Source organism: Anolis sagrei, chromosome 1 (assembly GCF_037176765.1).
Source record: "Anolis sagrei isolate rAnoSag1 chromosome 1, rAnoSag1.mat, whole genome shotgun sequence".
NCBI classification, from domain to species: domain Eukaryota; kingdom Metazoa; phylum Chordata; class Lepidosauria; order Squamata; family Dactyloidae; genus Anolis; species Anolis sagrei.
This window is the reverse complement of record NC_090021.1, coordinates 48,406,459-48,508,201: the sequence shown is the minus strand read 5'-3', so window position 1 is coordinate 48,508,201 and position 101,743 is coordinate 48,406,459. Positions and strand designations below refer to the sequence as shown.

General features: G+C 41.3%; 2 protein-coding genes across 7 annotated transcripts; both read left to right on the top strand.

Annotated features, from left to right (window-relative positions):
- Positions 1-24,898: 24,898 nt before the first annotated feature.
- MYMX (myomixer, myoblast fusion factor) lies at positions 24,899-32,927 on the top strand. 2 transcript variants are annotated; one of them, XM_067464313.1, is made up of 3 exons: positions 24,899-25,277; positions 26,926-26,996; positions 32,727-32,927. In XM_067464313.1, the coding sequence occupies exon 3, from the start codon at positions 32,745-32,747 to the stop codon at positions 32,925-32,927; it is 183 nt and encodes a 60-aa protein (XP_067320414.1). In that variant the 5' UTR covers positions 24,899-25,277; positions 26,926-26,996; positions 32,727-32,744. The 2 variants fall into 2 exon arrangements, with proteins under 2 accessions (XP_067320414.1, XP_067320417.1); XM_067464316.1 differs by lacking the exon at positions 24,899-25,277 and adding an exon at positions 25,284-25,529.
- Positions 32,928-32,943: 16 nt separating this feature from the next.
- On the top strand, positions 32,944-100,687 carry LOC132761301 (spectrin beta chain, non-erythrocytic 1-like). Of its 5 annotated transcripts, none has more exons than XM_060754053.2 (32): positions 32,944-35,688; positions 41,315-41,413; positions 47,322-47,483; positions 49,029-49,160; positions 49,990-50,178; positions 51,896-51,979; positions 52,696-52,814; positions 52,991-53,105; positions 54,407-54,493; positions 55,760-55,875; positions 57,825-57,939; positions 59,323-59,423; positions 60,282-60,375; positions 61,591-61,728; positions 62,824-63,080; positions 64,216-64,339; positions 65,896-66,123; positions 69,908-70,063; positions 71,299-71,516; positions 73,907-74,084; positions 79,328-79,465; positions 80,538-80,945; positions 81,944-82,051; positions 83,911-85,656; positions 86,573-86,653; positions 88,682-88,768; positions 89,861-89,952; positions 91,078-91,163; positions 92,288-92,354; positions 93,183-93,331; positions 96,913-97,065; positions 98,682-100,687. In XM_060754053.2, the coding sequence occupies exons 1-32, from the start codon at positions 35,269-35,271 to the stop codon at positions 98,918-98,920; spliced, it is 6,486 nt and encodes a 2,161-aa protein (XP_060610036.2). In that variant the 5' UTR covers positions 32,944-35,268; the 3' UTR covers positions 98,921-100,687. The 5 variants fall into 5 exon arrangements, with proteins under 5 accessions (XP_060610036.2, XP_060610035.2, XP_060610034.2 ...); XM_060754052.2 differs by having other exon boundaries at positions 79,328-79,474; positions 86,576-86,653; XM_060754051.2 differs by having other exon boundaries at positions 79,328-79,474.
- Positions 100,688-101,743: the final 1,056 nt, after the last annotated feature.

The window sequence follows — 101,743 nt, the reverse complement described above, 5'->3', positions numbered from 1 at the left end:
GAGAACAAAACTCAAACGCAGGGGAACTCCAGACAAACCTCACTACCTCTGAGGATGCTTGCCATAGATGCAGGCGAAACGTCAGGAGAAAAATTGCCTCCAGAACATGGCCATATAACCCGGAAAAACCTAGCAACAACCCTGTGATTCTAGCCATGAAAGCCTTCGACAATAATAATATAATAAAACGTTATTTATATTCTGCTCTATCTCCCCAGAGGGACTCAGGGTGGATAAGAAGCAACCAGGAACAGCTAATCACATCTCAACAAAGGATTCCCCCAGGCAGTAACAAGCCACACCCAAAAATTGTCAGACCAAATGCTAATCAAGGTGGCCAATTGAACATTCACGCCTAGCTCCAATAGGCAAGAGTTCTTTCTCCCACCCTGGACTTTCCACAAATATATAAACCCAATTTTCCTAGTCTCCAACAGACCTCAGAACCTCTGAGGATGCCTGCAAAACATCAGGAGAGAATGCTTCCAGAACATGGCTATACCATCCAAAAAACCTACAACAACCCAGTAAAAGAACATTGTTTTATCACCACAGTATCATCATACACTAAACACAATAAGCCATTTCCCATAAAAGTAACAAAACAAAAAAAGGGAACCATGACCAGAAATACACATAGCCTCACATAAAAGCCTTCCTCTTACATAGTTTTCAGAAATGATTTTGGGGGTATAAATGTATGGATACTTTTTCTTATTATTCTAAAAGAAGATTATATAATCAATTTTCCTCGGCTTTTTACTGGAAAAACAAAGCCTTGGGATGAAAATGCATTTCTCCCATCCTGAATGTTCTTTATTTCTAGGTCTTCGTTTCTCTAAGCACTGACAAGAGAAAGGACTTGGGGTAGCCCTGTGTCTGAAATTATAAATTCAATATTTGCTTAAAGGGGTCTCCAGATTTCAAGTGACTTTTAATCCAGAAGCCACTAGGTGGCAGAAGGGTTCTTTCTTCCCCGCACAGGCCACTTGACTTTTGCCTCTTACCTGGCAGTCCTACCCTGATCAAAAAAAGTGCCAATGGGCTGAACTCCAGCAAAGCTGCCCTCTTGGCCTAAACTCTGGAAGAAATCTGTATTGGAGCTCATGAAGAAAGGGACTGGCGCAAGAAGCCAAGGAAGTATTTGCCAACTGGGCATCATCTTCCTTCCCAGTCCCAGCCTTAAATGCATGGAATGAGGTCACCTTTACAGCCCACAAAAGCACCTTGGTGAAGAAACCGCTAACACACAGTAAAAGCCCTTGGGCGCCTCTTCAGCCTCAGTCCTTTGAGAACTGAGGGAAATATTTGCCCCTCTTAGGTCTCTTGTCCCTTTACTTTTTTAAAAAAAAAGTTTAGAAATAAAATAACCTTCATGTCTTAAAATTATACCAGCATTAAAAACCATATTAGCACATCAGGTCAGGTATGCACAGACTTGGAATTGAAGCCTGTGGCACCACAAATGTTGAAGAAGCTCATGTGAAACCTATATACCTTGAAAATGCTGACATCTCTGCTTTTTAAATAGTTGTGCCTTATTTTAGGATGACACCAATCACCAACTTAAAGCAACAATCTTGCATTGGGTAGGAACTGCTGAGAGGATGCCCTTTTAAACTTCAAAAAAGGAACAAGTATGCAAATTTATTTATTTTACATACATATATCCTCTCTACTTAAGCCAAGGCAGTTTACGTAATGTTGTAATAAAACAACATGAAGCCGTCACAATTTAAAATGTTTAAAAACAGTTCCTTCTGAAGCAAGTAGGCACCCCTAACAGATCAAGAGAAGTCACCCTGACAGAATTTGTAAATTAACAATATATATATACACACACACACACACACACACACACTTTAGTATAAGCCTAGCTTTTCAGCCCTTTTTTCAGCTGAAAAAGTCCCCTTCAGCTTATACTCAAATCAAGGTTATTTATTATTTTACTGTTAGTATTATTATTTTATTACATTTATTATTTTCCTCAATTTATTATTATTATAGCATTTATCATTTTACTCTATTGTTATTACATCTATTATTTTACTTTGTTATTATTACATTTATTATTTTACTCTATTATTACTGCATTTCCATTATTTTACTCTGTTATTGTTATTTATTGTTTTACTCTGTTATTATTGGAAGGATACATAAGCACAGTTACACTGAAGGTTAGAATAATGGATTAATCAGGGTTGGACAGTCTTATCTTAAATTACAGTTTTATGTAAATATTCAAAAACATTTAACCTACTGATGCTTCGATTAATGTAATTTTATTGGTATCTATTTTGAAATTTACCAGTAGCTGCTGCATTTCCCACCCTCGGCTTATCCTCAGGTCAATATGTTTTCCCAGTTTTTTTTGTAGTAAAATCAGGTGCCTTGGCTTATATTCGGGTCGGCATATACCCGAGTATATATGGTAAATATATTTTTGACAATCCAATAAAAGAGGTCTATCCCAGGGTAAGAAATTATGTCCTTGCTCAGTCAAAGGAAATATGCAGATATGCTTCCATTTTCCATCTATTAAATAAAAAGTCATAGCTAAGCCATTCCAAGTTGACTTTGAACATAGGATTTCAGTTCAGCCATAGTGTTACTTATAAAGGGTCATCCTCGGTAGTTGCAAAGGACAGCTTGTTGCCTGACAAACAGGTGTGATGGTCTGGTTAATTTCGCTAGTCTCAGATGGAAGGCCAGCCTGCATTTGGACAGCTGCCCATAGATTGCCAGGCAGCCCCCACTTTCTTCCAGGCAGATGGCTACTTAGTCCTTGGCCAGCTTTTTCTTGAGGAAAGCTTGGAGATCAGGGCCAGCTTGAAACTGAACAACAAATGCTACAAGGGCCCCTCTCCCTCCCAGATAATAAAAATACACATAATAATAAAGAAAATGATTAACTTGTTTGTTGTTGTTCATTCGTTCAGTCGTCTCCGACTCTTCGTGACATGGACCAGCCCACGCCAGAGCTCCCTGTCGGCCGTCACCACCCCCAGCTCCCTCAAGGTCAGTCCAGTCACTTCAAGGATGCCATCCATCCATCTTGCCCTTGGTCGGCCCCTCTTCCTTTTGCCTTCCACTTTCCCCAGCATAATTGTCTTCTCTAGGCTTTCCTGTCTCCTCATGATGTGACCAAAGTACTTCAACTTTGTCTCTAGTATCTTTCCCTCCAGTGAGCAGTCGGGCTTTATTTCCTGGAGGATGGACTGGTTGGATCTTCTCGCAGTCCAAGGCACTCTCAGAACTTTCCTCCAACACCACAGTCCAAAAGCATCTATCTTCCTTCGCTCAGCCTTCCCTAAGGTCCAGCTCTCACATCCGTAGGTTACTACAGGGAATACCATGGCTTTGACTAGGCGGATCTTTGTTGCCAGTCTGATGTCTCTACTCTTTACTATTTTATCGAGATTGGACATTGCTCTCCTCCCAAGAAGTAAGCGTCTTCTGATTTCCTGGCCACAGTCTGCATCTGCAGTAATCTTTGCACCTAGAAATACAAAGTCTGTCACGGCCTCCACGGTTTCTCCCTCTATTTTCCAGTTGTCAATCATTCTTGTTGCCATAATCTTGGTTTTTTTGATGTTTAGCTGCAACCCGGCTTTTGCGCTTTCTTTTTTCACCTTGATTAGAAGGCTCCTCAGCTCCTCCTCGCTTTCGGCCATCAGAGTGGTGTCATCTGCATATCTGAGGTTGTTAATGTTTCTTCCAGCAATTTTCACCCCAGCTTTGCATTCATCCAGCCCCGCACATCGCATGATGTGTTCTGCATACAAGTTAAAAAGGTTGGGTGAGAGGCTGCAGCCTTGCCGTACGCCTTTCCCAATCTTGAACCAGTCTGTTGTTCCGTGGTCAGTTCTTACTGTTGCTACTTGGTCCTTGTACAGATTCCTCAGGAGAGAGACAAGGTAGCTTGGTATGCCCATCCCACCAAGAACTTGCCACAATTTATTATGATCCACACAGTCAAAGGCTTTAGAATAGTCAATGACTTGTTTAAGGTATCTGAAATCTTCTGTCCTAGGTCACCGCATATGTACTTTTAAAAGACATCTCTCTTTATGTTGCCCAAATTCCTTCCCCCAACCCCCATAGGCCAATGGCCTGCAAAGATCCTTATGTAAATCAATATCTTTTCAGTGTCTTTATAAATGCCTTGCATGATGAAATAGAAGGGATGCTTATTAAATTTGCAGTTGACACCAAATTGGGAGGGGCAGCTAATACCCCAGAAGACAGGGTCAGAATCCAAAATGACCTTAACAGATTGGAGACTTGGGCCAAAACTAACAAAATGAATTTCAACAGAGAGAAATATATGGTACTGTACTTTGACAACCCCATTCACAACCTTTATCTAAACAGAGAATTCATCACAGAACATACAAAAACACAAATGTATGCATTGTAGGCAATGTCATTTTGGTCATACCTACTCCAAGACTCTGGAAAGCTGCTGTCTGGGGCGATGCCCAGATTTCTTGCTCATGTCTGGCTCAGAAAAGGGATTCCTGCAAGAAAGGGCGGACAGCTTTTTCCTGTTACGTCAGAAGTCAAATGGTGTGTGCTGCTGGTGCTGGTCCAAACATTTGAAGTTAAAGTTCAGCCCAAAACCCTTAGCTTTAACCATTGCAAGAAAAATATTGTTGCCATTCACTGCAAGCACTTGGGGTTTTTTTTTTCAGTTAGATAAAGCCTACCACTTAAACTCATTCAAGCATGGAGTCTTTAGAATCTCTCTCAGAGCTCCAGCAAATACACTCTGTGCTCCTTTGGCAGACAACAGCAGACTCACCAGGCCGACCTGACCAACCAACCTTGTGCCAAGGATCCAACAAAATTCAATCCTGTTCTTTTCCATCTGGCTACTGCCTTTGTTCAATTCCAACAGCCATGATACTGCCTGAGAAATGCGAATGGAGGCTCTGGGAAAATGGAGTTACCTCAAAAACCACAGAATTAACCAGAAGGGCAAAGGAGCAGAGAGCATCCCTGCTGTTCCAACACATTGAATTTGAGAAGTCTGGACCACACAAGGCACTTGCCGTTGGATAGGATTTGGAGAAGGCCAGAGTTCATTTCCTGTGTTTTCACGCCAGCTGTGGCTCACAGCTGGACATTAAAAGTTTCTAGGAACTGTGTTCAAATTAAGAAGAACCCAATGCTACTCGCAAAATGTAATACAGGCAGTCCCGGAGTTACAAACATCTGACTTACAAATGATTCATAGTTAAGAAGGGGTGAGACAACAGGAACAGAGAGAATTCTACCTCTCAGAAGGGAAATTCAATCCTGACAGAGTTATCATGGGGAAAAGGTGTCCCACTGAAGCTTTCTCACCAATCCTAGTTTCCACAAGAAGTCAATTTTTAAAATACAATTCTCACAGGGACAGAAAATAAGGTGAAATCTTCTGAACAGGGACACAGAGAGCAAAACAAACGCCACAGGGTGTTAACAAATTAAAACAGACTCAGCCAACAGTTTTGAGACCACACATTAGTTTTCTTTGAAATATGTTTTGAGGTCCTTGGCCCTTAGTAAAATTGCTCCTTGCAGATAAAGAAAATGGTGTCTGAAATAAAATGGTAGCTTTGGTATACAATTAAATCAGTAAGCCAACAGGCTGTGGGGTCTGATGGCCGAGCCTCACTTAAGACAGGTTGGCATGCTAGAAGTCATCCCTCAAGAACAACGCTATGCTCTGGTAAACTGTCTCCATAGAAAATTTTGATTTACTTGTTTGGACTATAATTTCTAGAATGACAAGGATGTGACATCTAGAATATTCCAATGGCATATGGTTGAAATTAACCTCCCAGGAAAGGATTTAGGAGGAAGAAGGAAAGTTAAAATTGGGTTGTTGTAGGTTTTTTCGGGCTATATAGCCATGGTCTAGAGGCATTCTCTCCTGACATTTCACCTGCATCTATGGCAAGCATCCTCAGAGGTATGAAGGTAAGATTCTTCAAGATGTCATAATTTGACACAAAGTGCCATGGGATGTGACAGCAGGTAAGAACAGTATATGCTTTTTGCCATTGTATTTGTTGCTGTTTTGAAAAGGTGGATCTCTGTAAAAACAGCCTCAACTTAACTGTTTCTCTCCAACTTCCTCCAAGTTTTGGGACAAGCAATATTTTTGTGATTCCAGGGAAAGTGGTCAGTTTGCTAAAAACAAACACAGAAGGAACATATTTGTGGCAGAGAGCAACTGGGGTCAAGAACCTTGAAGTCTGAGAGAGAAAGCAACAAAAACCTACAGTTCGGGTTTTTGAAGACTAGCAAATCAGGTATGTGAGAGAGTGAGAAACAGAAAAATAAAGTTTGGAGTGAGTACATGGATGAATACAGTCAATTATCTTACTGTGTGCTAATGGTGGGAAAATGTTTGCCGCTCATTCAAGTGGAATCATAGAGTCATAAAGTTGGAATGAGCCTCCTGGGCCATCAAATCCATCTCCTGGCTCAATGCAGAATTTCCAGCCAAAGCATCCCAATTATCTTTTCGAAGACATCCACAGAAGGAGCCCACTTCATCTCTAGGCAATGGGTTGCATTGTTGAACCTCTCTTGCCATCAAAATGTTTTTTCTTATGTTCAACTGAAATCTCTAGTCTCCTATAACTGAACTGCTGAACTTGCTGACCGAAAGGTTGGTGGTTCAAATTGGGGTGAACTTCCACTGTTAGGCCCAGCTTCTGCCAACCTAGCAGTTTGAAAACATGCAAATGTGAGTAGATCAATAGGTACCGCTCCTGCAGGAGGATAACGGCGTTTCATGTAGTCATGCTGGCCGCATGACCTTGGAGGTGTCTACGAACAACACCGGCTCTTTGGCTTAGAAATGGAGATGAGCACCAACCCCCAGAGTTGGACACATCTAGACTTAATGTCAGGGTAAACCTTTACCTTTAACTTTTACTGAAGAAATGCCAATTAGAATCCGGAGTTTCAGCCTTTTGTTCTTGCTTCTCCAATTAGATACTAACTTGGGCATATAGCAACTAAAATGTATCCCTTTGAATCTCTTATTCCAATCCTTCAGTTAAGCTATTGAGATCTAACATACTAAACTTTGTTTGGATCTTTTAAATTCATGGTATAATGTTTAAAAAAAATAAAACAGTTTTTCCTCATACAGGTTCAACCTGTTATATCAAATGCATATGAGTTTTCAAGTTACCTGATGACTTGTGGGGACCCTATGGATTTCACAGGTTTTTCTCAGGCAAGGAATATTCAGAGGTGGTTTTCCATTGCCTTTTTCTAAGATATAGACTACAGCACCTAGCATTCCTTCATGTCTTCCATCCAAATACTGGTCTGGGATGACCCTGCTTAGCTTCTAAACTCAAGTAGAGCCTGGTGCGTTTAGGGTACCTAAGCATTATATCATATATATATATATATCAAGAGATTAACATGATTAACATAGACAGTAAGGAGAAGTTATTTATATCCTTGAAAACCATCCACTTACTGTTTTGACTTGCTCCCATGTATGTCTATGTGGGCTTGGGGGAAAAAAGTCAGTTGGCATCCTCTTGGTTAGTTCCAAGTATCGTAGACTCATTCAAACAATTAATGACTGGTTAGTCAAAATATAGACAAATGTAATGGATTCAATGGATCTATTTTAATCAGAACCAGAAAAGAATTTAGCCCAGTATTTTTTTTCACATTCTAACCCAGCAACTGCTTATCCCAAGTTAAGTAGGCCCATTGAATTAATTGCTAAACATTATGCCAACGTTTCTCAACCTGAGAGTCGGAACCCCTGGGGGGGTCATGAGGGGGTGTCAGAGGGGTCGCCAAAGACCATCAGAAAACATAATATTTTCTGTTGGTCATGGGGGTTCTGGGTGGGAAGTTTGGCCCAGTTCTATTGTTGGTGGGGTGCAGAATGCTCTTTGATTATAGGTGAAGTATAAATCCCAGCAACTACAACTCCCAAATGCCAAGTCTCTTTTCCCGAAACTCCACCAGTGTTCACATTTGGGCATACTGAGTAGTTGTGCCAAGTTTGGTCCAGATCCATCATTGTTTGAATCCACAGTGCTCTCTGGATGTAGGTGAACTACAATTCCAAAACTCAAGGTCAGTGCCCACCAAACCATTAAGGTCAGTGCCCACCAAACCATTCAGTATTTTCTGTTTGTCCTGGGAGTTCTGTGTGCCAAGTTTGGTTCAATTCCACCATTGGTGGAGTTCAGAATGCACTTTGATTGTAGGTGAACTATAAATCTCAGCAACTACAACTCCCAAATGACAAAAATCAATCCCCTCAACCCCACCAATATTCAAATTTGGGTGTATCGGGTATTTGTGCCAAATTTGGTCCAGTGAATGAAAATACATCCTGCATATCAGATATTTACATTACGATTCATAACAGTAGCAAACTTGCAGTTATGAAGTAGCAACTAAAATAATGTTATGGTTGGGGTTCAGCACAACATGAGGAACTGTAGTACGATGTTGCGGCATTAGGAAGGTTGAGAAACACTGCACTACGCCCAGGCCCGTAGCCAGGATTTCGTTTCGAGGGAGGGGGGGCTGATTTTTTTCAGGGGGGGGTTGGGGGGGCTGAGTTGGGGGGGGGCTGAGTCTGAGTGAAAGAGGGTCTAGCCTAGCAAACCTTTTGTATCATTACGCCAATACCCCCATGCATATGGGATATATTGAGTATGGTGATCAGATCATGATATGAATAAACATAACAGTTTAAATAATGCACCAGTAAGGCCTTTTCGCGAACCACCATGAGAATTTCGGAGGGGGGGGGGCTGAAGCCCCTCAAGCCCCCCCCCCCCCCCCCCCCCCCCGGCTACATACATGCCTGACTATGCCAAACACTCATTTAAATTACATTGGTTCTCTAGGTCAATAGAATCAATGGTGTTCAGGACTGAACATATCATAGCATTTAATGCTAAAAAATCAAATCCTTCCATGCCATTCTAATTCCTGTTGGCCAGAAGCCTCTTTCCTTTCCCCTTCTGTTGAGTTTCTTTACAGCCAGTTGCTTTGCGAGGTCCCCACCATTTGCCTCTTTGGCAACTGTTTGCATAGTTGAGGAGCCTTTCTCTAACCATCGAGCAGGTTCCGAGCAAGCAAGTGGTGGGGAATCCACACGGCCTGGGCCCACCTGTTTATGCCAACTGCTGTTGCTGCTGCTCATTGCACGCAAACCCTCTGACATTCCCTCTGCCCAAAAGATGTGGGCTTTCCCTTTCCCTGGCTTGGCTTGCCATAGGAATTCCAGACTTGTTGGCACAAAAGAGCTTTCTGTCTGGGGTAAGATTGGGCAGAGATGAGGAGAGGCACCCAGGACGCTTCAGCTGCTGCTTCTGTTCATGGGATGGGGCCAAGTTTGGGACTCTCCAGCTGACACTTGCTGTAAAAGTATTCTGGCTGCTTAGACTAGCTGAAAGATTACATTGGAAAACCATAGCAGGAATAGTCTCAGTACAGAAGCAAGCCAACCTGCATTAACTGCTATCCCTTGACTGTCCAAACTCTCCCCATATCAAATGATCATGACATAACAGTAAATTACAAACAGTTAGCAATTTGCCTAAATATCCTAAAGACACCAGATCCCATCCGATCTTGGAAAGTAATTAGGGTCAACTATGGTTAGTACTTGGATAGGAGTCCATCAAGGTAAACCAGGCGTTGTTGGCTATGTTTCAGAGAAAGGAACTGGTAAAATCACCCTTTAGTATTCCTTGCCCAAGAAAACCCTATGATGGATATGGGGTCACCATAAATCAAGAGATATCTAGAAGACACACATACACACAATTTGCTGCCTTTTGATGAAATCCTAGATTTGCTGGAAATACTAACTATTTGCTTCAGCAAGCTCTGTCTCTGTATGGAGCTCCATCAAATTAGTCCAGCCCTACCACTAAGCAGGCAACGTTTGTTGAGAGGTGGCTGCCAAGGTAGTGGAAATGGTCGATATTTAAACTTTGCTAGTATTGTATTAGTGGTAGTAGTGGGGGAATTGCTTGTACAATTTTCTCCTTCATTTACCACAACAAATTTGGCAGGTACCATGCACCCTGGTTTAAAAGGGACATTATTTGTTCCTGAAATTTTCTTAAGCCAAGCATGCTTTCCCAATTCCCTCAGAAAATGAGCAGATTTACTATTCAGATGGAAATAACATTGATGAGGTGGCCCTATTATTTAAAATGGGTTTCACTTTTGCCTACCTACTTCTGAAGAATAATATTTAAGATACCCGTTTTTTGTTGGTTTTGGTTTTGGTTTTTTTTATTTGCTTTGATTTGTTTTCTGACTTATCTTCATGCTTTGGAGGCTAAAAAGGCTTTCTTTCTTGAAAACAGTCTTTCTTTCCTCTCTTCTTCCCCTAAAGTTTGCTTGAAAGCAGCAAATATAATACATCACCTTTCAGTTAGAATTTGTCATTAACCATAAGGTTTTCTCATTAACTGACCAAACACCAGCAAAGTATAACTGTGAAGTTTATGTCCTTCTTTTCCCTTTCTCCTTAATTCGGTACCCAAGGAAAATGTATAGTGGTGCACAAATGCAAAACAGATCATTTCTGTAGTTTATGCCACAGATCCCAACCTCGATCAGGTGACAGTTATGAATGCATGAATAAATGATTGCATGTTATTCAATATTACACCATTCTGCTCACATTTTAATTGCTTATTTCCATCTCTTGTACTTATGCCATATCTTTCAGTCCTTCCACATTCTCCCCAGCTTTTCCAGATATCTAACCTACACTTCTGAAAAGTAGGGCAGGAGCATCTTTTCTCTAGTTGGCTACTTAATAATTAGAGATTACTCAAGACAAACAATACCTCAAAAGTTGAAAAAAGGGATAGTTTCTGATTCAGACATTTGTGGATAAGCAAAATTGGTTTCAGGACCCACTAAATGTTTATGTTGATAGGATAGTAATGTGAATGCTTTGCAGTACTTTTGGGGTGAGGGGGTGCCACAAAACACTTGAGGATAGCAAAAAAAATCTCTATGCAATTTTCTCCTCAACACACAGCTACCTCCATAAATTTTGCTTGCTGTGTTTAATCAATACCTGCAAGACCATTTTGGGGTCCTGTAAAAGGAGACTCGTTCAGTAGGGAAACATGAAGGGAAATTAGCTGTTTTCTCTAGTGTTGGTTGATTTTTGCTATTTGTGAAATTAGAAATCCACTCAATTCTCAGAAGGCATTTGAGAACTTAAATGATATCTTAAATAGTGTCTACAAAGTTAGCATGCTTTTTGTGTACCTTGCTTTTTTGGGGGCCTATTTTATCTGAAAGCCACTTTGGAAACCCAAAGGGAGAGACTTAGCAAAATATAAAAATGCATTTTAAACAATTGCATATTAACAATCCCAAGCTTATTCTAACTATAATTGATTGTGCATATGTGCCTTCAAGTTGCCTGTTGACTTATGTCAGTCCCATAAATTTATTAGGGATATCCTAGGCAAAGAATACACAAGGGTGTGCAAATCACAGAAAAACTAAGTTCTTAGAGGATACTGGAAGATTATATATACAGTCAGCCTGACTTGGTTTTTGAATGCATTTTCACAAGATTTAAATTATTACAGATTGACTTTCTGTTCTGATGTAACAGTAATCAAAAACCATCGGCAAATAGGTAATTTTCAGGAGACGTTTCATATGGCATATATGGGTCATGAATGTGGAAAATGAAGAAGGAGTAGCCAAAGAAGTACACTAGTCAAGGTTTTTGAAGCAATGGCTTGATAAAATCATAGAGTTGGAAGAGACCTCGTGGGTCATCCAATCCAACCTCTTGCCAAGAAGCAAGAAAATTGTATTCAAAGCACCCCCGACAAATGGCCATCCAGCCTCTGCTTAAAAGCCTCCAAAGAAGGAGCCTCCACCATAATTTGAGGAAGAGAGTTCCACTGCTGTATAGCTTTCACAGTCAGGAAGTTCTTCCTAATGTTCAGATGGAATCTCCTTTCCTGCAGTTTGAAGCCATTGTTCTGTGTCCTAGTCTCCAGGGCAGCAGAAAGCAAGCTTGCTGCTCCCTCCACCCTAAGACTTCCCCTCTCATCTTGATATATGGCCCTTATCATGTATCCTCTCAGCCTTCTCTTCTGCAGGCTAAACATGCCCAGCTCTTTAAGCCAGTCCTCATAGGGCTTGTTCTCCAGACCCTTGATCATTTTAGTCGCCCTCCTCTGGACACATTCCAGTTTGTCAACATCTCCCTTCAATTAAGGTGCCCAGAACTGGACACAGTGGATCCCAGGTGTGGCCTGACCAAGGCCAAATAGAGGGGTAGCATGACTTTCCTGGATCTAGACACTATACTTTTATTTATGCAGGCCAAAATCCCACTGGCTTTTTAAGCCACCACATGACATGTTGGCTCATGTTTAACTTGTTGTCCATGAAGACTCCAAGATCTTTTTCACACATACTGCTATTGAATCAAGCGTTCCCCATTCTGATCTGGCTTGGTTGAAGGGAATATGGTCAAAATGAGAATTGATTTTCAGAAAACACTATTTGAAAAAGCCTACACGAAATAAGATAACAATTTTGCATTGCAATTATGGTATCATTTTTACGACATATAGTCTTGCAAAGCCAAGATGGAAGACAGCTGACCAATTACACCTGTTTCAAACAACTGTCATTTCAGAAATGGCCAAATGAACAAAGAACCAGGGCTTATTTGTCCAAGCTATTTATACTCTCTTAAGAATGAATAACAGACCGTATTGTCTGTCCCTTCCCAGGCATGTGGGGTGGGGGAACCAGTTGCCATTAGCCTGCTGTACTATTCCCACCCCAACCACAAAACTAATGATGTCTGCTAGGCAGCTGCTGGCAACCGTTGCAGTCAAGTGGCTGCTCCTTTCATAAGGAGAGATTTGGTACTTCCTGGTGCCAGTAACTTCTCCAGCTGTGTAGTCAGGTCTCAGTTCAAGAGCCATATATGGTGAAGGACAGAAATGTTTTTTTAGCTTCTCATGTGCTATCAACACATTAAGACAGTGTTTCTCAATCTTCCTAATGCCGCGCCCCTTAATACAGTTCCTCATGTTGTGGTGACCTCCAACCACAACATTATTTTCGTTGCTACTTCATAACTATAATTTTGCTACTGTTATGAATCGTGATGTAAATATCCAATTTGCAGGATGTATTTTCATTCACTGGACGAAATTTGGCACAAATACCCTACATCCAAATTTGAATATTGGTGGGGTGCAGGGAGATTTGATTTCATTATTTGGGGGTTGTAATTGCTGGGATTTATAGTTAACCTACAATCGAAAAGCATTCTAAACTCCACCAACAATGGAATCAAACCGAACTTGACACACAGAACTCCCATGACCAACAGAAAATACTGGAAAGGTTTGGTGGCCATTGACTTTAAATTTTGGAGTTATAGTTCACCTACATGCAGAGAGCACTGTGGACTCCACCAATGGTGGATCTGGACCAAACTTGGAACACATACTCAATATGCCCAAATTTGAACACTGGCGGAGTTTGGGGAAAACAGATCTTGACATTTGGGAGTTGTAATTGCTGGGATTTTTAGTTCATCTACAATCAAAGTGCATTCTGAACCCCACCAACGATAGAACTGGGCCAAACTGCCCACAGAACCCCCATGACCAACAGAAAATACTGTGTTTTCTGATGGTCTTTGGAGACCCCTCTGACACTCCCTCACACATATCCCCCCCCCCCTGGGGTCCCAACCCCCAAGTTGAGAAACGCTGAATTAAGAGTACTCACTGTTCTGATCAATACTTTTTGAGTCATAGTCAATAACTGCATGCCTTGATAAATCTCCAGACCACACCAGCCGGGATACTCCTCTAACTACACCCATGTTCCCTTCCCGGTCTGCTCTCTGAGGACTATGGTAGAATAAATAAACCACTGGGGATTGATTTAGGGTATGCATATTTCTCATTATGTGCAATTCAGCCACAAAGTCCACCATGCTCATTTGTATATGTCAGCATATTCTGATATGTGAAAATATACATTGCCTGGCCAGAAGACTTGTGGTTACGATATGAGTAAGTGGGGAAGCTGAAGAAATTGGCCCCGCTATTTAAAAACTAGCTAATCAAGGAAACGGCTTTTGATCTGCATTTTAAACTGTCAGAAATTCTCTGTCTGCATTGTATCAATTGTTTTGAAGTGATTCTTATCAATAGCGGATGATATGAGCTCATTAATCTTAGGGTGTATGCCTCCCTCCCATCTTTGGGGCATCTGTCTGGGAATTTCATGATATCATGGGGCAAAAGTCATGTCCTACCCTTTCCACCCAGCCTCCCATGTTACGGCACTCAGCTTCACACCTGGTCATTATTCATTTTGACTCCATTTACAGAGACATTACAATAACTCAAATAGTTTTAATAAACCTTTTCCCATCTCACATCATTTCTAGCACTAAAAGTTTTGACGATTATGACACTTGGAAAACAACTCATGCTGTTTACCACTAGATTGTCTTTAACTGAGCAGCATTAAATTTTAATTAGATATATAAATATACAAAAGAGAATACCTAAAAGCACTCCGCATATACATTTACATATTTTAATATAAATCTGAGAACCCCAGGGAAAATTGGGGAAATACAATATTTCCAATCTCTATATTTTTCTATTCATCACAAAATGGGATTCTTCTTGATTATTTTATTAACAAACACGAGAATATTCAGTATTAAATACCCCCATTTATTTAAGGCAGACAGACTTCAATGTGAACCAATGTTAGAAGTCTATCAGTACTATAAAAGGTTTAAAGTTGAAAGGGCAAAGGGCAGTAGCTGCTCATTCTGCATAAAAACTGGACAACACACACACATATATGAAAAACCCACATGGTTTGCAATTAGAAAAGAGGTGATATATTTCTAGATATTCAAGTCCAAGAGATTTTGCTAAGGTAATGTTGATAAATTCACCAGAATCAATATTTTTAAAATATAAAACTGAATCTTTAGGAGATAAGAAATATGCCAATCAATTGATTATAATTTGTAGCTAATATGGCATCGTGGTTAGTCGAGTGTTGGAAAGAGACCAGGGAAATCCAGGTTTGAGTCCTTGCTGAGCTGTTAAATAATCATCATCATCTTTATATCCTGATTTTCTCCCGTGCGAGTCCCAAAGAGGCTTACAACATATTAAAATCATGTAAACAACAATCCATATACACTGATAAGTATAAAACATCATAAAATAAGCACTTTAAAACAACAATAATATACATCCACATTCTTGTGGCATCATGTCAGATTATATTGCACTTTGTTACAGTCCATAACCTTAAGGTGTTTCTTATAACTTCAGCTTATTCTAACTCAATCTGACTCTTTTCACTAGATTGTTGTGAGGATAAAATGAGAAAGAGGAAACCCCTGTGTATTGCCTTTAGCCTATTAAAGGAAATTTGTAATATAAATGTAACTAGATATGCTAGCCAACGTGCTGTAATGGTTTGGAGACCAGGGTTTGAATCCCCACTTGGCCATGGAAACCTACTTGATCCCGAGCAAGTCACATTCACTCAGTCCCAGAGGAAGGCAAAAGCTTTCTGTTTTCTGAACAAATCTTTCCCAAAACATTTCATGGCAAGTTCATCTTAGAGTTATCATAAGGTGAAAATGACTTGAAGGCAGGGAGCATCAATAGTATCCGATACAATAGGTAGAACATATATATTTGTGATGGCATGCCCAAGCCTTTGGGAAAACTATAGTGTCTGGCTTTACTCAGGGGCTATCTGTATACTTTCTGTTACGATTAAGACCCTTAGCAGACAGAGGCACTTTAGGCAAGGTGAAAAGATAACTAAAATGAGTTAACAGTAAACAAGATGAATAAAGGGTTAACTCCACCCGGGACTATCCTAAGGTAATTTAAAGCAATACATTACAAAAGGAGCCTTTGCTGGCTGCAGTCAGTGTAAAGTGATGGTTATAAACTGTCTTAATCTTCTTTCTTGTGAAGCATAATCTGGTCATAAGCTTCTGTTGTCCTTTGGACTGCTGGTATAAAAATACTGCTAAATGCAGGTGCTAAGGATGCCTGTTTGAATTGCTTGCATCTAGGATTACCAGACAATCCCAAACCTAAACCACAGTAGCTCTGCTGTAGAAAGAGGAGGAGTCCAGCAAAGAGCTCTATCCGGGGAAATGGAATAGACCAACTAAGGCTGGCCTCTGGGGGGATTTTAAGCCCCGCCCAAAACTAATACAAAGTAAGGTATCTACACTATTGGGAAAATCTATAAACAGGGGGAACTGAAGCAGAAGAGGGGGAAAGGCAGAGCCAAGACTTCAAAATGTTGACTAAATTGAGACTACCTTGAGCCTGTGCAAACTGGAGAAGACACGCTTACATGAAGTTGATGAAAATGATTCAAACAGGGATCTACAGATGTTATAGAACTAGATACCATCTATGTTAAGATGTACATATATAAACAATACTACTAGTCATTGCAAGGGGACTGGAGATTTAAAGACTCACAAAAATTACAGCCATAGATAATGGAAACTTTTTTTTCCTCCCTTTCTGTAGCCCCCATGGATTTGAACTGTTCTCTCTTCACCTTGCCAGGATTACAGCCTTACAATCCTTTCCCTCCTAACCCCTTGGTCTATCATTATATTTCCTCATATGATATACTACTAGCTGTGTTTTTAGTATCTACCATGCACAGTTCCTCTCATCTGTCCCACTTGCTAAATTTGTAGCCAATATAAGGACTCAAGTGTTTGCCAATATCTCAGCTTCTGATTCAGATGAAGCAGATGGAGTGTTGACCCAATCATAGAATGAAGTCTGGATGTAAGGAGGCACTGAATATAAATTTATTTATTTTTTAAAAAATGTTGTTCATTCATTCAGTCGTTTCCGACTCTTCGTGACTTCATGGACCAGTATAAAGTTTACATGTAAGTTATTCAGTTGTTTGGGGAGATATGGTTTGGTTAGTTTGAATGGGGTTACACTTCCTTTGAAATATGAGGTTTACAGTTCAGTGGCACTCTTAGATCCAGTTTTTTCACCTGATTATTGTGATGTAGAAGACCTTCGATCAAATTAGGTTGTTTGTGCTTTAGATAGATAGATAGATAGACAGACAGATTTAATCGGTGTATTGCTTCTTCCCTTCAAAACATAATTGAAATTTTGGTCAATGCAGGAAATATTTACTAGGATTTTTTTGTGGGAATAGTCATGGAATACAAAAAGAGCCATGCGGGATTAAGCAAAACTCTATGGCAGTGGTTCTCAGCCTTTGGTCCTCCAGGTGTTTTGGACTTCAGCTCCCACAATTCTTAACAACTAGTAAGATTGCTGGGATTTCTGGGAAATGAAGTCTAAAATAACTGGAGGACCAAAGGTTGAGAACCACTGCTCTATGGAGTCTTTCAAGACTGATCTAATAGAAGGACATGAGCAGAATATTACCATCTGAATGTGACCACTTTTACCCATTCTAAAATAGTTAAATTAGCTGACAATCTTCAAATTCAAGGTGCTCCTGATTACTTATAGAGCCTGGTTTGAACTGAGGCCCACCCTGTGAGCAGACAGCCTTAAATCTACTCCATGATCTAATTGCAATCCATAACCACCTCCCTCCCCACTTCTGAAACCTACATTACAAAGAAACAAGTGCTGCTATAGTTCAGAATTGACTCAGATGAGGCAAATGGTGACTAAGGAGAGATTTCTGATGGAAGTCCCATCATTCATCCTTCAAAAAAGCTTCCCGGGTGTATACACTGGGGGCCTGGAAAACTTTAATTTTTTGGATGTGAGCTCCCCAAATTCCTCAGCTAGCCTTGTGCTGTCAAAAAGAAACATTTCCCAGTTCTGACTATGTTGTTATCCCTCAGATAACAGGAGCAGACTTGAAAATAAAATCTCCCAGGACTTTAAAAAATGTATGTATTTAAAAATATTTCTTTTTACTGTTGCTTTCCATTGGTATTTTATTGTTTTTATAAGCTTATATAGTCTGATGTAGTTTTTAGCATTTTTAAAACATGCTTGATTCTGTTATGAAGAGTAATATGAAAATGTATTAATAAAAGAATTCAACACATAGACAGTGTAGTTCCCTTGCTTGTTTGTTTATGCTGAAGACTGTATTTCGATGTATCTGATGGCCCATGGGAATAAATAAACCTAGAACACTAATCAAAACAGTACTTTCTGGGATGCCAAGAAATATATGTCCAAGTCATGAAAGACCTGCTTTGTCTTATATTTATGAAATAACTAAATTACTTTAAAATTACTTCAGTGGAACAGTTCATTCAGTTTGTTCACTGACATATTACAACTAGGAAATCTTTATTTACAGAAATATATTTCTATTTCTTTACCAAGCACCAGATGGATCCAGGTGGGGAAAGTCATGAATGAAGCATCTGAAGCAAACCAAGTATATCTGGGTTTTATTGTTTCAATCTTCAATATATTCAAACTGTAATATATCTCTGGCACCTTTTCTTAAAAGACTTTTTTTTATCTCCAGGCTATGTATACATCCTTTAGACTCTCTCTGCATATCTTGTCTCCAAGAATCTCGAACCTTTAATGCCCATTTTTCCCCTTTGAATCACTCCATCTTGTTTTTGTTATTTACTACAATCTCTACATTCCACTTGCATTAATACAACTGTGTTCAGAAAAAATTGGTGTATTATCTCAACTTCCCAGTGTATGTGAGCTATTTTCAATATTTAGATTATACTCTTTGATATCCTGTTCAATGCCAGCTAGAGGAGACCTACTGAATTAATTGTCAAATGGTGAGTCAGCATGTAAGTAAAGACCAATGATGCAATGGCCCAACTCTAGTTGGGACAAATAGTGGGATACAGGCATTAGAATGTTCACAATTCTTAATTATAAGTCAGCCTTGTTGACTTCATACCCTGTATCTACTAAATTGGTGAGTTCAGGAGAGGACCAATCACTATTTAGCATAGCTCCTCTCCTTTCAAGAGTATCTGGACAATAGCCAGGTGAGCAATTATTAGGTGAGCAATTAAAGCAACTTTCCTGATTTTCCTCTTCCCATTCCATTCCATTCACTATGACATGTGTTATTCATATATCTTTGTTGCCAAAGAATCCAGCTGTTAGATACTATGGGTTTCTCTTTTAGCCTAGTATTGTAACAGCAGAGGACTAATATACTAAACAATTCTGAATACACAATTAAGTGTGTGGGAAGGGAAGGAGAGGGCCTGTAAGTTCTTCAGCAGCTTAAAAGACTCAAGGAAAGTGGGGTTGGGTGTCTTGGTGATTAGAAGGCAAGTCCCAGGAGTCTTACATCACCGTTGACCCTTGCTGCGCTCTTCCAAATAAGTGAGCTGTTGAGTGACTGTTTCTGATTTTAGAGCATGATGTTTCTGTACTGGGGCCAGACTGGTCCCTTGGGTTGTTCTCTGCCTCCCCATGAGAAAGCTACAAGGGCTGGGAAAGGTCATCCCAGCTGAGCTCACTACAACCTCTTTCAAAGGCCAAAGGATGGGTCAACATAATCATGATTGGTTTGGAAGATGGAAAGAAAAGAAGGAGGAGATGCTCTTTGATCTCAGACCTAAACTTCCACACAAGCCCAAGCAAAGTGAACTTCTTGAATCTTTTTGTGCTTTTGTGTTTTCTCCCCCTTAATTATTCCCTGATGAAATCCTGCATAAACTAAATGCAAAGATTCAATTTCCACCTCTGCCTTTGCTCACTAACATAATAATGTTTAACTGGAAGCAGTAGATTAGATCCACCACTCCTTTCCCCCCAATTTGGTTAGAGGCAAAGTACTTGAATTATGTTGACTTCAAGGCAACTATGACTATTTAAATAAATTAAGATTTAAACCCCACACCAAGAAGGCACTGCCTCTTAACTCAATTTGTCAAATAGGACTCTTGTGTTATGGATTACAAGAGTTTGATCCATCACTAGAGAGCAAAGAGGAGCAGACCAAATGGATGTTTCCAATACATTTCAGAATGATAGAATTTGTGTCCCGGCATTGAATGTTTGCCATATATATGCTGTGCTCCGTCCTGAGTCCACTTCGGGATGAGAAGGGCAGAATATCAATGTTTTAAATAAATAAATAAATAAATGGTTCTAACATCCTCGGAGAGCATCAATGCCTAAAAGCATGTGCTAGGCCTTTGATGAATCCAGTGGAGTTAAAGCTGAAAAACATTGGGAGTTGCAGTTCATCATCAATATCTATACTTCACCCACTCTGGGAATAGATTGTAAGAAAGAAAAAGCAGGCCAGATCTAGCACCCCCCCCCCCCCCCGCCCCACACACACCCTTATTCAGAAATCCCTCTTTTGAGGCATATAAGCTTATTATAATAATAATAACTTTATTCTTATATCCTGCCACCATTTCCCCAAAGGGACTCGGGGCAGCTTACATGGGAACAAAGCCCAATATAAACAGTTTTAAGTGATACAGCTAAAAACATAAACAGTAAAATATATTTTAAAACAATAAAATATAAAGCAACATAAAAACATCAAGCTTCACCTCTCACAATTACATCTGGGATTATTGCAGATACCAGGAAGATCTATTCAAAAGAAGATCAAGGTTTAGATCAGGAACAGGAAAAGTTCAGCCCTACACATATTGTTTGACTACAACACACATCCGGATAGCCAATGCTGAGGAACGTTGGGAAGTACAGTTCAGCACTACCTGAAGGGCTGCATTTTGCACACTCCTGACCTGAATTGTGCTCTTTTGGGCCACTATTGTTAGACATGGACTCCCATTGAGTCGGATTTTGCAGTGACACTTGAATGCTCCCTGTTTGAACCTCCCTGGCTTTGAACTCCTCAACTGTCTTGTTTCCAGAGCTCATCCAGAGTTGGCCTTCCCTGAAACAGGACTAAATGATTAGATTGGCAGCTGGTGTGTCATTGCAACTTGAATCCACCCTGAGTGGATTGTAATGGAAGTATCGAACTGGTGAGTTTGTCTTGAAGACAGAGTTCAACCTGTTGGATAGCTACTTTAAAGTTCAAAATCAGTCAACCCCCACTGGCATAAAATAAAAACTGTAAAGCACTTAATATGATGAAAATGCGAATACAATGTCACATAAAAAGTCAAATATGTTCCTGCTCTTGTATGAAAAGAACCTTTGATGTGCATTCCTATAACTTTTTTATTTTAAAATTTTTGACAACTTTTGACAGACACAATAATAAATGAGATTAAAGGACAAATCTAATGTGACCTCTGAAACATGATTGTTCCCTTCCACAGGTTCTCCAACATTTCACAGATGAAAACTAGGACATGTATGGCAAAGCAACATCTGAATATGGTAAAGATACCAAACATTAATTATGAGGAAGAATATGCAGCCTATAAGAGGTTGCAGCAGTTTGCTTTTCACTGAGCTGACTGGTAAGTAAAAATCTGCCTACAGTGGAACAGTTGGAGGATACATTTCTGCCATGTAAATCCCGTGGAGTTTAGTTAAGTTCACATGCTTTGGATTGCAGCATTCACTACCAAAATGTAAACTTTTCATGCTGTGGATTTTGTGATTCAGCCCAAAAAGGTTGTGCTGCAGATATACAAGGGAGTCCTAGGAGGTGATTCAGATGGTTGAATCTCATGAAGAAGTGGCCTTGTTTGCATATTTGTGATTTTACAAACTGACAGAGTTGCATGGGTCATACCATGGGAGATTGGAGTGGGTGGAAGGCTCCTTTGGCTTGAACCATTTTGTCATCATTGCTCAATTAGCTAGCAACATCGTTCATAATTCCTGCATCATAACCAACCCACTTGCAGTGCCATTTCAATAATAAACTTAATGTGTTGATTTATAGTAAGCAAACCAATTATATTCACTGCGTCCTTACTTACTTACTTAGGCGATCCCTCGTTGTCTGAGTAGGATTGTCTTCCAAGATCAGTTTTCTGGTGGTGGGTCTGCAGGTGACTGTGGAGCCCTATTCTTGATCTGCATGTTCTCCCACAGTGAGGGCATCGGTTTCCAGGTGAAAGGTGGTCCCGGTCGGGGTTGGCTTGATGCACCTTTCTCTTGGCACGTCTCTCTCTTTTGCCCTCCATTTGTACCTCTTCAAATTCTACAGCACTGCTGTCACAGCTGACCTCCAGCTGGGGCGCTCAGGGGCTAGGGCTTCTCAGTTCTCAGTGTCAAACCATGTTGCAATGCCATTTATTTCCATGGCTGTCCAGTTCCAATAAGCCTTTAGTTACAGGTTCACTAAGACCCCTTCCACACAGCCAAATAAAATTCACATTATCTACTTCGGACTAGGATATATGGCAGTGTGGGCTCAGATATTCCAGTTCAAAGCAGATATTGTGGGTTGTTATCCCTTGATATTCTGGGTTATATGGCTGTGTGGAAGGGGTCTATGATGCAGAGAACCCATTGGGAGGTAATTTCATTAAGGGTCTTTTTCCATCAAAAGTGTCTGCCTTCTCAACCTGTGACTCAATAACAGTGGAAAAAGCAACCAAATAGCATAGGAAATCAACCAGTCTATACTTGTTGAAGGGGACTACTAAATCAAAACCAGACAATATAATGATCTCTAAAGTAAAATCTGGATACAGGAATGTAAGGAACCAACTTACACTATACCCAACAATTTTTTTGGTCTGACTGGCAATGGGTTTCAAGACCACAGGCAAGAAGAGTTTTCCAATTGTATGTTTCCCAATTCTCAGAATGGGGGCAGAACTTGGAAACTTTCCTAAGCATATGGTTCATGGAATTTCCCAGTCACATAAAGCAGGTGAGTTACAATCCCTATTATGTATAATGTTACAGCTTCTTTAGTCAAAAGGATTTAATTTTGTTTACTAGGTTGACAGAAACACATATTAGCTTTTCTAGTCAACAGATAATAATAAATAGAGGTTGGGAGGATAATGCTGAATGCGGTGAACAGTTATATTCTGGATTCCTGAAAAGTACAAAATCCATGAAAAAAGCCTAGCTCAGTTCTGCCTAGTTTGATGGGGTTCTCCACTTCTCACTCAGTCCACTGTACAACAACCTACCACGTTGACCACCTTATCACATTGAGAAATTTCCCAGTCATAGGCCACTTCAGCCCCCTTTCAAGCATGGAGAGGAACTGAGCTCATCACATGAGTAAAAGTACTTCCAGCTGTTGTGCATAGAACTCTGAGGTTTAAAAGAGGCAGAAATGTCCTGAAAGGAGGGAACTCTGACAATCTGACCTCATCACATTGAGAAATTTCCCCCCTGATAGGACACTTCATCCTCTTTTCAAGCATGGAAAGGTTTGGAGCTCATCACATGTTCCAGGGTTCAAAAAAAAAGGCAGAATAATCATGAAAAGAGGGAAATCTGAACACGGTATGAGTGTTCAGAGCTCCTATCTCTTATCATACTTCACTCCCATCTTTACAACTGAAAAACATGTGGGATGGGAACTATCAAAAGTTTCCCATCCTATTTCATTGCCCAACCATCAGTAGTCTGTTTTATCCTATGGGCTTTGATGCAGAATCGTAGGATCCAAAGGAAAGCAAGGGTTTTAACTTGGAGCACTGTCTCTTGTATCCTATGGGTTTGGTGCAAAATAATACTATCCCATGAAAAGCAATGGTTTTAACCTGAATCACTGTCTCTTGTATCCTATGGGGTTTGGAGCAGAACCATAGGATCTCATGGAAATAACTGGTTTTAAACTGGTGTCAGTCTCCTTTAGGGTAAGGGACTTTTGGCAGAGCAAGGGATGGATTTCGGATACTGTAGTTTCTCCTGGTCTTTAAAAAAAGCAATACTGACCTTGTGATGAATGCAAGATAAATGTATTGCCAGCTCTTAAGTTTCCACTGATGGGGAGGCAGAAGTCCAAAGGGGACTATTCTCTCCCTTAAAAGGAACAATTCTCTCCCTTAAAGGGAAGGTCACCCATGCTTTCCTCTCTCAATGTGATGAGGTGGTTATTTAATGAGATCTTTTAACCATTTATGTAGCATGTGAGGTGGTATAGTCAGTTACCATTCCAACAAGATGCTTAAATCTGGACCCAGCACAGTCATTATAAGTCACCTTTCCAAGTAAATTTACAAAATGATCCCTTGATCTCTGCTGCACCTAGATTATCTAAACTGTGATATTCCATGTGGTTGAGTGTTTTTTCATACTGCATACAGTCAATGCTAAATTTGCCAACAGAGTATGCTGAAATCACAAGTACTTGAGAACAAATGTGTGTGATACATACTTCACATGCATATGTTGCTTGTATTCATACCCTAAATTTTGTGATAAAATGGACCCTTCATATTCACTGAAGTTTGGTTCCAGGAGCCTATATGGATACCAAAATCCATGTATGTTCTAGTATTATTGTATACCATGGAATAGTAAAATGGTGTCCCTTATGTAAAATTGCAATTTTGAAAAATTGAATATTTTCAAGCCATGGATGGTGGAATCCATTGATATGGAGTCTGTGAATATGAAAGGCTAACTCCATATGCTTAAAGAAAATAATGCTGTCTATCAACTGATAGACATGTTTCTTTGATAGATAGTTTTTGCACTGGCCTTGGTTCCTCCTTAAAGAAGCAGGAAAGCATTGGAGAATATTCAGCCCCCTTTCCCTGTAGTAAAGACACATGTGTCCTTGTTATGAATATATCAAGGAAAATAAGTGACCGTCTTTATCATAGCAAGAAAAAACGTAAAAGCACTCTTAAATCTGTTGCATGTTTCAGCTTTTGATAGAGCCTTTCAACAGCTGTTCCTTGAGGCAGCTCATGAATCTGTGGTGCACAAATGTTGTGACCTTCACTCCCACCCCTTTCTCCCTTTGTATACATCAGAAGCCAGTGGCATTGCCATCCCAACAGATAGGGCATGTGCTTGTGAGCTATCGCTTGCACTGTATGTGTGTCCCTCCCCTCTCACTCTTGTTTTGGTGAGGGGAGACAGAGTTGGGTATAAGTGTCACTTAAAGGACAGCTGAGGAGCAAAGCCTTTTGGATTAATATTGTTCCTCATTGACAAAGCATATTGCCTCTCCTGGTGCAAGAAGCAAACTGTTTTGCTGGAGGCAATGCAAAGACATTAATGCTGTTTTTAGAGATCTTGGAGCTTTCTACAATTCTCTGGTGGCGGAAGAGGAGAAGACAGCCAAATAAGGAGTTCAAGACAGTAAGATCTGCTTTAGTTACACACTTTTAATGCTTCTTCTGAGAACTGTGGCCAGGGATGTATTCATGGCAAAGATTTGTGTGTGTGTGTGAGAAGCAGCTTGAGAAACTGCAAGTCACTTTTGGTGTGAGAGATTTGGCCATCTGCAAGGACGTTTCCAGTGGGAGGCTTCTCTCATGTCCTCGCATGAGAAACTGGAGCTGACAGACGGGAGCTCACTCCATCTCACGGACTCAAACAGCCAACCTTCAGGTCAGCAGTCCAGCTGGCACAAGGGTTTAATGCTTTGCACCACCACAGCTCCAATATGGCAAAGATGATCTCTAGGGTTACTGCATCAGGCTGTGAACTTCCTGTTCCATGACCTGATGGAAAAAATACAGAAAAAAAAAGCCTAACTGCAAATATGTGCTGTTCTTACCAGTCATTTAGACTAAAACTGAACATTAAAAAAAACTTCAATTCAATATATAGGGTTGAGTACAGACCTGCTTATACCTAAAGGAGATTCACTCAGTTCCTTGGGACATGAACTTAATTCCCATGTATTCCAATTGGGTTTGCTCAAAGTTTGACCAGAACTGGATCCAATGCAAAACTTTTAGCACCAAGTTACCAAGAAACAGAAGGGTACCAATATACCTTTGATGGAGTTCAAATCCAATGATGGCTTTCCTAACAAAAAAATCATGCTGCCTGTGACTTCAGTGCTCTGTTTCTGTGATTAAAGATACTGCAGGAAGAAACAAATTGGGGAAAAGTTAAACTAAGATATTTGATTTATTTTGCTTTCTGTCAACCTAGGGAAAGATGTATTCTTAAAGCATTCTTATAAAGTAAAGGAGTAAAGTATAAAAATGTATCAATCTGCCACTAAAATTAAATTCCAGTTTAAAAGGGTATTGTGGGTAATTAAAGTATTCATACAGTAAGCAATTTCATTCGTGCCTAATACATTGTTATGGATTGATTCAAAGTGTTGTTTTTAATCACTGATTTGTTTCTGCTGGGTAAAAAGGGTGTTGAGGTCATTGCCACATACTATCTGTGAACATCTTTCAGTTGAATGTCTTTAAGACGTACAATATGGCATATGTTCTTTAATCAAGAAAAGAGAAGGAATATTCATTGCTCAATTCAATAAAAATACTATACTGTACTGTCCTTTATGTCGATTTAAATATTCACTGTTTTTCCTCTTTTGTAGCGATTTTGCCCTCTTAGCCCCCATGAATATGAAGGGTGAACTGTAATAATTGCCACTATCCATTAATCAAATGTCATTATCAAAGGTTCATAATCTGCTTGCACACAAAGTGATGTAATATTTTAATAGGCTGCTCAATTTACTCAAAGTCAATTGACTCTTTTATCTTTGGATATTGCTTTTCAAAATCAATATTGCAGTACTGATATGACTCTTTAAAATGCTGTCTAGAAATGAAGGGGTTATTAAAAATATTTCAGAGACTTTAGGGACAAGGAATGATCCTCCTATATTGGCAGAAATGTAGAATAACTTTGCCCAGTTATAAGTGTAAAGAAGCCTGTTAGTGAGAATAATTCATGTGTTGTGGTTATTGATGACTATTCCTTTTTGTCTGTATTGGCAAATGTGCTCTGAGATTCTTTTTTCTTGTTTCCCTAGATTTCATTCGAGTTTCAATCCAAAAAGAACAGCATTTCCTGTATAACTAGAAAACTGTTACTGGGCTTGTGGTAAGACCATATGTGATCTATCCTGTCTCACAGAGTCATCCATCCATTACAGTCAATTAACTAAGGCAGAGCAATGAGGAGTTTTTGCTGTTTCATGTTAAGAGGCTCTTGGAGGTCAGTAAATTTGTAAGCAAATCGGGAACTTCACATTGTTCTTCTTTTCATACTTAGTTCAATAAAATTAGCTCTTGGATCTCAGCCTCAGTCATTTAATCTGATCTTGGGCTGTTCAATTGCATCTTCAAAAGCAAAAAAGGGGGTAATTTTAGAACTCAATTTAGCATGTTTGTCCCTATGATTTGGAGGCAAGGGATGCATTATTTTGATTACCTTTGCAAGGTACAATAAGAAAGGATATTGATAGAACGGGATGTTCTTAATATATATGTTCAAATGAAATTTTACCTTCACATCCATTGCATTCACAGGACATATACAGGTTCCTGTGTTCACAGGTTGGGGGTTCAAATCTGTGAGACAGGGTGAGCTCCCATATGTCAGCTCCAGCTTCCCATGCGGGGACGTAAGAGAAGCCTCCCACAGGATGGTAACATATCTGCTGAAGCAGCTGGCAGTATCTCATGTCACCTCTGACACAATAAAAAAATACTCAAAATTCCTGAAAATCACTTGCACTATCACGTAATTTGGTCACCATTGTTGTACTCATAATTTGAGGTGGATTAAAGCACCGTGAAAAAAATAGTCATTCTCTCAATACATGGCTATGCTCGGAATTTATATCAAAAGAACCATTCTCATGAACTATAATAGCCACAATCTAAATCACAAACTCTAGCACAGAATTTGGAAAAAGTTCCTTTTTTGGACTACAACGCTCAGAATCCCCATGTAGCCCAAACAAATAACTTTTTTTATTATTGTGGAGGGTCATTTGAACAAAGTAAATTATTAGTTGTATATGTTTTATATGTTTTTTAATATGCATTTAATTTTAATTTTAAATCTTTCACGGAATGTATTTTAACTGTTTGCTGTTCAAAGACATTGAATAGTTGCCCTATGTAAAGCTGCCTTGAGTCCCCTTCGGGATAGGGAAAGGTTGGATACAAATAGACTAAATAATAAATAAATAAATTAGTTGAGAGGCCTGAAATCAGACAGTCCCAACACTCATCTAAAAGGCTGGTTTCTGAGTCATAAACTAGATTAAACCCCACAAAAATACATATTTAGAAATAAGGGAGAAATCATGCCCTAACAAAATAACAACTACATTTTCTCACTGCTAACACATCTCCTGCAGTTTTAATGACATCAGGAGACAATCCTTCCTTATGGTGGTCTTTTTCTAATTGCTTTCTGTCATGAAAGTATTGATTAATATACTTTTAATTAGTCCTTGGACAATCAAATTACTTTTTCTTATGGAATGGAGACAAATTACCAGTTCACTTCTTTAAAAAAAATACTGCAACTTTCTTTTCCAAAATAAAAATGCAACAAATCTTTCCGTTTCCGTCCCATATCCATCCCTCTTAGGAATGAACAAGGTAAAAGCAAATCATGAGCCAATTCATAACTAACCACAGTGGACAGGAAGCGATTAGATACTGAAGTTGCAACCAGATGTTTAATTAGTTAATTAATAGCAAAATAGCCTTAATAAGTCCCAGTAGTATCTTTTTTCAGTCCACATTGGACACACTGTGGCCATAACTGCACTTTAAATACAAAACAAATTACCACAATTCTGAATAAATGTGGTAAAACAATCAGGAAATACTGGAATATAGTCAGTGTCTCATATGGATTCTCTGTAGAAGGACTAAGTAAACAATTTGAGATTACCTGGCTAGTTTGAAAGCATTGATAGTTTCCGGTTATGGGAAATAATATTTTGTTTAGATACTGCGAGGCAGAATACATTTAAAAATCCAGTTCTCAAACACTAAGTATGAAAAGAAGAGCAATGTGAAGTTCCCGATTTGCTTATAGTGGCATCAAACTGCATTAATACTACAATAAAGATAGATCCCTAAACTAATTAGAGTTGGGTCAAGACCATGAGGGGCCGAATGCAAGGCCTAGCACAAGTTGTATGAATATGTTTCCATATCCTATCCACTCTTTTGGGCTTCACATGATAGGACATTGCCAATAGCCTGAATCTCTTCCATGCCTTATGTCAGCATCCTGTTGTACTATGTATTGTCGAAGGCTTTCATGGCCGGAATCACTGGGTTGTTGTAGGTTTTTCTGGGCTATATGGCCATGTTCTAGAGGCATTTTCTCCTGACGTTTCACCTGCATCTATGGCAAACATCCTCAGAGGTAGTGAGGTCTGTCGGTAGTAGGAAAACGGGTTTATAAATCTGTGGAATGACCAGGGTGGGACAAAGGACTTATGTCTGCTGGAGCTAGGTGTGAATGTTTCAGCTGACCACCTTGATTAGCATTTAATTACAACAGCAAAACAACAGAGAGTAAACAATCAGGCACATCAAATCACTCTCAACAAAAGATTCCCCCCAGGCACTTCCAAGCCATTAAATGCTAATCAAGGTGGTCAGTTGAAACATTCACACCTAGCTCCAGCAGACATAAGTCCTTTGTCCCATCCTGGTCATTCCACAGATTTATAAACCCATTTTCCTACTACCAACAGAGGTAGTGACCTCTGAGGATGCTTGCCATAGATGCAGGCGAAACGTCAGGAGAAAATGCCTCTAGAATCATAGAATCAAAGAGTTGGAAGAGACCTCATGGGCCATCCAGTCCAACCCCCTGCCAAGAAGCAGGAATATTGCATTCAAATCACCCCTGACAAATGGCCATCCAGCCTCTGCTTAAAAGCTTCCAAAGAAGGAGCCTCCACCACACTCCGGGGCAGAGGGTTCCACTGCTGAACGGCTCTCACAGTCAGGAAGTTCTTCCTAATGTTCAGATAGAATCTCCTCTCTTGTAGTTTGAAGCCATTGTTCCGCGTCCTAGTCTCCAAGGAAGCAGAAAACAAGCTTGCTCCCTCCTCCCTGTGGCTTCCTCTCACATATTTATACATGGCTATTATATCTCCTCTCAGCCTTCTCTTCTTCAGGCTAAACATGCCCAGTTCCCTAAGCCGTTCCTCATAGGGCTTGTTCTCCAGCCCCTTGATCATTTTAGTCGCCCTCCTCTGGACACATTCCAGCTTGTCAATATCTCTCTTGAATTGTGGTGCCCAGAATTGGACACAATATTCCAGATGTGGTCTAACCAAAGCAGAATAGAGGGGTAGCATTACTTCCTTAGATCTAGACACTATGCTCCTATTGATGCAGGCCAAAATCCCATTGGCTTTTTTTGCCGCCACATCACATTGTTGGCTCATGTTTAACTTGTAGAACATGGCCATATAGCCCGGAAAAACCTACAACAATCCTGTTGTACTCTTGGCCACAGTTTTGCATATCCACGCAAAGTCCAGGATGTTTTAAATGTTCATACTTACAAATTGTGAAATTGTTTCTCAAATCTTATATGTGTACTTTTATTGGTGCTTCTGTATTGTTTTCGATTTGTTGTTTGAAGTTGTTTCAGGAGAAAAGTGGGATCTTAATAATAATAAATGAGGATGAGATTACCAATACCAATAATAATAATAAGGAGGGGGCGGTGGGCGGGGCTTCCTATTCTCCGGCTAATGCCCAGCGTTCTGATCCCGCCTCCAGGCTGGAGAAGGGGAGGAGTCAATCTTCTCCGTTGCCATAGTGTCCCAGGGAAGTACCTTATTCGAGTCCCTGCGCTCTTGGAGCGGCCCCACCTTGTGGAATTCAGTGGCATCATCGCCTCCGTTGCCAGGGCGACGGCGATGCCCGGGCCCTGAGGGGGAGAGGGTCCCAGCCTGTCCATCAACCCAAGGGAGGAAAAAGAATACATCCCACGCTTGAAGATTCCAGTGCCCCCGCCCGCTATGCGCATGCGCACCAGACAAAGACGCTGAACTCCTCTGCGCTCTACTCTCGACTTTTAGTAGAAGCCGTAGTTTGATCCTACTTTAGAAGCCAAGTCCTGGTGCCACAGATTCCTGGGAGTTGCCCTTTACAAAGTCTGTAGTGCTGTTGCCTCATCGAACGACAGCTCCCAGGATTCGGCAGTTAAAGTGGTGTCTAACTGGGTTCCTGAGCGTTTTCCATGTTGCAAAAGCATCCTCTCCTGATGTTGCGCCCGCATCTATGACAGGCATTCTCCGAGGTTGTGAGGTCTGTTGGAAACTAGGAATAGGGGGTTTATATATCTGTTGAATGTCCAGGGTGGGAGAAAGAACTCTTGTCTGTTTGAGGAAAGTGAATGTTGCAATTGGCCACCTTGATTAGCATTGAATGGCCTTGCAGCTTCAAAGCCTGGCTGCTTCCTGGCGGGGGCATCCTTTGTTGGAAGGTGTTAACTGGCCCAGATGGTTTCTTGTCTTGAATCTCCCTGTCTTCTGAGAGTTGTTCTTTATTTATCAGGGCCAGTTAGCACCTCCCAACAAAGGATTCCCCCAGGCAGGAAGTAGTCAGGCTTTGAAGCTGCAAGACCATTCAAGGTGGCCAATTGCAACATTCACACTTGTGCAACCTTCATACCTGCAGCTTCAAAGCCTGGCTGCTTCTTTCCTGGGATACTCCTTTGTTGGGAGGTGTCAACCGGCTCTGATAAAGAACAACACTCAGAAGATGGGAATTCCAGACAAGATACAATGAGGGCCAGTTAACATCTCCAAACAAAGGATTCCCTCAGGCAGGAAGCAGCCAGGCTTTCAAGTTGCCAAACTATTCAATGCTAATCAAGGTGGCCAATTGCAACATTCACACTTGTACAACCTTCACACTTGCAGCTTCAAAGCCTTGCTGCTTCCTGTTTGGGGTACTCCTTTTTTGGGAGGTGTCAACTGGCCCTGATAAAGAACAACACTCAGAAGACGGGAATTCCAAACAAGAAACAATCAAGGCTAGTTAACATCTCCCAACAAAGGATTCCCCCAGGCAGAAAGCAGCTAGGCTTTGAAGTTGCCAGGCTATTCAATGCTAATCAAGACGGTCAATTACAACATCCAAACCTGCCTCAAACTGACAAGAGTTCTTTCTCCCACCTTGAACATTCCACAGATAGATAAACCCCACATGCCTAGTTTCCAGCAGACCTCACAACCTCTGAGGATGCCTGCCATAGATGTGGGCGAAACGTCAGGAGAGAATGCTTCTGGAACATACAGCCCGGAAAACTCACAGCAACCCAGGCGAGGGATCGCAAGGGAAAGAGCTTCTTCACCTGTTGAATGGGTTCATATCTAGGCATCGCTTCAGAGTAGTCGTGCTCCACTCTCAGAGCGGCTTACAAACCGGGACTTTGCCGCCAGTCTGACAGTCCCTTCGGCTTCTTTGCCCTGCCCGGTGGCTTGAGGGGAAGGCGTTTGGCGAGTGGCCAGGGCTTGGGGAAGCTGCCTTTCCTCCCCTTCCTTCCTTCCCTCCCTGTTTCCTTCCTTTTCCCCAAGCGGCATGACCTCATGCGAAAGAACTCCCCGCTGCTGCCTGAGTGACGGAGTGGGCTAAATATAGGGCCCGGGAGAGGACAGAGAGGGGAGGTTGAAGGGGAGGGGAGGGGGGGGAAAGAGAGAGAGAGAGAAGAGAGGAAGGCTCCACCCCCTGGAGCCCCCCTCCCCCTCTCCCCCCCAACTTCCCCGGGCGCGTGCCTTGCCTTAGCCTCGCTTTCCCCCCGGCGCATCATGGTCTCCCTTTCCCCCCTCAGGTCCCGGCCGAGCGCAGCATGCCGGCCCTGCTCCTGCTCCTGCGCGCCCTCCTGACCCGCCTGCTGCTCTTGGCCCGGAGGCGCCTCCTCCCGCTCCTCCGCCGCCTCGGAGCCCGGGTGACCTCCCAGGAGTCCCGCCAAGCCCTCCTCACCTGCCTCCTCTGCGTCCTCAACCTGCGCAAGAAGGTGGATCGCGACTGAAGAGGAGAAGAGGAAGCAGGAGAAAAGGAAGAGGATTCAGTCCTCTTCTAGCCCCAACTCTGCCCAATGGAGCCCCTCAGCACCTGCCCCGACTGCTCCCCTTTGGCTGAGACCCCCCTTTGAGGGAAGGAGGGTCTTCTCTCTTTCAGGGCGACAGGGGGCGCTCCGGAGGCGACGAAGAAGAGGGGGAGGGGGAGGACTCCGCCCTGCGCAGGTGAAGGGCATCGGCTGCCCCTCCTCACACGCTCCCTTGTTAAGGCTTCACTTGGAGAGGACAAGAAGGCCGACGTCATCCTCGAGCAGCCAGTTTCCCTCCTGACGTTTTCAGGGCGATAGGGGGCGCCCTGGAGGAGGAGAGGAGGAGGAGGAAGAAGAAGAAGAAGAAGAGAAGGACTCTGCTTTGCCCAGCCACCAACTCTATTCAAGTGAGTGGCACCTCCTCCTCCTCCTTTGCTTGGACTTGACTCCAAAGTGAGAAGGAAGACCTCCTCCCAGAGCAGCCAGTTCTTCTCCAACACTTTCAGGCACTCTGGAGGTTTTGATTTTTTGTTTGTGTCAAGAGCAACTTGAGAAACTGCAAGTCGCTTCTGGTATGAGAGACTTGTCTGTCTGAAAGGGGACGCCAGATGTTTTTGATGTTTTACCATCCTCGTGGAAGGTTTCTCTCATGTCCCCACATGGGGAGTTGGAGCTGACAGAGGGAGCTCTACCCGATCTCCCCGGATTCGAACAGCTGACCTCTCGGTCAGCAGTCCTGCCAGCACAAAGGTTTATCCATTGTGCCAACGGGCCACTCTGGAGGTGAGGAAGAGGAAGAAGACACAGCCTTTGCAGCCCCTACTCTTAGGTGATGGTGTGTTTTTAGCAATGTTGTAACTTGCCTTGAGCCACAAGGAGAGGCGGGTAAGAATTATTATTATTATTATTATTATTATTATTATTATTATTCACTCTGCACAAGTAAGTGGCATTGGCAGCCCTCAGCACCAGCAGCCACCAATTCCTTCTCCCTTCCTGAGATTTTACTTTGAGGGAGTGAGAACAAAAGTTTCATGCTAGAGCAGCGGACTTTGTGTCAACGTTGGGGCCTTGATGCTTTCGGGACAAGAGATTTGCCATAATCTGTAAGCCTCTCTGAGTCCCCTTTGGGGTGAGAAAAGCAGGGTATAAATATAGTAAATAAATAGTAATTAAGAGGAGATTCCCTGGGGGCCAGGAGGAGGAGGATTCACAATTGTACAGCCAACTATGTGCAAGTGAGTGGCCCCTGCAACTTCTCCCACAGCTTCCTTTGCTTTGATTTCATTTGGAGGGAGCAAGAAGGAAAATGTCACCCTAGAACAGCTTGTTCTTGAATGGAAGGGCCTTCACACTTTCAGATCCTCTGGAGGTGAGGAAGAGGAGGAGGAAGACTGAGCCTTTGCAATGCCAACTCTGCTCAGGTGAGGGGCACTGTCAGTCCTTCACCACTTACAGCCACCTGCTCCTTCTCCCTTGTGGGGACACAAGGAAACATCACCTTAGAGCAGCCCATTCCACTCCAAGAGGAGGAACTTGGCCATTTCAGGGTGGTAAGGAGCGCTCTGGAAGTGAAGAGGAGAAAGAAGAAGACTCAGCCTTTGCAGCCCCAATTCTGCGCTGGTGAATTGTACCAGCAGTCTCTCAGCACCTGCAGCTGCCTCCTCCTCCTCCTCCCTTGCAGAGACTTCATTTGGAGGGAGGGAGAAGGAAAACGTCATCCTAAAGCTGGCCTTTCAGGGCGATAGGGGGCGCTCTGGTTGCCCAAGCCAGGAAAAGGGAGCCTTCAGCAGCCCTCAGGAGAAGGAGAAAGGCTCCCTCTCTGATCTCATTCCTCCAGATCCACCCCCAGGCAAACTCTTCCAGCTTCATGTTTCTGAGAATTATTTCCACCACCCCCTTTTTGCTTTGAAGCCAGGCCTGAGCTCCCACCCACGGCTCTGTTCTGCTCCACGCTTTGGTTTTTCTCATGGTGCTTGCATGTGGTTCCCCATCGCCACAGTGGCTAGAGAGGTCTGGAAGGGTGGCCGCAGCATGACTTCAACTGCTTGGGATCCAGAAAAGATCAGAAGCTCTTTTTTGGGGGACCCATCAAGGCAAGCTTGAGTTCTAGGAGAATTCTGAAGTAAGGCTGGCCAGTTAAGCAAATGCTTTGCAACATTTAACTCGTGTGGCGGAACTGAACAAGAATTTCGTCTCTAGAGACTTTGGCATTAGATTTGTTACCTTTTTCTAGGATTCTCCAACCTTTGAATGCCTTGAACTAAATAATCTGGGTGACAGACACACATACACACACACCGGGTCCAATGCTTGAGGAACAATGTCCGACAGCACAGCAAGGAAAGTCCAGCCATTCACAATCAGTACAAAGCTTTCCTTACCAAAGTGCTCTCTGGATTTTCCGGGAGAAAGCTGTCAAGGCATCTCTATCACTGCTCTGGATAACTCTGGCTTGCACAAAAACCTCAATGAGAGTGTTTCTCTGTATCTGGCTCGGAGTTCCCCAGTGCCCACAGGAGATGGATTCAAGAGCACCAGCCCAAATGAGGGTTCTGTCACCCATGAAGATCGCCTCAACTGCAACTCCTTGTCCCGCTCCATCAAGAAGATCACACTGTCCAACTGGCAGGGGGAGCCTGGTCCAGGTGAGCGGCATGGGATGCTTGGGGGCTCTCGCCATGGCAGCTCTGAGAGGAACTGCAATAACAACAACTGCAGAACAGGAAAAGCACAGTTCAAGGTAAGCTATTCCTTACCCACCCCACCCTTTATTTTGTTAGGCTCGGGCACTCCTTTCCTAATCTCTGTGTTGAAATCTAATCCCCACCCGGTTTCTTCTCAGTCTCTGGAATCTTTTGTCCCCCTCATCATGTATGTAGCTGGGTTGGCAATTCAAGGGTCAATTTGTGTCATGATTATTTTTTTTTTACCATGTCTTATCTATGTCTTCCTCTGGTGGAATCTCAGTCACTCGGGAGCTTTGCATTATTACTTCTCACTTTGTGGCAAAAGTAACTCTAAGCAAGTTGACAGTAGGAAATGAGGAGCTTATTGGAGACAAATGAAGTCATTTTTTTTCTTAGACTGAACAAAGCTCCTTTTGGCTCGGAAGCATCTTTCTCTGTCATAATGGACTTCATTGTCTGATACTGTTATTGTGAAAACTGTCAGCCTGCTTGGAAATTAGTTTTCACACAACTCTTCCAAAAATTGAGATTATAGCATTGGGTTTGTTTGAGGTTTTTGAGGGTGTGGGGGTTTCCTTTTCTGAATTATTTCATTTCCATGTTCTGAGTTCATATGTCCCCTCTTTGTATATACAATCTATTGATGGTGTCATGAAGAAGAAAAAACAACAACTTGGAACATGCTGTAACAAGCCTAGGAAATGTTACCAAGCACCTAAGTTTTCCTCTTCCAGCAAACTTTCTAACAAGGCATGTCAGTTCTGGGCAGACTTTGTAAGAATATGGCATGCAGAGTGAAACTGGCAAGGGCTTGGATGTACAGCGGTTGAAAGCATGCAGTAGTAATACCCAGGCTTGAATGTAAAGGATAGAGTTGCTCATACTGTAGAAGGCTACTGTTCTAGTTTTCTCAGCCTGAGACTCCCTCATTGATGCTTGTAATTCAGAGCTGCCTTCTTTACTTGCTCAAGAGTTTTCTATGTAGACACAAGAAGAGCTTAGAAAAGTTACCTCTTTGGATTACAATTTCCACCATCCCCCAGTCAGTGTGGTAACTACAAATATCCTGCTATAGCAAATCCAGGCTGGTTTTGAGCAGAATTGGAAAACAAATTGCAGTATTACCTCTGGCTAATTGTGTGGGTTTAGAAAAAACACGCCCTGAACTTTTTGTGGGAAAAGGGTAGGCAAATCTCTGGAAAATGCATTGTCAGTCACATTTTCTCCAAGTGAATGTTTCAGGTGAATGTCTCAGGATTACATCAGATTGATTTTCTCATTATAAAAGTTCACCACTACAGCTGTTTACTAACCAAATTCCCTGCATGGATTTTAAATATTAGAGATGGACAATATGCAATACTGTGGTTAAATCCATGATGTCATGGTATGCTAGCATTTAGTTTTTTGAGCTTACGAAACATGTCCCAGTAGGCTAAACTGAGGCCGCGCAGCTCAGTTTTGAGCAAAGATTTTGACAGATTTCTTGTAATGTATGGCAAAGGCATTACCTCACTGTGCTATCTCATCAGCTTCAGGGAAAGTGGCCTTCAAGCTGACCTTGAAATCCTGGCCAAGATTCTGTGTGCATAAGTCCTTCTGTATTTCCCTGGCACTGAGCCTGGCAGAACCCAGACTGGTTCGTCCCTTAGGTGCATTAATCTACCCCTTCATTTGTGTGGTCAGCACCAGCCAGTGAGCCTTGGTGCCAGTTGGGTCTCCATTGAAGTACCCACTTTCCAAAGCAATAGAAAGAAGGTTAACTGGGTTCTTGTTTTCACATGTGCTCCCGGCTGCTGCTTGTTGGATGGGATGAGAGGCAGGGAGGGAGGAGTAGAGCGGGGGAGCGTTGCCTCTGCAATCCAAGCAGAGCTGCTCTGCAGGAAGGATGAGATCATCTTGCGCTGACAGCCTTGTTTTCCTGCAGCTGATGGATTGAGGGGGTTTCGTATGTAAATAAAACACTTATGTCACCTGAAAGCTTATCTCCCACAACTGAGCTCAAGCTGGGGAAGTGCCAAGTGGGCTGTAGTGGTGGTAGGTAATATTTAAATATAAGGACAGGTTTAACCATGAGTCTTTCCAGCCACAGGGCATCATGCCCAGCAATGTAACAGCCGTTCAGTGTTTCTAACAACCAGCCATCCCATAAATAGGACAGGAGCAAAGCACCACCAATGAATCTATCAGCATTTTCCTCAACAGAGAAGTCAATTTGCTTTGTCTCCAGCTGGATCTGCACTGTCCTACATCCCAGGATCAGATTCCGAATTATCTGCTTTGAACTGGATTATATGAGCCTACACTGCCAGATAATCTGGAATAGACAGATAATTGCTTTTAGGGTATTTGTTGTGATGTTTACTTATGTTTGCTTAACTATGTCTTTTTGGATTGTTTTGTTTTATTTTTCATCACAATGCTTACGGTAATTCTTTGTCGTACGCTTACTTATTATTGTTGCTTTATTGTGTATTATTTTGATATGTTTGTACTCACCTGAGGCATTGCATTTTTTTGTATGTGTAAACTGCCCTGAGTCACTTCAGTGAGAGAGGGCGGTCTAGAAATAAAGTATTATTATTATTATTATTATTATTATTATTATTACCTGGGATCAGATCCTGGAATATAGGGAGTGTTGATCCAGCTTCAGCCACCCAGCTTCCCAATGCAGAGCTCTTTCATGTTCTTTATGTTTTATCCAGATAATAAGATATCCTAAGCCAATTTGAGTCTCATTCTGCAGAGAAAAAGCAGGGTATAAATAAATATATTAAAACAATACCCCAGACTTTTCTCTTAGTATATATGTCTCCAATAAAAAGGACTGTTCCACTTCCAAGGTGGAATAGTCTTTTTTGCTCCTTCATTTGCTGAAGAATAGCCTCTCATCAGGAAGCTAGCTAAGAAATGTTCTGGATTTTTTTAACCACCTGTCCACTAGACCTCAGTGCATTACAGCAAGTAATAAAGAAAAGGTACATCCATAGGAAAATCCATTAGCAGGTAATTCAAACATTTAAAGAACATCCCACCATGCATCCCTAGGGATATAAGATATTCTAAACAGCAAGAAATATAATGTAAATATTGCAATTTTTTTTACATAGCAGATTGCACCCCTCCCACCTCAAATTAAACTTTCTGATGGATTGGGGCTCAAAACAGTTGAGTTTGTCTGATCAAACCATTCCATATACATAACAAGCCCTAGGCAGTTCTACAAAAACGCATTTCACAATACTTGTAAGTAAGCCCACAAGGACTAATTTTCAAATAAAATGCAAAAGTTTGCAGTATTAGAAGCTCAACACTGAGGAAATGGATGCAGTTTTATTTAACAAAGTATAAGGTATTCTGTGTCCAGAGAAACAGAAGTAAATAATGCAGAAAGTGCACACAAACTGCCATTTCTGCAGAAAGTGCAGTTATTATTGAAATAATATATGCACATATTTATCTTACTCTTTTTGTTATAATTCTTTGATCATATCTTGTCAGTATTTTAGTGATTTAGGGGCCCTTCCACGCAGCCTTATATCCCAGAATATTAAGGCAGAAAATTCAGAATATCTGCTTTGAACTGGGTTATCTGAGTCCACACTCAGATAATGTGGGATTTTCTGCCTTGATATTCTGGGATATAGGGCTGGGTGGAAGGGCCCTAAGTCTCAGTTTTTGTTAAATGTGTGACCGCAGCAGCAGTTCTCTCTTTTGTTCTGAATCATGAACTCTGATAAGCATTTGTGTTCCCTGGGTGATGCCTCTCTGCCAAGGTGACGTCATCCCCTTTGTTCTTTTCAATGGAAACTTCTCCAGATCAGTATTTTCCTCCCTGCTCATCCTGATAAGTGCAGCCATATGCACACTGACTCTACCTTTATTTATTTATTGGCCATTCCTTAGGAGTGAGCCAAATTTGTAACCATCATCTGCTCAAAGGGCGTACCAGAATGAGCTATGCTGGTGAAAGGACATTGACTTCATGTTTCATCACAAAACTCTGTGGTACTTCTTTAGCACATTACCTTCTAAAAATGGTGCTATTCCTGGAGATAGTGCTTGTGACTGCTGTATTCGGGGAGTTACTTTATTCCTTGGCTGCTAATAAGTATCACAGAGAACAATGTGTTCTAATACTGCAGTCATCCTTCCTAGTTAAATCTGGCCATTTCCCATGTGAATGATCTGTTTTACTTTCCAAACAGAATAATTTTTGTGTAAACTTGAAGGATGGTGTTTTCTTGAAGTCACTTAATTTGAAATGTTATCCTCTCAGGAAAACATATGGTACAAGTAAACATACAGTATTGGGTAAGCTCTAGATCTTGGGAACCTATTAGTTTGGGGCCTTTTTCACTGTCCCTTTTCTGACAACATTTGAATAGTATTGACTTCCATTCCCATTTGGCAGCCTAGAATCATAGAATAATAGAATTGGAAGAGACCACATTGGCATTCTAGTCCAATCATCTGCCATGCAAGAAAAGCACAATCAAAGCACCCTCAACAGATGGCCATCCAGCCTGTTTAAAAGCCTCCAAGAAAGGAGCTTCCACCACACTCTGAGACAGAGAATTCCACTGTTGAATAGCTCTTACAGTCAGGAAGTTTTTCCTAATGTTCAAGTGGAATCTCCTTCCCTATAATTCGAACACAAATAATACTTAAATGAAAAACCATAGATCGAATGTTGGGCTTTCATGTAGGTTTGCATCTTAGCTGAACAAATCTTTCTGCCAGGTAATGATTTTTGGAAAACCACATTTAATGTGTTGCCGAAGGCTTTCATGGCTGGAATCACTGAGTTGCTGTGAGTTTTCCGGGCTGTATGGCCATGTTCCAGAAGCATTCCCTCCTGATGTTTTGCCCACATCTGTGGCAGGCATCCTAAGAGGTTGTGAGGTCTGTTGGAAACTAGGCAAGTGAGGTTTATATCTCTGTTGCAATTGGTCACCTTGATTAGCATTAAATGGCCTTTTCTGCCTTGCCTCAAGCAGAGAAGAGTTCTTTCTCCCACCCTGGACATTCCACATATGTGGATGAAATGTCAGGAGAGAATGCTTCTGGAAGATCGCCATACAGCCCAGAAAACTCACAGCAACCAAACTATATTTAACTTCTGTACTTCTTTTGTGTTTGGCAATATATCCAAATTAAATGTTGAAGATGATGAAGATGAGGCCAACAAATGTTTACTTTTGGCCATCATCTCATAGAGTCATCGAACTGGAATTGATCTTAAGGGCCATCCTGTCCAACCCCATTCTGCCATGCAGGAGCACACAAATTAAAGCACTCTCAACAGATGGCCATGCAGGCTCTGTTTAAAATCCCCCAGAGAAAGAGACTCTATCATTCTCTGAAGCAGCTTATTCTCTTAGAATGGTTACAGGTGTGTTTGCAAAAAAGCAGTAATAGATGAATATATGTATTTAAAACAACAACTGGGGGGCATGGCAGATCTCAAAGCATTGCCTGGAGATATTATGCTTTATGCAGAAGTTGGGCAATGATGGTGAAATCTGGGCTTGAAAAAAATTCATTTACTCTTCCACTCCAGCCTGAACAGCTTAAAAAACCAGCCACCTAATTAAGTGGCCTTTGGAATCCTAGAAGATGTAATATAGCTAGGTGAAACTTCATTCTCACCTGTTACATTACTTCCCCTTCTAGGTCTTTCTCAAAAAAGAGGGAGGAATAGATGAAGAAAAGCAAGAAGTCAGGAAGCTCCAAGCTGGGAGTTGTTCTTCAGCAGCTGCTCCCCTTCACATGGTATGTGTCATTGTATCTTTCTCGTTCAGTTTTTCCAAACCAGTGGCCACACTGGCTGTGGATAACAAGACTCTTAACATAGGGTGAGCTCCCATCTGTCAGCCCCAGCTTCCCATGTGGGGACATGAGAGAAGCCTCCCACGGGATGGTAACACATCTAGGCATTCCCTGGGCAACATCCTTGCAGATGGCCAATTCTCTCACAGCAGAAGCAACTTGCCTTGATAAAAAACCTCAAAAACTCATAAGAGTGGTAATGCAATCCTTCCACGTTCTGAGCAGTGCTGAAATATTTTATATTCAACTATAGGGCTCAAATCTGTCCTAGCCAACCTGCTGCTCTCCAAATGTTGTGGATTACGTGATCTAAAAGCCAAAACATCTGGAGTACAGAAGGCCGGGGCAAATGCTGATTTAAGTTGCTGTTCTTTGTAATGCTGCTAAACAAGATTCTTCTGCCTGGTGTATTGACCAATATCTAGCCCGGCAATATTTAAAAGGCCGATGTATTAGCTGTTTGGAGTAAAATAAATGTATTATTTAGATGCAATAAACTTTATTAAATAACTTATGTTAAGTATTCTGTAGGGTCCTTGGAAAGTTAAATGTTCTGGCCCTTTTCTATGGGATCTTACATTATGTTTAAGAGTGGAACATGGAAGCAAAATGGTGAAAGAAACATAGGAGTATATTACCGTGAATGGTAATTAGGGAATTAATGACATTGTTGGAAAATACTATTGTATCATCATGGGTGTTGTTTAACTAAATATTTTCAAAAAGTAAAACTAGGAATAGTGGTAAGAAGTAGTACCATATCAATAATGCATAATGCTCAGAGTCTGCTCATCAGTGCTTTTGTTGTACAATATCTCAGTAGGTAAAGCATTATTTGAAAGGAAGATCTGTAAACAGTGACCAAGAAATGGAGAAAAGATGGTCACGGATTGTGCATGAAAATTGGACATACTGAAAGTCCTTTTGACCGGGGTAAACTTCAATAAAGTAAAGTTTTGCAGAATTGCTATTAGGCAGGTGTTTTAAATAGGCACCCATTCAGTAGTACTGCCTCAATGGAGGTGTGATGTGCAATTCGATTTGAAGGCACAAACACATAGAAAATGTTAGGGGACTTACTTGTGAATCCTCAGAAGCTATGCCTGCCCCATGACAGTCTCCTTTTTTGTCTCCCTTTACGAAGTGCCTTCCTTGCTCATTTCCAGTCCCCTTCCTCATTCCTTTTAGGGAGAGATGCACAGCCACCTTGAGTCTTTTCCTGGGAAAAAGGTGGGATATACATGCCATAAATAAATAAATAAACAGGTTTCAAAACCCCAGGGTTTCTTCATTAGTCAAAGATAGCAAAAAGCACACAGAGGAAGGGAAGTAGGGGTATTAGGAATTCAGATTTGAAAGGGGATAGAAACCTCATAGGATAGGCACTTCTCGACTTCAGTAAATCCCAATGTTCTGCTGTTCCTATGAAGGAACGTTCACTTACTCCTGAATGAGTCCAGCTTACTAAAAATATGTACATGACAGACCTAATTCTATGTGTCATCTGCAGCTAAATAAGGATTTTGGTAGCAGATGAGGGTTAACTTTGTGGCCTTATTGTAAACCTATTTTTACAGGGCTACAACCTCTTCAGAATATGCATCTAAATTGATCTTAAAGTTTATCACACTTGTGAGTCATGTTCTACATATAGTATGGCCCTGCCCCTGGCCCCTCTCAGCTTAGAGGTCTTGTTTTGCAAAAACTGTGTGGTATGTGTGCTGTCAGTGTTTTGCACACAGGAGTGTTGAGCTTCTTGTTCCATGTTCTCCCATTTAAGAGCAGCCAGTACTGACCTTCCTTCCTGCAGTGGGATTTGAGATACTGTGTTTACAAATTTAGCCCTCCATGGTAGTTTGCAGCTGGACCTTGGACTGCATTTGGAAGGAAGCCATTTCTGTAGCTGGCTGACCTTAGCTGCCTTGGAACAGTGACAGAACATTACATCATGGCTGACCAGAAGAACAAAGCTTGGAAAAATTTCAGAGTTTCTCTCACTTGACGAGTTACTTAAAATAAGTGTCTCCAGGCTGCCTTTGAGAAGTAGGGCCTGAGCTCATTTCTAAAGAAAGCAGGGAGGGAAAGTCACCCATTTGTTTCAGGAGCATCTTTGCTTAAGGACTGAGCATAACAGGAAAAAAAATAGAAATTTAGATTTACTGTCCCTTGAGCTTGAGAAGTAAAGAAGGGGTGGTCAGGATAGTAGCATGAGATGAAGCTACAGATTGTTTCTTTACAAATTTTCCTGGGGTGCATCTACACTGTAGAATTAATGCAGTTTGGGACCGCTTTAACTGCCATCACTCATTGTGCCAGCAGGACTGAAGAACAACAGGTCGTAGGTTAGAATCTGGGGAGAGTGTGAATGAGCTCTGTCTGTCAGCTTCAGCTCTCCATGCAGGGACATGAGAGAAGCTCCAACAAGGATGGTAAACATCAAAACATCCGGGTATCCCCTGGGCAACGTCCTTGCAGACGGCCAATTCTCTCACACTAGAAGCGACTTACAGTTTCTCAAGTCGCTCATGACACAAAAAAAGGGAGTTGTTGTTTTACAAGGTCTTCTTCAGACTTCTCTGCCAAGGAGTGTGGGTGCCTCACCAAACTACAAATTCCATAATTCCATAGCATTGAGCTATGACAGTTACAATGGTTTGTCTCAACTACATTGCTGATGCACCTTGGAGTATATGTTTAGCTTATCTCAGGTAGAACTTGAGAAAGTTACTTTTTTTGGACTATAGCTTCCACCAGCCATATTGGCTGAGGCGATCTAGAACTGTAGTCTGAAAAGTAACTTTTCCAAGCACTGACCTCATGCTTGATTCTCAGTAGTCTTCAACAGGAAAGATGTCTGGAAACTTTTCTCTGGAATCATTCCACCAGTCAGGCGTGCATTTGTATAGAGTTAGAGAGACCATTCATTCACTTGTGATAAATCAGACCCTTGCAGTGAATTAACAATGTGAAAACATTGAAGGATTTCAAGGGAACCAAACTGGATGAATGAACAGTCTGGTGGTGGCAGAATAAATGGGTCCGGGATTAGTCAGGGAGCTCATATGGGTCAGATTCTTATGCCGTGATGTGAGAGACAGATGCTGTCATAGAATAGAAACTTGCCAAGAAGTGAGAGATCAAGCAAATAAATAAGAAATGTGTCTTCCGCATAGCAATAGGGATCTTAGCACTTCATCCATTTGAGATTATTCTCAAAGACCCTATATGACAAGAGAAGGCATATTTCTTCATTCACACATCAACCTTGTTGCAGAGGTAAGTCCCATCTTTTAATAGGCACAGTGCATACAGAGAAAGCAGTGCTGAATCCTCCTCAGTGTTATCTCACTACACTATATCACAGGAACAAAGAACAGGAACAAAATCTGAGACTTTCTTTTCTTTTGTCAGTCTGGGCGAGCTGAAAATTTCAAAGGCTCGGGATACATTTAACAAAGCAACAATGTATGTGCGAGACTCCCAAATTCTGTCTCAGAGTAGGTTACTCCAAGCTGTGTTACTATGTCAAAGATACTTCAGAATTCACAGTAGTAAAAGTGCAATTCTCATATTATAATTCAACAAAGGATATACTATTCATGGAATAAGTAACAGACATAAATAAAAGCATATAGAAACAACTATATAGCATATAGAAATAAGTCCTGGAACTGTGAAAAGTCTTGAGTCCAATACCAGTAGTAGTCGAAAAAATTGTAGTTTTAGAAGGCCTTCCATCTTTTATACCAAATAATATTGGCACTTCACCAAACTACTAGTCCCATGATTCTATAGCATTAAGCCATGACTGCTAAAGTGGGTCAAATTGTATTAATACTACAGTGTAGATATAACTTTAATGAGAGGCTGTTGAATCCTCTTTATTTAATTATACAAGTTGTGATATTCAACATAGTTCCTGATATGCACAGAATAGAAATGAATAAACCTATTTAAACGTACAAGGAAGAACATGAGTCCTAGGCACTACTTCCTTGGGATGTCACAAGAAATGCTCCTTGGTGATGTCAAAAGGAGCAGACCCTGGTAATGTCATGAGGGATGACAGTATAAAACACAGTTGTACAGTGTATGCCATTCAAATAAAAATACCTTTTCTAATAAGTCAGGGAAATATACATATGTGTGTACACCAACTTTTCAAAGCAATTTTCTTGTGCTGAGATTTCTCCCCTACACTTTGGGGACTGAGAAAGAGGGTCAGGCCTTGTGAGCTACAAACCCTTTTCATTGATATCTGACCTGTTTTCCTATCACGGATTCAACCAACCAGAGCTGGAAAATATTAAAAAAAAATAGTAGGTTGCTGTAAGGTTGTGAGGTCAGACCTCACAACCTCTGAGGATGCCTGCCATAGATGCAGGTGAAATGTCAGGAGAGAATGCTTCTGAAACATGTTCAAAACCCCCCAAAAAACTTACAGCAACCCAGTAATTCTGGCCATAAAGGCTTAGACAACACATTAAAAAATAATTCAAAAGCAAACCTTGATTTTGTCACATGCAGAGTGATACACTAATGTTAGGCACACCCTGCTGTAGTTTCCCACTGTTTCACGGATCCTCAGAGTCTCTCTAGGATTCTTTTGAGTGGTTCATCATTTTATATAAGGAACATCACGTTACTAATTGTCATTTGTATATAATGGAACTTGAGCATCCACAGATTCTGGTATCCATGAGGAATCCTGGGACCAAACCCAGGCAGATACAGGGGCTCACTGCTTTATTAGGTGGTCAAAACACACCATGCTTAAACTTATGTAAACCTTAATTCTTAACTATGAAGTTTCTTACAAATATACTTAGAAGTGCCCCCAATGAGCTCAGTGTTGCTTATTCCAAATAAGAATACAGTACATAAAATAGTTTGCAAGCAGTATTTATTGTTCTTAGGAGCTATCAATTACCACAGCTGCCTTTTTATTGCTTTATTGTTTAGTACACTTTTAATGGGAAATTTCCGAGAAAGCTTAACTGCATAGGAGTCTTGGTGATCCAATTTTGCCAGATCATTTGGTAGAGGGGCTTAACCTGCCTAGGGAAGGCTTTAACCCTACCACCCCATCCCTGCTCCTGATCCAAGATCATTGGGCACAGCATCTGAGGCTTCTGGGAGTTGAAGTCCCCGAACACCTAGAGGACAAAGTTTGAGAATCAGTGTTATAAACTTGGCTAGTTTCCAACAGACCTCACAACCTCTGAGGATGCCTGCCATAGATGTAGGTGAAACATCAGGAGAGAATGCTTCTGGAACATGGCCATACAGTCCGGAAAAGTCACAGCAACCCAGTCACTGTTATATTTATTTATATTCTGTCTTTCCTCCAGTTTGGGACTTAGGCTGGGTTACAGCAATTAAAACAAACATAATTTGTTTTATTATCTGACAGCATATTATATACAAAAGTTAAAAAAACAAACCGTCACAAAATCTGCAACCAGCTAAAACAAACTAAAACAACAGTAACAAATAAAAGTCCTTGCACCTTATGCAAGCCATGTTTTTCAAAGGTCTGCCAAAATACTTGTGGAAAGGGTAATCTTACATCATAGAATTCTTGGGAAGATAAAGTGAGGATACTGCCTTGAGCATCCTTGAAGAAATGTGGGGTGTAAATGTTACTAATAAATAATACAGTAATTTGGACATATTTGTAGTGACACACAGATTTAGGCTTGGCATTCAAGGGCCTGATATGGCAATTTATTCTCCAAAACGGATTTGGCATCTCAACTAATGGGCAATTGGGACACAGCTGCTCTGGTTTGATGTGGCTCAGAGGAAATGCAATAATTTTCTCTCTCTCTCTTTTCCCACTCTCTTCTAGACTGCAGACTCTGCTGTTTCAGCTTTATGGAAGGAGGGTGTCAAGAACACACAGGCAAGTGAAGTAGTGGGGCTGAAACTTGGCACCCAGAGCAGCCCAAGGCTGGAAGACCTTTGCAGCAAGAGCCCCCTCACTACTCAGTTCAACCGCGATATGTTGCAGGTAAGGGCAGAGCTTGGCAAAGGAAAGAATTTGGCTTCAGTGCCTCTGTGGAGTGGGATAGTGGAAGACTGTTCTGCTTGTCTTTTCAAACATTGCAGTAGAAAGGAAAGGAGAGTAGAATTTTTATTGCCAAATGTCTTTCCTCTTTTAGAGTGAGAGGAACGTGCAGACGGAAGAAGGCAAGGCTTTTTTGGCATGGAGGAGGCTGTTCCTATACCATGAGGTCATCCTAGCAGCCTCTCTTTAAGATGAAGGACCAGAGGGGACAGTAACTTAATCCACAGAAATCTGATTTCTTGCCCATCATTGTGCAGAGGGGGCTAAATCATAGTTCTTTAAATATATACAGAATTATACTGCATAACTGGCAAGTTTTCTTGCCAGAGCTGCTCTCATTCTGAAGGCCAGAAGTAAAATGTCTAGCACTTTGGCCACATTAAAGTGATGCCCTGAACATACTTATAGTTGCAGTCTCCAAACTTGAGGCTGAAGCAGTTTTGCATTTACTTCATAGCCAAAAACACTTTGAATATTGATTCAAAGTGCTTTCTGCTGCTTGAAAATAGGAATTCTGTGTTTTTGAAAGTACTAGTTACAGATGAGTTAGATATAGAATGACATTGTGCCATGGTAGTGAAAGTCTAAAATTCTTGTCAGTTAATAAATTCTTGTTTGATTCAAATATATAGTCTCCAGTCTGTTTCCTGCGCAGTCAGTTCACCTTCCAAGTAGTTAAGATAGTGTGGGGGCAGAACAGGCCATGTTCTAGCAGCATTCTCTCCTAACATTTCTTCTGCATCTGTGGCTGGCATCTTCAGAGGTTCTGTCGGTAGTGAGGCAAGGGAATTGTATATATACCTGTAGAATATCCAGGGTAGGAGAAAGAACCCTTGTCTGTTTAAAGCAAGTGTGAATATTGAAAATTAGCAAGCTTGAATTAGCATTTGAGTAGCCATAAAGTTTGCAAAGTCAATCAGTGAGGGTTTCTGCATAAAGGCAGCCTGGCCTTCTTCAGCCACAGATGCATGTGAAAAACATTAGGAGAGAATGCTGCTGGAACATGGCCATACAGCCCAAAAAATCACAGCAACCCAAAATTTAAAATAATTCACAGCATTAAAATAATTCAAACCACCCATGAAAAGAATTTGACAAAATTTAAAAGATAAAAAGCTATTTATTTCTCTTGTCTCTTCTGTTTCTCTTCTCTTGGTTAAAGACCTGAAGAAAGAGAGCAATTCTATAGGATAGCAATTCCATAATGCACAACATTAAAGGGTATATTGAGTAGTCCTGTGTTGCAATGATGGAGAAGCCTGTTGCCTTCCTGATGTTGTTGCATCATCCTTGCTGTCTGAGATTGATGGGAGTTAATATGTGGAGGGATATGGCTTCCACAATATCTATTTCTTATTGTTATCAAATTTGCCTGCTATTCAACCTTTCATTGATACAGCAAATATTTCAAATTCCTAAAGGAAGTAGACCATGTTTTTCTCTAAAGATTTATCCATTTCCCTCATCTATTTTACATTTCTGTTCCAGGCTGAAAAATGGGTGCAAGGAAAACTCCTCGACCTAAAGGATGGTTGCAGTATTCAGGAATGGGGGCGCATGGCCCAAACTTTACAAAGAGATATGAAGGACTTCGATAATACTATGATCAAGCTGAATCAGGTACAGCCAAAGATCCTTACTAACTTATGTTCTATATCTGAATTTGATTCATGCTTTCTCCCTCTACTGTTGTCATGTGCCATTGAGTCAGATTTGACAGTGACACTATTAACTGGAAACTTTCAAGAAAGCCTATTAGTAGCATTGCTTCAATTTTGCAAACTCAAAGCCATGTTTGTCTTTATTGAGTCAATACATCTGTAATATGAGTTTCCTCTTTCCCAGATGTTTTCAAACATGTTAAGACTTTCTGTGTATTGTCAAAGGCTGTCATGGCCGGAATCACTGGGTTGTTGTAGGTTTTTCAGGCTGTATGCCCATGTTCTAGAAGCATTCTCTCCTGACGTTTCACCTGCATCTATGGCAGGCATCCTCAGAGGTTGTGAAATCTGCTGTAAACTTGGAAAATTGGGTTTATATATCTGTGGAAAGTACAGAGTGGGAGAAAGAACTCTTGCCTGTTGGAGCTAGGTGTGAATGTTCAATTGGCCTCCTTGATTAGCATTTGATGGTCTGACAGTTTTAGGTGTGTCTTGTTACTGCCTGGGGGAATCCTTTGTTGAGAGGTGATTGGCTGTCCCTGATTGTTTCTTGTCTGTTTCTCTCAACAAAGGATTCCTCCAGGTAGTAACAAGCCACGCCTAAAAACTGTCAGGCCAACAAATGCTAACAACAAAAGATGGTCTATAATTTATCATTTCCTTTCTGTAGAACATATCTCTACTTTCAGATTCATCTCTGCATTTATCTACACCTTAGTTCAAGAGTTTCTCAGAAAGTCAGTGATGGAATGATTCTTCAACATACTTCTTTTTATTCCATTCTACAGATGGGTGAGCAACTGATGATCCGACCAAACCACAGCATGGAGATCTCAAGGCGGCTGCAGTCCCTGCAAGAACAGTGGCAACTGCTGAAGCAAATGGCAACAAACCAGAACAAACCAGTGGGAGGACTCAGGAGTCTACAAGAGTTCAACCAGAAAGCTGAACAATTGGAAGCTTGGATCAGACAGAAGGTACCTTACCAGGCACAAACAGGGCCAAAGCCAGGCAATCAGATTCTAAATTGGGTTTCTTTGGAAAAGTCTTAGAAGACATTGCCCTCACTTGTGACTCAGTCATATCAAGATGGTTCCCATTCACCAACTATGAACTTTGTTTTCTTTAGGGATGATGCCCCATCTTTGCTGGCCTGCAAGAGGTCAAGATCTTTCTCTGCCAGCTAGCAATTGGGGAAGAATAAGGGGCATGCTGCTGTGGGATGTGGGTGATTTTTTTTAGGGGGGGGGGGATTCTGTGTTTCTGTAATTTTTATATCGTCTTTGTTTTAAATTGATGAAAGTGTGTGATTGTTGGCCACCTTGAGTCCCCTCAAGGAGAAAGGCGGGATATAAATAAAAAGAATGTAAGAAAAATGCAGATATCGCATTTTTGGACCTCCTCTTGTTTCTTTTGTTGGTTTATTTACTGATTTTTCAGGGAAAGCTCCATATCTGGGGCTGAGTAGATTTGATGGGTGTAGTTCTTGTTAATGAGTCTTCCCTGTAGTTCAAGAGTGTGGAGTAAATGTAGCTTTTGGGGTCATGGTTAGTCTCTAAACCCCTTCTTATGACATTTAGTTGTTTCCCAATCAAATCTCTGCCAGCCCTTCTCTCTCTCACACACACACACACACACGCGCACGCACACACACACACACACAAAACAAAAATTTAGTGATTTTATAACTAACAATGGGTCTGAATAGATGGATGGATAGAGGTTCTCTCTCTCTCTCTCACACACACACACACACACAGAGAGAGAGAGAGAGAGAGAGATAAATAGTCATTCAGTCCCACTGTTGGTTATGAAATCACCAAAATTTTGTCCATTTTGCTTTCCCCCTCTAACCTTTTTCATCCCCGAAATATGTCCAAAACCAAAAGTTCTATCATGTCACTTCTTTTTATATCATGGATGGGTTGTCAGTGGGTTGGTGTGGTGAATATACTCAAGGTCAGTGATTTTCTCAACCTGTGGGTCTCCAAGTGTTTTGGCCTACCACTCCCAAAAATCCCAGCCAGTTTACCAGCTGTTTGTATTTCTGGGAGTTGAAAGCCAAAACATCTGGGGACCCACAGGTTGAACACTACTGCTCTAGGTTTTAGGATGAATAGTGGAACTATCCAAAGGGTTGAACCCTGCCTCCAAAATAGGTTCAATGCCTTGGAAAACACCTTTAAAATTCAGGCTGAAGTATTAGGGGATTCACTGCTCCACTGCCAAGGGAAACACTAGTTACCATTGGTTGGAAGTATTTGGGCAATTGCTCTTCAAGCACAGTAGCCAGAAGGGAGAGTTAGAAAGATCTTTAGGAAGTCAGGGAGTGCATATTTATTGTCTTTCAGAGCCTTACCCTGTTCTCATTGTACCTATTGTGTTTGTTCTTTCTTGATTGTGTAACCATCTTTTGTTGTTGTTGCTATTATATTAATAACACACCCTATATCAAAATATCTCAGGATGACTTACAAAACACACAGAAATTGGCAAAAACCCATGTGCATTCTACTGAGCAAGCTAATTCGCTGACAGTGGTTTATTTCAGAATTTCTGGTACTTTGATCTACAAAGAGAGTTCATTTGTCTACACTGAAGCAATATTTTTGTCCTTTAGGATATAGAGAGAACTCAAAACCACTGTCATTTCTAGATTTTCTGCATTCTAATGATCATTATCCTTTCATCCAGGAAGAGAAACCTGTGCTGGCTGTTCTCCTACAAGAAAATGCAGACAAAATTCAGCTTACACGGCGCATCCTTGACTTAAAACAGGTAACCATGTTTCTAACCATCTTATACAGAAATGTGAAGGCTCAGAGGGAAAGAAATCAGAAAACGGAGGAAAACTGTTTTAAATGTGGAACAGAAGGAAAGATTCTCCCGATCCCTCACATTTTTTCCCTTGACTTCAATAATTTTGGCATTCCTTTCTCTGTCACATTATTCAAGTATGCTTCTAAAGAACACTGTTCTCCTTTGGGGCAGTTGGATGTAGTCTTTGGGTCTTATCTCAGATGATTTAAATGAAGGAACAGCCAATTCCTCATTATATTCTGCAGCTGTTGCCGGCATGGAGAACAGTTCAAAATTTTTGCTTCTATATTTTCATTGGGTAGCAAAACCATTTTCTCAGCCTGCCTCCTCCTTTCCATTGGTAATTTGGGAAATGATGACATCTGACCTATGCAACGCTTGAAGGTCTTACCTTTTTGGACCACAACCCAGGAAGATTTCCTCCATGCCCACAATCTCCACATTGTGGACCATTGATTGAGAGATAATGCATGCAAACTTCTTGGATTGCTTAAAAATGCTGACACTTAAATGTTGAAAGCTCTCCCTTTCAAACAAATTCTGAGAGCAAGGTTATTCTGCCGGGGTTTAGCAGGCAATGCCCATCGCAGCTGCTTTTTGATGAGGTCATGCCTTCATGGAAAGTTAGTTCAAAGAATTTCTCTTTTTCCCCTTCCCTTTTCTCTCCCAATTAGGAGCAGCAGCAGTTCCAGGCCCTGCATGAGGAAATCAACAGCCTGGCTCACAAGCTTGAGAAGCAAGGGAAGAGTGAGAGTCGGAGCATCATGGTCCGGCGCAAGCACCTCAATAAGAGGTAAGCACAGGGCAGCAACTCTTGGAGGAAGATGAAATGAGGGATTGTGGGACTTACGACAAAAAAAAAACTTTTCTAAGCTCAACCAGGATTTAGCTCCAATAGGCAATGCCGCAGAAGCTAAACTGCTTGCCTTTTGTTTCAGTTCTCTAATCTGGCTTTTTCTCTCCTTCCAGGTGGCTGCAAGTCCAGGCAATCCTGAAAGAACATTATGAGACCCTGCAGTTGGCTCTGGAAGTAGCTGCTTTTCTACAGCAAGCAGATGTGTTCCTGGGGGCCATCCATGCAAAGGTACTAAAAAGGCTGAACGCAGTTCAACCCATCATGTCAGCAGATTTTAGGAAGCATGGCATTAAACTATCCAAGAGAGTACATTCTGATCAGCAAGATGCATCTTCACCTTCCCCTGATGTCCTCTACAGCCAGTTGGATGATAATAGTTTCTGTTATTCTGCATCTGGTGAGCAGATTGCTGCAGAATCAGATAGCAAAATGAATAGCCAATTTCTCCCCACATAATTTTTGATTATGTCAGTACAAACATGTTGGTTCTCCTTTACAAAAAGCACTGGAAGGATGTTTCTAAGGTCATAGTATGCCTTGTATAAGATTACAATACATGAAAAGCTGCAGGGCTTGGAAGACACGTGTTTTTGGACTGCATTTCCCAGAATCCCCAATCCTCTACCTGACATGATCATTGGCTGTGCTCCTTGGGGGAATCTGGAAAATGTAGTCCAAAAATATTATTTCTGAATTCTGTAAGCTCTAGAAATTATAGCTGGGAATACAAAGCTGTCCATCTATGTCAACTCCTATGAAGATATTGCACATGTACTGTTTCGTTGTGACTTGTACAAGAAGAGAGAACCCAATAACTCGGGCCATACATTATACAAAAAAATACACTGGGATCCGTATATTAAAACTACATTTTTATTGGCCGGCTAGAATGTTAAAATAACATATAAAATGGCCCTTTTTCTATTTAAAGCAACACAGCTAAGAACTGCATATTTAGAGTCCATTGGAGTAGAGGTGATGCAGATATTTGATGTGGATCAGGACCTTGTTAACAGCTTGCTTGTTTTAACTTATGTTGTACTGTATGTGTATGTGTTTGTCAAATATTTTTTGATATGGCCAATGAACTAATCAATAAAATGTACTGTGTCAACTCCTAAATCTGATTAAGAGGGCAATGAACTTGGAAACCGTGGTCTAACATGTTTTAACATCAAAGGAGAAATTATTTTTATGAATATATGTTACAATTATGGAGTTTACCATGATGGATGGATGGATAGATAGATAGATCCAAATGGTGCATAGTGAGAGTATTGGGCTAAGACTTGGGAGAGGTTGAAGTCTTCACTGAGCCATATATTTCACTCAATAGCTACACTTTCTCATTCTGACCTTCCTCACATGGTTGAAGGTAAAGTGGAGAGGAGAAGAAACATCTTGAGCTCATTGGAGTAAAATCAAGATGACCAATACATAGAAATGTAAGGGCTTTTACCCAGACCCTGAGAGTGCATGGTAGATCCTACATGTCTCTCAGAGTTTACAACATGCCATCTCTTTTGCAGTGGAGGAGTCTTTGTGGACTGGAGAAGCTGAGGGAAGCTGAGCCCAATCTAGACCTCGATGTCAGGGATTTAGCGAGCCAAGTGATGGTGAGTACCAGGCCCCTGGAGCAATGGTTGTAAGAAGAACATAAGACTTGTAAGAAGAACATAAGACATCTCCTTCCTTAGTTTAGACCAGCATTCCCAAACCCTTCTCATCTTCCAGGCCTTGTCTGCATGAATGGAATAAAATGGCCTGACCTGGACTCAAAGCTGGTTTGATACAGTTTGAAAAGAATCCACTGCAAACATTGAGAAACTATAACTATTTGGATAACTATTTTTATACTAGTGTGAAAACATTCTAAGTATTAAGTTAAAGTTTGTGGTTTCCTAAGGTGGTTTAAAATTTAAAATACTTGATAAAAACTTGATAATATTTTAAAATAAAATTGAAAATGCATGATAAATACATTATCATTTGTTTCTTTGAATGACTTAATTTTAATCCCAAATGATGTATAATTAATTGTTTTAACAATTCATAGAGGAATTTGGAGGGATATTTTTCTCATTCCTTTTTAACTGTAACATATTTTATATGTTACAGTTATGCATATATTTTATATATGGAGGCTCCTTCTTTGGAGGCTTTTAAACAGAGGCTGGATGGCCATCTGCTGGGGTGCTTTGAATACGATTTTCCTGCTTTTTGGTAGGGGGTTGGACTGGATGGCCCAGGAGGTCCCTTCTAACTCAATGATTCTATGTTCCATTACTTACATATTTTCACCTGATTTATAGCCATTTTAGTTATTAAAAAGTGAAAGTTCTACAGAGTCCCATCTATTTTCCCTTAGACTATGCCCACTTTGGGTATGTGGCCTTCAATCAGTTAATCACTGGAAAACAGGCCTTCAACCATGCAGAAGATTACCGTACTTGTGTTAGAGCACTATAGCCATCCCCCCATATTTGCAGTTTTAACTTTTGCTAATTTGAGTATTAATGGCTTTGATTAAAATCTTCTTTCTATTAATCTCTAGGTCCTCAAATGTAGCTCTATGGTCAGCTTCCTCCAGCCTATTGGAGGACCTAGAGATTTCTAGAGATAACGCTTCTCTAGAAATCTATATCCTCCAGTGTGATTCTGTGGTCCACTTTCACTGGCAGTTGTCCATAGAGTCATGCTGAAATTTACCTAAATTCATTGAGAGCGGTTATCGCAGGTTTAAAAAATGGCAATTTCTTTTTTCATTTTTTCACTTATTTGAGGGTTTTTCCACCCCTAACCCCAGATAGTATACTATCAGTAGTGGCTGATAGTATCTGTCATTCCTGGCTACTCAGCCTGTGTCTTTGCTGCCCTGTCAGATGCTGGATGTAACTGTGTCCCAGCTGACCAGCCTCCATCCCAGCCTGGTGGCCTGGGTTTCTCTCAAGCATCAAGATGTCAAGGAAAGCTGGGCCCAGCTCCAACAGCTGCTCAGGTATTTGTGAACCTTCATTCAGTCACATGTTAACAAGTAAGAACACTCTTCCAACATATTACTCGTATTTTTCAAGATAGGGTTGCTCACCTGTTGTACTTGTGCCTTTAACAGTAATGCTTTTACTGTAATCCAAAAGGCCTCATTTGATACATTTCTGCATTAAAGGGTGCTATTAGAGACACAGAAGCAAAGCTCTTGGGAATAAGTGCCTGCCTGTGTTAACACTTTGCTTAAATATGCCCATGCTTTCTTATCCAGGTTAAATATTTCTTCTCAGAAATGCCAATTTGCAATTTCAGAGGAGTTTTTAAAAATATTTGTGTATCTTGAAAATGATCTAACACATAATTCATTTATGTTTCATATATATCTTATACACATAGCCCAAAGGTAATATTATATAGTATATTTTGATTAGTAATTTTGTACATGAAACAAAGTTTTGTAGTTAAACCATCAGAAAGCTCAGGGGTCACTGTCTTGGCCACCCATGTTGACCATTTTGGATTTCGGAGTATTTTGGATTTCTAGATAAGAGATACTTTACCTGTGTTTCAGTCTTATCTATATATTGATAGCTTCTAAAAGCATTTTGGCCAATTATTTAGCCTTGGTGGGTGGATGCAAAGGGTGGTCTTTATTTCTGTTTATCAGGCAGAAGTAATACAAGATACAAAGAAAGCCTGTCTTGAAAAATAGGCTTAGCACGAGTGACTTGAAAAAGATCTTGCCAAACTGGATTCTGCAGACTTAATGGCGTGTGCTCTTTAATATAGAAATATTACTCTGTATGTCCCAGGGACTATGGTTCCACAATCCCCTAGCACTAGCTGTAATTCTGGAAGTTGTCGTCAAAAAATGTAACATTGACTTGGCATTGCTCTGCCTCTAAGCCTCAGACTCATGAGTGCTCTGAAAGAAATTCCTCCCTTTGGGAGAGAAACATTCAGATGACTGAAAAGAGAAAGGATTTAAAATAAAAGTGTGAACAAGGATGTCTGTGGTTGCAGAATGCCCTTGCTATTCTGGGACCTTTTCCGCACTAACAACAACAACTACTACAACTACAACTTTATTCTTGCACCCCACCTCCATCTCCCCAAAGGGACTCGAGGAGGTTTACATATGGCACAAAGTGCCTAAAACAAAACATAAAATAAATACACAGTACAATACAATAAAATAAAACTATAGCATATAAAACAACAATTTAAAACTCAGAACAATGCCCAGTGACCTCTGGTGACAACTACTGTAAGACATGGCCAGACTGTAAACAAGACGAGGGAATGGCATAGTGCAAATTGTAACTACGGAACAGGGCATGGGATGAAAGTGCGGTGCTGAATATTTAATTGCGAATCATTGGGGTTAGACATGCTCAAAGGCTTATTTAAGCATCCACTATGGTCTGAGGCACATCCACACCGTTGAATTAACACAGTTTCAACACCATTTTTACTGCCAAGGTTCAATGCTATGGAATCCTGAGATTCATAGTTTGGTGAGGCACTAGCACTCTTTTGCAAAGAAGACTAAAGACCTTATAAAACAAAAACTCCTGCAATTCCATAACATGGAGTCATAGTGGTTAAATTGAGTCAATTTGCATTAATTCAACACACTAGTGACTTATTTTGCTTTTTAGCCTGTTCTGAAAATTCCCCTTTTGAGTTGTGTATTTTAGATGTTAACTCATGGGCAGGGACCGTTTTATTGACTTTGGTAAATTGCTCTTGGCTGAAAAAATGTATAAGGATCCTTCAAGAGGATACTTCAAATTATGAAGCAATGATTCATAGATTTGATTCAGGAGCCAAGGTTGCTCCAAGTCACAGCTGGGCTTATTCAGTAGCGACTCTTTTGTTTTCTTATCCCTTCCCTACTTGCTGTTCTATACCTTTATATTGTTTTGTATTATTTATCTTATTCCCTACATCTCTTAGGAATGAGAAGCCTCCACTGTTGGCTTTGAGAAGGAGAATGATTGATTCACCAAGTTCTGATCATGAGATCACTGCCTCTAGAAGCAGTCCAGCTGGAGAAAAAACAGTATGGAAAGTAAGCATTGTACTGTGTCTAGAATTTTATTTTCTGATCCTTTCAGCACTACATATAGAAGGTCAATTCAATTACATCTGCCTCCCTTAAATTAAAACCACCTCTGAGCATTCCTAAGAAAACCCTTCTAAATTCATAAGGGGCATTCATAAGTCAATAGTTAACTTGAAGGCACACACACACACACACAAAGTTGCAGCTGTACAAGGAGAAAGGAGGCGGTGAGAGGCAACCTCCTCCCTTCTACTTGTCTTCCACCAGATAATACAAAGGGAGAATAGAATATACATCACAGAATATTTAGTATCGTTGCACCTTTGCACAATGAATATCAGATACTGGAATAAATCTTGTAGTCTTAAGGCTGGTACTGGATTCTTTTGTCTTTTTATACTGAAACACTAACATGGCTCTCTTAATGCTTCAGAAGCTCAGTAGAGTTATAGAATCATAGAATTGGAAGAGACCTCATGGGCCATCCAGTCCAACCCTCTGCCAAGAAGCAGGACAATCGTGTTCAAAGCACCCTTGACAGATGGCCATCCAGCCTCTGTTTAAAAGCCTCCAAAAAGGAGACTCTACCACACTCCGTGGAAGATAGTTCCACTGCTGAACAGCTCTCACAGTTAGGAAATTCTTCCTAATGTTCTGGTGAAATCTCCTTTCCTATAGTTTGAAGCCATTGTTCTGCGTCCTGGTCTGCAGGGCAGCAGAAAACAAGCTTGCTCCCTCCTCCCTATGACTTCCCCTCTCATCTTGATACATGGTCCTCATCATGTTTCCTCTCAGCCTTCACTTCTGCAGGCTAAACATGCCCAGCTCTTTAAGCTGCTCCTCATAGGGCTTGTTCTCCAGACCCTTGATCATTTTAGTTGCCCTCCTCTGAACACATTGCAGCTTGTCAACTTCTCCCTTGAATTGCGGTGTCCAGAATTGGACACTGGATTCCAGGTGTGGTCTGACCAAGGCAGGGGTAGCATGACTTCCCTGGATCTAGACACTATTTATGCAGGGCAAAATCTCATTGGCTTTTTTTGCCTTGCATGACATTGTTGGATCATGTTTATCTGTTGTCCACAAGGACTCCAAATATTTTTCACATGTACTGCTCCCGAGCCAGGCATCCCCCATTCTGTATCTTTGCATTTTATTTTTTCTGCCTAAGCACAGCATCTTGCATTTGTCCCTGTTGAACTTCATTTTGTTAGTTGAGTGTTAGTTTTGTAGAGGAGATCGCCTGAAATTGATTCTATAATCTGAGGATCACTAAAGAGATTATTATTTTTGAGTACCAGTAAACATCATTTTATTTAATGGTAGATATTTTAGCGTTGGGTTCATTTGTTCATTCATTCATTTGTCCATTTTTATTTTTGGTCATAGGCTCATAAAAACATTTTAGAAAGCATGGCAGAGCACTTGAGAGATCAGGAGGGCAACTCAGACTCACCCAGAAGAGAGGACATTGCAAGTGACAACAAGAGGTATGCCGTACACAATATCCTCTGAGGAGATGAGTTCTTGGCAAAAATGTGGAGATGAAGACAGATCTGTGTGGGAAATGATAAGATAGCGACAGGGAAGTAGGACTGTCTAGGCAAGGTGCTTGTTGAGATCTGCTTGTTGCATAGCAACTCATCCATGTGGGCGAGAATCTCTTTTGCTCTCATAGCTGCTTTTTGGAAGTAGATCAGTCTTGGAAAAGGCTGCTCCTTGGAAGTTCATCAGCTTGGGGAGTCCTGGTGGTACTAATAGTAAATCCAACCCCTTATGGGTGCATTTCTAGAAGTTTCATAAAAACATTGGGGAAACAATGAAGTTGAACCCTACAAGATGTTGCAATGTGGAGTGCAAGCACACTGGCCAGTCATCCAGGTGATCATTCAGTTCTCCTTTTTTGTATAATGGATCATAATTCTGGCCCAGTCCTCATAGAGTAATTTGACAGGGTCCTTCTCTCTCTCTCTCTCTCTCTCTCTCTCTCTCTCTCTCAATCTCAATCTCAATCTATATATATATAGATAGATTTATAAAATCTTTGAAATGTCTCCAGCCTTTCTGATAGCTTCCTCTTTTATATGGATTATTCTCTTTTGGCTACAACAGAATCTTCACCAAGAGACTTCCTTTGCTAATTAATATGTACACAAATATAAATTGCCTCCATTAAATTGCATTGCATTTTGTTTTGATCTTGAATAACATACCTATTTATTCTGTCTTCTTTTCGGAGTATATATTTGTAGCAATGGCTGTTTCACACATGTGTACTAGATGTGACAGTCTGATTCAATAGATGAATCAGAATGTATGACCTCACCCTCATTCTCTGTCTCCTGTAGGAGGAGGAAACTTCTCAGGCAAGCAAATACTTCTGAGGACCCACCACAGCCAAAGAAGGCACACCCTCAGGACTTCTGCCAGGTGGCTGATGGGGTAATGTCTCTCCATTTCGTGGAATTTCCAAGTATCTCTCCTCCAGCAGCCCACACAGATTCCAATATTGAGGCAGTAATGCTAGCTTTTCTTGAGCTGTTTAGGTACATCTCAATTTCGATAAAAGAGAATCAGGCTGGGATTTGGAATGAGCCCTGGCATAAGTCTCAAATTTACCATAGCCTATTATTTTATTATTATTTTATTCATTTACATCCCACCTTTCTCCTGATAATGGAATTCAAGGCGCCTAACAACATGTTTTTAAAATGCAAATTAAATACAGTACAAAAGCATTAATAAAACCATAAATATAAGATTTCAAAATCAATTAAACTATTGCAAAGTTAAAAGATTAGACATTATTGTAGGAATCATCACTGGTGATGACTCATGTCCGAGTATGATTGTCTTTCAACAACCTCATCTCAGTAGAGAATGAATCCACTTTAAATTCAGTTGCTGCCTCCTTCAGAATTCTGGGGTTTATAGTTTAGAGAGGAGCCTTTAACAGCCTCACTGTAAGTATAGTGTCTTGGCAGTGGCTCCGTAGGTGACTGTAGAGACCTATTCTTGATTGGCTTGTTCTTCCACAGTGAGGACATTTTCAGGTGGAAGGTGGTCCTGGTCAGGGTTAGCTTGACACACCTTCCTCTTGACACGTTTCAACCTTTCGCCCACCATTCATGCCTCTTCAAATTCCACAGCACTGTTGGTCACAGCTGACCTCCAGTTAGAGTGCTCAAAGGCCAGAGCTTCCCAGTTCTCAGTGTCCATGTCACAATGTTTAAAGTTGGCTTTAAGTCCATCTTTAAATCTGTTTTCATGTCCACCAACATTCTGTTCTCCATTCTTGAGTTGGGAATAGTAACTGCTTTGGGAGGCGGTGATCAGGCATTTGGATAACATGGGCAGTCCAGCGAAGTTGATGGCAGAGGATAAAGTGAGGTATAAATATAATTAATAATAATAATAATAATAATAATAATAATAATAAGCTGTTCAGAATGCAAGGAGAGGCATTTTTAGCCTCTAGATATAAAATATCAATGCTTTTGAAGGATAGCAGGACATGATAATACTTAAATTGATAAGTAATCTTATCTGAAGTGTATAAAACAGAATCATAGAGCTGAAAGAGGCCAATGCTGAAAGGAAGATGAAATGTTAAACATATGCATGGTAATGACCCAATATATTACATCTCTCTTTTAGAAACTACAAGAATTACTGCATACAGACCACAGGTGGAGTCCTCAAATTGACAATGCCCTTGAAGAGCTGGAAGAACTATGGGAAGAATTAAAAAGAAAGCACCAAGAAAATGGCGCGGCCCTGAAGGAGATTGATACAGTGAGTACTCCCCACCTTAGAACACAATATCTCAGTTCTTTCTTCCCCTTCAGTAACATACTGTGTTGTATTGTATTGTATTATAGTGGCAAAAGTTTGATAGCCCAGCTTAACATACCACTGTAGAGCTTTTCATCCATTGATCTATTGATTTTTTTTTCGTGTCAGGAGCGACTTGAGAAACTGCAAGTTGCTTCTGGTGTGAGAGAATTGGCCGTCTACAAGGACGTTGCCCAGGGGATGCCCAGATGTTTTGATGTTTTACCATTCTTGTGGGAGGCTTCTTTCATGTCCCCGCATGGGGAGCTGGAGCTGATAGAGGAAGCTCATCTCCACTCTCCCTGGATTTGAACCTGCAACCTGTCAGTCTTCAGTCCTACCGGCACAAGGGTTTAACCAACTGTACCACTGGGGGCTCCGATCTATTGATGATGTGTGGAGACAATGAAACACAGGATATTCGAAGATAAACTATTTATTATTAGAGATTTAATCATAATGCTCTTGATGAAGTGAGTCATGGTGCTGTTTATGTTAGGTAATACATAGTTGTAGTTTAAGACAAAAGACTTATACAATTACATTGCATCATTTGCCGTTTTTGTCCCTGAGAAAACTGCATTTCCGTTCTCAGTTCAAGGAGTTCGTTCTTTTACATTTGGTTCTTGCCTTGAAAAGCAGAATCTGTGCATTATTGTAGGTTTTTGGGCTGTGTGGCCATGTTCTAGAAGCATTCTCTCCTGATGTTTCTCCTGCATCAAGGCAGGCATAGTCAGAGGTAATGAGACCTCATAACCTCTGAGGATGCCTGCCATAGACGCAGGTGAAACGTCAATGCTTCTAGAACATGCACACACAACCTGAAAAACCTACAACAACACAGTGATTCTGGCCATGGGAGCCTTCGACAATACAGCAGAATCTGTATTAACTTTTCTGTGGCACAGAGTTTGTTTTTCTCCGGTGGTTAGAAACATGACCATTGGGTTATATACTTCCTTTTCCGCCTGCAGAACTGCTACAGTTGTGAGAGCAATGCTCAGGCACTGTCTATCCTGTTCACATTTTTCTTACACTGCTCCTTCGTATTTGCAGGCCCTGAAGTTGGTTGGTGAGCTGGAGGAAGCAGAGTGTTGGCTAGGAACCACAGTAGGCTTACTCTCTGCCTCCAGAGCAAAGAAGAAGCCTGATGACCTCCATGGGGACCTGAAGAAAATTGGCACCTTAGAGAACCAGGCTAGGGCCTGGAGTGTTAAGCTTCGGACCCTGCAAGAGAAAATGCAGGTGGAATCTTCCTCAGAGCACACAGCAATGGCAATGATTCAGAGGAAGATGGAACGAGTAAAAGAAAGGTGAGTTCTAAGAAACACAATTGTTTTCTGCATAGAAGTGGCATAGGAAACAGAGAAGTGTCTGAGGAAATAAGGCATATTTCTTACCAAGGCATGTTTTAGGATGAATTGATAGAGACCATCAACTAAAAGAAATGTAGAGTGTAGGAAGCCATAACTAAAGAATCCCCAAGATGTGGCCATGACATTTCTGTGTAAAGGGCCAGGCTGGTAGCACAACTGGTTAATCAGTTGCAATAAATCACTGCCGACCAAAATGTGGCAAGTTCAAAGCCCAAGTCGGGGTTGAGCGCCCGACTGTTAATAGCTGTTAAAAAAATAGCTGTTAAAAAATGCCCAGCTCACTGTTGACCTAAGCAGTTTGAAAACAGCTGTGAGCTGTGAGTAGAAAAATTAGGGACTGCTTAAAGCGGGGGGGGGGGGGGGGCTAATTTATGATACCCTAAAAATGCCGGAGAGCAAGGAGGAAATACTACGATAAAAAAGGCTTGACGTCATAGTGGACGAAGCGACAGCTCCCCTTGTGGCCGAATCAAACAACCTCCAGAATCCGGTGGAAGAACTGCTGAATGGCCTCCATCTGTCTGTATGTCTTGTATGTCAAAGACGGCATTGAATGTTTGCCATGTATGTGTACATTGTGATCTGCCCGAGTTCCCTTCGGGGTGAGAAGGGCAGAATATAAATACTGTAATAAAAGCCAATAATGGAATTGAACCAGACTTGGCACACAGAACTCCCATGACCAATAGACCTTGACATGGGATTTATAGTTAACCTACAATCAAAGAGCACTCTGAACCCAGCCCACAATGGATCTGCACCAAACTTGGCACATACCTACATGTCCAACATTGAATACTGGTGGGGTTGCGGGGGTGGTGGGGTGGTGGTGTTTTTTTAATTCTGGGAGTTGTAATTCACCAACACCAAAAAGGAAGAGAAGGACAGGTGGAGAGATCTTCAGCCTTCTCTGCCAAAAGGTTCATAAGACCATCAGAAATATGTGTTTTCTAATGGTCTTTGGCAACTCCTCTGAAACCCTGCTCACGAACCCCCCCCCCCCCCCCGGGATCCCGACCCCCACTGCTCTATAGGATATAATTCTACCAAGGTGTCACATTTTTCTTGCCAGGTTCATTTATGTGCAGGATGCCCTTCGGCGCCGAGCATCGGATTTGCGTGATTCTTTAATTTTAATAGAGTTCTTGCAGAATGTGCAACTGGAGGAAATGCTAAGTCAGAGGAATGAAAAACAGGTGAGGAGAAAAAAAAAGATAAGACAAGGAAAGTATGAGGAAGGAGGAGGTATGTTCTCAACTGTCTCCTAGTAGTAGGTTGGGATTTGGGCAGCAAGAGCTCTCTCTCTCTCTCTGTTTGGATGACAAGACAGTATGGCATATCTTAGGTTGGAGTTAGTTCTAGGGGTGGGTGGGGCAGGTAATGGTTGGTTGCTGAGCCATAACTGATTCTGGGAAATGATCTTACAGTTTAGGTAAAGCCCACATGATCCAATAATATCTCAGCTGAAGACCGGTGGGGAGGGGAACAAGGTATTTTTCAGTGGCTCAGCAGGAGGCTGAAAGGAACCAGTAGTTTCTGCAGTTGCCATCATTTCTACAGAATTGCAGAAGTACACATCACATACAGGAGCTTTTGCCATTCTTAGACTGCTGCTGGGGTGTGTTTCAGGCTCACTGCCAGTCCATGGAGAAGTTTTCTATTTCCAGGCTTGGTGCCACTGCTACCAGGACTTATGTAAAAAGAAGGTTTATGAGTCACAATGCTGGCACTTCACTCCCTCATTTGCTCCAAATGGCACAATGGGTCCAAGTACACACATCCATCATCCATCTTGCCAGCCTGCATCAGTTACTCCTGGCTTTGGGGTGCATTAGTATTGCTGTATTGCAAAAAGGCAATACAAAAATAAACATCTTTGCCTGGGGGTCCTGCAACCACTGATAGTGGGTAGATTTGGATTGAATATTTGCCTTTTTGTGATTGGAATCTGCCCTGAGTCCCTTTGGGGAGATAAGGCGAAATATTTTAAAAGTTTGTATTATTATTATTATTATTATTATTATTACTATTATTATTACCACCAAAGGTGTAAAGCCACCTAGAATCTTCTTTAAAGATAACACTTTCAAAGTGTTGTCTAGGAACTATGTTCTTGCTAGGGATTAATCTCAGATGTATCTCAGATTTCAATTTGTTTGTTACTCTCCTTTCTGAGTTATCTAGTTTCAAGGTGGATTTGAAATCCAAATTACTTGGGTGATACTGATCTTTTTGAGCTGAATTCTGCTACTGTTCTAACCCCTGCTACCTCCTGTCATTAAAGCAAGGCATAGTCAGTTGATCCATCATTTTTCTGATTTTTGCCCCAAAACATAATTTTAAAAACAAGAGAAGCAAGATTTTTGCAACAATTTTCCCTAAGCCCCATCTCCCACCCACACACACACCCACACCCCCCCAAAAAACTAATAGTGGTTTTCCTGCAACTTCCTGTTTTGTTTTAATTGTCATTTTTAGAACTGGGTTCATGAAGAAAATTGGGTTCCTGGCCTCTTTGAATTTTACCACCTCTATTAGTAGTATACAGTTTAATGATAATGCTGCTCTTGGTAATTTAGAAGGGGAAAAAGATTATGATAGAACAGTTTTAGCAAATCATTGTCAGCATCAGAGTACTCTTCAATAGGAGATGAACAATTGCAATGTCCTTACAAGAATGCTGTAAGAATAGATTGAAAGGTTATCTGTATCAACATATGCTCTTGTTATTTATATGTCTGTTTTGCTGTAGGGAGTGCCTAACAAGCTTGGCTCCCAGGAGTCTTTGCAATTTCTCATAGCCCAGAGTGGTCAACAGCTGAGCACTGAGGACATGAACAGGCCACTGGAAGAGCTTCAGGAAGCAGTGGAGATGCTGAATGATGTGGTGAAGGAACGAGAGCAGGCCAATGAGGCAAGGACACACGGAGAAAGCTTTCCATACTTTGAACAGACATTTGGGGATTGCAAAGAAACTGGGGTAAGACTGGGCTTGTGGAGGAAAGCAGTCTTCCCTAAAAAGTAAAGGGGCCTGGGAACATTTTTGATCTGTTTTTTAGTACTCTTAGTGCCCCTGGTATTGGAACAAGAAGCTGGGAAGTAGGTTCTTTTCGGGTTCCAGCAGGATGGTTTGTCCTAATAGTATTCTTCACACAGAATTAACAAAATATATTTGAAATATATGAAGCTGCTTTTTGCATGAATCTGTTGGTCTATCCAGGTCAATATTGTCTCTGTAGATTGGCAGCAGTTTCTCAGGGATACAGGTAGGGGTCTTTCTTGACTCTACCTAGACATGTTAGAAACTGACCCAAGTAATTTTGCATGCTGAGCATGTGCTCTATCATTGTGTTGCTTCTTCTTCTGAAAATGGAGTGAGTGAAATAAATGGTCTGAAGCAAACTCACTTCCTAAAAATGTCATCTAACAGTGGAAAATGGTGAAAGGGGATAGCCCTGCATTTTAGTGTATGTGCAATCTTCTGATAATAAAGAATGGATAGGTAAGATGCAAATCTAAGAGACAACCCCAAATAACATCTCATCTCTGAAATTTCATCTCTGAAAACCTGCTCACGGGCCTCCATACCGAGAGGCTGCAGAACCCACTACCTCCAGGGCATTACTCCTGAAACAGCTGCCTTGTTGGAAAACTATTACAGGCTCCACAACGAAGACCCATTCAGTGAGCAGACCCTTCAGGCAGCGCAGAGCATTGTGTCCTCCATCTCTGAAGCCAAGAAAGAACAGTGGATCAAGTTGATCACAGAGGTCGACATGGGCAGGAGCAGCCAGAAGGCGTGGAGGCTGCTGAGACGGCTGAGCAACGATCCCTCACAAACTAATACCCATGCCAACATAAAGGCAGATCAGATAGCACACCAACTCCTGAAGAATGGGAAACCCAACCTTGCCACCAAAGTAGGAAAGAAACCAATAGCCAGACAACCAGAGATTGAGAACAACAACCTCCATGAACCCTTTACATCTACTGAATTGGACATGGCTCTCAACAAATGTAAGAATGGCAAAGCAGCTGGCTTGGATGATCTACGGATGGAACAAATCAAGAACTTTGGTCCAAAAGCAAGGCGCTGGCTGCTGGAGCTGATGAACAACTGCACTGCATCCTGTCAGATCCCCAAAATCTGGAGGAAAGCAAGAGTCATCGCCATCTTGAAGCCAGGCAAAGACCGTAATGACCCAAAAAGCTACAGACCAATCTCCCTGTTGTGCCACCTCTACAAAGTTCTGGAGAGACTTATTTTGCATAGAATTATGGAAAATATAGACCCCTGTCTGATCCCACAGCAAGCTGGCTTCAGAAAAGGCAAAAGCTGCACATCGCAAGTGTTGAACCTGACCCAGCACATAGAAGATGGCTTTGAAAGGCAGCAGATTACAGGAGCTGTCTTCATAGACTTGTCAGCAGCCTATGATACTGTGAACCACCGCCTCCTCCTGAGAAAAATGTATAATATCACAAAGGACTACCACCTCACCCGCCTGATAGGAAACCTGCTACAAAACAGGAGCTTTTTTGTTGAGTTCCAGGGCCAGAGAAGCAGATGGCGGAAACAGAAGAACGGCCTGCCTCAGGGGAGCGTGCTTGCTCCATCCATGTTCAACATCTACACAAATGACCAGCCACTGCCAGAAGGGACAGAGAGTTTCATCTATGCTGACGATCGTGCCATTACTGCTCAAGCAGGGAGCTTTGAGATGGTAGAACAGAAGCTCTCCGAAGCTCTAGGTGCTCTTACTGCCTATTACAGGGAAAACCATCTGATCCCTAATCCATCTAAAACACAGACATGCGCCTTTCACCTTAAGAACAGACAAGCATCCCGAGCTCTGAGGATTACCTGGGAAGGAATCCCACTGGAGCATTGCAGCGCACCCAAATACCTGGGAGTCACTTTGGACCGTGCTCTGACCTACAAGAAGCACTGCCTGAACATCAAACAAAAAGTGGGCGCTAGAAACAACATCATACGAAAGCTGACTGGCACAACCTGGGGATCACAACCAGACACAGTGAAGACATCTGCCCTTGCGCTATGCTACTCTGCTGCTGAGTATGCATGCCCAGTGTGGAACACATCTCATCACACTAAAACAGTGGATGTGGCTCTTAATGAGACATGCCGCATTATCACGGGGTGTCTGCGACCCACACCACTGGAGAAATTACACTGCTTAGCCGGTATTGCACCACCTGACATCCGCCGGGAAGTAGCAGCCAATAGTGAAAGGACCAAGGCAGAGACATCTCCAGCTCATCCCCTGTTTGGGTATCAGCCAGCACGTCAACGACTTAAATCAAGACATAGCTTTCTTAGAACTACAGAGACACTCGCTGGAACACCCCAGCAAGCGAGAGTCCAAAAGTGGCAGGCCCAAACCCAGCACCTCAATTCATGGGTGATACCAGATGAGAGACTCCCCCCTGGGCACTCAGAAGACTGGGCGACTTGGAAGGCGCTGAACAGATTGCGCTCTGGCACCACGAGATGCAGAGCCAATCTTAAGAAATGGGGCTACAGGGTGGAATCCTCGGCATGCGAGTGCGGAGAAGAACAAACCACTGACCACCTGCTGCAATGCACCCTGAGCCCTGCCACATGCACGATGGAGGACCTTCTTGCGGCAACCTCAGAGGCACTCCAAGTGGCCAGATACTGGTCAAAGGACATTTAACCAAATACCAAATTTACAAAATCTGTGTGGTTTTTTTTCTTTTTTTTTCTTTTTCATTTTAATCTCTGTGTTTGTTTTGCTCTGTTAGAATTGTAAAACAATGGTTGCTGATGACACGATAAATAAAATAAATAACATCTCAGCCAAGTTTGTTATTTGCTTACAAGTGTTGTGTTAGGTCATTTGATTTGTGCTTGAAGATCCAGATTCCAATCCTTACTGCACCTTGAAACAGTAATTCTATCTAAGCCTGACTATCTTACAGGGCTGCTGTGAGATAAAAGTGAGAAAGGTGCATACCACCATCTTGAGTTCATTGGAGGAAAGGCAGGATAAAAATATAGCAATAATAATAATAATAATAATAATAATGACACTACCTTTCCAGAACTACACAAGGTCCTGAAGTGTAAAGATATATCACAGATTACTAAAATTACTGTAGGATTGTCCACACTGTTATATTTCCCATTTCTATGTATGGTTGTGAAAGTTGGTCAATAAAGAAAATCATCTCACTTGAAATGTGGTTCAGAAGAAGAGTATATGAATACTGTGAACTGTTGCAAAGAAAAATGCATGGATCCTAGAGCAAATCAAGCATGAATTCTCTCTAGAAGCCAGATGACTAAATTGATACTGTTGTACTTTGAACATATCATGGAAAAACATGACTTGCGAGAGAACACAATAATGTTTGGTAAGGTAAAAGACAATAGAAGAGAGGAAGACCATTCCAGATGGGTAGAGTTTATTAAGGAGGCTTGGCCCTGAAACTGCAAAGCCAAGAGCAGGGCTGTTGGTGGGATGACTTGGAGGCCTCTCATTCACAGAATTGCCATGAGTCAAAATCGGATTGATGGCAATTTGCGAAATAAATAAATATCATGGTTGAACAAATATTATCCTTAAATGAGATGTGGACTAGAAGCCATCACCTTATACCTATGACTAAATAAAGACGTCTGGATGGCTGTGACATCAACATTTTAAAGTGATAGTACACTCTCAGGCTGTTTGGAGGAACAATGTGTCACTTTTCACTTCACTTCTTTTTCTTCTCAGTTGGCTTGGATTGTTTTTCACATGCAGACTGTGAGGGACAGAGCAGAAATATTGGCTGAAGACATTAGTCAGGCAGAGAGAAGTTTTGCCATGGTGAAGAGTGAGGGAGATCTGCTGGAGCTGGAAAGGCTGCTGAAAAGGCAGAAAGAGATTGAGGTGAGACCAGAAATGTTGTGATGGGAACATTAATTCTTAGGTGAAGAGGATTGCCTCAAGTAGTGCTTTAGTTCTCACTAATTTGGTATTTTTAGGCTTGTCTGTTTATAGGTTATACGCTTAATGTATTGCATGATTTAACCAGTTTGGTCTTGGGGAAACCCTAAAATGGCTGGCATTATGTATAGCTCAGCAAACCATAGTAATTTGGCATGTCGAACTATGCTACAGTTCACCGTTCGCTGCCGGCTGGGCTTACTAAAGAGTGCCTACAGCTGCCATCCCAGCAATTGTGGAGAACATGGGATCTATCCAAGGGAGAGGGGGGAAAACACTCAGAATCAATGGCCAAACCTAAACATGCATCATCCTCATCGTTGAGTTCTGATGGACCCTGGATAGAACAGGCTTTCCAGGTGTATTACAAGTCCGAGTTTGGAGACCTGCAACCCAGGATTTCCCCAAGACCAAACTGGCTTCAGTCAACCAAAACATCAAACAGGGGCAATTGGCTCCCCCATATTGATAGCACCCTACACCTAGCATACCTTACAACTTTTCAGTGGGTTGAACTGATGGGATCTGGAATCCATCTGGAGGGCCACTTACTTCCCAACTCAAGGCTAGATGAAGTCACTTCCTGCGTTCCTATCTGCAGACTTCTAAAGAGTGCATTAAACACATTTATCTGGTACAATTTTATATCATACTAGCCATCCCTTGCCATGCATTGCTGTGGCCCAGTCTGTGTATATTTGTTTTGTATGCGTATATGTGTATGAACAGTATATACCATATTTGCATATACGTGTATATATGTGTGGTTTGCGCATGCATTGTAATGTAGTTTTGGGGTTTTTTTCTTTGCTTTTTAAGTCCCTATGTTTTTCAGTGTTTTTATGAGTGATGGTCACTTGTTGGTCTGATGGGTGTATTGTGTCCAAATTTGGTGTCAATTCATCCAGTGGTTTTTGAGTTATGTTAATCCCACAAGCAAACATTACATTTTTATTTATGTAGATGTGGGGGTTGCTAAGAATGTTAGGTTTGGCCATTGGTTACTTTCATTTTTTTAATATTCATCTGGTGGCAGATAATTCTACTCTTCTTTGTTTTGTTGTCTAAGCTTCACGAAAAAAAATTCTGTTTGTTCTTGGAGAAGGCCAAACATTTACCATTGGGAAACAGACACTGGTTTTAAATAATGTGAATACTGTTGTTTTTCTGTTCCATAGAGTGATATGTCAAAGCTGGCAAAGGATATGGAAAAGCTGGAAAATGCAGTCATTCAACAGCAGGAAAACTACCTACTTCAAATATCTCATGAATCCAGAAGGATCCTTGAAATACTAGAGTCTTGGAAGGATCTGCAAAAGTTGGTGTTGCAAAATGCAGTCCATGGACAGCAGGCTGGTCACCTGCGGCAATTCTTTAGAGATTATTTGGCCATTATGTAAGTTAGTGGCTCCTGCAAGGCTCTCCTTGTCTCTAGAATATTTGCTTATATGTTGCCTTCTATTAAAATGCAATATCTTCCCCAAGGTTACACACTGCAGCTTCTTAACATTTCACATAGTTCATGATATCTTGCTTTCTGGTGAATTTTCCTACCTTTGTATTCTGTCATACTTGACACCTAAAGAAAAAAACTAGAAAAGTGCACCAAATGTTGAGTAGATTGTTTTTTTCCCCAAAATGGAGGCAACCTTTATAGGCTATCTAGGTGGTTTTATTTCCAGCTCAGCTTATCACACTTGGATGTGCTTGTGTCTCCTACTTGATCTCAGTTTGTGTTTTCAAATACAGAGCAATTTAAATGTTTGTTTTTTTTAAAAAAAAACAAGCAGCCTTCACTTTTCCTATCTTGTGCTTTGTGAACAATAAACCTACCCTTATCTTGACCACTTTCTTCTATTCTAGTTGGGAATGATTATGGAAAAAGAAGGCAAAAGAGAGAGGAAATGTGGAAGGCAGCATGGTAGAAGTCCATCATATAAAGCTTCCTGTTGCATGAAGCAAGAGACCCAGAAAATCTACCATGGTTTTCATAGTGACTCTGCAATTTCCCCTGACCTTTATCAACTCCAAAAAAAGGAATGATAATAAAGGATTAGGAAAAGGAGGGGAGTGAATTGAAAGTGAAGTAATGGAGTGAGGTAAAAAGAGCAATGCTAAAAACCAGCAAGAAGAAAACAAGTCCTATTAAAAACCACAGTATTGCAGCTGAAATGGTGATCAGACTGTAATATTCATACTATATGTATATTGGTAGTCTAGGGAAATGGAAGAGAGAGACTGGGAAAGGGCCCAGTAAGGAAAGAGAGATCTACAAACAAATTTTCACTGCACCTGACAGCAGTATATTATTATTATTATTATTATTATTATTATTATTATTATTATTATTATTCTCTCCCAAAGGGGACTCAAAGTGGCTTAACATAAAAGCATCAGCATAACCATTTAAAATATACAAGTATATGAACATTAAAACAAGATTTTAAAAAAACAGTATTTTAAAAATCCCAGTTAAAAACCATTAAAACAAATTCAAAGTTAAAAACCATAGCACCCCCTGACTAGATCTTAAACACCTTCACCTTTAAATGCCTGTTTGAATAAAAGGTTTTAGCCTTCTGCCAGAAGGACAACAGAGAGGAGGCCATTCTTGCTTCCCTGGGCAGGGAGTCGAGGGGCAGCCACCAAGAAGGCCTTCTCTCTTGCTCCCTTAACCAAGCCTGAGATGAAGGTGGAATTGAGAGAAGGGCCTCTCCTGAAGATCTCTGGGCCTGGACAGATTCATACAAGGAGATGAAGTCAGACAGTGCCTCCTAGTCCCATCCCAGCAAAATGATCCAGAAGGATACCACGGTCAGTCCAAAAGCTGCTGAGAGATCCAGGAGGACCCACAGGGACACACTCCCTCTTTCTAGCTCTCTTTGTAGGTCATCCACCAAGGCGACCAAAGCTGTCTCTGTTCCATAGTCAGGCCTGAAACTAGATTGAAATTGATCTAGTTAATCTGTTTCAACCAGAAATCCCTGGAGTTGGGAGGCTATCACATGCTCCAAGACCTTGCTCAGAAATGGAAGGTTGGACACTGGCCAATAGTTGTCCATTGTAGAGTGGTTCAGGGATGGCTTTTTAAAATATAGGTCTTACAGCTGCCTCCTTTAGGCAAATTGGAACTTTTCCTTGTTCCAAGGAAGCATTGACCACCAACTTCACCCACTCTGCCAGTCCCCCTCTGTCCTGTTTGATCAGCCAGGAAGGGCAAGGATCCTTTAATACATGTGGTAGCTCTCACCTCTCCAAGGATCCTGTCCACATCCTCAGGCTGCACCAATTGAAAAGTATCCATCAACACTGGACAAACAGGAGCCAAAGTTACATCCATTGGAACTATGTCAATAACAGCATCCAAGTTGGAGTGGATCTAATTGGATCTCACCCATGACCATGAAGGAAACACTTAATAATAAAGATGATAAAGTAAACAACATGAAAACATTCCACTAAATTTGTACTTTTAAACTTATTTGGGGCAGTTAAAAGGTTACAAGGAAACATACTTAATCTTCTGGAAAAGAAAACCATTATGGGGTATGTATTAGTTGGAGGGCAGAAATAAATGAAAAAAATCCCACACATAAACAATTGTCTAGAAACAGGGAATGTTGAACTCCTAGGCCTTCCTCCATGCATCCTGCCCTTCAAATTTGTTTAATTTTTTTTTAAAAAAACCCTCCAATGATGGCCATAATTTATAGAGGACATGAAGGTAATTTTTCACTGTTTAAGGCCTCTAAGAAGTATTAATATCTTTCTTTCTTGATTCTCCAGTTCCTGGACAGAAGATACCAGGGCACAGATCTTCTCAGAGAGTTCAAGTACACATGGACTGACAGAGGCTCAATGGAAAGAAATCGAAAATAATATGGAGGCAAAATTCAAGGAATTTGAGAATTTGGCAACAGCTGGATGGAAGCTGATAGCTGAGGAACACTTCTTGAGTGAGACAGTAAGTGTGCAAGACCACAGCACACAAATGGCCCAGACGCAAATTCACATTTAGGGTTGCCATATGACCAGAATGGCTGATTTTTCATGACATTCTATCTGCTATCTTTCTAGATCAGTGTTTCCTAATCTTTGGTTCTCCAGGTATTTTGGACTTCAGTTCCCTGAAACCTGACAGTTGGCCTGTCTGGGTGGGCCTTCTGTTAGTTGAAGTCCCAAAAACCTAGAGAGATAAAAGATTGGGACCCACTGATAGACCATTAAGCTTGGTCATTGTTTACATGTTCGTCTTTTCAAAATAAGGCTCTGTCGCTTTACAGTGGTTCTCAACTTGTGAGTCCTCAGGTTTTTTGGCCTACAACTCCCAGAAATCCCAGCCAGTTTACCATTTGTTAGGATTTCTGGGAGTTGAAGGCCAAAACATCTGGGGACCTGCAGGTTAAGAACCACTGCTTTAGGACATGAAGATAGACTGGGGAAGCAAAGCCTAATTGTTTTGTGAGAAAAAAAACTTTCTGCTGCCTTTTAGGGATAAGCAATGAGTAAAATACCACAGTCCTATTGTCATGCCAGTGAATTTTTACAGGACCACAGAATACTGTGGAAAAGATAATAACAGAACCAAAGCTTGGGAATAAAGTCTGTTGCATTAGCTTCAGTAGATGTGACAATCTTCCCTGGGTTTTGGCGGGGGGGCAGGGGCGGGGGGATAAGTTCATTTTATTTTCCCTAAACCTACTGAGAGATGAATTGGGTGGTTCCAGGTAAAAAGAAGGAAATGAGAGGAAGCAGAAGAAGCAAAGGTAGGCTGGCAGGCAGGCAGGCAGACACATAAAAGAATGTGTTGCAACAGCAGATTCCCAGATTAGTTTAGTGTTTACACCTTATTTTATTTTTGTTATTTAATATTTAATGTTTATTTTACATGATATTTGCATGATATTTAAGTGATATTTGTCTCTACTGTTCTAATGTAGCACAAAATCTATGTAAAATCATACTACATATTATTGACATTAATACTGAAATCTGAAATATATATAGAAATATACAGTCTGTTTCTAATATGTTATATGTTGTTTTTGGTTTTTGACATTGAATATTGGCCTGTCATCATTGATAAAGAGTCTGGGAGTCCTTTTGGACCCTCTGCTGACGATGGAGGCCCAGGTCTCTGCCGTTAGCAGAACCGCCTTTTTTCATCTGCGGCAGGCTAGACGGCTGGCCCCCTATCTGTCCAGGGACGACCTATCTACGGTGATCCAGGCTACAGTCATCTCAAGACTGGACTACTGTAACGGCCTCTACATTGGCCTTCCTCTTTTGGTGATCCGGAAGCTCAAGTTGGTACAAAATGCAACTGCTTGGCTTCTTGCGGGAATTCCGATGATATGCCACATAACACCAATCTTACTGCAGCTGCATTGGTTACCAATTGAGCACCAGATCACTTTCAAAGTGATGGTACTCACCTTTAAGGCCTTGCATGGTCTGGGTCCCATGTACCTGAGGGACCACCTCACCCCCTACCAACCCCAGAGATCCCTCCGTTCTGAAGACCAAGATTTGTTGGAAATTCCCAGTGTCAAGACCTTGCGTCTAACAGCAACCAGACGCAGAGCCTTTACAGCAGTGGCACCATCACTCTGGAATATTCTGCCACCTGAAGTCCGTGCCTTGTGGGACTTATCAGCTTTCCACAGGGCATGTAAGACATATCTGTTTTGACAGGCATTTGATCTTTGATATTGCTGTTTTTAAATTGTTTTAAATTGTTTTTAAATTGTGTTCGATTTTAGCCTGTTCTTGTAAGCCGCTCCGAGCCCCAGGGGAGTGGTGGCATATAAGTTCAAATAATAAATAAATAAATAAATAATAGTCTTTTTATTGTAAGCTGTGCTAAGTCCCCAAGGAGAGACAGAGCAAGTTAAAAATAAAGTTGTTTATTATTATTATTATTATTATTATTATTATTATTATTATTATTGTAATGTAGATATCTGTTGTAGTTCTTGCATTCCTAGTAAATTGCATCATGAAATCTAAGTCCTTTTGGAAGGACTAACTTCACATTTCCTTGTAAGTGTTGATGCCTCTTTGCTTCCAATGATAAGCAAGTTAATAAGAAAATAATTCCAGAGCCATTCTCTTCTCATCCAACTGTGCTTTTAAGAGTCGACCCACAAGCAGTAACTCACAGGATCACCATAAGTCAATAGGCAACTTGAAAGTGCTCACATATAAGCAGTCAGTCTCCATTAGTAAGGTTAGCACTGTCCTCAAGGGAGGCTTCACAGTTGTAGGTCATGTAGGTTAATGTTCAACTTAGTCAAAACCCTAGAGCTGTAATATTGAAGTGTGCAATATCTCAAATACTCCCAACATGAAAATATTATGCTTAGGATTCCCTGGGGCTCAACAAAATAGCTTTGTTGGCCTAATGCAATTCCTGAATTGTCTGTTTGTCAGTCCTGGCATAGAGAGTGGATTTCTGCATTAGTTTTTCATTAATGTAGTTACTGCTAAGGTGATGGAAAAGGAAAATAAAATGTTCAATGTCATAAGTTCAGTGGCTGCAAATCTGTGAACTTCCCATTCCTTGTCTGTGAGGTAAGATGATAAAGAAATTCTATTTCTAAAAGGACAGACAGTGTGGTATAGTTTTTAGTGAGTTAAATTAACGTTCAGCAGTACAAACCCCCTCTTGAACATAAAGCTAATCTTGGACAACTCAAAGTCTCTCGGCCAAATTACCTTATTGTTTTTAGAGAGCATGCAGCAGTTAAAGGTGTTGATTTAAGGAGCAAACCTGCCAGTGGTTTGGGAAAAGAAACTTAGCTTGGTTATAGAAATGCTATTCTAAGAAGGGGTGGTAATTCAGTGTTGTGATCTATTCTAACTAGATCTTGGAAAGTCAAGAGTGCACTTAAGCCAGTGGTTCTCAAGCTTCCTAATGCTGCGACCCCTTAATACAGGTCCTCATGTTGTGGTGACCCCCCAATCATAAAATGATTTTCATTGCTAGTTCATAACTGTAATTTTGCTACTGTTATGAATCATAATGTAAATATCTGGTACACAGGATGTATTTTCATTCACTGGACCAAATTTGGCACAAATACCCGATACGCCCAAATTTGAATACTGGTGGGCATGGGGGGGGGGGGTTGATTTTGTCATTTGGGAGTTGTAGTTGCTGGGATTTATAGTTCATTCTAAACTCCACCAACGTTGGAATTGAACCAAACTTGGCACACTGAACTCCCATGACCAACAGAAAATACTGGAAGGGTTTGGTGGGCATTGACCTTGGGTTTTGGAGTAGTAGTTCACCTACATCCAGAGAGCACTGTGGATTCAAACAATGATGGATCTGGACCAAACTGGCTCGAATACTCAATATGCCCAAATGTGAACACTGGTGGAGTTTGGGGAAAATAGACCTTGACATTTGAGAATTATAGTTTGTGGGATTTGTAGTTCACCTAAAATCAAAAAGCATTCTGAACCCCACCAACGCTAGAATTGGGACAAACTTCCCACACAGAACCCCCATGACCAACAGAAAAAACTGTGTTTTCTGATGGTCTTTCATGACCCCTCTGAAACCCCCTCACAAACCACCCTGAAGGGGAAAGGAAAGAGGCTTCTGGCCAACAGGAATTGGAATGGCATGGAAGGATTAGATTTTTTAGCATTAAATGCTATGATATGTTCAGTCCTGAACACCATTGATTCTATTGACCTAGAGAACCAATGTAATTTAAATGAGTGTTTGGCGTAGTCAGGCATGTAGCCGGGGGGGGGGGGGCTTGGGGGGCTTCAGCCCCCCCCCCCTCCGAAATTCTCATGGTGGTTCGTGAAAAGGCCTTACTGGTGCATTATTTAAACTGTTATGTTTATTCATATCATGATCTAATCACCATACTCAATATATCCCATATGCATGGGGGTATTGGGGTAATGATACAAAAGGTTTGCTAGGGTAGACCCTCTTTCACTCAGACTCAGCCCCCCCCAACTCAGCCCCCCCCAACCCCCCCTGAAAAAAATTCAGCCCCCCCCCCCCCGAAATGAAATCCTGGCTACGGGCCTGGGCGTAGTGCAGTGTTTCTCAATCTTCCTAATGCCGCAACATCGTACTACAGTTCCTCATGTTGTGCTGAACCCCAACCATAACATTATTTTAGTTGCTACTTCATAACTGCAAGTTTGCTACTGTTATGAATCGTAATGTAAATATCTGATATGCAGGATGTATTTTCATTCACTGGACCAAATTTGGCACAAATACCCGATACACCCAAATTTGAATATTGGTGGGGTTGAGGGGATTGATTTTTGTCATTTGGGAGTTGTAGTTGCTGAGATTTATAGTTCACCTACAATCAAAGTGCATTCTGAACTCCACCAATGGTGGAATTGAACCAAACTTGGCACACAGAACTCCCAGGACCAACAGAAAATACTGAATGGTTTGGTGGGCATTGACCTTGGGTTTTGGAGTAGTAGTTCACCTACATCCAGAGAGCACTGTGGATTCAAACAATGATGGATCTGGACCAAACTGGCTCGAATACTCAATATGCCCAAATGTGAACACTGGTGGAGTTTGGGGAAAATAGACCTTGACATTTGAGAATTATAGTTTGTGGGATTTGTAGTTCACCTAAAATCAAAAAGCATTCTGAACCCCACCAACGCTAGAATTGGGACAAACTTCCCACACAGAACCCCCATGACCAACAGAAAAAACTGTGTTTTCTGATGGTCTTTCATGACCCCTCTGAAACCCCCTCACAAACCACCCAAGGGTCCTGACCCCCAGGTTGAGAAATACTGACTTAAGGGAAGCAGAAGAGGTGGAGAAACATCTCTAAGAGTATTAGTTTACATCACAGAGGTGTCAGGATTAACAGACATAAAGGCAAGATACTATAACTATTACTATTGTCCACTGTGAGGCATTTTTCACTCTACAGTGCTAAGCATTGTTGCATTTCCAACATTTGGCAAGCATAAATTAGTGAGAGAGCTGTGGGACAACCACAAATGCTGCATTGTTCTCCTTGGAAGAAAAGGTAGAAAATGGATATTTATAAATAAATAAATGCTTCCAAATGTGAATTTGTCAATGAGTCTGAAGCTCATATTTAAAGGGGGGGGGGGGGGGAGAATTTTACCAAAAAAAATTAAAGTGGCATTGCTGCCTCTTTTTGTTTCTTATATTTGTTCTGCCTTCAGATCAGGGAACGATTGGAGGAGCTGCAAAGTATGCTGGGATGGGTGATGGTTCGGTGGCAAGCACAGAGTTCTCAGAAGGATGCTGACAACAAAAAGAAGGTCCAAGAGTCTCAGGATGGTATTCCTAATAAAACCCAGGTATGTCAGGTTAGTATTCAGTTGTTGTGTAGTTTTATAAGAACTGGAACTAGCAAGCAGCCCCATTTGCCGGACTTTGTAAAATCCAATGCAAAGAAACAGAATAGATCAGGACAAAAAAGCTGGAAACTGTTTTTTTATTATTATTATAACTTCCAGATTTAACTGTCTCAAGGATTCTGAAAGTTCTCATTTGAAAGCTATTCTCAAGTTTTTCCCACGGTTGAGTTGGCTCCATGTCTTGTAGACTCAAGTATTCCTTTTGAGTGACCAGTGTAAACTTGACAGATTTATACATAGCAGGACTCTCCAAACAGCATTTTTCCAGACTCCACCGAACTTTAAAGGTCATAACTAATGCTTTGAATTTTGCCTAGAAATTAACCAGTGAGGCCGTTGGCACTCATGTATAATTGAGCTTTGTCAACAGCCTGGCCAGCATCTGAACTCTTTTCAAAATCAGCTCCACATACAGAATATTACAGTAGTCCCAAAGGATATAATTAAGGCATGAGGTACTATGATGAGATTTGACATCTGCACAGGCAGGACAGTTGGTGCAGTAGCTTTCACTGTGCAAACACATGCCAAAACGTGCCCATACAGTTACAGGTCTTAAGGAATACACCCTAACGGAATTTTCAAAGACGTGTAGCCATATTCAACATAAATTGGGGTTCCATTCTGTGATCTGCTTTTTGACTAATCAGGAGACCTTCCATCTCTGCCAGAAGGTCCAACAAAATCACAGAGTCCACCTTGGTTCATTGGCTACTAACTTATCTTCTTTGTCTGCGTTGTTCCTTTGCTGATGTTATGTTGACACAGGATGAGGGCCAGAATGGAACAGTGGCAAAGTTAGTAGTTGTGTCATCAGGCAACAAGCTTTGATAGAATAGCTGCTCTAAACACCGATCGATGTGACTACATAGTATGAATTTTCAATGGTTTTGAATCATTCCTTATGTGAGGGAGATTATGGCCTAGAAAAAATAAAAGGAAATCCTAAACTCAAGGAAGAAATTCATTATTGCTGCAACTTTATTATTTACTACATTTTTTAATCTTACAGATTAAAGTGGCCTCTGAAACCTGTGTATCAGGGGCAGATGATACTTTGAACATACGTGTGGCTGAAAGTCCTCTACTCACCCCATGCTCACTAAATAATGGTTCTGCAGCACAGAACTATGAGAGAGAAGAGAGTTCTGCAATCCTATCTACCATAGATGTCATTCCAATGCAGAAACAGAGCTTGAAGGAATTGGAAAATCATGTTCCTGCTGAAATAGTCATCCCCAAGAAGACTCTGATCCTTGAAGCTTCAGAGACACCAGTATTGCTGGTACCATCACCAGGCCCCAGCAGCCTGGGAGGCACAGTAAACTTGATCTTGAGCATTGGGAAGAAGGGGGAGAAAGAAGCTCCAGGAAACGAGTCTAGAATATCACCAACACTGGGACAAGAGGCCTTGCACAAGGTAAAAGACAGGTTAAGTGAAACTGTCAATACTGCTCTGGCAGTTATGGGGTCTTGCTATATACCAGTGGTTTCCAACCTTTTTTTGAGCAGGGACCACTTGAACAGGGACCACGCTCCAACATTAGTACCAAAAGGGTTACAAATCAGTTTTTGGTCAACTTTAGATTCAGTGTGATTATTTGGGGTGCTGATGCAGAAAATTGCACTGGATAGCTCTAGTTTCTGATACAGTAGTTGCCATCTGCTTGCCCATGGAAAACCATATTTAATAAGCCTGGGCACTATTAGAGAGTTTTGCAAGACCAGTCTTGTTTCAATGGTGTAGTAACGGTGAGGCCGTGGATCATATTTTAGTTATTGCGGACCACTGGTAGTCCATGGACCACAGGTTGGGAACCGCTCGTCATCTCTGTCATCTCTGACTATTAGGCCATTCTGGTTGGGGTGGATGGGAATTGCAGTTGAGAGCATCTGAGTACCAAAAGATATCTACTCTTGCCCAAGCAGAATAAAAGGCCAGATTTTCTAATAGAGCAGTTGGGCTTGAGTACCTTCAGATACTGTTGGAGCTGAACACATATAACTAGCAAAGATGTGAGTTTCAGTCCAATGACATTTGAAAACCCACCTGTCATTGCCTTTCATTAAAATGATACAAGGGCTAATCATGGTCTGGCTGCATGATTCTGGCTAAGGATGACCAGTGAGTCGTTTCTAACTGGGTAATAGGATGTTCATGGTTACTCGGGAGCAAAGAGCCCAGAAACATCATTGCTTTTTCCATAAACAGCTGCATAGTGTATTTCTAACTAGCACATCTTTTATATGTCAGGTTTGTTGTTGTTGTGTTCCTGCCTATCTTTTCTTTGCAAGATTTGTTCAAAAGGTCCTTGCCTTTTTCTGAGGCTGGGAGAGAGAGTGACTTGTACTGACACCTTTCTCACATCCATCTTTTTCTGTCTTATTCGCTTTTTTTCTTTTTCTCTTGAAAACCAGCACCCTGAAACTAAACCTTCAACCTGTAAAACTTTCTGGAAACGTTGTCAGGGATTTTTAGGTAGTTTAAAGAGAAAGAAAAGGCTGCCACGCCAGCATGCAGAAGAGGTAAACATGCTACAGGAGTGGAGTGGAGTGCATGCTAGATGGTTTGGCTGCATGATGCAAGGAACCCTTGACTAATCGATCACAGCCTCACTCCAAAAGAAGTTCCACCACACAGCCAATTTCCCAGGTTTTAGAGGACTAGCAGGTGTTTTTAATCTCATCTCCATGTCTGCACAGTTTAAGAAGGCATGGATGAGTTAGATGTGCATTGCATATTGTGCCTGAACTCATGAAGAGCTGTCCAAAGGAAAGTCCTTCTTTAGTACTTTGAATATTTTGTGAATTCTCTAAAGCTGGCATAGGCAAACTTTGGCCCTCCAGGTGTTTTGGTTTCAACTCCCACAATTCCTAACAGCCAACTTGTGGAAGTTGAAATCCAAAACATCTGGAGGGCCGAAGTTTGCCCATGCCTGCTCTAAAGGGTTGACAATATCAAATCAAAATGATAATCCATGCCTCTTGTAATAGCCTAGATGGGGAAATTTCAGCCTGTTTCCATGTCATAGTATTTCCATTCTGGGAGAATCCATATCTTTGCAAATTCACTATTTCAAACAATTGTTAAGAGCCCAGGGGCAGTGCTTCCTACCCAGCCTAACAAACCTAGATTTAAACCTATAACCAGCACAGTGAAATATGGAACAGTATCATACAAAACATCATTCTCTTTCTGATCCCATCACAAAATGGATACAAAATTTGACAGAGAAATGAGCTTGAGGTATTCTGCCTTTTGATTTACATTAAAGGACAGGGCCAACTAGTTTCCTTTATTAAAATGTTTTTCTGGCAGGTGCTAGTTTGGAAGCTAAGATATAAGGCTAGTAGAAGGAAGGGTAATGTACCTGTTTTCTGAGGCTCTTACAGTAACTATTGTCATTTTTAAAGGGCATAGAAAAGCCTGGGGGTTCTGTGAACTGCAGCTGCTGGAGGTGGGAGATTGGTGGCCGAATCATGTTCCAGAGACAGCTCTCCAAAACAAGTCACTCAAGATGTGTCCAGCCATGTGGGCTGAAGATAAGGCAGCTGTAGAGCTTGCGAATAGAAGAGGGTTTCTGGGGATAAAGTGAAATTCATCTAGGAAACCATCTGCCATTCATGAAGGCAATGCAATCTCAACCCCTAGCAGTGGAGTTAAATGTCTAAGCCTCCCCTGCAGCTGTTGCACATGAATGATCCCTTTTATACTGTGATCTGTTTATGAAAGTGCACAGTAGAACCTGCTACAGTGTTTTACTCTACCCTCGTCTCCTTCCTGGCATCTGGGAAGAAGGGAATTTGGCTTTTAAATATGTAGCTTCCACTAGGACACTGTAAGAATGTTTCCATAGCCACATTTTCATATTGTATCTCAATGCTGAAGTAGTGTTAGGTGACTTGTGCTCCATTCAAGTTAGCAATTCCACTCCACCAAACACTTCCTGTAGAGTGTGCAGCAGAACTGAGGCATCCCAATGTCCTAAAACGTAATTGGTAATTCAGACTTAGTCTCTCCACAGGACCAGAGTCGAGTAATCCTAATATCCTTGAACCCTTTTGTGGATTGTTCTCTGTAATGATTGTAATGAAGCATGAAAGAAGCCTTCTCTGATGGATGATCAGCACTGAGCAGAAAAATGCATGTATCAGTGCATGTTGATAAAGCAAGAGTTGTGTGACTGAAAGTTTCCTGTGATGCCATTCAGAAGAGGTTATTTTAGACTCCCATGATCTAGAAGAATATAGTTTGAAAAGATTCCCTTGTTTGACTGTAATTTTCAGATTCTGCCTAGCTGGGCAAGTACATGAACAGTAGGTTTTTTAAGTGAAATTTCAGAACTTCTGAGATTGTTTCTTATTGTGGCTTCCCCTCTCCACAGGTGAGCACTTATTTGCAGATGAAAGAGAAAGATTTAGATGTCGTCCATGAAAGCTCAGTCTCCATGCCACGAACTATAAGCCAGATGCCCCCTCAAACTTATTCTTCCCCACTTCCTAGACCAGGGTGGACTACTAAAGCCACCCAAACTTTGACCAAGGCTAGCTCCAGCTACTTTTTGCAAAGTCTGAACCAAAAAGGCAAAGGGAGGGCAGCAGGAGATGCCCAACTGCTAACCTTGCAGGGGATCATGGGAACAGAACTAAAGGATCTTCAGCTTGGGCAAGAAAAGAAGCAGAGTACTAGTAACACGTGGCCCCCTAAGAACAGGAGAACGGCACAATACCTGCGGACACCAAGAAACCTCAGAAATGTGACTCATTATGTGCACAACCCACTGGTACGGGCTATTGACAGTGATTGTGACTCAATAGGAGAGACATCTGAAGGACATGTACTCTTGGGACAAAAAAGAGGCCTCAGTAGCCCCCAGTTACAAACAGAGAAGATGAACACATGCCAGCATCTTTCTCTGGGCTCCGTATTGAATCTGCAGCTTCCCAAGGACCCCACTACCCTCAGAAATGTCCAGGAGACCATCAAGGTGACCAAAGAGGGATTAGCAGAAAAGAAGTGTGCCAACCATCACTGTCAGTTGGCTCAAAGAAGCTCAGATGGGGCAAAGATTCAGGAGAAAATTACCATCCTGCAAAAGAGGGGACTAGAAGGGCAGTCAGAGATACACCAAAGTGCCCGCAGTAAGGATAAGGGTAGTACATGGTTTGAAGAGATGAGTGCCAATCCAAGCTACAGCAGGCATAAAGCTCACATTGTGGCTCCTTGTAGGGAAGACAGACCAAGTCCTAAGAGTCACAGCAGCACTGGTGATGACTTTCTGGATTTCAAGCAGATCCGGCTGTCTCGCATCAGTGTACTGCATGAGCAGATAGACTGGGAGTGGGACAAGCTAGCTGCCTCATTGGGTACAACCAGAAGCTCCAGTCACGTAGAGGCAAAAGACCCAACTGAGCAAAAAGCATCCAGGATGAGAATGAAGTCCTCTCCTACTAAGCATTCAAGCAAGGCCTCTTACACAACTCAAGTAAAGACCCCTTTAGTAAATGAAATGTCAGAGAAGGAAAACATCCAGAGCTCCATGGAAAGCTTTGTAAGAATTACTCCCACATTACCACCCCTGGCCATCAAATCTCCATCCAAGTTGTCCGTATTCGAACAGCAAAGCATCCCAGCATCATCAAAGCCAGGTTCTCTCATCCTGACTTGCAGAGGAAATGTGACTGAAAGGCCAAAGTCACAAAACCTAGAGATGTGTCCTCCTGCCCATGAGTTGTTTGAAGAGGAGGAAGAGGAACTGCAGGCCATATGGAGCAACTTAGAGAAGCAGAAGAGAAACACAGGCACCCAGAGCATCACAGGGAAAAAGGCAGATAAGATCCAAAGCCCAGACAATTCTAATGGGAAACTCATACTGAAATCAGCAGATAACATCTTGGTAGCCAAGTTCAAGCTTCCTACCCCTGCCCAAATGCTTCAGAGCTTGGAAGAAGGGAGAGGGAGCAGCAATGGACTAGACAGCAAAAATAGCCCAAGTCAGTGTGACTGGGCACCCAGGCCTTTTTTCCAGGAGCCGTCTGAGAGGGTGGAAGCTTCATCCATAGGATCCCTACAAAGCACATGCCAGCTAGAACAGCGAAAGCTTGAAGACGGAGACAGAAATACTGGAAAGGTCAGAATAATTGTCTGTCAAGGTAGAGAGATGCAACATATTATAAGAATAGAGCTTGGGAATGTTTCTCTCAGTATCCCTGACCCTCCACTGTTAATGGTCATGTGTGCGGCTCATATTCTATAGTCCAAAGAGTAATTTTCCTTAGTTCTGTTGTAACAGATTTCTCTGGTTGAAAAGGCAAATTTTAACTGTTTTCCATACATATTCACAGATATTGTGAACAAATAGTGCAAATCAACTGCTTACCTGTAGGAAACCCACAACTTACAGCCCTCCAGGTGTTTTGTACTTCATCTCCCAGAATTCCTGACAGTTGAACAAGCTGGGTAAAGTTTTTGGGAGTTGGAGGCCCAAACACCTGGAGGGCCCCAGGTTGTGCAGGCCTGCTTTAGAGTAAAATCAGAAATAGGGAACCAGAAATACAAACAATGAAAGCTGTGCCATTGCTTCTGAAAAGCTGTGTATGTTTTCATCTCCTCCAGCAAGGCTCCTGAATCGACAAGGGAAAGGATGAGGGAGTTGGCACTGAAAATAAATTTACTAGGTTTTGATTTTGTGGGATAAGGCTTGCTTTCCCCATGAAGGTAGTAGATGTTAGATTGAAGGTTTATTACATCAAAACTTTGGCTCATAACGAATAGCAAGGAAATAGCTATATGATGTCAGCAGCAAGCTTATTAAATTAAGCTGTTCGAACATTTTGTTCAAGCATCAAGTACAATGATTTGCCACACCAAAAGAAATGCATTCATTATTAACTTGGGAAGACTAAAAAGGAAATGTGATTATTGGAAGCATATCATTCTTTCTTTGCTTAGTTTTTTTAAAGCAATCCTAAAATATCTTAGTAAGTAGAACTCTGTTGCTGGAGGACACAGTTCATGTTTGCTCACCATTGTATTTCTACTTGCAGCAGAATCCCAGTAAACTGGAGCTTCAGATGATGGAAGGGACACTGGAAAGGAAGCATTTGTTACAGGCAGGAGGCAAAAAGGTATTGTCAAGTCTGCACAGCATTATGATGGGTAGATTTGCTCTCTTTTCCTTTGCACTGAAATGCAAATAGACAAGGAGAGCACAAAAGCCAAAGCTACCTCAATGTTTATTCACATGATACCAAGCTTTGGCTAAACTACAAGGCTTGTATAAGCCTTTCCAACTGACAAAGCATTATAGATTTTATGTCTTCCTTTACTTCCAAGTATCAGTTTCCCCAAAAAAGACACATTGTCAATATAGCCTGGTTCTAAGTTTGAAAAGGTGGAAAGAAAGTAGTTGTCTTCTTCAGATACTTTCTGGTGGCAAAGCATCTACTAGCTTGGTTTTGGAATTAGCATCAATGTCGGTGATTGGAATTATTATCAGAGGAAAAAGTCACACTAGCTTCAACATCTTAAATAAAAATCAAATTTTTACCACCTTGAATACTTCTCAAGTGCTGCATGTGCCTGCATTCTGTCCCCAATCATCTCAAGTGCTTGAAATAACGGCTTAATTTAGATGTGTACAGGACAGTGAAGATTTATTTTAAATCTTCTGTATGCATGTAAGTAATACAGAAGTTATGTTTGCATCTTTCAATCCACAGACACTAGACTTTCACAGACTGTTGTAGTTCAGCCTTTGATCATGCCTGTACCTGATCTCATTGGGGATCCTGGGCTTTCTAGTCAGCCTGATGATACTGAGGATTCAGGGCTTGCAAGCCAGCACAAGAGCCAAGAGGTTTTAAGCTCAGAAATTGAGCAGTCCCTGTCTGAAGCCCACATTCCAGAAAGGCAGTTCACTAGGGAAGCAAGGTCAGAAACAGAACTGAGGTCAGAGGATGAAAATGAAAGTCCAGGTGGATAGACTAACGAGCAGTTAGATAGGAGATTTACGTTCTGTCAACACAGAGCTTCTCAGGAGAGTTTACAAAGGTCAAGACGCCTATTAGCCAATAAGTCCTTATCAGTTTCCCAGGGGAGAAGGCATGATTTTCTGTCTATATTAGCAAGACCAGCAGACTATTTCACCAGTCTAGGCAACACTGGTGTTTGAGTATAGAACTTCTGTCAAGTCAAGGGATTTCTAATTCCATGTTTCCTTCTGTTCATGTTTCATGCTTCCAAGTTTTTGAAGAGTGTTCCTGAATCTCATGTTTTGGATTTACTCTGTTTTTGTATTTCTGGTTTTTGATGCTACTCATGTACTTTGAATTCTGTGGATTATTCCTGATATTCAGACTTTGGTTTTTTATATTATTTTGCTGAATAGCTTTTCATATATATTCTTCAATAAACCGCTTTGCTATTTTACCTTGAACTGGAGTGTGTGTTAAGTACAGAGGTGATTCCCTGCTCTGGAGTGCAACACAGACATGCTTTCAAAATCTATTAAAGAAGGCATAGTTATGCATTACATCAAGAAAACTCCAAGCCTTTGCATGTTGGGACACATTCAGCTAGAGAAATGGCCCTATACTTTAGAGAAATGGCTTCTACTTTAGAACTTCCATCAGATTAGATGAGATGTGCAGAACAACCAATTGGAAGACACTGTCTACACTTGTCCTGCTCTATGAGACTGATAAATGCATAGCTGCAGGAGTGATTTTGCAAGCTGTATTTTGCAGGCTGTACTCTACACAGAAGCCCAGTATCCAAGTGCTTGGGTAATATCTCAGAGTATTGCGAATTGCTCTTCTTTATCATCCAAAGAAAGAGGTGTTGGAACTCACTGTAAAGAGTCATTCTTGAATGAAGAGCAATCCACCAAGCAGGTGAAGAAATTATTAGTTAGCCATCCAAAGGCAAATACAGGCAAATTGAGAACTTCATACACATATATGTATATCTTACAAATAAATCTTAATTTTGATGTACTCCAGATCATAGTGTGGAGAAGATACTTTTTGGGCATACAGCTTCCAATGCACTCCAACTGGCAGGAATCATGTCTGGGGTTTTAGAAATTATACTCCAAAAAAGTAAAATTTCCAAGGTTTTCTCAAGATCTGACTTTTTTACTTCTGTTCTCCTAGGCAAACTGTCGGTCCTGGAATTCATTCCATACAGTGCTGATGAGACAAACCTTGTGTTTTTACCAAGACAAGAAAGATACCCTCAAGGTAGCCATTTAACATCAAAGGGGAAGAAGGGAAATAAGAAATGGAAAGATTTATAGTGTAGGACAGTGGTTCTGTGGGTCCCCATATGTTTTGGCCTTCCCAGAAAGCCTAACAGCTGGTAAACTGGCTGGGACTTCTGGGAGTTGTAGGCCAAAACATCTGGGGACCCACAGGTGAGAGCCATTAGTGTAGGAGGACTTTTATCAGAAGCTTTCGTGCTTGTTCTGCTTCTCTCCTATGCCCATTTCCATCCTGTTTCAATTCATATCTTCATTGTGTTCATAATATCATCCTTCATACAAAGATTTTTCTGGAAAATATTGGGCATGCATATGATTGAGGATGTGCACTTGAAAATGTTGTTCATGGAAATTGATTTTAACTGTTGGTTTATAGTACATTACTTACACATTTTACTGTATTCTCTGCCAACATAGAACTTGAAACACAAGAAAATAACCACTGTTATGCAATACAGTCATTAGAAGCAAGCTGTAATTGTGTTTTAAAAGCATGTCTATCCTTAAGTGGCAAATCTTATAACCAACAAACCTACCACAGATTATTTAAAGAAGAAAATGCAAGAAAAGGGGGTAAACATTAGAAAAAGAGAAAGCACCACCATTCCTGAATGATAATGCTTACTCAAGAGAGAGATATGTAGCTACCAAAACTATATTCTGAAGCTCAGAGACTGATCACAGTTTTTTTTGTTTTTTTTTTTTTACTATAAATGCAGAATTGGTCAGCCTGATTATGCTGGCTGGGAGATTTTAGAAACTGCAAAAAGTAACTTTTCGGATTCTGGCAAAATATGAGCTATACCAGTAAGAAAGCTCTGCCCTGAGCAGCATAACTGATGAAACATAACAATAAGCTTGAAGACTCATATTTCCAGATATTGATAGTCACATTTTGGGTGGCCAGCCATTGGGGTTTTTAAAAAGAGCTTTTGCCTTGTTTACGTCTAGTTTCAGTTTGCTCCATGCTTCCAGGCCAAAGAAACACTTGTTCACTGGAAACATTATTTTGTGTTTCTAACTGGCCTTAACATTTCAGATACTACATAATTTACTTTTCTTTGTACTGCAGAGCTCTGCAGTGGCCTTCCCACTAAACATTTCTGGAGCTGTTTGCACCCTCGATAAAGAATATACCAAAAAGGACAACTGTTTCACACTGCAGTGAGTACCCTCAAATTTCCATCTCTAAACAAGTTCATTGATTCAAACAGTTTTGACCACTTTAAAGCTAACACATGGAAGCAAGAAGTCTACTTTTTAAATTTTAATATAATTTTAATTTTAATTAATATCACTGCTTAATTGTTATGTAATGGATTTTATATTGCTGTTTTATATTGTTGTTTCGATACTGTTGGCATTGAATAGTTGTCTGTGTTAGCCGCCCTGAGTACCCCCTCAGGGGTGAAAGAGTGGGGTAGAAATGGTCTAAATAAATAAATAAATAAATAAATACTTCTCCTCCTGTTACTACTATTACTATAAATCAATGGTCCACAACCTGTGGTCTATGGACCACCAGTGGTCTGCAAAAACTAAAATATGGTCCACAGCCTCACTATTACGACACCATTGCAACGAGAGCAACTGGTCTCATGAATCCCTTTTATAGTGCAGAGGCTTAATAAATATGGTTTTTTGCAGGCGAGCAGATGGCATCGACTTGATGGCATATATTCTGTATCAGAAACTAGAGCGGATGTGCTCTATCCAATGCAGTTTTCTGAATCAGAACCCCAAATAATCAAACCGAATCTAACGTTGACCAAAAACTGATTCGTAACCCTTTTGGTACTAATGTTGGAGAGTGGTTCCTGGTCAAAGTGGTCCCTGGTCAAGTGGTCCCTGGTCAAAAAACAGTTGGGAACCACTGCTATAAATCCTGCAGGATGCATGCTATACAATGGAGAGACTTAGTGAAGTGCAGAATATCTGTTAGCTTCTGTGACACTGCATTTTCTCAAGTATGAAGTCTGAGCCCTAAAGAACTGTCCAAGGTGCTTAACCCTATTCCCAAAACAGTTTCAGCATCTTTATTTGTTTTCTTAAAGATCAAACTAAAACCCAGGGTGGATTCAGATCCACTGACAAGGAAGTCATACTTGCCAGTAGGTGAAATGATAGCCCCTGAAAGCATAACCAGTGATGCTATATCTTTGAAAGATTCCACCACCTAGTTTCCGGATTGATGTGGCTTTGAAACTTGCTCTGTCCATTATCTCAACAAAGTGCAACAAATCGCTGCAACAAATTACTTTCTGCTGATTTTCTTTTATACCCTTGTAGGATGAAAGATGGCTCCAAGTACCTCCTTAGAGCTCTAACTGAGCCACTCATGAAAGAGTGGGTTATAAAACTGCAGCAAAACTCAGGTAAGGCAGATATACTGTTGAGAGGAAACCATTTAGACCATTGATAGATCCAGGGGAGAGAGATATGGTTATCCATCAGAAACATAAGGCATTTGGAGATCTTCATGTGGCCAGTCTGTAATTTCCTAATGTTTCCCCACAACATTTCCCAAAGTGGGATTTATCTTTCTAATATAACAGGGGTGTGTGTGTGTGTGTGTGTGTGTGTGTGTCTGTGTGTGTGTCCACATGGTATAGGACAGGGGTCCTCAAAGTAAGGTCCAAGGGCCGGATACAGCCCTCCAAGATCATTTACCCAGCCCTTGCTCAGAGTCAACCTAAGTCTGAAATGACTTGAAAGCACACAACAACTACTATTACTACTACTACTACTACTACTACAACTATCCTATCTCGTCAGCCAAAAGCAGGCCCACATTTCCCATTGAAATACTAATAAGTTTATATTTGTAAAAATTGTTCTTCATTTTAATTATTGCATTGTTTTTAAGTGGGGTTTTTTGCACTACAAATTAGATATGTGCAGTGTGCATACGAATTCATTCATGTTTTTTTCAAATTATAATCCGGCCCTCCAACAGTTTGAGGGGCTGTGACCTGGCCCTCTGTTTAAAAAGTTTGAGGAGCCCTGGTATAGGATCTCAGGTCTTGTCACCTCTCACCATTGGCTGTATTAACTAAGGTGGATGTAGATAGAAGTTGAATTCCAACATCTTGAAAGATACCATTCTCCACCACTGAGAAAACATAGGAATGTACTGGGCAGTTGAGAGTTTCATGAAAGAGATTGTAGTTTAATTTTTAATGTGGTCAAAAGGTCTATGACAAATACTTTTTTCCTGCTCACATATAAAACTTTGGGTTATATTGAACTTCTTCAAATGCTATTTTTTAGTTATATTCATAAAGTTCAAAGTAGAATGCACCACAAAGATATCTAAATTATATATGTATTATTTAAATATATTGTTTAGAGCAGATGTTGTGAAAATGTAATCTGACTGTGTTGCTCTGAAAGGTCATACAATTTTTTTGTTTTGGGTAGAGAGAGGTTTGTATGTGAAAAGTACTTTGTGCATATTTTTAAAATCTATTTCTCAATGGGTACTTTCCTCTCTTCCAAGGTGTGCTTGATGTGGATTATTTCCATTCAGCTTCCCAGGCTGCCCAAGAAAAAACTTGCTCAGTTAGGTAAGTATAGCTAGTAACACTTCACTGCAGATGGATTTGCTAGGAGCAGGATTACAAGTCACTTTGGGTTCTCAATACCACTTTAGATTACCAATTTATATATGTCATCCAGTGCCATTTTGCCCAGTATTCTAAATTAAACCATGTTCTAGAACTTTCTGTCTAAATTTAAAACCAGAGTTAGATAGGCATTCACATTTTTCAGTGCTACTTTTTCATACTTTTTTTTTGCAGAAGATTTAATATTTGGAGATGAATTAAGACATTTTTGAGTTTAAGCCACTATTTGTTCTTTCTGCCTGTCTTCTTTGGCCTTTGCCTTATTAGTGATGGCAGTTCTCTCAGTCACATTCCAGTAATATTCAATTGTTCAAAAAAATTCAGCTGTACAAGCCATTCGGAATGACTGGGAATCTTTTTTGGCTCAGGAGCCACTCATAAACACGTTTTTACACACACTGGTATAGAGGCCAAGGCAAAGGCATTAATCCTTACCAATTTGATCATTTTTCAACCACAGATTCAAAGCATAGCTCAGTCTACTTAGGAATAAGTCCTAGTACAGAAGTTTCAGCTCCATGCAGCTGCTTCACAGGTTGAAGTAACTTGTCTCAGATGTAGCTTGTTGATCTGTTAAGGAAGTCCTAAAGGTCATAAATGACTTATGGGACACATGTTTTGCATTGCTTTACTGGTTGATCAATTACATCCAGGACTCTTGTCTTATGTTTGTGGGAGATAAATAAATTTTACCAGAGATTGTCAGTATAGCCCTGTGCGAGTGGGGATTGGCACCCAACTGTTTTCCATTGCTGCCATTGTTTCCAGTGTGATTCCTGGTAGAGGTGTTTCCCACTTCTTGGGTCTTCAGCCTCCCTTTGCAAGCAAGAACCAAGATGCTGTGCTGCTGCCAAGGTCAAGGGTTAAAATGCAGTTGCCTTACGGTGCCCAGGAGGATCCAGCAGCATCAGAGACAGGTGAGTTTGTCAAATTCAGAGCCTCATCAGGCAGGTTTGATCTTCATCAGCAGTGTCCTGGTATCTCTTCAACTAAAGTGCCCTCCATGTGGAGTACACTGTTTTTCCTGAATAATAATAACAAACTTTATTTATACCCCACCACCATCTCCCCAAGGGGACTTGGGGCGGCTAACATGAGGCCAAGTCCAACAATTACAATAAAGCAAAGTAAAATACATACAGAAAAAATAATAACATCAAATAAAATGCAAACAATAACAAAATAATACATGCTGTTGCCAAGGATAATGCAGAAAGGAAGAATCCCAAGCCTTTCCCATGTCTTATTCCCTCTTAAAAGTAAAGATAAAGGTTTCCCCTTGACATTAAGTATAGTCTCTGGGGCGTGGTGCTCATCTCCATTTCTAAGACGAAGAGCGGCGTTGTCTGTAGACACCTCCAAGGTCACATGGCCGGCATGACTACATGGAGCGCCGTTACCTTCCCATCGAAGTGGTACCTATTGATTTACTCACATTTGCATGTTTTCGAACTGCTAGGTTGGCAGAAGCTGGGGCTAAAGTGGGAGCTCACCCTGCTCCCTGGATTTGAACCACTGACCTTTTGGTCAACAAGTTTAGCAGCTCAGTGGTTTAACCTGCTGCGCCACCGGGGCCTCCTCTTCCCTCTTAATTGAATTTATTTATGTATTTATTATGTTTATTTATATCCCGCTTTTTCTCTCCATATGGATATACAAAGCGGCTCATGATAAAAAGCATTATAATGCAACTTAAAATATACAAATATTAAAACAGTATTAAACCTCATTAATATTAAAAACAATTCAGGTTAATACCATAAAAGCATATAAAATCACAGCAACCCCTGACAGTCTTAAAATCTTTCTTCTTTAAAACACATAATCATCATAAACATTTTACAAAATACACATCTACAAAATACATATATTAAAATACACAGGACAAAGACTGAACACAAGGTGAGGGTGTAAAGGTCATGATTAAGGCCTGCCACAAGAGAAAGGTCTGCAAATGTATTGCACATTTTGGCAGCTCCTTTAGCTGTGGGATCTCTTCCAACTCCTAGAAGTACTGGGGAAATTGCAAGGCTATGTAAGAGCATAAGAAGAGCCATATTTGGTTATACTGAAAGGCTTTTTTCTAGTCCAGGTTCTTGTTCACACCATGACCAACAAGTTGCTTACAAGAAGCCCATGAACTGGACTTGAGTGCAGCTGTATCCCCCAACAACTCATACACACCAGAACATACTGCTTCTGATTATGGAGGTGCTTTTTGTCATAGAATCACAGAGTTGGAAGAGACTCCAAAGCCCGTGGTCTCCCAACACTTACTAGGATGTTGGTGCCTTTGGATGCATGCTCCATTTATGAAGAAAGAATAGCCCTCCTAATTTGCTTTGTAGTCAGACCATGGAGATGTTTGAACTGAAGAACAATGGGACTAATGTATTGTCGAAGGCTTTCATGGCCGGAATCACTGGGTTGTTGTAGGTTTTTTCAGGCTATATGGCCATGTTCTGGAGGCATTCTCTCCTGACATTTTACCTGCATCTATGGCAAGCATCCTCAGTGGTAGTGAGGTCTGTTGGAACAATGGGACTGTTTGTAAGGGGAATCAGGAAGAAGTTGTGCTTTTGTTGTCTAGTGTAAATGCTGGCATATAAATGAATAAACCTAAGACAATGCCCAAGAAGAGAAATATCACATGTTTTTGTTTTGCAAAATTATTGATAGTATCCCTTCCCAGTTTCATCCCTGCTTAGTGGGTTTCTTGGAAGGATGCAATGATTAATTCACACCACTACTTTCTAGTGTCCAACCCAAACAATGTCCGGGCAACTGTAAGGTAAAGGTAAAGGTTTTCCCCTGACATTAAGTTCAGTTGTGTCTGACTCTGGGGGTTGGTGCTCAATTCCATTTCTAAGCCAAAGAGCCGGTGTTGTCTGTAGACACCTTCAAGGTCATGTGGCCAGCATGACTGCATGGAGCACCTTTACCTTCCCACCAAAGCGGTACCTATTGATCTACTCACATTTGCATGTTTTCGAACTGCTAGGTTGGCAGAAGCTGTGGCTGACAGCAGGAGCTCACACCACTCCTCGGATTCAAACCTGTGACCTTTCAGTCAACAAGTTTAGCAGCTCAGTGGTTTAACCCACTGTACCTACTGTGATTGATCTGGTAAAACAAGGACATTTTGATAATGCAGACACAAGAAGCACCTTGACTATAAGCAGTCAAGAATCAGAAAGCTTACTGTCTTTTCCCAAGCCTTTCCGGACTTAGTTTAAATGAATTTACAGCATGGACATCAGTGCTAGTTAGGAATTGGTACTTTTCCGTCATCTCCTACATTAACCATAGCAAGTACTTCCTCAGACACTCAGGGCAGAAGAGTCTGTTCACTGCTTCCTTTCCTGCAGTCTGCCACTGGTCCTCATAACCCTGAATCAAGCCACTCTGAGAGTTTCCCTTGAGAAAGTGTTTTTAGTTGCCATCATGTAGTTGTAATAAATACCATAATAATAGCAACATTTCCAGGATCTGCGTTGTTGTTTTTTTCATCCATAATGATCTTCACATACTGATCTCCTTAGGAGTTTTTTGCCCAGCCACTGTAAAGGTAAAGGTAAAGGTATTCCCTGACATTAAGTCCATTCGTGTCCAACTCTGTGGCTTGGTGCTCATCTCCATTTCTAAGCCAAAGAGCCAGCATTGTCCGTAGGCACCTCCAAGGTCATGTGGCTGGCATGACTGCATGGAACGCTGTTACCCTATACTGCTCTGGTCCAGCGTACCTGTCCAAACGTATCTCCTATGTCCCACCTTGGAGTTTAAGATCTTCCAGGGAGGCCCTGCTCTCAGCCCCACCTCTGTCTCAAATATGTTTGACGGGAACAAGGGACAGGGCCTTCTTGGTGGTGCCCCCCCCCCCGCCTGTGGCATTCACTTCCTGGGGAAATTAGGTCATCATCATCCCTCCTTACCTTAGAAAGAAGGTAAAACTTGGATGTGGGACCAGGCCTTCAGGTAATTAGGTGGAAATGACAGTTGACAATGTTGACAATGGCTTGGAAATGGATTATGGATAAGTTAAATGGAGTACTCAATCATAGTATATGGCTAGATAAATGGCCACCAGACTGGTAATAGCTCAGTGGACTGTAACTATATTGCTTTAATGTTCTATGACTTCATGTTTTTAACCTTTTAACTATTATAATTATTGCTGTTTTGTATTTTATTATGCGGTATCGAATTATTGCCAATTGGAAGCCGCCCTGAGTCCCCCCAGGGGTTGAGAAGGGTAGGATAAAAATGTTTGAAATAAATAAATAACCTTCCCTCCAGAGCGGTACCTATTGATCTACTCACGTTTGCATGTTTTTAAACTGCTAGGTTGGCAGAAGCTGGGCCTAACAGTGGGAGCTCACGCCACTCCCTGGATTTGAACCTGTGAGCTTTCGGTCATCAAGTTCAGCAAGTCAGCACATTAACCCACTGTGCCACCGAGGGCTCCCACATTGCTAATTCAGTCACTCTCTCCTCCCAGGAAATGTTCACAGATCTGCCGGGTATACTACAGACCACAGCCTGAGGCCATGCTCCCCAACAGAATCTGCAAAGTCAAAAGAGCCTAACTTTTGCCAGGAAGAGGAGGACTGTGGGCTAGTGGCAAACAAGAGGCGGTACTCATTTACATCTGGTATGTAATTAATGACTGAGAAGGAGAACTTTACTAGGTAGAAATTGGGAAAGGACAAAGGAGATCGATCTCCCATCTGCCCCTTAGTTCTTTTCCAGTTTGTTCCAAGAATTCTCTGAGCTCCTATAGTCTCTGTCTAAAGCTTATTCACTTTGACTTTTTCCAGCTACACACACTCATGTCCTTCTGTGCAGACCGTTGTGTGACCAGCATGATATCATTACGCTATTTTCCGTTTCTGGCTGTGTCCTTTCAAGGTTCTTCCCAAAGTAACAAGTTCATTGTTTGATTTTGCCACTAGGGGTCAGCAACACACTTTGGCCTCAAATTTACAGGTACAATGTTGAGGTTCTTGAAGACTTGTAAAAAAGATGTTAAGATGCCTTCTCATGTCTCTTCTATGTTTGTAATCATCCAGTCATTTATCTCCAAATGTGTCATCCAGTCTCCCCAATGAAAGAAATAATAATTGCTCCTGTGTGACATTTGCAAGTTTCTATTCTGAGAACTAAGTTTTGACAAAATAGAATGTGGGCACATCATCTTTTTGGACTGCAACTCCTAGAATCCCCAGCTACATGGCCTGCCATGGTCTTAAAAAGTAACTTTTCTAGGTTTTCTTTGTGCACAAAGCAGCTTTGTGTTTTCTGCTTTATGAATGAGGGATAGTGGAATGCTGTGCCTCAGGCAACCATGGCTTAGAGCCAAGTGGCTTATTGGAAAGACCCAGATTCAATGCGTAATCCCTGAGCTATGCGGCCATGCCCTCTGCCCTGGAAATTATTTCATGTTTCATTATTTATTTATTAGATGCATATCCCCTTTTCCCCTTTTATAATGCAGCGCTCATGGCAGTAAATAAGTTAAATTAACTGTGTACATGATTTTAGAAATTTAAAGCATAAAAAGAACTTGTAGTGAAAACTAAGAAGTTTTTAAAATAGAAGGTGGCAGGAAGCACATAGAAGAGGTGAGTGTGATCTCCTAGGAAACTGATTTTCTCAAGATGCTCCAATAAAAAGAGTTTTTTCTCTGTACTCATGAAATAAACTTTATAATGGTGCTGAGCCACATAGGAAGACCTTTGTAACTGAAGGTGATGTGAAAACAGTGTGGGAGAAGAGCCTTTAAATAAGCTGGTTCCAAGCCATTTGGAACTTCAATCTGAATGTTGTATTTATTATATCTTAGATGTGGAGTAGTAGCAGATACGCAGGGGCAAGGTACAAGCACTCTGAACTTCCATCAGATATTGCCTCTCAGAATACTCATACACAGATGTATGCCTATTTACTCAAGTATAAGCCAAGTTTTTCAGCCCTTTTTTAGGCTGAAAAAGCCCCCCTCAGCTTATACTTGAGTCAAAGTTATTTATTATTTTACTCTGTTGTTGTTATTATTATGTTAAATGTTTTGGACTTACAAGTCACATCACTCCAACCATCTTTAATTGTGGCAATGGAGCTTGTAGAGCAGCACTTCTGAAGAGCACTGGACTGGGTATGACGGTCATAAAAATAATGAGCCAGTGCCCCTAAAAAGGATGACTATTGCTTGTTGTCTTTTCGCACTGCTGCAGTAGTTCACTTTTAATTCATTCCCATTCTTTCTTTCAGCTACATACCAGAAGATTTCCCCTTTGTCAGTGTCCAAAGAACCCCTGGGCGTTGGCAGCAGCTATTCAGTCACTCTTTACATTGGAGAGCAAGCATCTGCTCCCTCCAGACCTCGCTGCCATTCCTTCGTAGCCACTGCTGGTACATCCCAAGATCTCTTGGGTGGGAGTAGCCAAGGCGCCTCGCCCCGCCAAAAGAACAAATCTGTTTTCAGAAAGTTCTTTGGGAAGAAAGACTGAGTTACCAAGCTCATTCCAGCACAGGACCTTTCGTTGATCTACTAGGCCTGATTGCTTCCTGTGACTACTATTCAGTTGCACATCTAGCCACTAAGGTTTGCCAAGAAGTGGTTGGAAAAGGCTCTGCTCATGTTTAAACACCCTCTTAATCCTGTTTTACACTGTTTTTACACTTCACCTATCCAACCCGAATAGGTATTTATGGGGTCAATCTTTATGTTTTGGCAGGGTCGTCTATGCCAACCACCTTGAGACTTTTCCTTGTAGGCACTCAGTTCTTGTTTGCCATGCAAGCTAATGAAGAAATCAGACAAAGCATTCCTAATGTTTGCCTAGTTCTTGATGGGATCAAAGAAAGAAAGAAAAAAAGAAAGGGCTTTCTTTTCACCAATTATGCTACACAATTTATTACAAGCACAGGGTTGACAGCTGTTCTTTATTTTCCTTTTTCTGTACTTGACCTTGTTGTTGTACCTCTCAACCTAGGATGGACAACTGCTTCACCAAATTCCAGAAGCTGTTGGTATGTCATACATGTCACACATTTAGACCAGAGGGATGGGAAGACTGCTTCTTTGTAATACATCTTCCTGGAATTCTCCCCAGTCAGCATAGCAGCATGCATATTGACTGGATTCTGGGAGCTACAGTACAAAAAAACCCAAACAAGTCATTTCCTAACTTGTCGTTTAGGTCTCAACGATTTCTTTCACAGCTTCCCCTTGGATAAAGGAAAAGAAATGCAGTGGGCTCAGCTACTTCCGGTTCTGGTCCAATCTACTACTGTGTTCCAGCATCCACTTCACAACTGATTATCCCTAAGGCCAGGGTGGGCATTGTGCAGCCTTCCAAAGGTTGTTGGATTGTAACTCCCAGCATTCCTCACCACTGCCAAAACTTACTAAGGCTGTTGTGTGTTACAGTTCAACCATTTCTGAAAGGCTGCATGTTTCCCTTCCACCTCCCCTAAGGGAATGTGGCTCCTGGAATGTGGTTCTCAACCTGTGGGTCCCCAAATGTTTGGGCCTTCAACTCCCAGAAATCCTAACAGCTGGTAAACTGGCTGGGATTTCTGGCCAAAACACCTGGGGACCCACAGGTTGAGAACCACTGCTTTAATTGATCAGCAGATACAGGCAAGTGATGAAAGCCAGTGTGATGTAGCGGTTTGAGTTTGGACTAAGATTCTTGGAGGTGACCATTCAAATCTCTGCTCGTTCACAGAAACTGATCTTGGACAAGCCACATTTCATCAGATGAAGGCAATGCCAAACCTCCTCTGAATAAATCTTGCAATAAACAAAAAGAAAGCACCAACCCTAGGAGGTGATCATCATAAATTGGAATTGACTTGAAGGAACATGGTAACCAGAACAGTTTCTCTCCATGCTGTGAATAGCCACCTGTTTCTTTTTCCCAGGCCAAGCTGATGTAAATGATAACAATATCACACACAGGGCAATTATTTTCTGATCAGCAGGAGAACATGAGTGAGACCTAAAGCCTGAGGAGTTATTTCTTGGGGAAATATGTACATTACTGATGGATTAGTATTAGATGAGGGCTGCTGGTAGCTCTGGGCAGTAATACATTTTGGAGATTCCAAAAGGACAATTTATGTATTTTTAATATTAAAAAATAAAACCTAGACCAAGCACCTCATTGTCATTCTGTTGTCTTCTGCGACAGTGCCAGTGCGGCAATTAATGCTTGTTAAATAGCTGATTGCTTCTCTTTGGGAGACATTAAAATCACATTAAAAGACCAGCCAGCTGTCTGCGTCCTTTCATTGAAAATGTATTAGAGTTAACTGAGTTATACTTTAACTGATAGGCAATAATCCTGTTACAGATTGTCGCACATGACAGATAATGGTTAAAAGAAGGAAAATTGTGTTGTCGAAGGCTTTCGTGGCCAGAATCACTGGGTTGCTGTGAGTTTTCCAGACTGTATGGCCATGTTCCAGAAATATTATCTCCTGACGTTTCATCAACAACTATGGCAGGCATCCTCAGAGGTTAAGGGGTCTGTTGGAAACGAGGCAAGTGAAGTGTATATATTTCTGGAAAGCCAGGCTTCAAAGCTCCAAGGCCATTAAATACATACTAATTAGTGTGGCCAATTGCAACATTCCCACTTGCATCAAGCAGACAAGAGTTCTTTCTCCCACCTTGGACATTCAGAGAAGGTTTATCCAAAGATATATAAACCTCACTTGCCTAGTTTCCAACAGAGTCATCAACCTCTAAAGATGCCTGCCATAGATATGGAGGACACGTCAGGAGAGAATGCTTCTGGAACATGGCCATACAACCCGGAAAAGTCACAACAACCCAAAAGGGAAATTGTTGGCAGAAGCCTTGGGGAGTGTTTTTTGTTTTTTCATGATCAATGTATCTTGACCCTCTAAATCAGTGGTTCTCAATCTGTGGGCCCCCAGGTGTTTCGGCCGTCAACTCCCAGAAATCCCTGCCAGTTTACCAGCTGTTAGAATTTCTGGGAGTTGAAGACCAAAACACCTGGGGATCCACAGATTGAGAACCACTGCTCTAGACGAATTGGACTACACCCCCCATCTTTTCCCCAATTTGCATGGCATTCAAATGTGCTAGATAGGAGTTTTGGGGTTCTTATAACTTCACATTCAGCACCAATGCAGAGAAGGTTTATCCAGATTAAAGAGTTATGTGGGAAGTTGTAAGGATGCTAAAGGCAGAGGGCAGAGCCTTCGTGTATTTTGCTTTCACGTTTACCATTGCAAAGATCCACCAAGACTGACAGAGCATTTGGAGCAGCAAGCACAGTGAGCACTTAACCCTTCCT

Excerpts from the sequence above, each read along its gene's own strand:
- LOC132761301 (XM_060754051.2), top strand. The coding sequence starts at position 35,269 with ATGTCCGACAGCACAGCAAGGAAAGTCCAGCCATTCACAATCAGTACA. Across the intron at positions 35,689-41,314 it reads CAGGAAAAGCACAGTTCAAG|GTCTTTCTCAAAAAAGAGGG; the intron begins GTAAGCTATTCC and ends TTCCCCTTCTAG. Across the intron at positions 41,414-47,321 it reads CAGCTGCTCCCCTTCACATG|ACTGCAGACTCTGCTGTTTC; the intron begins GTATGTGTCATT and ends ACTCTCTTCTAG.
- MYMX (XM_067464313.1), top strand. The coding sequence starts at position 32,745 with ATGCCGGCCCTGCTCCTGCTCCTGCGCGCCCTCCTGACCCGCCTGCTG.